We start from the raw sequence: 119,245 nt of genomic DNA, 5'->3' as shown, positions 1-119,245 counted from the left end.
GATGATGATTTTTTTTTATTTATCTCTTCATAAGTAGACTAGCAATCCGGCCCGGCTTCGCATGAGTGGATAGAATTTTGAAAATAATATATACCTTACCTAGGTTACTCGCTGATAATGTAGTTTTGTAATGGCAAAAGAATTTACAAAATTGGTTGAATAGTTTTTGAGTTTATTCATTACAAACCAATAATTAAATCTTTCCTTTTTATAATATTAGTATAAGTAGATAAAAAATATCGACATTTAAAAAAATTAATAATCTTCACCTAAAGACATAAACATATAACACAATAGATGTCACAGTATAATGGGATAACCATGATGTCGCTCATGCGATACAGCTACCACTTTCCATTAATAATAATGAAAATTTATTCAAATATACAGATGCGTTATACAAGATACATATACATTACATATTTATTCACAGTAAGTGTTTCTGGCCTCCGTGCTAGGAAAATCCTGAACATTAAGTCCATTAGGTGTACTATCAGCTTTTGCTTGACATTCTAGGTTGCATGAAAAAAAAGTCGATACATAAAATATCTAGATACACACCTACATAACTATATCTATGTGACTAGCATCTCTATTGCCAGCAATATTCTCTATCAGGTTGACTTCCACGCGATGGCCTCTGAAAATCATCAGCTACTAGACCCGACTTTTTCTTCTCCATTTTCTTTTCCACTTACACCTCACTATTCTATACCATTAGCTTATCAAAGTAAAATTCCATCTCCATCCCCAAAAATAAACCAGCTGACATCACTCATCAAATCCCTTTACAAGTTGGGTACCGATAGACTATTGGGGACCGGTAGACAGCAGAGGTCACCAGTTCGGGGGCCGACCACATACTCTTTTGTTGTAGTATCCGGCCGTAGTACCTTCCTAATGCTCCTCAAATATTGTATCTAAACTGCGCCCACCATGTACCTTCTTGTATAGGCATTCCGTCACCCGTATCCAATAGCGAGGACGGGATGCCTTAAATACTGTACCGCAAACCATAAAAAAAATCGCTTTACAAGAAAGAAAAATAGATAATAGATTTTCCTCCATTGTATAAACCTCTATAACAGGACCTGAAATGTCCCGGTTTCCATTAAAAAATATACACTTTCATTTATGCCGAATATATATACGCAGAACTGAACAAACTGTTGGTTTAAGCTTAACGGGCCTATGCGACACGCGTTACAAACAAATGATTCCATAATAACAGAACAACGGCTCAATGTCGACAATGAGCTACAACAACGGAATACCGTCATGGCTATAAACTACCAATCAAGCATAACGAGAGACAAGAACAGCCCATCAAAACATATTAGGATCACATTGTCCTCGAAGTTGGACTGCTTTATGTAAAACTACGGGGAGTAACGTCATTGTTCGTAACACTAAAGTGTCACAAAGCAAACCGATGTTTGCTCACAATATCGTGAAACAAACGGGACGTTTATGGCACAAAAAATGTGCCAAGTAGACACTGAATGTCTCTTTTGTTGATCAAATGAATGGCGATCCGACCACACTGGGGCGGGCGACGTGCGTTACTAATTTCGTAATTTTTAAACCTGTCCAACTAGATTAGCGAATTATTTTTCAATTTTGATTTGTGTCTGAAATAGCAAAAAAACATTTGACGCGCTTTCTGCGTCTTTCTTTTGTTAATTGGAGTTGATAGATGTACAGAAGAGGAACAATATAAACACTAATTATGGTCGAGGAATGAGCTGTAGCGTCCCTCTTGAAACATCACCAAAGCGTAGCTGCGGCTGCCAATACGCCTGCCAATCATGGCAAAACTCCCTAATAGAGGAAGGCCTGTTCACCGGTGAACAGGTAACGGCTGATATCATCATCATCACAGACACACTACTTTAAAGTAGTTAACTATAACCGGAATGTATTAGATTAAGTTTTATAGAGATTATTGGACGACGCCTGAAAATTGACTCCAATGTTGGTTCCCAAAAAAATCTATGTTACCAAATTTAAAGGTTATTTCCTTTAAAAAAAATCATTGTAATGCAATTTATTTATTGTATTGATTTATTGATTGGCTTGCAGTATGAATAAACATCACACTCATTGACTGAACGCGTTGATATCTTTTCTTAGATGATACGGAGATGGCTAGAAGAAAAAAAATTATCAAGCAAACAAAAGTTATAATTTACCTTTCGTAATATGGTATCTATGCAGTTTCAGAGAATCTTAACCCATCCCTCAGATAACACACGGTTTACCAGATCATGATAGGTACCTATATTCTCTAAGTACTAAAGTAAGAACTTAAATTAATTCAGACTTTCTCCGGTACCTAGATGCATATATATTACTTTTATATAATATATTTTATGAATATTAATTTTTTTGCAATTTCATGTACATATTTATAAATGATAAATTTGAGGTAGAATAGTAAAGATTAAGAAACAATTATTATATCTACATATTACATACATAATACGTACTTCATATTAGAAACAGTTATTTTAAATAATGAAAACAATTTTTCTCACACTCAATTAAGCCGTATGCCAGTTAAAACAAAGTCACAGTTAACCACCAGATTAACTCAAGGCAGTGACTGTTAACCTGTCACGTTGTTAACGAAATGCCTGATAGTAATCTCGCTTCCAGATCGACTCGAAAACTATCGACAGCCGATTGTGAGCCGCACACAAAGATTATAATAGAAGGAATTTAAGTACTTTGACTCTTGAAAGTTCTCACAGCGGTATGAGAATGCTCTTTACAATCGATACTCAAAAAAAGGACAGCACCGATGTCTCTGTTGTCAACGGGCAATTCTTTCGGAGATCAACAGTGATGATGCGTAAACAAAATTGAGTTTTATATATATGATGTTTAAGTAGAAAAAAGGATGGGTGTCGTGTAAAATTTTATTGTTCCGTTTCGGTATGAATTGCGTCACCGACTAAAAAGACAAAGCACGAACCGATCGCGACGCATTGTGGGGTTAATGATGAGCCAAAGCATTATTTTTGGACATTCGGCTAGTTTGTCTCGGCTTATATGGCGAGTACACGATCCTTGGTTTGATACAGCTCGCTTTTATGGTGCCGGTAGCGTAGCCACTTGTTACTGGATGTAAACCGTCTCGTTTGTAAATCGAATGTTGAATAGATCAATCGATAAGCATAATACTTACTATCGAGTAATGAGTTTAAAAGTTATACTCACGACCGCAATCGTACAGTTGGAGGATTCAAAGGAATTGTGGAATTGTTGATTTAATTCTACATTTTATTGTATCTTTAATAAACTAATAAAAATGGTTAAAAATTGTTTTAAAATATACATATAAATAAAAAAAATACATATGCTTTTCAGCTAATTTCAAAAAGAAAAAGTTCTAACTTTTTTTTTGTTTATTACCTCATAAGTTCTAAGAAATTTTATTAAAATCAGTTCAGTAGTTTTAAATTAAAATAAAAGGTTTTTGCCGTAGTTGAAGTATTTTTTTGTGGAAATCATAGAACCACAATTATAATTCTTAATTAGTTCTAATCAGTCTGACAAATGATCAAAATTTTTCACCTAAGGAAGACTGTACAAAAGTCGTTTGCTCAGGCACCACTGTCCCATTCGTGTTTCTACCGTGAAGCAATTATATTAGCATGGCTGTGTTTCAGTTTGAAGGGTGGAATATGGAGTGAATTTACAGGGTACAGAAGAATAACACCTGAATCCTCAGGAATGGCAACGCATGGTGGGTATCATAGAGGAAACAGTATATTATGTTATATCCATGGAACTGCTTTTAACTATAGGCAACAGATACCACTTTCCATCAGGTGGACCGTCAGCTTGTTTGCCATTCCAAGTTGCATAAAAAATAAACTTTGATGATAAAAATACACATGTGTAAGTGTACTTGAATATGGAAGAAAGAGGTGACCCATTCTATGGCGGAAGCACATGATAAACATCAATCTGTATACACACAAAGTTCTACGTCACACTAAAGAAACTCTAGCAATTAATAGACATGAAATGCCATTCATTGGTACATTTAAGAATATTTTTCAGGCTTGAAAAAAGGGAGATGTAAACCCTCGTGCATAGCTGAAAGCTCTCACTTGCATCACAGGGTAGGGACCAGACAATTTCACTCAACTCTCTACACTTAATAAATACACAAAACTACACTAGTTAACAAAGCGATATATTTATGAATGTAAGTACTATCTATTAAAATAAAAACTATACTATACTATCTAATGAAATAAAATATATAACTATAAAATAGTAACTAATTACTCTATTTGTATAAATTGGCCAACCAATTTATACGTCTTGAAACAAACTCCACCATCTACTAAAGAGAAAATTGTAGCACCTACTATAACAAAATTTTAATATATACTTCATCATCATCTCAGCTATTATTCATCTACTGCTGAACATAGGCCTTACCTATAGACTGCCATAAAGAACGGTCTTGAGTTACCTGCATCCACTGATTCCAGACCATTACCAGATTTACCAGAGGGAGACATTGTACAAAAGTCGATTGCTTGGGCACCTCTGTCCCATTCGTGTTTCAACCGTGAAGCAGTTGTGTTTGCATGGCTGTGTTTCGGTTTGAAGGGTGGGATATGGCGTGAATTTACAGGGTTTAGAGGAATAACACCTGAGTCCTCAGGAATGGCAACGCATGGGGGGGGTATCATGGGCGAAACAGTATACTCTGTTATGTCCATGGTACTGCTCATGTCTATAGGCGACCGTTACCACTTTCCATCAGGTGGGCCATCAGCTTGTTTGCCATTCTAAGTTGTATAAAAAAAAATCCCTACAATGCATTTGTGGTCGTCATTCCATCTAGTGGATTATCATTCTACACTACGTTTGCCCGTATGACGCATTTTGTGGAGGCTTATCAGCAAAATAAAGAAACAAATTAACGCACTTACGTCAAACAAATACAAGTATCAACACCATTGATTTCTTTAACGAATTAATGAAACTTTATACTTTAAAAACACCCGAATAAAATTTAAAATATATGTCTCTACAAGATTGAATAATAATTTTCCGCCAATTTAATTATGTTAACATTATTTTTGTAAATTAAGAGCGGTTATTAATTGACCGGTATTATTTTTAAGAAGTCCCCCTATCGAGTTGGAATCGATTAACAATTTGTGGAATTCCGATGCGAATGATCTGAATGATTAATGCAGATAATCTGCAATCTGCCACCGAATTCCACATCAGATTCCCCGTACAGGTAGTTAGCAAACCTTATTAAATCATTCCTTTTTATATTTCGATTTTACTAATCGATAAATTTCAAAGAACAGATCGGTCGTCAAAATACAGTACTTGATATTGAATTAATATATTATGTTACAATGATTTTCATAATATTTCAATAAATTATGTTTTAAAAGGCAGTCTAGCTTTTGCTATTTATTTTATTGTAATAAGATAATACAAAATGAGGTGTCAACGCCCACATCTTATTAATAAACGGCATCTGTTCACGGTCATATGATAGATAAAAATTGCATAAGAACAAGTAAAAATGCATATAAATAAGCTTCACACGTGTTAATGGGTGTGATTATTAAGTAATTCATTATCTATATTTCCATACTGTCGATATTTTATCTCAAAATTCACTCATCCAAAACTCTATATCTGGCATTTAAAATATAAATTCTAAACTGACAGCCTTTTTGTAAATGCTATATTTTCCTACATAAAATCAACATATATTTTTAACATCGTAGACAAGACAATATTTGACCCAGTCAGCTCGTAAATCTGGAACAATTTAGGTAAATTTATAACTGTCTTCAAAAATAATAGAAATTTATGAAAAATTATAGTAGGCAACTCGGGTGCACTGTATTATATTTTCATTAAAACGTTTTATATGCGCGGTGTATTTAAAGTTGATGCTTGAAATACACCGCTGCTGAATTCAGCGCATATAAAACTTTTTAATCTAATAATCATGGAACCACACCAGAAATTTTAATCGATTTCTAATATTCAATTACATAAATTAGTTTGGTATTTACAAACACGTTAATATAATTTGTTATGCTATAATAATTTTCATAGCTTAATATACTTATTAGCAATTAATTTAAGAACTTTGACCATTGTTTCTAATTGAGATTATCTGCACACATATATCTATTGCATATTATATATAGATAAATTAATGTTCCCATGAAGGGTATGCAAACGTGACTATAAATATAAAATTAGATGTTACCCACGAGCGATTTTAAAGGACCGAGCCGAATCAAATCGATTTAATCGAAAAAAGACACCGACATTTCGCATTCGGCCGCCGAATAATTGTGTTTTACAATCGAACCGAATAATAAATAATTCAATTTTGCGGTCCGACGATTAAATTACGGCTTTGTCCACATGGTATTAATCTTATTTATGTGGGTCCCTACCCTTGTATAAATAAGGTCGATATTGGTATGAAAATGAATGAAAATGATCATCCGAGGCTGCGACAATAAAAATGCAAATGCAGGGAACGATGTTATAATTTACGGCACTTGGACGCTAAAACAATCCATGACCGGTTGTTATATGATGACCGTTTTATAGCTATTCCTCTTTTTGCTACTTTAATCATTAGTAGATCGCTACTCGCTACTTTCATGACTACCTTCATTTGTATGTAAGTACTTTGAGAGATTTTATGTAGTTAACTAGTCATAAAAATGGTTAATTGTAATAGTTTAAACCAGCGTCGCTAGTTTGGATATTTTGTTCCGCAATTATAAGTAAAAAACTTTCTGTTAACGAAATTTTAGAGAAATATTTGGAGAAAAGTAAATCAAACCTAGACAACTTTGAATAATTTGCTTAGATAGTTGTAAACTCTATAGAGAAATATACATACATACAATAAAATATATGAATGAAAGTAGCAAAACAAAGGATGGGATAAGAGAAGAAGAGGGTAAAACAAGGTAAAAGTAGAAACAAACGTAATGCTAGATTTTCGTCATTCACTTTGTGGCATATGGTAAAACGTATCGAAAAACGATACAAGTTCATAATTAGGTAAAAGTCCTAGAACTCGTACTGATTTGGCGAAAAAATATTTGATATATGGGTAAAAATCAAAATTTGCATCTAGCAATCCTGGATTAAACTAAAGAAAGACTTTATTCAAAACTCGTCTGCATAGACACCTTTGTCCCACTAGCAATACAGCTATACTTCTATAGCTTTATACTGATTTGGTATTGAAATTACAGAATACAAAGACATAATATCTTACTTTATTTTGTGACAACCATGGTACTGTGCATGATTATCTTACCACTTTCGATTAGGTAGACCGTCTAATATTTTTTATTTCAAATTACATAAAAAGCCGATACCTAATAACAAGTAGATATACCTGAAATTAAATAGTTACTCTACTGAGGATTGTCGAAATCTAGATTTTTTTTCAGTTTTTCATACAAAAGATGCAGTTAGTAGGCTTCAGTTATTATTTTCAGATTGACTATACTACAACTGTCTATAAGATACTAACTACTTTTAGTCAATAATTTTTTAATGAAAATATTCTCTCATAAAAACTAGAAAATTATTAACTATTTCGCACAGATTTGCTCACGTGATGTGCTCATGTTAGGATGTAATCTACCTATATACCAAATTTTATTCGATTCGGTTTAATAGTTCTTTCGTGAAAGAGTAACAAAGTCATCAATCCATCCATCCATACTTGCAAACGTTCGCATGTATAATACTAATAAGATTAATAGGTTTAAGCAAATTAAATAAAAAAATAAAATTATTAACTCTTAGTAGACCCGTTAAAATGTCAAGAGGTATATTAATGTATAGCTTCTTATATAATAAATAATTTATAACTTAAAATTAATAGAAATATGCATCACCATCATTGCTTAAATAAAGATTTATCGATTTCAATGTATTCTGTAAAATAAGAAGCCTAGAAACCTCGGAAATCATACATGATAATGTGATATTATCAAAATTCTACTTATAATAATTAATCATCTAATTTAGTAATAAATAGGTACAAAAGGATACGTATTAGTTATAATTAATTAACAAAAAAGAACCACTACCTAATTATGTATTGACCATGATTCAAGATCATAAAAAGCATATATCTAAAAAATAAGAAACCGCGTCGCATACAAATTATTTTGCACAATAACATCAAAGAGATATATTGTATTTTACATCTTATTTATTCTCTTATCAGTCAGTAGTCTATGAGTAATTTTGTTTCCACTCAGAGAGCAGGCTTGAATGCAAAAAAAATCAATTTACAAGTCACTTAATGTACTTATTATGCAGATTCCATCGTTATTATTCGTTGGATATCAATAAATCTGCAAAGGCGAGACAAATAAGTCATAACATTGAAAGAACAGGTAAGGACAAGGCCAGTTAACTTTTTTTTTCTTTAATACCATATGTGGCGTGACAGAATATGTAAAAAAAATCTTAAAAATATTCACAGGTGCATGAGAATAGATATCTATTATGTTAATATAATTACCTATTACATTTTGTTTATTTCAACCACTAATATATATTTTTCTTCTTTACAAACAATTCCTCGAACCTGAGCATTATTACTAAAGATATTTAATGAATGATCTCTATTTTTTTTCTTTTTTTTTTATGCAACTGGGATTGGAAATTAATTGATGGCCTATCTGATGGAAAGCTGTAACCACCTCCAAGAGACATAACAAACACCGTGGTCCTCACAGAAATTATACTGTGATAGCAAAGGTAAATACATTTCTGATATCTTAGTTGGTAGATAAATTATACTTAGGGCAAAGAGTCTCCGTATTTACATTACACCACTCTTTAAAACATCATACGAACTCTACTACTTAGTGGCAGAAACACGACTTTCTCTAGTTAAAGAATTAATAAATCATATGTATTTGGAGTTGAACTTCTAAAAATGATTGTTTTGGCTTTTATATTAAAATATTTTTTTTTTATTTTAAAATTAAATTACAGTCTATATAAATGGTTCCTTGCAATCCTCTTTATTTTCTTATTTTTATATTTGATCATCGCACTTATAAAAGTCATCCAGTAACATTGGTGTCTGAACATTAAGACGTAAATCGATACTTTACTTGCCACTTAAATAACATGTCTCATTTAATCGCAAATGTAATCGGAGAGGTTTTGACTCGACAATTTTTCTCGATATCGAGCCCAATCGATATGAATCTGAGGAGTAATAAAATTACGCAAAAATTAGCAGCAATCACTGGATTGTTTTCTAAATTCTGAACAATAATGAATGAATTAATTGTATATTGGATTACTTTATTACATATTTAAAAGTATATAGCTTCATTATCTAACTTAGGTATTAGGCTTTGTATATATTTCAAAGCAATAACAAGCAGACACTAGGTACATGAATTCTCCTCTTACTACTACAAATGCGAAAGTTCGTGAGGATGGATGTATGGGTGTATGGTAACTCTTTGAGTATAAAACTATTAAACTTTGAAATTTGAAATTCATGTAGGTGATATCATGATGATCATCATCATATCAGCTTTTAACTGGCCACTGCTATGCAGAAGCCTCCCCTTGCTAATAGTTGCCACGCTTAGCAGGTAGATTGGCAACCTCAGTTAGGCTTTGGAGACGTTTTAAGAGAGACGTTGCTGCCCATTTCTCTCCCTCCCTTAGTAGCCTCTTACGAAACCTACAGGAAAGGAAGGGGTGGCCTATTCTATGCCGGGACCACACGGCAATGGTGGGCGATACAGCTAGTATTAAACTACATGAGTATACAACAACAAAATTAAATGTTCTAGTAGTAGGTAGGCGTTTTTTATGCAACTTAGAATGGCAAACAAGTTGATAACCCACCTTATAGAAAATAGTAATCTCACCTTTGTAAACATGAATAGTACCATGTCGTAACAGAGTATACTGTGTCGTCGATGGTACCATTCATGTATTGTCATTCCTGAAGACTAAAGTGTTTTTTTTATGGATGATAATGGAATGTTAACCCCGCCTGCGCTATCTGTATACACTGGTGGGGCACCAGTGAGGGATGATAGGTGAGAATGAAGCAGGTCAGTAAGTTCACCGTGACGAATTTAACAATAAATCAATCACGTAGGTTTCCAGGGGGAACCACGAGAAGGTCGACCTGACAGGGTACATTGTGTTACACACTAATCTTCATTACTAACAATACCTTCTCCCCCCAAACTAAGGTGTTATACCCCTGTATCCTGTAATTTAATTGCCTTATCTCGGCCTTCCAACTATTATACGTGAGTAGTAGTTAATAAATTTAAAATTATAAATTGTATAAATCAATAATAGACTAAATGTCTTTTTAATATCACTATAGTAAGCAAATTATATTATGTCTGCTTAAACGAGAAAAATCTACTTACCAAAAAATTATTACTCATCCATTGTGTAAGCCTTATAGATATATGAACTAGGTTTTTTACTAGTTTCCTAAACAATATTTTCCAAGCTCATATATTTACCAATTTTTGTGAGACGGGAAGTCATTATTTGCCGTCATTGATGTCATTTCCGAACACTTATACAACGTAGTAATATATGAACAGAACTTGAAACTTCTTTCTTGGAATATTGTGGAAAACCGATAGGGTGTCTTTATGACTTTTATGTAAAACGACGAGCGAAGATACATTTGCAATTGCGAAATTCTAAACTGTACCTTAACGCTTTGATTTTATAGATACTTTTTTTAAAACAGTATCGTAAGGAAGTGAGATTTTTGCGGTTTTAAATGGTATTGTGTCTCAACGTTGGTGGTGACACCTTCAATTCAAAGTAATGCAGGACGGCGGCAGACCACCGACAAGTTGGATGTCGGCCCTTTGACGTCATTGCTATAGGCGGACCGCGCTGTTTGACATTTTCTTATTACAATTAAATATCAGTACAATGACATTTTCTAAAAATAATAATAGATTTTATGTAACTTTAAGCAGATAGTTTCCCTATTAGTATCTATTTATCTATTGAGTTTGCAAACTGGGATTAATTTATTTAATTTGTCCTTTTGAATGCAAAAGAAATACTCATAGTATTAAATAATGTCGATATGCACATTTGATAAGTTTTTTTTAATGGGTGATAATTATAACCCCATATATAGATAATTATAGCGCCATCGGTACCTATACGCTGGCAGGGCACCAGTGAGGGATGGTAAGTGACGATGAAAGCAAGTCATTTTTTTTAATAGGTGACAATATAATGGAAACCACATCCGCGCTATCGGTATATACCAGCAGGGCACCAGTGAAGGGTGATAGGTGAGGATGAAGCAGATTAGTTAGCCCATCGTGACGAACTCAACAAAAATTCTTCACGATGGTTTCCAGGGGGAACTATGTGGAGGTCGACCTAATAGGGCATATTGCTAGCAATGGAGCTATCAAACTTCATTGCTAACAATCCCTTTTCCCCCACATGTCTATTTGTCCGCATCATCATCATCATATCAGTCATTAACTGTCCACTGCTCAATATAGGCATTTGTCTGCATATTTCTATTAATTTTTTTTACAACACAGGGGCAAACGAGCATGCGGCTCACCTGATGGTAAGTGACTACCGCCGCCTGCGATGGATACAAATTAAAAAAATATCTAAATGATACTCACTTAGTTTTTCAACCAACTTAATAAAAGGAGGTTCTCAATTCGGTTGTATTTTTTTATGTTTATTCCCTGATAACTCCATCAATTATAAACCCATTAAAAATTCTTTTTTTCTATCTGAAAGAATATATTTACAAATTAGTCCCATAGAAATTTTATCAAAATGAATAGTTTAGTTTTCAATTAATATAAATATTTCTACCATAATTGAAGTCAGTTTTTTTGTGGAACAATCTTCTATGTACCTACAATGCATCCTAATTTGCACCTGTGTAAAACTAAAATAATTCGCTGGTAACTCCTAAATTATCGACGACCCCAACGTACTTACAATCGAACTTACACTTATCCAGTTTATTACGTAGGCTGAATTCACGTACTGACAATATTACAAAAACCATGGGACCCCACAACGGTGTCCGCGACGCCCATGATCGTCCCCATCTCTTAGCGTCGCCGCTACATGACGTGTGCTCGCTTATTTATACCCCTTTACCTGTGACGTCGGTACAAAGCCGCCGCTTTAATAATAGGAGGACAGCCAACCATTGTACCGACATGCAAGACGCAAAACCATTCATCTCTCATGCCGATGAACGAATGGTGAGAGTAATGCCCTCACAATAGTAATAATTCCTATACTCGGCACATATAAAGATTCGCCGGCTGTCTTTAAAGGATAAATAGGTTGTGTTTAAGTGAAATTTAAAGAGTGCACTGTTAATTTTACGGTAGGTGAGCGCGCTTTTACATGAATGCCCCATTAGTTTGATGTTCGATGTTAAACGAGCCGGCGTTGCAGCTAATAGACTTGTTTCAAATGGATTTTAAACAGAGGTTTAGGAATATAGGGACTTGCTGTCTTATACAGATATCAATAATGTTGTAAAGGGAACACAATTATAGTTTAGATAAATGTTTGTCTTATGTAGTGCTACTAAGATTATAAATATAAAAGATTGGATATTGATTACTCAATCATACTTAATAGATATATATTTTTTATAAGATTTAATAAGTACACAAGTCGATCGTATTCTAGATTAACATGTAAAGATATGACATCTTCATCATATCAGCCGTTGCCTGTCCACTGTTGGATATAGGCCTCCTACTTGAGAGGAAGTTTGCCTGTAGTTGCCACGCTTGGCAGGCGGGTTGGCAACCGCAGTTAGGCTTTTGGTGATATTTAAAATATCACCAAAAGCCTAACAGGAACGTTGCTACCTATCCCTCGACCATTGATTTCGCTTAGGCACTTCTTACTACGTCCTTTTCTCGTTTCCTCTTTCTTTTTAAAAGTCCGGCAGCACACCTGCAATGCGTCCACATCAATCAGGTTAGCCACATGCTGGTATTATAAAAAAAAAATTAAGATAAATATTATTATGGTTATTTATTCGGGTAAAGCCATCAGATTTGGGTACTATAATTAAATAAAACTAGTTAAATATATAAAAATATATTAAAGATAATTAAAGAGTGAGCTTTCATTCGAAAAATGAAACTTCTAATAAGGAATTTTAAAAATGAAAATGTTTGTAATAGTTTCCCTAACTAAAACCTAGATTTATCTAAAAAATTTAAATATAATCAAAATTTATTATTATGCAATAATATTACTTATGTATAGAGAAATCTTATATGTTATAAAATATTTATGACATAATAAAAACTGGAATATAATAATATCTATATATAATATAATAACTGGAATATCTAAAATCAGATAAAATAGTATCTAATAAAAGTTAGATGCAACGAAGCCAAGTAACCCGATTATTATGCAATTTAAAATGCACAGTTAAGCCGCTAAACATTGTCCCTCAATTTACCTCCAACTGGATGAACATTAAATTACTCTGAAAATCTGCGCCGGAGTACGATTTGTTCCCACGGCAAAACGCCTGCGGCTGCGCAGACGCCGTACTGAACACGACGCGACCAACAGTGTCGGCTTGGACGCTTGCAACTTGATGCTCTAAACTAAACATTTCACTACAGTGCACCCTTGCCTTCGAATTGGCCAGTCCATCATTCTGTCTGTAATCTAGAGAGTACAAAAAGAATTTAGTTTTTTTAATGTCGAAATCTTAAAACTTGTTATTTATATATTATAATTTTCCTCGGGTAACCCCACCAGCGCTATTGGTATACACCGACGGGGCACCAGTGAAAGATGATAGGTAATAATGAATGCAGGTCAGTTGGCCCACAATGATGAATTCGACAAGAATTAACAATAATCTTTTACAGGGAGAACCGCATGCAGGTCGACCTGAGAGGGTATATTGCTAGTAATGGCGCTACTAGATCTTATTACTAACAATCCTTTCACCCCCCTCCGGTAATTATTGTGACTGTTTATAAAAATATATGAATATGTTGATCGGTTAGTCCGGCACTGGTATCAACCTGCGAAATACCTGCGACGTTTACGTCTCTGAATCTTGGATTAAGGCAATCTTAAACGATCGACCTAAAGTGATACCCTGCAATGTAGTTATATTGAGTATAAAGCTCCTTTAATTTGTTTTGATTGTATAACTGAGGTATTGTTTACTGACCACGTTTTACAAACAAGTACTTATATGGTTTAAAAGGCCTTATCGTTTAAAAAAATCATATAACTCCGTCTTCATTATCGGTATACACTCGCGGGGCACCAGTGAGGGAAGATAGGTAAGGATAAAGCAGGTCAGTTGGTCCATTATGACGAATTCATCAATAAATTAATCACGATGGTTTCCAGGAAGAACCGCATAGAGGTCTACCTGATGGGGTATATCGCTAGCATTCGATTTTCTAATTTCCATTACTAGCAATCTCATCCTCTTCCTATTTTAGTCCATGTACTGATAACATAAGAATATACTTATTCTATTATATAAACTCCATAGAAGCCTTCATCAATGTAATAATAAGCTCCCAGCATAGAATGGGCTACCCCTTCTTTTCCCATGAGTATCGTAAGAGGCGACTAAAGAAACTTAATGGTCAAGGGATGGTCAGCAGTGTCTTTCTTAAAACACCATGAAAGCCTAACTGCAATTGCAATTCGCCTGCTAAGCGTAACAATTACTGGAAAAATCTTATGGGGGAGGCCTAAATTTAGCAGTCGACAGTTAACGGCCAGTAACGGTTGTTATCATTTCAAATGAATAAATAAATTTAAAGATAGATAATCTACTAATATCGAATACAAAGAAAGATATATTTATTTATTTTATACTTTATTGTACACATTAGTTATAAAATTATGACTGAAGTAAACAAAAGTACAAAGGCGAGCTTAACTCTGATAGAGTTTGATAGAGTCTGGTAGAGATATATGTTTCAGTTCTTTACATTTCTGATATAAATATATGTAGATCAGATTAATTATGTCAATGAGTAATATACAAAGATATATGTTGCTCGCTCTTGTTATTTTTTTTTACAACACAGGGGGCAAACGAGCATGCGACTCACTTGATGGTAAGTGACTACCGCCGCCCATGATCACCCACAACACCAGCGGCATTGTAAGTGTGCTGCCGGCCTATTAAGGGCTGTATTATACTCATCATCATATATTGCTCGCGTTTACTGAAAAATACCTAAAATTCCACACGGATATCATCTAGGCACTATATTATCTTGTAAAAAACAATAAAATAGTCAACAAAGTTAAAAACACTGTCCAACATTGAACAAGCGCCTAACTTTTTATAAGCAAAAAATAAACAGTGGCATTCTGTTTATACGCGAACTCAGCACGATATCACATACTTCGCATGTTTTATTGTTGCCTTGAAATATCTCATAAGTTTTATAAATTCACTGTTGGTTGCTATACTATGAATGAATGAGCGGTTGGTATGACACCTTTAGGTACATAATTATTGCTACAGACGTGCACTGATAGTTTGAAATCTATTCATGACGTTATACTTTATAAAGTACAGCATCTTACGTTTTTGTAAATATTAGAAAAACAGCCAGACTAACGTTATGATATTATGATAGATTAAATAAAATTGATTTAAAAAAAAAACTAAATCTAATTCGTCCACAATTTACATAGCTATATAGCTATAATCTATAAAAAATAGGTACAAATCTTTTACAACGTAATATTCTAAAATGTTTTATTTTAAGAATTATTTATTGTAATATTTATTTTAATTCATAGGTATGTAACATGAATTGATAACCTCATCTTTCTTTTCCTTGTCATATACCTCATCTTTTTCTAATTTGTTAATAAATTTAATTAACCCTAAAAATCTTTAGATCGGTAAATAAAAAATAGGACTTACACGATGAAATACAAAAGAGAGCTATAAACGAAAGTAGTGAACACTAGTCAAAAAGTCTTGCTGATGTTACTACTTCCCATAAAATACCCCACTCATAGTTCTAGAGGCTATTCTCGAACGCGCTACAAACTTAATAGACAATATAACGAACATCCTATCCATTCACAAGTTCGTAATTACAACTCAATAGCATTCAATTCATTAAATACGCCGCAGTGAAATAGCTTGTCAACGGTTCTTCTAATTATCACCGCATCTTCGTCGAAAGTGTTCATCACTTGTCAGTTTGTTATGGAATTTTCACCTTTATCTTATAAGGAAATGTAACGAAATTGTAGTTCAGATTGTGTGAACACTTAATTTTGTCTGTCTATACAAATATTCGTCACGGTTGTACGAGATGGATGAAAAAAACGAATGGACGCCATGTGAGGGCTAATTAAGATATGTATCCGATGTATAAGAAAACCCTCCTTCATATCAGACATTATTCTCGATACATACACAACGAAAATAAGTATATGGATTCAATGTTAAATGAAATTTTTGAATAATTATTGTATCATTGTGTCTCGATTATAAATTTAATACTTTATTCATTTAAATACGAAATATAAGGGACTTTATAACAAAACTAGCGGTCCGTCCCAACTTCGCACGGGTGGACATTTTTACATTTTAAAAAGTAGCCAATAAGGCTGCACACGCGACGGAAGTTTAAAAATGGAGTAACTTCTCCCGTTTTCCCAACATTTCCCTTCGCTCCTCTGCTTCTATTGATCGTAGCGTGATGAAAAGTGTACTATAACCTGCCCAGGTTAAAATCCGTCAAGTAGTTTTTGTTTCTATAACGAACATACAGACAGACAAAAATATACTGATTGCAATTATATTTCATGTACAGAATTGACCTCTCTACAGATTTATTATAAGTATAGATAGGAAAAGTAGTTACCTAGGCTGAAACAATGTACTTGTTACATCAAAATATAAAGACGAGTCGGTATGTACATATCTAGGAAACACAATATCTTTAGGAAGTATGATAAAGCTGTAAAATTTTATATTTGATTTATTAATGTATGCAAATCCACCTTTTATTGCGGCCACAATGTTCGAAGAAGGAGACAGTGGCATATAAATTTCTTTCAGTTTGAAAGAGATGGTATAATCAGAACCTTCTTAATTGAACATGTGTTGATATTCGTGTGGGCAGACACAAATTATAGACTATTGTTATTGATATTACTGGGCGGGAATGATTTGAGACCAAGATCGAACTTTACAAGTTAAAAATAATCCACCCTGTAGGTCCATATTTACTTTCAAATATAAAACTTGAGCTTGTCTCAAGTGCTATATTTGAAGATAATTTTATATAGTGCATACAGAGTTTGAAATATCTGAACAGCTATCTATTTATAGTAAGGTACAACCCGCCATTAACTACAGTTCCCTCCCAACCATCTGGATAAACGGTCTTCGACTGCGTTTTTCAAGGTACTTTCTTCCAAGCCAAACCATGCTTTGAAATCAACCTATTTCCGTACCGATATGACAACATAACCTTCATGAGAGTATATTGTTTTTAAAAGGCCGGCAGCTTATCTGCAATTCCTCCAGTGGTACGGGTGCTCATGGGCGCCGGTAGTCACTTACCATCAGGTGAGCCGCATGGTCGTTTGTGCTCTATGTTATATAAAAAAAGTACATCGATAATCAGTTTCTCAGAAATATAATACTAATTAAGAGATAGGTAGTAAGTACCATACCATATGCTTGGCCTTCGAGCTAAAATAGCTAAAGCACAGTCCAGAACACCTAAACACAAGTCAATATAAAAAAAAAATCTTTTCCTAAATTAGCCTAATGAGAATTAACCCCCATTTAAATAAACAACGTATATAATTAAATAAATTTTAATTTTTATATACCTCTGACTTTAGTTTTATATTTTTTCCACTTCTCTCCGATTTGAGTACAGAAAATCTAATGAAATCCAGTAGATGGATAGGTACCTATGTATACATTAGCCTTTAACTGTCCACTGCTGAACATAAGCCTCCCCTTGGGGAATTTTGCCACACTTGGCAGGCGGATTGGTAACCACAGTTACTTTTAGGTAGTTTGGCTTTAGAGATGTTTAAGAGGGACGCTGCTGCCCATCTTTGCCTTTCCTTAATCCTTAACGGGAAAGGATTTTCTGTGCCTGGACCACACGTCCATATATATACAGGTATACACTTAATTGGGAAGGTAAAGAAATCGGACTAATACACAGAATGGTAAAATGAGAAGCAGCAAAAATAAAAGCAATCTGCAATCAAGTTATTTTTGCAAGGGGCAGTATAATTCCGAGATCAAGCACTACTATTGGTTGATGAATGGAGTTTGGATCTCGCTACAGAAACGAGAAAAAGAACAGAATAGAACTGGCCTGATAGAGCTGCATATTGTTTCTGATTTCCATCAGACAGGCATGCCCAATGATTATGGAAATTTCACTTTTATCGATGGAATATACCAGGCGTGTGCCGGCGAAGTTCATAAACACATTTGCATCCCGAGCGAGGCCCGCCGCAGAAACCACCTCAATCGATCGCTAAAAAAATTCATCGCATTATACTCGACGCGTAACTACCTATATAACTTTAATACCAATCTCTACATCGCAAATACTCATTCATTACATATGAAAAATGACCCTTAACACTTTCTCATAAAAACAATATTGAATCGTCAACCAAAACCCCATAGGCCGTTGCAAGATACGAAGATTCCAATACAATAATACGTGCACTGGGCCGGCGCGCGCGCACTCTGATCTGACCACTACTGTGCATTTCCCACGGGCTGCGTATAAGTCCGCACCGCTCACACCGTATAACGCTGTCCCTGTCTGCCCTGATGGACTGCCGCTCTTTCGTTAAACGAAGCACACCCACACACACCGTCGGTATTTCAGATTGTTCCGAGGTGGAGACCGGCATAGATTACGTCAGCCCACGACTTGGCTGCTAGAAGTTTGTTATCGATATAGCACTGCTTGTTACGTGCCCAACCCTGCGTTTTCATGTATTGCAAATTATAGGGTAGTTACATGATAATTTATATCTAATTCGGTGTTATTCGTGCTTGTAAACAGATAATCTATTTATTCTGCAGCCTACTTGAATTATGTCGGTACGAAACTTAAACATAGAAAATGTAGGTATACGTACCTAAATAGTCGCTTGGAGGAATATGTATATGCCTATTTAAGATTACTACCTCAAAATAATAACTATTAGTATCTTCTCTAAATTACCCTATTTGGTGTCCATAATAAAACCAATAGATAATATGAATAATAACACAAATTATGGTTGTATGGTTATAATTCGTAACGAAAGGAGGAATAAATATGGCAGTGAAATTACAGGAAATGCCAACGCATAAGGAATATAATGGGCGTCACAGTACTTATTCTGTGATGTCCGCGGTGTAGTTCATGTCTATAAGCCACATTTACCGTTTTCCATCAACCAAGCTGTCAGCTTGTTTGCTAAAAATTATCTAGCAAACAACCAGTAAGTGATAAGTAAAGACCATGGTAGTGTCTCACCTGTGAATTAAAGAGTAGAAAAAAATATTCGTGGACCTAGATTGAGAAATCAAGAAAATTGAGGCAAAATATGTAGTTTTTAAAAGACTATAATAAAATGGAAAACCTTGCCTGTGCTATCCTTATACGCTGGTATAAGGATAGCATAGGCGAGGTATTGCGATATATTAGTGCTCACCAATGAAGGATGATAGATGTGGATGAAAACAAGTCAGTTGGACTATCATGAAGAATTCATCAAGAATTAACTACAATGGTTTACAGTGTGGCCGAAGGAAGGCGACCTGATAGAGTGCAGGTATTACTGAAACAGAACAAAATTTACAAGACTATTGAATGTACGTCATACATAAAAGTTTTTTATGAAAAATATAAAAGCCCTATATGAAATTGATTATATTTTTACGTAATACATAATTAGGTGATACATAAGTATCTATTTTATAAAGATTGGACTTATGAACAATTATAATTAGTTAAGATAGACTGATTACAAATGTTTTTACTGAAAACTGATTGGTTATTCTTGTCAGTTCATTGATGAGTTTAAATGTTACCTACGTTTATTAAAAAGAAATGTAAATATTATTAATGAAATAGATGTTTGAATAGGTATAGAGACAAAAAAGAAGATAGTCTGAGTCATATTCTGCTATTTAAATTTTCCCTTAAAAGTTGCAAGTTTACCCCACTTTCTTACGCAGATAGATAAGTATATCTATACGTGGAGTACCTACATTTACAAATCAAATTACTAGGGAGAACTGAATATTTATTTATTTATATATATATATATATATATATATATATATATATATATATATATATATATATATGTATTGATAAAATATTATATATATCCCAGTAAATGGGGTATATGGGTATATATAGACTGCATATTGTATTTAACTCATTTGTAAAACTATTATTATAGAAGACAGGTATCTAACTTATACCTGTATTAATAACTTTACCTACTAATCATGATGCCCTACATCTAATAACTGCTTATTAAATATAACAATTATGCAAATATGTTCGCTTCGATTTGCGTGATTTCGTGATCACAATTTTTTCTAAATATTCCAACTTTGAAATATCTGCAAATTATTACAAATTATTCCATCAGTTAAACGTCCATCTAATCTTAGTAACATTCCATAAATAATTTACGATTTTAGACAAAATTATCTAAAACACTTTCCCACCAATTTCGAATTGCAACACAATCAGCAATAGTGGATCATTTCGTGATTTTTACTACAGAATAACAAGAGAGTAACGTCACAAATATTATGCAATAACCATTGCTGGCTAAGTGCAAGGCTTAAGACCATATAAAAAAATAAAATGGTCATTGAATACAACTTTATATAAACTCAACAACAGTTTGTGACGATTAACGTATCGTAGTACAGGGTTGTCTAATTCCCCATCTGTCTAGAGCTCGTGCCTACCACGTCTCCTGTCAAGACAAGCCGCGGGCGCTGGCCCCATTGTAGCTAATTAGGACGAAATATTTCGGACACCGATTAGCCTGCATCGATGGATTTAGCCGTCAATGTGATTGCCATTTTAAAATCGTAAGTTGGCTTCAATCAGGCGCTATTAAATATTATGTATTTGTTGCTAAAGTTATTAAATACACAGAATAATAATTCTGGCATATTTAAAAAAAAGGTCCTAGGAGAGATTTTGCTTCACTCTGTGTTCTGCCGCTTGTACAACGGACTGTGCTCACAGAAATTGTTCAATATGATGCCCACGTCCACTTTTTACCATCGGTCATTTCGCCATTGACAGGAATTCGCCCTATACCTTAGAGCTTAGATGATCGCGTACTGCATAGTTTCAGAGACTTTCCTCCAATGAACGCCGAGGTTATGGAATGAGCTCCTTGTTGAGGGTTTTTCAAGAAACTACAGCGTGGGGTTCTTCAAAAAAGGAACAAAGAGATTTCTCCAGGGTCGGTAACGCTCATGTAATGCCTCTGGTATTGCAGACGTTCGTAGGTAACCGATTAGCATCAGGTAGGCCGTATACTTGTTTGCCACCTGTGGTATAAAAATTTTTAAAATACAAACTTTTATGGACTAATCGAAATTATAAACCAGCTGGTTGGCTAGTGACTTCAGCATAGCATTTTGTCTCTGTAAGACCCCTCCCCCATTAGTCACCTCTTACAACACCCACGGAAAAGGAAGGGATGACCTATTCTATACCGAGACCACACGGGAAATCAAATCACTCGTTACAAATACTTACATTTTTTTTTATACAACTTAGAATGGCAAACAAGTTGACAGCCCACCTGATGGAAAATGGTAAACGTCACCTATAGAAATGAGCAGTACCATGGACATAACAGAGTGCACTGTTTCGCCCATGATACCCCCCATGCGTTACCATTCCTGAGGACTCAGGTATTATTCCTCTGTACCCTGCAAATTCACGCCATATACCACCCTTCAAACCGAAACAGCCATGCAAACACAACTGCTTCACTGTAGAAACACGAATGGAACAGAGGTACCCAAGCAAACGACTTTTGTAGTCATACCAGTAACACTCCCATTACTAGCTATATACCCTATCAGATCGCTCTCCACGTAGTTCTCCATGGAAACCGTCATAGTTAATTCTTGAATTTGTCTCGATTCGTCTTCATCATGATCTGAATCATGATATGATCTGTTATAATCCCTTACTGGAGCCAACACTAACGTAAAGTGATAGTGCATTCATTTTTTTCATCATTAAAATGTAGTGATAAGGGAACACCGTCTATTAGTCCGATTAAGATTTAAATGGAAAGAAAAAAATATAACTTGAATAATAAAACCATTATATTAATTTGATCATCTTTTATTTGTCGAAACAATATTTTCCAATTGAAAATACAACACTTATCACTAAATAAACAAAACGAACTTAACAGTAAATAAATCGGTAGGATACTTCTTAGATATAAACCTAAAACTTGGAATTTCGTACGAAATAATGACATTTATAAAATCACAATCAAAATACGTGAATTGGAAAGACAAATCACTGTTTTCTAATGATCATTAGATCATTATTATTATCAAGTGACATGGATCTTACTATGTTAAGACAGCAATGCACAAATCAATAAAATATAGAAGATATATTTCTTTGAAATGTTATTATTTCAATAATTAAATAAAAAATCTCCAAGACCATACAGAGTCATGACGAATTTGATAAATTATAATCAACACGGAAGTATACTTTTTATCCCCAGCACATCGTAAGTGACTACGGAACAAATGGAATAAAGCAATAATAAAATATAAAGAAAAACTTCAATCCATCTAGCCAACTCCATTTTTAGTAACATACTCTATCAGATCAGAAACTATTACAGTTAATTCCTGATAAATTCATGACAATTGGCTTATTAACCTGTTTTCATCCTCATTTACCACTCCACTTGTGCCCCACCAGCGTATACTAATAGCGGAGGCGGGGTTACCACAGCAAAAAAATACCATCTTACCAATGTAGAAAACTGTAAGCCTCCTTTGGCAAAGGCCCGTGCTCGGTTAAAAGCAAGGTTGTCATATGTGATATTAGATTTTTACCCAAATGTCAAATATTTTTTCTCCAAATCAAGCCATTAATAGAGTTGTTAAGGGCAAAAATCTAGAAGCAAAGAATCGATCCTCGAATAACAAAGGTCATAGGCAAGAAGATGGAAATGGTTTATCAAATTGTACATTCTGGATAAAAAAGAAAATAAAAAAACAACTGGCTCTAATATTATTGTGTATATCTATTAGTACAACATAACTGAATAGCTTATAAGATAGCATTAATACTCAAAATATAGTCCTTCTTGTTTAATCTTATAAAAATTCGAAAAGTTAACACCCAACTACTGAAAAATATTGCGATAAAAAGATTAAAACAAGAAAATATTCTCATTTAAAACTGTTATGCACAAACTATTCAATATTTATTGTTTATTAAATAAACAAATTACACGTAATATATTGGAATGTATGTATACATATATTATTTATATAGCTACTTCCCACGAATGCTAAAGTTATGGAATGAACTCCTTGAGAAGGTTTACTCAAACAAATTCTTTTAAACACGATCATTTCAGACAGCTTGTTTGCGATTGTTTGTTAAGTTGTATAAAAAAATTGCCTTTATTTGCAAAACAATTCTTTTAGTTCGATAATATATTCTAGGAGAAGTACATAATTACAATGAATACCTATCTTATTAAAATCTGTGAATATGGATGAAACCAATTGAGAGCTCAGTGTTACAAGTACGGTCCTTAAATATATTGAGTTGCGATAAAACGCGAAAGCAAACTTGTGCTCCGGCACTATGACGAAGTGGTGATACATTGCAATTTTAGACGAGCGAAATTCTCTACTCATCTTCCCCAAGACGAGTGAATCTACATGACAAACATCCTCAAGTTATAAAGTCACAATTATATCAAAGAACCAGATGATGAAGATGACAAGGATGAAAGATCGTAGACCTTGTACAGGCATACAGATGTACGAGTCGTTTTCAGATGGCCGCAACTGCTGTCAGTTGGCGCTGACACTAATCCTGTTTACACTGTAGCCTATGAATGCTCTATGGTCTAAATCACTTGTAAATCATACTTAATTATTTATTATTGCAATAATTATATATGGTATTGGAGATTCCTATCAAAACCACGGCGAAGGAAAATTATTAATACTTATAATGCAGTAACCTAACAAATTAAAAATCATATAAACGAAACAACTAAATAAAACAACATTAATAATCTCATACTTTAACAGTACTTTTACAAAATTATGTTGTCCTTTATAGTATTTTTAAGATAAACTACCATGTCGCAAATTATAAACTAGTCAGTCATTCATATACAACAAAGGTGGTCTAGAAATTCTTGAGATTGCGACACTCCCACACAAGTATTAGTAATTTTTTTGTGGCTTACAATACAGTATTTAAAGCATCCCGTCCTCGCTATTGGATACAGGTGACGGAAAACCTGTAGTAGTTACATAGCGTAATTAAATAGTAAGCGTTGTTTAAGCGCGATATTGAGAAACATGAGGAAAGTAGGTGGACGTGAAAATTTATATTACTTAACAATAATGTAAACTTAATGATGACGCTCAATATAGAGTTCGTGGGACATGTGGACAACAAAATAAGATTTACACAGTTTCATTAATATACAGTTGTGCAGAGTAACGCGAGAAGAGGATTCTGCTGTCTTTGGGACGCATTGGATCCTATATACGCCGATATGCAATGAATCATATATGTGTATACTAAGTTAGTCATGAAAATTATTGATCTAGTCATGAAAATAAACATATTAAGTTTAAAAAAATCTTAATCGATAAATGTTATTACAATATATATGAATTCTTTAATGATAAAATTTGACAAAAGGAATATTTATTTATATTTATTAACGTCATTGTGACATCGTTCTTTTATTCTTGCCTGACAATTATTATTATTTTTTATTTAAATGTATTTAAAATTAGAATGTGATGACGATTAATTGTATGAAATTGACTTGATGTATAATTTTGAACTGTCTGTGTAAATACATATTGTTGTATGCCGTACAATATTATATAAGAAACTGTATCAATAATTATTTAATAGTATTTTGATTGTAAAAATAATCATTACTCAGATGTAAAAGGTTCCTCATGTCGTGATATGTTATTTTAATATTTTCTACTGTTTACAATTATAAATCCTTATCCCCTTAGTTTTATAAATCATTATCCTCCTATAATCCTTAGCCCTTTGATGTAATAAAAATATAAATCTCTAAATCTAATAACAGTCTTAATCATAAAAAAATTAAAACTTCTGTTAAACAGGTTTTGAATACATATTTATACGCCTAACTACAAAAGTGTTTAAGGCAATATAATAATCTATAATACTTTGGCATATAATATTACAAATAAACATTATTACAAACACAATTTTGTCTAAACAGTATTTAATCACTTACGAGTTTTATTGAACACTGTTTAGACAATGTTTTAAAATATTTTTTTTTGTAGTAAGACCGTGAGTAATAAAACATCTCTCTCTTATTTAATACTAGCTCATGAACAACTTCGGATACCAAAGCATCATGTTCAATTAAAAGTATCCTTATTTTAAAAACTATGTAAATATCATATTCTGTACAATTCGGAAATATGAAAACAAAATTTGTCCTGGTGACTTGTGATACGGGTTCTTAGGATACCCAGTTTGGGCACCAGTTCTCTACAACTTTCATGTATCTATGGTACTACTTTAAATGTTTCATTGTACTCAAAAAAGTTGTGAGATAAAATAAACAAAAAAAAATTAACTACTTCCCCAAATGGTAATAAATAAAAAAAACAAATCTATTAGCCTATCATAGCGACCCAAACAGACCACGCTCCTATTTTACTATATTGTATTAGGGACGCTTTCTATGATCGCAGAAAACAAAATATAAAATATTACGTTGTGCATATCCGTAAAGCAAAATATTTCACTAAATACGATATAATGCTACGTTGAGACACTAAATGGTACTTATTTATTACAATATCTGTATGTACATTAATGTACTATAGACAATTTTCTCTGATCCTCAATTTTTTCTCATAGCAGCCATACTTAAGGTATGCTCTGTAGAATCCCAGAGATTTGCAATGTCTAATTGCAATGAGGGAAAGGGAGGGCATGTTTTAATCTATCCAATCAGCAAGTCTCCTATTGAATCGAATATAAATATCAATTTAATCTATTGCCAATGGCAATTTTATACTGCACTTATAAAAAAACAGAATCAGTTTATAATTAGAATCGATTTACAATAGCTTGCATTGACGAATTACATAAATATGCATCTATCAGAACAATTTGGAACCATTATGTCACTAGTGTTGCAGTTCGAGAGTGCGAAACGTCTCAATTTCAATACCAATCTATTAGAATTTATTTTAAGAGTAACCTAAAATATCGCCCATTGTTTTCTCATTGCGATTATTTCTTGTAATTGTTTATATTTATAATAAGTTTACTATTGTAATCTTTTGGAGGAAACAATAAAGAGTATCTATCTATCTGTCTATCCTGGTTAATTCCCTGATCAACTAATCTCATTTCATTCTCACCTACTACACTGGTACTCCGTCACCGTAAACCATACATCCAACACAAAGTTACTATTCTATTTCCATTAATTAAAAAAAAAAAAAACATAAGTCATAAAACATTAGTAGTAGTAAGACCATAAAATTTCATGATTTTTACTATTTAACAATGAAAAAATTTATTTTCTCGGTTTGTGGCCATGTAAAAAGTAAATCAGATTTACAGCGATTATTACAAAATATGTTTAAAGACAAGACTATTCTTATGTTAAAGCTCTTTCAACATTAGAGATTCATCGTCAAAATCGTAAACAGAACCGTAACTATAGAAAACTGGGTCGTTTTTCGAAATTCCCTTAATAGAAACATCCCTGCTCTATAGATGAGATGTAAATCTCATGCGTTTACATGAGATTTACACTGACTATTGACATATCATATCTTTGTTTTTTTAAGCAAAATCAATTTCTTAAATAAATTTAAATAAAAAAAACTCAAGTAAAGAAAGATAGTCTTCCCGTATATCAATAGAGGGCAGGCAGAAAAATAGATAGATATATAATTTATTTGCATTATTTACAGAACATAAATATACACAAAAAAAGAATACATATACAAAAAAAAAAGTTTTTTTTTTTTATTTCGTGCATGTGCCACTGTAACACAAAATGGTCACAACTCTGTTTATTGCTTTCCTCTCAAAAGAGCATAACGCTGTTATTTTGCTATAACCAAAATCTAGCCAAAATAAAAAAAAGAACTCAATAAAAATTAATGAATATCGCCTTATGGTCGTAATTAGTACGTAATTAGTATGTAATTAAGTACTTATGGTCGTGTAAGTACTTATTCCGATTTTATTTACATTTAAAATAAAAAAAATATATAAATGCCTTACTGTATGCGATAAGGTTATCAGTTTCTAATGACATGTTTAGTAATAACTTTACGGCTTGACCATATAAAAAAATTAAACTATGAAAACTACCAAAATATATAAATACATTTGTACCATATTCATAAATAGATGCTTTATTCTTGAACCCTGCATTAATTTCCGGATTTTTATTTATTTTTTTATGAAATTTCCATTTTTGTTCAAAAATATATTTTCCATAATAATTTTATATAAAAGTCTAGATCTAGTATAAATGAGCTTTTCGAGATTTTTGTTTCTATGGGGACGCAATAATTGTCATTTATATTACATCCTTATAATGATTAATATTATAAACGCGAAACTTTATATTTTTGTGACAATTCTCTATTTAAAAAAAAATATCATTTTTATCGCAAAAATTCAGATAATTATTATGGTCCAAGAAACCACAGCCGTGTAAAAAACATGACTGCAACAATCGGAATCGCGAATAGAAATGTGTTATTTCATCGCACACGGGACACACATAGAAACTGCTAACATATTTCTAGTTAAAAGGGCACTTACTAGAATCAAAGAATCTGTTAATATTTTCACAACTGTTACTTATCAATTATTACAAGATTGCAATTAACAATTTACTCACAATTAAAAACACTGAATGAATCCGATATACAATCACAAACGATAAGGTCGCCCATTGTTTCCTCATTGTGATTATTTCTTGTAATTATTTATATTTATAATAAGTTTACTATTGTAATCTTTTGGAGGGAACAATAAAGAGTATCTATCTATCTATCTAAGATCACAATATTATAAATAAAGACTAGGTATTTTACTGAACTAGGAGTTATTTTGCGGAAGTCCATATCACTAATTATTCGATTATAATTCCGCTACTTTTAGTATGTGTGTGACTGCCAACACGCGAAAATTGACTACTATTAGTTCCACAACCTTCCATACTAGCCATCAATCTCCAACTGTCATTTCGTCCATGCACGTTTCGTCGGCTATTTTGGTGTCAAACTGTTAACACTAGGCTTAGAGTAGCAATCTAATAATTTGCCTGAAGAGGCCTCGTTTAGAAGTGAAACACGTGTCACAAAACGTGCGTATATGACTAATGGAAGGTTGTCGAACTTTTGGCAATAATAGTAATCATTCTTCGAGTTTTGGCAATCGCACACAAGCTAATGGTAGCAAAATTAAACAAAATAATTCTAATCAAATAATCAGTAAAGACTTGGTGCCTAAAATGACTAGCTCCATCGGTATTGTCATTCGGTGGTTTGGACATATGGATAAAATGTCAGTGTAATAATAATGACATGGATTTAACAATTTAAAAATAGAAAGAGGCAAGTACCAAGTCAGACATAGGCTAATCTATCTTTTATGCCTAATAATAAATTTATTTGTGGTATGACAAAATTAATTAATAATTAATTCAAGATTAATTATTAATTATTTTACAATAACTTAACTAGATTTACTTATAATAGATGTTTAATGTTCGTCTTTAATTTAAATTGCCATAAATGAGTCTCAAATAATACATTTATTATATGAGTTAACGTTTTGATCTGAAAAATTAGATGGATAAAATGAAATTTTACACAAAATGATTCTTATACATACAAAGTACAGATTCTTATATAAAATAGAAATTAATTTAGTTAAATGAACAATATAATACTGTTTCCATGTCATGAAAATATTTTTTATTCGATATTCCTTTACAGAAGCATCTTTAATAGATTCTTATAATTATACCATTATAACAGAGAAAAAAAAAGAGTAGATTATATTCATAAGGCGGATAAAAAGCGTAAAGCAACGTATGATGCACGCTGTTACAGTATCTCAGACTACTGAGTACACAATCGAGGGAGCTCTCGCTCGTTACCTGCGAGCATAGTCTGCCAATAATCAATGGAATTACTTCACACGAACGAATGTCTGAGTACTTAACTATGCGAATAATTTAAACAAATTTTAATTTTTATATATGAATATGACCAATTAGGTCGATAATTCGATAGAAATTGTTTATTACAGTAACTGTTTTATTTATAACTTTTATATGTGCTTGGTTTTTTTATACTTAATATAGATATTTAAATCATTTTTAACACAATTAATATTTTTTAAATAGGTAATTTAAAAATAAATTTGCCCTAAAAATCATATTAGACAATATTAAAAAAACGAGTAATGTTTATTTTTACACTGTTAATTTGAAAAAAGACATACCAATATTATTTACTAAATTAATATGCCAAGTGAAAAAAAATATAATTTGGACATCAGGATGTCCGAATTCATGAAATTATAAGCTATTTTAAAATATACCATTTATTTAAATTCTAAATAAGATGGTCCTGATGATGTATTCGTCAATCTCGCTCGCACACAACGATTAATAGAAAATAAGGTCTAAACGGCTGAAATTAATCTACTCTTCTTTTTCTCTGGCCATAGCATCATTACGAACATAGGATACGAAACTGTGGAGTGCCACTTAAGATAATCAAATAGAGATCAAATCGATATCATATTAAATAGATGTAAAATAACAAGGCAAGGTAACATATATTCGACTATATATATGATGCGGCTAGATCGTAGTATTGATTACTTCATAATGTTGACCGACTTGTTCATGATATAGCCAGATAAATTTGACTGTATAGTTTTAATGTCAGCATTTAATGTGTCCAATCCATGTTTGCCCATATCATTAATGTATGTATGAAATTTGAGTGACTTTCGTAAAATTAGATAAATATAGACATACAATTAAAATATGTTTATTTATGTACTCATGGTTAGAAAGTAAGTTAAGCTTGGATTAGATGATCTTTTTTTTATATATATAAAATCATTACATTCGCCAACTTTCATGTTAGTAAATTCAAAAATTTACTGATACAACAATACTAACAGTAAACATCTTTCACTTCACTTTTATCTTCAATCAACATTATTATTAAATATTTAATCAGAATAATCGCTCGCCGCCATGATCCATTACAAAAACAAAATAATATTAGCGCCTCTAACGGTGGGTAATGTAACTATTTAACGATATGGTCGGTAATGTTTGACCATAGATATAATAGCCATGCGTTTAGCTTTTCATATTGGCGAAAACTGATTATTCATTGATCTGTCAAACTATATCATGATTGTTGGCACCATTTCATGAAATCCATTTCACGAAAGACAACCATAAATATAATGGTCAAATAGTCGGCCACATCATGAAGTGATTAATTCTACGATTTGACCACGACATAGACATATATTTTACGATAACTTTGATTTGATCTCAATTCTGTTGCAACAAAAGTCACACCACAAACCCGTACACACAACACAATGAGACATAATAATTTCAATGTACATATTATGTCTATTATTACGAACATCATATTGTGTTTCAGATAATATTCTATTTACAAGATACAATGTATAGCACCAAAATCTATGCTAAGATACTATACATACTAATTTATCAAACAATTTGAGGTAGATTTTAGAAACGAGAATTATCAAAAATAGACCAAATATTTGAGCTTCGATCAAAGCCTTTCAGCTGTTGAACTAAAAATCTTACAGATTAATCTATATATCAGTGCAAACTGGCGCAAACATATTAACATATAGAAAATAAAAAAATAAAAACAAAACAAATATTGTATGTACTTCACGATCATTTTTACAATAATAATGCGTATATTACGCATAATTTCCGCTTTTTTATTATTTGTAAAAATTTGATTTGGAAAATATATTAGTTTTTAATTTACAGAAGTATATTAGATGTATATAAAATTTAAATATACTTCTTCCAAGAACATAAGAAATTTTATTACTTACTGATATACAATATAGAATTCAAATAGTATAACATGTTCACGCCAGATTCAATGCAAATACTAAATATTTTTTTTACAAGAAGAACAACTTATCTGCCAATACTTCAGACGGCTGTTGGTGTATACTTTGGCCGACGAGGTATGCCAGTTTATGGGCGTACTGGCAGGGTGCTGGCACGCGGACCGTACCAGGCCAGTTGTAGTACAAATGACACATTTTGTACGTTAACCTTTGGCACTGGTCCGGCGTCATGCCGCTGTCGTCATGAATGACGACGTAATGTGTCGGCGTCACGGTGCCTTGGTTCACTTTCTGTGATACGATTAGAAAATCGTACCTGGAATGTAATTTAATATTCTATAGAATCTCAACAAGCAAAATAAGACTTACTAAGGGATATTATATGGACCGTGCCCATGTCATTTTCTGAGCCAAATAAGGGATAAGAATATTTTTACACTTATTTTGTATTAAATATTATGGACTAAAAAGCATACATTTTTTACCTGTAATGAGTGTGGTATGTGTAAAAGACAATGATTCAATTCATAATTAATACTACCCCATGTAATATTTTTTTTGTTACTAATATTATAAATATGAAAATGAGTTTGTCTATTTGTTATCTCTTTCTATCAATTTTTATGAAATTTCATATACTTGTAACATTTGAATAGAAAAAGACATAGGTTATATTTCTCTCTGACCTATCAATATATATCGGACACGTACGTAACGTTTAAGATATGGTATAAAAATTTGTAATAAATAAAAAACACTATAATCACAGAAAGGAAGGGAGAGTTTTTTAGTTTTTTATATTACAATTATAAACTAATAATTGATTTAACAGTATCCTCATTTATCATCCCTTACTAGTTCCCCACCGAGGAAGGGAAAGGGATTGTTAATAATAGAGACTGAAAATCCCATTGCTAGCAATATACCCAACCAGGTCGACCTCCTCGTGGTTCTCTCTCGAAACTATCATGATTAATTCCTGATGAATTCATCATGATGGGCTAACTGGCCTGTTTTCATTCTCATCTATCACCCTTCACTGGTGCTCCGCCAGCGTATCCCGTTAGCGCAGGCCATACCATTTTCACCCATCAAAAAAAAGTTCCCCACCGGCGTATACCTGTAGCGCGGACGGAGTTGCCAATTAATTTGCATTATTTAAAAAAATACCTACACGGACATAAGCACTCTGAACATAGGTAACTCCTTTAAACTGCGACAAAGAACCGGTATATGGAACCAGGAAAAGACTTACCAATCTCGCCTGGTGACAGCGTGGTCAACAACCGTCCCTGGATGAGGGTTTTCGAACCCGCCGCTAACTTTCATAAAGATCCTGGTGTTTATCCGTTTTTGTACCACCACGTAGGTCAGCGTGGGCTTGTACGTCGCATCCATGGTCGTGAAGCAAATTTGCATTTGTGGTATCTCGTATTGTTGAATCTGCTTCAACTGCCCATCGCCGACACCATCCCTAATAAATTAAACATTTATAACAAATTCTTAGGCGTTCACATGTTTCTATGGTTTTTCTGTTCGAACTGACATTACAGTCCTAGGTATGATTGCCTCAAGGCTTTCTGATGTATCTGCTACCCTCTTTTAATAATAATGAGCATAATTATATCTACCTACATATATATTAGTAATGGGAGACTTGATGCGCAGTCAGTAATAAACCAGTATTCTTGCATACCAGTTGTTATCACTTCGCGAACCATCCTTAATACATATCAGTGGCGATGAGGACGATACTACCTACAATAAAAATGTCTTTTATAGGAAATATACCTATTTTTGACTATAAAAACTGTGAATGGTCTATTTTTAAAGGTCGATTAATTCAATTTTTAAAAGTGAATAATGTGAAAGATGACTGTAAATGTGCAATATTGATTACGCATTTATCGGACAACTCATACCGTCTAGTGCGTAACCTAGCCTATCCTGAAGAACTGGAGACGCAAAGTTTTGAAAACCTGGTGTTATTACTCGACAGCCATTTTAAGCCGAAACAGTGTTCATTCGCCGACAGAGCAAAATTTTATTCCGCAACAAGAAACTGCGGGGAGTCACTAGGAGACTGGGCGGCACGACTAAGAGGTTTAGCAAGTTACTGTGACTTTGATGTTGCCTTGGATACAAATCTCACGGACCGTTTCGTCCTAGGTCTGGGTCCAGGTCCTGAACGCGATAAATTGTTTGAACAAAACGTTTCCGAGTTAAAGTTAGCACGTGCCATTGAAATCGCGGAAAAGGCAGAATGTGCTAGGGATGCAAAGGCATTCGTATCACTCAGTGGCTGTGAAGGAAGAAGCGATATATAAGTTATCGTACGGATCTGCAAGGAGAAATTACGGCGGTAACGGCGGTGGCAGCAGTAAAAATGGCGGTGGCGGCAGTAAAAATGGCGGCGTCGCGAATTCACGTGCGGCGTGGACGTCGCAGGCTAGCCGCGATCAATGTAAATATAATCACGAAATACAGTGTTTAGTATGTGGTATGAAAAATCACAGTGAAGATAAGTGCCGTTATAAAAATTACAAATGTCAAAAATGCGGTATTAAAGGGCATTTAAAAAAGATGTGTAACAAAAAAAAATAAAAACGAACATGTTTACGTAAATCAAATCGGAAAAAATGATTCGGATAGCGACACCGGATGTGACGAGTGCCAAAACTTTAATTTAAGGTATGTAATTAATAATAAGCCGATACGTATAGATTTGATGTTAAGTAATAAGTTCGTGACCATGGAATTAGACTGGATCAGGTGCATCAGTCATTTCAAAAAATATGTATAACGACATGTTCTCAATGCATAAATTAATGTATAGCAATATTAAAATGTGTTTGTATAATGGACATAAAATTTCACCTTTAGGGTATTTTGTAACTAAGGCCATATTTAATAAGAAAACAAAAACGTTGAAAATATTCGTAGTAGATTCGACCGGCCCTCCTCTACTGGGTCGTGATTTTATGTCCACCTTCGATCTTGTGTTAACTACAAATATTAATACCTTGAGTTATGATATTGATGTAAACACATTACTGGAACGTTACCCTAACCTATGGCGAGATGAGCTCGGCAGCTTTAACAAGTTTAAAGTTCATCTACAATTAAGGGAAAACGCGGTTCCAAAATTTTTCAAGGCTCGCCCTATACCCTTTGCCCTAAAAGATAAGGTAGTATTGGAATTAAATAGACTGGTAAATCTAGGTATATTGATTCCAGTTAGTAATTCGCGTTACGCAACGCCTATTGTACCGGTGTTAAAAAAAGATGGTACAGTAAAAATTGCCGGCGATTACTCTGTTACATTGAATAAGGATTTATTAATTGATAAATATCCTTTACCAAGGATCGAGGAGGTATTTGCAAAACTTGGTGGAGGTGAACAATTCTCCAAAATTGATTTAAAAAATGCATATAATCAGTTTTTACTATCAGACGATTCACAAGAACTTACGACAATAAATACACCGAAAGGGCTATTTAAATATACGCGACTTGTTTACGGCCTAGCTAACGCACCAGCTGTATTTCAAAAATCGATCGAAATAGTGTTGTCGGGCATCGAAGGTGTAAGTATCTGGTTAGATGACATCTGTATAACAGCTTCCACAAAAGATAAACATTTAGAAAGGCTAGAACAAGTACTGAGCAGATTAGACGACGCCGGTTTACGATTACAAAAAGATAAGTGTGAGTTTTTGAAAGAAAACGTTACATAGCTAGGGTACGTAATTGATAAAAATGGTTTACGTACAAGTCCAGAGAAAGTAAAAGCTATAATGAATTCTCCCGAACCTACGAATGTTACTGAAGTAAAAAGATTCTTAGGTGTAATTAATTATTATAGAAATTTTATACGGAATGCGTCGAGTATTATGAGCCCGCTTCACGAGTTGTTACGGGACGGCGCTAAGTGGGAGTGGGGCGAGCGGCAGCGGCTCGCTGTGCGCCGCGTGCGCGCTGAGCTCGCCTCGGAACGGGTGCTGGCGCACTTTGACCCGGCGGCGCAGCTAGTGCTCACCGTGGACGCGGGGCCCACTGGCCTCGGGGCGGTCTTATCACAGCTTGACAGTGAAGGTCGCGAGCGTCCACTGGCTTTCGGTTCTCGTTCACTCTCGAAGAACGAACGGAATTACAGCCAAATACAGAAAGAGGATACGGCAATAATATTCGGAGTGAAACATTTTCATCAATATTTGTATGGTCGAAGTGAGCCGTTCATTCTTAAGACAGATCATCGACCGCTAGTCTCGATATTTAATGTTAAAACGGGAATTCCGACTACGACCGCGCTACGACTGCAAAGGTATGCTATTATTTTGTCGGCATACAATTATGTTGTTCATTATATTAGTAGTGAAAAAAATGTAGTTGCGGATTATTTTTCTCGTGCACCGGTTTCGGAAACAATATGTGAAAGCGACAAAGAGTATGACGCATACTGTGCCATAAATTTTTTAGACGCGGCTTCATCGGCGGTACTGTTTAACAATGTAAAAGAGGCGACTAAGAAAGATAAGACATTACAAACTGTAATCAAGTACATGAAAGTGAGGTGGCCGCGTAAAATAAAATGTAAATCAATTATTCCATTTTTTCAATGTAGGACTGATTTACAATTTGAAAATGAGGTTTTAATGCGCGGTCATAAAGTTATAATTCCGTCAGCATTGCGTGAACGGATGTTACATGAACAGCACAGTACACACTTAGGTATAGTTAAAATGAAGTGTAACGCGCGCGGTAGGATGTGGTGGCCAGGTATAGACGGCGACATCGAGCGTTGGTGCGGCGCGTGCGAGCAGTGCGCCAGCGTACGTACCTCACCGGCGCGAGCCGCGCCCGCGCCCTGGCCGCGTCCACACGCACCTTAGCATCGAGTTCACATTGACTACCTGTCTGTAGGGCAACGGGTGTACCTAGTAGTTATTGACTCGTTCTCAAAATGGCTAGAGTGTATTCACATGAGCGCCGGCCTCACCACTCAAGCACTTATAACTAAATTAAAACAATTTTTTTCAGTTTTCGGTATACCTAACACATTAGTTTCAGATAACGACGTCAAAATAAATTGTAAAGAATTTAATGAATTTTGTTCCAGTAATGGTATTAAATATATTACTTCTCCAATTTACCACCCATGTAGCAATGGGCAAGCGGAAAACTCTGTCCGTACATGTAAAAAAATGTTAAAAATAGTTTTAAAAGAGACCTCAAACCAGTGTTCGCTCAATGAAAAATTAATGGGTTATCTATTTGAGTACAGAAACACCATACACTGTTCTACAGGTCAATCACCCGCAAAATTAATGTTTGGTAGAAATCTAAGATCTCGACTTGATTTAGTACTGCCTACAAAACATAAATATTCGTATAGTGAAAACAGCGACAGGAATAAAGCAAAACCCAGTAGATTTTTTAAAAATGGTGACAGGGTATTGGCGCGCTGGTACAGTGCTAGAAAGAAATATTGGAAATTAGGTGTAATTGTAGACACTATTGGTAATAGATTATTTAAGGTACACATTGATGATCTAAATACTACATGTGTTAGACACTTAGATCAAATAATACACTACAAGTGCGGAAAAACCATTGATAATGGGAGAAGTAAGCCACAAAACATCCACCCTTGTCCTGTGTACGGCCAGGGGACTCCGTCATTTTCACCACCCCCTACGGTATCAGTATTACCACAACAACTGAATGAGCAAAACCTGGTTAACACATCTTCGGTGGGGGGTGCGGAAGATAACGAAGTGCCAGCCACAAACGTAGGAGATTGTATTGTTCATTCTGATGGTAATGTCTGTAGAGTGGTGGAACGTGAGGGCGAGGATTTGGTGGGACAGGAACCGGAGGTTCAGATACCTCAAACTACATCTACCATTCAGAATCCAGTCACCATACAATCGTCACCCGGACGTTCCAAACGGCCTAGAAAGAAAGTAGATTATACAGTTTTCTTTAAGTGAAGGCCTAGTTTATTTTGTTTAGTATTAAGATATTTTTAGATGTAAAATGTACTTATTAGGCATGGACAGGCACCCTAATAAAGTATTGTTTGTTTTTCCAACAGGTTTCAAAATTAGGGTGGAAAGATGATGTATCTGCTACCCTCTTTTAATAATAATGAGCATAATTATATCTACCTACATATATATTAGTAATGGGAGACTTGATGCGCAGTCAGTAATAAACCAGTATTCTTGCATACCAGTTGTTATCACTTCGCGAACTATCCTTAATACATATCACTTTTACTAGATTTGGGAATTATATAATCGTCGCCTATAAACGTAAATAGTACCTTGGACATTACAAAATATACTAGTATATACTCTTTGCCTCGGCTTCTTAACCTATGGAAACAAAGACAGTCTAGCAGCTCTTGTCACCAGAGAGCACTCCTTCAAATAATTTAGAGTTTACTTACCAGACACATACATTTACTTGTTATTATGCATTGTAATTCTTGAAATAGAGCTTGGTCCTCAATGACTTTTTTCTTCAACATAGTAAACTAATTGAAGTATAAAAAATATATACCTGTATATTATAATTCGGTCGGGAAACTTTCCATTAGTCCTCAGGTAATGCTTGAGAGCGTCGACCAAACAGGATTTCAGGCTGTCCACGATTTCCTGACCCTGCTCTTGGAACACAGCCTTGGAGTACCAATGCGTCATTGTTTGATTGTAAGATGCTACGAAGGCTGCAATTACAAAAATAATTTATTTTTCCATTGAAAATACTAAATTATTATTAAATATAATAAAATAATTGTAAAAAAATTCTTGAATAACCACAGTATATTATAAAACAAACAGTGAAACAACACCATCACGACATAGATAGGACTATAGCTATGGCAAGAATTAACTATAAACAAAATGTTATTAACATGATTTAAGCAATAGTTTTTCTGCCCGTTTTCATAGCTTATTTTCTATCAGTGAACCAATATAGATAAACAACTGACTAAACTTCATTTGTACAAAATAAGCACTCATGAACTAATACCTAGTTCTTAGTAATTTTCAAAAATAAGATATGCTCTGATAATCGATTGTATTGAATCCAATGTGGCAGAAGGAGAACTATTCCCTATTACAATTTAGTTTGATAACAGTATTTTCATCACCACAGATTTAGCCAAAAATTTAAATTAACACACAAAGTTTTTAGTGTCGCCCAAATTCGAATTCAATATCTTATAAATCTTGATAGTATACCGTAAGGCTACGACACTCTTAGAAATGAAAATAATTTTCATTGAAGTAATTTAATTGTAAGTAACTTAATTATAAAGATTTTCTAATATTTTTTTCCAAGTTTAAGAATTTTTAGTAACTTTCCAATTGTTAGTAAATACTTTATTAACGATACATACAACATACACTACGTCTCTTTCTGCCTACATCATGATACGAATCAATGCCGATGACCATTGCAGTCTTGTATGGAATAGCAATGTTCCACAGTGTACCGCCGAGCTTGCAGTTGATCTGCAGAAGGATCTTTTGAGTGACGGAACGCACTTTTTGCTGGTTCATTATGGTTCGCGCATTAATTACCTGCAAACGTAAAAAGAAAACAGTATCAGTCATCAGAAGTGGAAAGTTGGCTTCACAACTTCAGACTTTGTACAAAAGTCATTTGCTTGGGCGCCTCTGTCCCATTCGTATTTCAACCGTAAAGCTGTTGTGTTTACACAGCTGTGTTTCAGTTTGAAGGGTGGGATATAGCGTGAATTTACTGGGTACAGAGGAATAACACCTGAGTCCTCAGGAATGGCAACGCATGGGGGTATCATAGGCGAAACAATATACTCTGTTATGTCCATGGTACTGCTCATGTCTATAGGCGACGGTTACCACTTTCCATCAGATGGGCCATCAGCTTGTTTGCCATTCAAAGTGTATAAAAAAAATACCAACTTGCCATGCATTACTACTATAGTGAAATTACAGGGTATGAAGGGCTTAAACAATAATTTTCAGGAAACCAAGTTAGTATGCTATTAAAAGTTGCAAAAAAAAAAACTATATTTTGTCCTCACCTGAGAAGGTATAGGATTATCGGCGCAACAAATCTTCTTAATAGCCGCATACCGATCGTCCCTGGAAGTTGGACAGATGGCCACTACCAACTGCAGTTGGTTCGAGATGACCTTCTTCAATGCCGCCACGTACGTATCTGTGCGGTCGTTCGGTAAACGCACCATTTCCGGATTATGAACGTTGATGCCCATAGGACGGCACGAGCGTTTCAGTACCTCAACAAAATCCTAAAAACATCGAAGAGCGAAGAGCTATAATAATAATAAATATTGCTGGAAATACTTTACAGTCATGTAGTGCTAAGCCGTGTAGGTTTCGGCATAGTATATAAGTAATATATTATATATATATAATATAATAATAGTATATAAAAATAGCATATCGTAAGAGGCGACTAAGGGATTTTATGGTAGAGGGATAGGCAGCAGCATCCATCTTAAAACATTGCCAAAAGCCAAACTGCGATTGCCAACCCGTCTGCCAAACTACTACTGGCAACTCCTTATGCTAGAGGCTATGAATATTAATAAGAATATAGTACTAAACTAAGCAGAGCTAGTACAACCAATAGATATTCTCATAAATAGAAAAGACACTGCACAGTACAAAGTATGTACACACCAATTATAAATTAGTGCCACTAACGCAGATTATTCTTGAATTCTAGATTTTTTTTTAATATTATTTTTTAGAAAACTAAAAGTAAACTAATTTTTTCTAAAAAACATATTTTTTTTAAAACCCTATTAATGAATACTAATAGCAGTTTTAAGGAATAATTTTCATTAATTAACATACATATTATTTAATATTAATTCTCGCTACTTAATATTATAAATGAGAAAATTTATTAGTTATCACCTCTTGGCAATTTAACAACTTAATCATATTTCATAATAAAATTGTAATAGCGTCATTTTTGGCATAAAGAAAAGATGGGATACTTTTTATGCATCAAGTGAACAAAGTTGTAAGACTTAACAAGTTTTATCTTCATCATATCATCATCATTATACGGTGAAGGTGCCAGCATGGAGGGGGCCTACCCCTTTCTGGTAAATGTTGTAAGAAACGACTAAGGGATCTTAATGATCAAGAGATAAGTAGCAGCAACCCTCTTTGATGCGGTTTCCACAGTTATGCTCCTGAGATTCTTACTTAAAATTTGTTATTAGTATATTTTATCTTGATATAGCACCTAGAATCGTATTACTTACCGTAGTAATTTGTTTGTCCCGATCTGTGAACAACAAAGCCCAATTGATCATATCGATGGCTTGCATTACCCCATTCCTCGTTACATCACCATTCCAGTCGGCATTCGGCTTTCCGGGTATTTTCACGTTGTTACCAAAATATAACGGTTCCGGTGGTAATGTTCTGGCAGTAATATTGATGGTCTCTTTCGCGATGCTCAGACCCCAACCGGATAATCTTTGTTTAGCTGTTTCATTGGCAAGTACATTTTGTATGAACTGAAAAATAAATACATAAATGGTCATCTTATGTTAAACACATTTATAAGCCTATATCAATCTGTCTTCATACCAGATAGGTACTTAGATAGATCCAATTTAAGCGCCAAAGATCTGTAAGTATATATACATATTTTGACACTGTTAAAAAGAAAAGAAGTAACTTATTATATTATATACATTTTATATATTAAACTGTAAGAAATAACAGGTTTACTTGCATGTATTTCTGTTGACATTGGTCGACTAGTTTTGGGACCATCTGGCACTCTTAATCATGCAAGGCTACAACGCCCGACTGGTTTTACATAGATATTCAAACGGCTTTACTCAACAATTTTTTTTTACCAATATAAAATTAACAGCATTTCACTCTGCTGTTCTGGATATTAGTAAAAATTACTAAATTAGTATTATACCTTTTTAAAAGCAGCATGTCTCTGATTTGGTGTGATCCTTGTGTATGTTGCCACATCTTTCATTAATCTAAAATTACTACGTTGATCGTCAGTCAGACCAGTCAACTGACATAATTCAGGAACAAGACAGATCATGAAGTCAGTCGGAGCTTCTGATCCTGGCATGTGCTTTGTATCTCTGTTGTAAAAACAATATAACACAAATATGTTACATTCCATTCATTTTGTAAAAAAATAGATTGACTATAGACACTCCAATGAAATACAATGTGTTCCATGGCTGTCTATATAATAATAATAATTCATTTAATTGTATATATTTTTATACTATCATCATATCAGTGGTTAACTGCTAAACATAGACCTCCCCTTGCTGCCACACTTGGCAAGCAGGTTGACAACCTCAGTTAGGCTTAATTTTAGTTTATTTTTTTAATTAAGATACAAACTATCTGTAATGGAAATTTATAAAATAAAAATATATCTTATAGCCTATCCATTAAATATGTTTTTACTAACAATAATTATAATAAATTAAAATGATATTATTTAAATGTCCAGATACCTTGAAATCAGCATTGGTTGATCCCAATCTTCAATATCAATGCCATAGTTCTTTTTATAATAATCAATATAAGATATCTTGACCATTTCACCTTTCTCATTTTTCTCAAATGTTGACCTTGGAGTCATTGTATCATCAATACTATCTACTCTGTAAATGAAAATATTAATGAATTGCATAAACATTATAAGAAAAAAAAATTTTCGTCTTTTTCTTATTTTTATTTAGTTCCAAATAAGTCGAAACTTTTTTAAAAGCCTTTCCATAAAGATCTCGAATTAACTAAATCTAACAACTCTATTCAAGATTTTTGACATCGTTGTTAGCACACCCTATAATTAACTTACCTAAACAGTTTCTTGTTATATGTTGTCATGACAGAACAACCAATAAGCCTTTCTGACAAGGCCTTCTTCCAATTAGCCCCTTCTTGTTGGACCGTCTCTCTAATGAAGGATAATACTGATTGCGTTCGAAGAACACGATGAGTGGAGTCCAATGTTAACATTAGGCCGCCTTCATATTCATCAACTGCAGTTACATATCTGAACGTAAAATAATTCTTATCACTTTCAACAGCAAAATATTTTAATTTAACAAACTTCAAAAATGTAACTTTGGTGTTTTATGAATAAAGTTTTGATAAACCGATATAAATAATGCGTCCAATGGTTAAGGGAACAAAAATTCTCATGTCAGTACATCATTGTCATGTGTCAAACAATTGTATATATAAATGTTATCAATTCGCCTATATATCTTTGCTTATTCAGAAGCAATTTTAAAAATTATTGCTTTACTCAAGAGAATTTACAGTGCAAAATTTACATCTATGTTATTGATCTAATAGTTTGTTATAATTTAGGTTATATTTTCTTATTGAAAAAATAAATCATAATCAATATCTTCCTAGATTAATCGATATATTCAACAAAAATGAAATTTTACAGATTAATTTTTCATATACTTATACTTATTCTTTTTTCATGTATGTTTCACATTCAAGATGAACAAATTTTATTCTTTTTTTTTTTTTAATAGATTGCTTTCACAGTAGTAGCAGTTTTTAATAAAATTATTATACAATAGCAAATTAATAATACAAATTATAAACAATTACCCAGGCCAAACTTCTAATTTGTACTGCGGTATCTGAATAGCGGCGTGTTCGTTGAAGTGTTGCCTGCCAAACCTCACCAGTTGCAAATCCTTCATTATGTGTTTAAACAGAACATTGTATATGTGTATCATCTCGCTCAAGCGACGAGTTCTTCTAAATATTATCTGTAAAAGGCAAAAATGGGAAAAAAATCATAATGAAATGTTTATTTTTAATAAGTTATAGACATGTTATTGATATTCCCACAAAAACGGTAAATGTTTTTAAACACAGAATACCATTTAGTTTTGTGATCTTTTTTTTTTGTGCAACTTAGAATGGCAAACAAGCTGACGGCCCACCTGATGGAAAGTGGTAACCATCGCCTATAAACATGAACAGTGTCATGGATATAACAGAGTACTGTTTCGCCCATGACACCCACCCCTCCCTGGCATTGCCATTCCTGAGGACTCAGGTGTTAATTTAATCCTCTGTACCATGTAAAATCACTATCATATCCTATCCTTCAAACTGAATTACAGCCATGCAAACAACTGCTTCACGGTAGAAACACGAATGGCACAGAAGTGCCCAAGCAAACGACTTTTGTACAAAGTCTCTCTGTAGTAAAATAATCGAAATAATTAAGCAATAATACTAGTTAGTAACAAAAATACTTACAGATATTTGTACTTTGGTGTTATCATATGGATTTGTGGATACTAAATGAGTAGCTTCATCTGGCAACATGTGTGGCACGTAAAGCGTACTGCCATCGAATGTTTTCTCTTTAAAATAGTGATTGTGTTCTGAAATAGTATAGGTAATATATATTATTACTTTATTCTCGCTGAGCTCGTATAATATGCGGCGTATATTTATTTTCATTATCCGTTGAAAAAAAAAATACTTACCATTAAGTAATTTAAAACGGAGATGTTTGTAATCCTGATCTGGTTCATACTTAACCTCATATTCGTAAACATTATTTTCTTCAAAGTTCAAATATATATAATTGGCTGTACAATCCAATGGTGTACCTGTCTCTCCTTTCATAACTACTGGAGGGGTTTCCTTTACTTCTCTCTGTATTTGATTTAATAAAAAGAAAAACACAATGATTATTTTACTACTACTATCTTCAAATTTTTTATGTGTCTGTTACGTAACATCTTCACCAATTCAAAAGCAGTTTTCATCATTTAATAGAATTTACTCTCGTATTGGACCCTAAGTTACGCCATGATTAAAGTCGCTTTTTACAAGCCTTTATTTATTTTACTATAAATATAAGTTTATAAGATAGTTGCTAGCATCTGATTATTTTGAGATTCAATTATATTACAAAATTATAATACCATCAAGTTAGTCTGATGATAAAAACTTTCTTTTACATTAAATATGAAGCCATACACTACGCATTAAAATCCGTCATGTTTAGGCCTGTTTGATATGTTTTAACAAAAAATTAAAAGCCGCAGTTTCATGATGAAGCATATATTATAAAAACATGTTTTTAAACAGACATGTTTTATGGAAATAAATATATATAATAATAAAAGTAAATAAGTTTTGTTAAATCAATTTTGAAGAAAATCTGCAGAGAATTAGCTTCATTCTCCAAAATATATTATACAGAGATGCATCATCATAATGCAGTAAAAGGCACCATCAACACTTATTCCAAATAGCATTTTCACTACATAATATCTGAGACACTTGTAACAGTATAAATTGAAAAACTAATAAATATTATATGTTTATGTAATTACCACCGGTTTACTTACAAAGTATTTGTTTTTAGCAACACTTGATGACTGTATAGTAGATGAAATTGTACTTTCCGCCATCTTTTTTGTCACTTGTCGAACATCAGCCTTCGCCTTTTCTGCTGATTTTGTAGCTTGCCTAAAAATAGACCATATCATTTCATAATACATTATCACATATTATTTTATAACATTATTACATTTTAATATTTTTTAAGATATGATTGATTGGCCAATCTTTTGTTTTTTTTTTATTTATTTTACACAATTATTTTTTCGTATAAACTTGAATAGTTCATAATATCCGTTATTATGGATATTATGAACAGTATGATATTATAAAACTTAGATCTTTTGTGACTCAGCAGATTTTACGAATTATACAAAGAATGACAAACCCCAAATAAGTTAGCCAGTCAAAAATATATCGACAACTTCACACATTGCCGAATGACACACTAAAATGCTAGAACAGATAGTCTTTATGATGGAACTTGGGAATATTAACAAATTACTATGAATATATTTGAAAAAGAAATATAGAAACGTAATATGGCAACTGCCAAACATCTTTTGATTGGTTTGTACTTTAAACTATCAAAATATAAACAAATTTTATTTAAAATTACAATAACAGAATAAACTTACAGAGTCTGTAATAGTTTGATGCCGCGGCCAGCGCCTCTTGGGGCGGATTGTTGACTAGGACTCACGTCAGTAGCAGGAACAAATGGAATGTCTACAAATATAAGGTACATCATCATTATCATCTTTGATGATATTTTAAGAGGGACGCTAATGCCCATTACTCTACCATAAAGTCGCCTCTTACGACATCAACGGGACAGGAAGTTGAGGTACATTCTATGCCGGCACACATCACACAGCATAAGGTATATAATTATCTTTATTTACTAACGTTATTATTATAATAATATAATTAAATTATAATACAAGAGGGAGAATTTTGTATAAAAATCATCTGCATAGATACCTCTATCCCACTCATGTTTTTGCCACCATGCAGATGTGCTTGCACAGCAGTTTCAGATGAGAAATATGCAGTGAAATCAAAAATATGAAGTCATAATAGTATCATAGGCTTAGTCATCAGGAAAGAAATGTTTCATTTTTGGTAAGTATTAAATAAAATTGCAGAAAAATCTGTCATTTTATTGAATACTCTTACTTCATTTAAATAAATGTATAAGATACTAATGTCTACAGTAACTGAATGGTAACAAGTATTCTAATATATCAGAAATACAAATATTAACTTAAATATTCAATCGCTTTGCTTTCTCTTTCAACTTTCAGATTTAACCCCTTTTAAACATAAAATGTCAATCAATCAACTTAAAAAAAAAGGTTCTCAATTTAATAACCCCATCAGTTATATACCAATTAGGAAAAGTTCTTTTTCTTATCTGAGAGGATATATATATTGGTCCCATAGAAATTTTATTAAAATCAGTTTAATAGTTTAGATTTGAAATCAAAATAATCAGTTATTTTGATTTCATTTACTACAATTGAAGTTGATTTTTGTTTGTGAAACACAATCTTAAATTATTTTAAAAATATAGAACAAACCTCCAGGCTTTTGCTGCATCTTAGAAAGCATTAAAGCTGCTATGCGACCTCTGCCACCAATTGTAGTTACTGTTCCTGCATCTGAACTCACCTTTAAACAAAATATATACACATTTTTTACAATCTTGTAATTACTCATTAAAATTAATTAACAAGTCCCATTCAAAATTAGTAATTATTTTATTATTGTGAACTATTTATATACTAATATTAAAAAGATATTGATTACAAACAAATTTAATTATTTGTTTGTTTGTAATCAATACATTCAAAAACTACACACCCTATTTTAAAAATTCTGCCACCTATAAAAAACTACATTATAAGCAAATAGCATAGACATTTTATAATCGGAAATTCTATCAACCCATGTAAAACTGGATTGGATTACTAGCAATATATATTTCTCGCAAAAAAAATAAACAATATATTACTGTTAACAAGACACATTTCTTAAAACTTTATACTAACTAAACAATTTAATGCCTCTATTTCACACATCAACATCTGTACTCTTTTAATTTATATATATATTTTTTATACCACTGAGGTGGCAAACAAGCATACGGCTCACCTGATGGTAAGCGGTTACCGTAGCCTATGAACACCTGCAGTACCAGAGGTATTACGCGCGCGTTGCCAACCCTGAAGAAACCTCTTTACCCCCCTTTTGAAGAACCCCATGCTGTAGTCTCTTGGGAAAACCTCGGCAGGGAGCTCATTCCATAACCTGAGTGTTCGTTCATATTTACTAGCTTTTAATGGTGACTTCATTTGCATTGATGTGGTATATTTACTGACTAGGATAAAAAGTCACCTATATTCTTCTCCGTCTCATATAGTATATGTATACAAAATTTCATTGTGATTGGGTAAGCCATTAAGGTAACAAACTCACTTTCGCATTTTTAGTACATATTATATAAGTAAGGATTGGAAAAGCCTTATTATAAAAATAAATAGACACAATAATTAGAAGTAATACAATTACAACTGCAATTTACAAAACTTTAATATGTTTGTTATATAACCCAAAAATTTTTTGAAAACTATTAGGCTATATAAAAGTGGTTTATTTAGACTCTAACAAACCACTGTTTGGGTATGTGCTAGTTGGATAGATACATTGACACTTTTTTTTAATGGTTTATAATGAATTGGTAGCACCGCCAGTGCTATTGGTATATGCTGGCAGTGCACCAGTGAGCAGCAATAGGTGAGAATGCAAGGAGGTCAATTGGCCCATCATGACAAATTCAACAAGAATTAAACATAATGATTTCCAGTGGGAACTGCATATAGATTTTATAGTATTTGCTTGATGACTGATGATATTTCCAAAAATAAGTGATTAATATCCATGAACACTGGCTAAATTTTAATTCAAGAAAAGTTAAGAAGATTGACAAAAATAGCATTACTGATGCTATTTTAAGGAAGGTTTCATGTCAAAAGGCATTTCCAATCAATAAAAAGCTTATCTCATAATACAGTATGTAGGTTAGTAATGGGACATACAATTTTCATAATAATTATTACACAGATACTAGTGTCTGTGAATTAATATTCACAGACACTAGTATCTGTGACCACTATGAATGATCAAGTTGCCAAGCAAGTATCTTGTTGTATATAGAAATTAAATAAATATAGAAACTAATACAAACAGACACATTAATAAAAACTAATATTCGTTTGGATGTATTTGTGTAAAGAGCAAACCTGAAAACATCAGGTGGGATATAAGTATTAAACCACCATGCAACCAATATTATAAATGAGAAAGTAAGTTTGTTTCTTTACTTGTTACCTCTTAGTGCCTTAACAGCTTAACCTATTATTATAAAATTTAGTGTGCACATACTATTAAGTGTGAAAGAGGACATGGACTAATTTTCATCCCAATTAATGTCAACAACCCCAATATCCCATGGGTGTTGTAAGAGGCAACTAAGGGTGGGGCGAGGGATGGGCAGCAGCATCTCTCTTAAATATTTCTAAAGCCTAATTATGGTTGCCAAACCCGCCAAGTATAGCAACTATTGGCAAAACCTCCAAAAAGAGAAGGCTTATGTTCAGAAGTAGCAGACAGTTAAAAGCTAATGTGATATGATGAGGCTACCTATAGCTTTAATAATGTTATAAAATACTTGAAAATAATGAACATACAACACTAGGCACCACACTGGGACCAGGGGTGGCTTCTGGCGAAGGATCATCTGACGATGGTGGTGTCTCAATCATTTGTGTCTTCTTCAGGGCCTGTAGCAATGCCAGTCCTCGGCCTCTGCCTCTATTGGGATCAGCCATGATCACCTATAATATACATAATAAGTCAATTTATAAGTTTCAAACTGACAAACTATTACTATCTACCTACAAGAGAAATGCTGACTAGCGAATGTAATAGTTTGGTCAAATACTTTCAACTACGGGACTAAAACGCAACAAAACTTAGAAACCTACTAGCTTAACATTTCTAATAATCTTACTTTTAGTTTTGAATATCTACAACTTTTCGATGACCTCAAACAAAAAACAAAATAACCACATTGCGAGTATAAGTCGATATACAAATTTATTGTGGATAATAGTATCAAAAAATATATCACAAAATATCAAATCTTTACATGTCAATAATAATTAAATTGCAGTTTTAGATACCTTTTTAGTCAATTTACTTAATTTTATACAAAATTACTTCGAAGAAACAAACAACAGCGCCAACGAAAAGAAAACAGAATCAAAAACAGCAACAGACCAAACTATAATAAACCACAGACACAGAGGAAACAGTCAAAGAGTATATAACCAATGGGAAACAGTATCAAAGATTTCGGAATAGAATAGATGGAATGCATAATTCACAGTGTGTTGCTTATTGTATTTATGACATTCCCATTGCATTAGAAAGGGATAGACATATAAAAACGCACTGCCTTTTGACTAGTCCGTAGAAATCAAATTCACTATGATATGTTACTTGGTTTTATTCTAATATCAAGGAATTACACAGAAGGAATGATAAAATAAAAACTGTAAATCATATTATTGCCTCCTTTCTTCTTATGTAAATATAATTATTAAAAAGAGGACGAATAATATATACCATCAGTTGCTATTTCTGGTACGAAGTATTCTTGAATATGGTTCTGTTATATGGTCACCTTGCTATAGATGCCATTCTGATAGAATTGAATCTGTTTAGCGAAAATTCTTAAAAATTCTAAATTATCGTTGTGGTTATGGGCGTATCCTATCAAATTATAAAAAAAGACTAGAAAATTTAATGTGACTCTCTTATTTACCAGACGGAAATAGATCGACTTACTTTACACAAAATAATTCATTACCATCTTCACTCGGTTTCTTTACTCTCTGCTTTGACCTTCAATATAAGAACTATAACACGGAGTTCTAAAACATTTGCACTCTGCGTTTATAAGAACAATACGTCGTATTATAATCCGCTCACCCGTATGTGTCGTTCTTTTAATGTAATTTCCGCGAAATGTCCTCAAATTGATATCTTCAACTCGTGTCTGAATGCCTTCAAAAACATTTTACAATCAGCCCCTTCGATATGTCCATATTTTTATTATTTACATGTACCTACTTCATTGTTATTTACTATACATTCATATGCTTTCTTTATATAACTTATAATTTAACATTGTTTGTCAAGTGCTTTAACTATGCTGTGTGTACACCTGTCTGGGTCTCAATCTAGTTCAAACTATTTTCTTTATATAAATGTTTATAATGTTATTAATTGTAACCTTTTAAATAAAATATATATATATAATTTTTTTTTGTCAATTTATAGCAAGGTAGTGTATAGAGAATGTTGTACGGCCATATAACCCTACTAAATTCAGATACAACCTGCTTGTATACTTTCTACATAAACTGTGTCGAATATATAATCTAGTAATGTAAAATTTGTCATTGACAAATAATTGACATATCATTTTCTGTACACTAGCCTGTTCATATATTTTATTTAAAAGGTTACAATCAATAACATTATGAACATTTACATAAAGGTAATAGTTTGAACTAGATTGAGGCCTGCTAATTCTGGAATTGAGAAACAAATGATGGTCTATATTTCGTCCTCTTTTTACTAATTACATTTGCATAAGAAGAAAGGAGACAACCATATGATTTATAGTTTTTTTTTTTATCATTCTTTCTATATGAATTATATACTTGTTTCTTTTATATATTTTTTTTTCTAATCTTCATTGTGTTGTTACTTCAAATAGTAAATTATATTTAAGTTTCTAGATATAATCCCGCTACTAACTTTATATGTATAATGTAATAATTACTTACTCTGTGTTAGTTTGTTTCTTTCTCGTCTTTGCCAGTGCAGTGATTACTATTGCTCTGTGTAATTTTTGTATTCTTTTCTTTACATATAATCTCTTTATTCTGTATATTGTTTTTGTCTTATTTATTTAGAACGCAAAAAGAAGTATAACTAAATAAAAATGTTACGAAATTCCTTAAAGTTTATTGCAAAAGGAAATCTTTGTGAACGGCCATTTACATTACTTGTGCGAAGGTAATTTAAGTAATTATTTGTATTATTTTCAACTAACTTCAAAAAGAAGCTTCTTAACTCCAACTATATTTTTATGTTTGTTATCTCATAACTCCACCAGCCATAAACGGACTTGGAAAATTATTTTTTTATCTGAAATTATATTCTTACATATTGGTCCTGTAGAAATTTTATTAAAATCAATACATTAGTTTAGTTTTTAAATCAAAATGACTAGTTTTGTCAGAATTTAAGTTTTTTTTTGGAACACAATCTTTATGGACTCATCTGCATGAAGCTTGAAATTTATTTAGACCTTTTTTCTTTTACAGATTTATGCATATCAGGCAATTTAGTGGTTTGCAGTCACAAATATCTAGAAATGTTGGTAAAGTTAGACCGATTCTCAACAATTGTCAATGTCGTACTATGTTCATACAAACACAAGATACACCTAATCCAAACAGTTTAAAATTTTTGCCAGGAACTAAAGTATTAGAACCTGGACAGACCATGGATTTTCCTAATATAGGTTCAGCACAGTGCAGTCCTTTAGGTAAATTACAAATATGTATTTATACTTATTCAATATACAATTTTCGAAGAATGCACAATTTTCAAAGAAAAACTAAGGATTTATCTGTATGGATACCTTAGTCCATATATTAAAAAAATACCTTAGTCCCATTCATATTTTGGTTGCTAAGCAACTCCACACACTGTTTCAGTTTTATGAGTATGTAAGGCAGTATGGAGGCATATCTTCGTTCTCAGGTATAAAGGATGTCATTAATATTATAATGTAGGATAAAAGCCCTGATAAAGTTTTCCTTTTCAATTTATGGGTATTTTTTATCTTTAAATTTTTTATAATATGCACATATAATATGTATATATAATTTTTTTTAGAAATGTTAAAGTATATTTTACATTTTCAGCAAAAATGCTATTTCGCATTGAAGGTGTGAAGGCTGTTTTCTTTGGTCCTGAATTTGTTACAATAACTAAACAAGATGATGATGTTGACTGGAAATTATTGAAACCTGAAATATATGCTACCATAATGGACTTTTTTGCTAGTGGATTACCTGTAGTTACAGATGCAAAACCTTCTGGTGATACACGTAAGTATTTTATAAAAAAAAAAACAAGACATTAAATTTAGTAATAGTTTATTAATTCATTTACCATCAGGTGAATTACAAGTTAGTTTACTTCTTTTTATAAGAAAACTAGCTTTTAGTTACAACTTTGTCTACATGACCAAGACATGTTCACAGATTGAAATAAAAAATCTGCTAAGTTGTTTTAACATTCAGTATAGTCCAATGGCAAAAAAAGTAAGCATTATTAAAAAAAGTATTTATGAAAATTTAATATTTTCTGTACTAGATTTATCAGTTTATTCACTCTATTGTGATTTTTATTATCAGAAATAAATGAAGATGACGATGAAATTGTTCAAATGATAAAAGAATTACTCGACTCTCGAATTAGACCTACAGTCCAAGAAGATGGTGGTGATGTACTCTTTGTGGACTTCAAGGATGGTGTGTTGAGACTCAAAATGCAGGGATCCTGTTCCTCTTGCCCTAGTTCTATAGTGACTTTGAAAAATGGGGTAAGTCTATATACCTAATAGGGATTGTTGGGGGGAAAGGGATTGTTAGCAATGGAGTTTAACAGCCCCATTGCTAGCAATAAATTAAAAAAAATACCCTATTAGGTCGACCATATGGTTCCCCCTGGAAACCATCATGAACAATTCTTGTTGAATTTGTCACGATGGGCTAACTGACCTGCTTACCTGCTTCGTCCTCACATATCATCTCTCACTGGTGCCCCACCAGTGTATACTGGTAACGGTATACTGCTAACGCAGGTGGGGTAAACATTTCATTATCACCCATTAAACAAAAATAGGGATTGTTAGTAAATTTCCATTACTAGTCCCTCTTGCTAGCAATATAGTAACAAATCATGTCATGAATATGTGTCTGGAAACCGTTGTGGTTAATTCCTAGTGAATTTGTAATATTGGTCTCAATAATGTGGCTTCCTCATCTACATCTCTCATTATCCTTGTATACTAGTAGCATAGGTAAAATTAACATTGAGTATGGGTAGTAAGTAAATCACAAAATTTACTATTCTCAAGTTATAAAACAATATGGTACATTAGTTTTGAGCGAGTGGTGTTTGATTATTGACATGAAATTTGTGATAATGAATGTTGAACTAAAAAATTAAATACACTGTGACAACTAACAAGTGAGTTAAAACTAAGTATCAGACTCTACATTATGTTTTTAGGCAGAGAGAACAACAATCTTTAAGACTTTCATATATTTTCTTATGCATTTACTCCCTTTGATAGTCACCAATCATATTTATTATTAATAAAAAAATAATAATAATTTCCTTAAATTTACTATTACAGGTTCAAAATATGATGCAGTTTTACATACCGGAGGTATTAGCTGTTGAACAAATTGATGATGAAGGTGAAAAAATAAGTGAAAAAGTTTTCAAGGAATTCGAACAACTGAAAACCAAAGACAAATGAATCCCATAAATATTAGTAGTAAATTTTTGTAAGTATCTGTTGTGTAAATATAATAATATATTGTATTAGAATATAGGTGTTTATATAATACATAGTATATATATGTATATTGTTTTCTAATATTTAGTTTATAGAGATTTTGGCTGCAATAATGCAATATTTAAAAGAAATAAAAAACTTATTGATTTTTTATTTATGTTTTTAAGTATGAATGGTAAGTTTGACCTATTAATTCCCAATGAATAATTGGATAGTACAGGATTTTAGTATTGGATAGGCGATTAAGAAAATAAAGCACTATATAGTAATGTCTGAGAAGAAAGGCGAAAAACATGCATATACAAAAACATGCCTTACAGTAAATATAGCTTTTTACACTACTAATTTATACGAATATATTAAAGAGAGGTTACCATTTTATTCTTGTGAAAAAGTAAATATTGATATATGTATGTGTAGCTACATCAATGTTTATTTTTTTACAACTGCTATTTCATTATTTTGACAACCTTAAGTTAGTTTCATTTATTTATATAGCCTTTTACAGATTTATTAAGTTTTATTTATATTAATATAAATATAGTACATTACTGCAGCGGCCAGCAACTTAGGCATTGATGGACGAACGTGCAAATGTGGGCTGAGGCGTAACCGAGGCACACATACGTGAGCCCATCAATGCCTAGTTGTGGCCAAGGCTTGTATAGTACTTTTCTCAAACAATGCGCGGAAATTAAAAACACAATTTTAATCTTTAAGTTCAATGACGAATAACGAACAATAATAATTTTTCACGCGCCTTGTTCCTTTTTTTTTTCAATAAACAGCTTTCTATTTGCAAGGCAGTTCGAAATTTAAATAATACCTTGTATAAGTTACCTCCTTGGTTGCCATGTTTCGAAGTAAAAGATCATTCCATTTTTTAATTACAGGACAGATATGAGTTTACATAGTAAATTATCGGGCCGCAAAACACGACAGATATAGATTTTCATACAACTTTTGCCGGCCGCTGCCCTCATGTATCTGGCCAGTACGGCAATTTTGATTTATCTCTAAGAAGATTGTCCAAATAATGCTCACATTTCCAAGCATGTTTGAGAAAAAACTTAATAAATCTGTAAAAGGCTATCGTCATCATCATCATCATATCAACCGTTAGCTGTCCGCTGCAGAGTATAGGCTTCTTCCATAGGTTCTCATTAGGAACAAACCCGAACCACCTGCAAAACTTAAATCTAAGAATATTTTTAATTGAGAAATAAAAGTATCAAAAATACAAATATATTTTGTATTCTTAATTTAATTCTTACAAAATATAAATACAGTTGAGTAATAATAAACTATGATATAGGTAATTAACTAATATACATTTTAAATTCCATTAGCATGTGTTTATACATCAGAATTTATTACAATACTTTATACAAAATAGATCTTATAGTCTAAAAAATAATTACTGGACATCTAAATGACTAATATTTATTTTTGATTAACGCAAAAAAAACATCTCTGATTTATTTCAATAGATTATATAGGGTTGTTTCACATGTTGCTGATAAATAATCTCATTCTAGTATATAGCCCATCCTATGGGGGGGGGGGGGGGATTGTTAGCAATGGACTTCGAATTTGCTAGCAATAATAGTATTATTGCTAGCCCTATCAGGTCGATCTCTTTTAAATTCGTCACGACGGGCTAACTAACCTACTTCATCCTCAGCTATTATTCTTCGCTGGTGTCCCGCCGGTGTATACCAATAGCGCGGATGGGGTTACTATTCCATTATCACCCATTAAAAAAAAAGCCCATCCGATGACTAAGCCTATTAACACCTGCAACACTAGGGTATCACGTGCGCGTTGCCTTATTTTTTTTTTACATATGAGTAAAAAAATAAGGCAACTAATAGTTAATTAACGAGTAATGCTCATTTACTACGTTGTTTAACCGCAGTTTAAATATTTTAACAGTTGAATGGTTATTTCATCTGTTTATATAGATATAGGTAAATTATTTTTTTGTTATTGTTAGGTAGTATTTGAAAACGAAAAAAAAATATATATACTTTGCGTAATTCCATATATGTTCTGTGGTTGAATAATTTCTATAATGCATCTTGTAAGGCTATATTTATTCTGATGTTGTTTGTGTATGTGAAGAGCTGTGATTATTTATCTTCAAATAAACCACAAACTTGTGTTATTATAGAGTTTATCAGCAACCGTGAAATAGGTCAACAATAATTATAATAGAAAAGCGAACATGACCAAAACACATAACTCGGCTGTGTGTGACAAGTACATGGTGATAAACAGAGGGGCGGGGCAGTCTTACCGTTGCGTAATAATTACTATAGTAAGAGAAAAATGTCGGAAAAAAGTTACTGTAAAAAGAATGAAGAAATTGTAATAAAGCATGTTTATAATGTACTTATGCTATTTGTCACACAACAATTCCTCTATATGTATATCTCTGATATGAACTATTTTGATGTATTTTAGGCTAATACGATTATCACAAAGCATCTATATTGTTTAAAATATGAATATTATGTACTCAAATATTGTAAGCAAGGCATATATTCAAATTAGCATTACATGTATCATACAAAATTTTAAATATTCAAACTGTACAATGGCAGTGTTTTAAACTTACGGTTAACGTATAAAATAAGTGAATGCAGATTACTTATAATTACTGCGACAATTAGTTATTGTGATATTAAATAAATCACTTAATATAATACTTATAATAGTAGTATCTACGTTCATTGGAACCTTAACAAAATTGGTTTTAGAGTCATCGTTCTTTTGACATATACTTAGTGCCCAACTTCGTCATGTCTCGTAATTAAATTAAAGAAAAAAAAACAAGAACGAAAATATTCTTAAAAACGAAGATACTGTATGTTATAACATCCAGTATCTTATTAGTAAATTAAAATAAATAGTGGCCAAATGCCAGGAATATTACGTCTGTCGCTAGGTGTCCTTTTTGCCTTTGATGGTAGATTCGAGCGAAAACTAGAACCTAACTAGGTAGGATAAAGTATAAAATTGTTATGAATTGTTTACGATTGCATTCGGAGCAAGGAAGGAATATTAACACGTCCCTAACAAATATTATAGAAGTAAGAGAAGATGCAATCGCTCGCTTTATTTAAGTCCACCTTAAAACTAATCTTTGTTCAGCTTGGGCGCCGGTCTAGTGCTGAGATGTGAAATGAACGATGATCCTTAAGGCAATAAATCTAAGATCATATAAAACTTAAATCTTCCGTAGGAGTATAATTTTCTATTTAATACTTACGATTTTAAGCCTCGGTACTTGTAAAAATTGAATTAGGTGGTATCCACTCTAGCCCTTGAGGGACATATCGACTGGCAATATCTTCGATAAATTCTGTCAAATTGTTATTCAACTTAAACGATTTTATATATTTACAATTATTTTTCTTTTTAAAGTAATGCACTAAATTATTCATTATAGAATAAGATGGGAATAAATCTACAACAAAATGCGCACGTTTGCATTATAAAAAACCACCGCACAAATGTTGGCTTCTTCAGAAACTAGACGATAGTGCACTGTGGTAACTTAAACAATCATTTTAATATATTGATTTAATTTTATTTGGATATTGACAGCACACGTTGACTCTCTTAATACGTCTCTTTTATTCATAAGTAAGATATATACTGTAGGCATATAGAACTATTTATAATATTTTTGCTATTGAGTAAAGTAAAAATGTTCTATGCGAGATTTCAGACTATGTTTTATAGAGAATGAGTCGCGGATGTCTACTGTTTCGTTCTTACGAATCGTTTGCTAGTTCTCTATGCTCCCTGATTGGTCCATTGTTTTATATCAATCTCGACGTTGGTGAAATAATAAATGACTCTTCATTATTTCATCATTGAGTCCACAATTTTCATATAATTATTATAATCGTCACATATCGTTATATTACATTATATCATGTAAATTGTGTTCTTCAAAATGTGAAATCACATGTCTACAAATGTCACTCTTGTAAAAAATTCATATTTAGCGTCATAATATTTAATAAACAGGAATTTTAGCATCACTAGTAATATATATTTTATATCGCAATAAAATAGGCGCATTTAAATATTCCAAAATTAAAATACACATAAATAAATGTAGTACGTACTTACGTAGGAATTGAAACAATGTTGCCATTCCATAGTTGCCATAAGACATCTTTTTTGATAAATTGAAGGAAAAAGACAGAAAAATCGTTTATACAATGTTACTATTGCAAATGTATAATATTTATAATTGTATTGTGCATAATTAGGAGCATATTAAATTTTTTTTCTTTTATTTTCTAATATATGCACTGTTAAAAATATTCTGTCTATTTGATTAAAATGTGTTATGATTAAGTAAAACCTTGTCGTCTTACTAACTACTAAATGAAAACGGCCATAAGGAAATGCTTGATTTGAGAACAAAATGTGTTTCAATGTGTGCGTAATTTAAACGCATCAAGGATTGCATCTGCATACACAACACGATGGAAACAAAAACCAGTCCATAAATATACCCATACAGTCATTATTCGGGTCGTAAGCTAGGAGGCGATGCCACTTGTACTTCTGTTCGCATCCACAATCGCCTGAACAACGAGATGTTGTTGTTTTACTGAAACAAAATAACATAATTTGTATAATTTTTTTTCTGCTGCAGAATGGCAACAAACTTGATGGCCTACTGCTGGAAAATGGCAATCATAAATATATAATTAATTTCAGTTGTTGTATACACATATACACACACACACACATATATATATATATATATATATATATATATATATATATATATATATATATATATATATATATATATATATATATATATATATTATCACTTATAAATCGTTCATTTCTAATATAGGTCTTTATAGCCAGACGAAAGGAATAATCTTGAGCCATCTACATTCGTTGTTTCTAAGTAGGTAGTCGTCCTCAACTTCCTGTTATATATAGGTTCATTGTTGGTTGTATTTGTTTGAGCCATTTAGCTGGCTCATTGCTATTTCATCTTGTTGATCCTTGGGACTATATCGATTAATTTTTGGTTCTGCTGTAGAATGGACAATTTTGCTCTAGCAGAAACAAATTCCTTGGAAGCCTTAACAGAAGATTTGTCGGGCATATTCGAATGTAACGTAGCAAAAGGTAAACCTAACGCTGTGTAACTGATTAAGTATTGTACTGTTAGGCAGTAAATAGAGCTAAAAATTTTTTGTAATTTCTGGCAACTTGGAATGGTAAACAACTGGCTTACCTAATAGAAACTAGTAGTTCTCAAATACCATGTATGGTCACAGAACAGATCGTAACGCACTCCAATTTTTTTGCTATGCCCCACCTTAGAGATGTATCTGCTTAGCGACAAACTGAATTGGACCAGAGCTATCTCTGAGGACGTTTTTTTTTATAAAGGGCGTATGATTACTAAAGGGGGATTCTTTAGTAATCATACTTTCCGTACCTGCATACTTCTTGATGAATGGCTTGTTCAAAATGCATAGTGTTGACAATTGCCCGTAACTTGCTAGCTGAATTCATAGCCCAGTATGGAGTAGTGATAGTCGTCTTGCTTTCACATGCGTCTACTCTGAAAATGGAATTTAAAAAAAACATTATAATTTTTCTCACTACAATTTTGTGTATTCTTTACATTAACCGAATACCAAAGAGCTGTATCATTGCTTCATTTGCTTTTTTCGTCTCGGAACCGTTATGTCTTATACATATATGCCAGTTTCGGCATTATGACTCTTCATGTATCTGACGTAGTCTATCAGATCATTAGGTAAGTTTCCATTTTCCACTTTCGCATTATGTTTAGTTCTTTATCGTTTTATCTGATATTTTTTCCTCAAAAGTTCTAAGACAATAGAATAGTGCTCACGTTAGTTTTTTTTTCCTCAAATTTGTTTTTATTGTCATGTGCAAATTTTAAACAGTAAATAGGAAACTCTAATTCCGCAGTCATTTAGAATACAAGGACTTCGATTTTATTAAATAAAAAAAAAATAATCTTATGTTAAATATTATAAAATAAAATGCAAAAAAAAAATTGGTTGATGGAAAATCATAATTATCGCCTACAGGCGACAACATACAAGCTGTTATGCATTACATTTTTTTGAGATAATGGTAGATATGATAAGTTTAAGGTAAGCTTTTTTTAAACTGAAACAGCCGTGTAAGTGGTTACTAGATGATAGAAACACGAGTGGGATTGAAGTACCCATGCAGCCAATTTTGGGAGTTGTCATACTACAAGCTCTGCTTTGTGATAAATAGTCAATGACATAGTGACATAACATTATCTATGGTGGTATTATTTTTGAGTGGTGATCGTTTAGTTGGACAGCGTTTGACTGGGGTTTAGATTCCAACTTTGACTCCAACCTAAGTTTCAGAATTTTAAAATATAAGTTTGCATCATTTAAATATAATTTTCACTTGCACAGTGCTGTAGTAAAGGCGGTATTTAAATACTCTATTGGCGGCAAATGTATGAATCCATCTCTGACTACTTAACATCAGCTTTACTTAACATCGTTTTATAGTCAAGACAATCCTTTTATTTGTTACATTTTGGTTTATATTTTCATTAAGTCATATTGAAACAGATTATAAAGTGGCATTATTTATTTACCTGTCTGTAGCATTAACATTCTGTGCATCCGGTGGTAGTGGTGTATTAGTCTGCCGTACATGGCGGAAGAATGAGTCCCCTGAATGTACGTCGGGCACGCCCGGTGCTCGTCGCACCCTACTACCGCCAGGTGTCGTGAACGTACCGTACATTCGCTTTATTAGCGCTTTGTTCTCGTCTATGAAGTTCTCGATTTTGTCTCTGAAAAAAATTTTTTTTTTTAATATTAAATTCGGTATTTCGTGATTTTACCCGCAGGAATTAGTACATGAAGTATCCTATGTGCTAAGTTAGGATAACGTAACAAACATCCAGCTATCTAATATCCTAACAAACTTTCGCATTTATAATAGCTTTAGGATCTATGCGCATTTGATCCACTTGATAGTAAGTGACGATTAGGTCTACGTTGTTACATGCAAACTCAATGCTTATTCACGTAGTCTTCAAAGATTCCATGGATGGGAATATAGACACCGGAAAAGAATTCTTGGTTGCTCATGTAAGAAATGAGGAGGCAAGCAAGCGCCTGTTATATTAATTTTAATAGTATGTAGATATCTACACACCTTTAAATTTAATATAGGTAATATAAATATAAAGCGTAGATTAGATTTTAATGGGTGAAAATGGCATGGTAACCACCTGCGCTATCGGTATACACTGGCGGGGTACCAGTGAGAGGTGATAGGTGAGGATGAAAAGGATGAGGATGAAAATGAAGCCTTTTCATCGTCACCTATCACGCCCATTAGCCTATCGTGACGAATTCAATGATAAATTAGTCACGATAGTTTCCAACCTCCCCATTTTTTTTATACAACTTAGAATGGCAAACAAGCTGACGGCCCACCTGATGGAAAGTGGTAACCGTCGCCTATAGACATGAGCAGTACCACGGACATAACAGAGTATACTGTTTCGCCCATAATACCCCCCATGCGTTGCCATTCCTAGGCACTCATGTGTTATTCCTCTGAACCCAGTAAGTTCACGCCATATCCCAATCTTCAAACCGAAACACAGCCATGCAAATACAACTGCTTCACGGTTGAAACACGAATGGGACAGAGGTACCCAAGCAATCGAATTTTGTACAAAGTCTCCCTCTGATTGATAGTAACAATCCCTTTCCCAGATTAGATATTTAGCTGTGGTGCATAGAATGGACCACCCCTTCCCTTCCCGTGGGTATCGTAAGAGACGACGAAGGGAATTTAATGGTCGTGGACAGCAGCGTCCCTCTTAAAACACCACCAAAGTCCAACTGCTGTTTCGTCTGCCAAACATGGCAGCTACTGGCAAAATCTTCCTTTATGGGGGTGGCCTATGTTCAGCAATGGATAGTTAACAACTGATATTGTATGGTATGGTATGTTAGGTTAGATATATATTTTAATGCAAGTTAGAATGGCAATCAACCTGAAAGTCTATCTGATGAGAAGTTGTAACTATCGTCTCAAGACTTGAGCAGTACCATGGATATCACAGTACATATGTGACACTAATGATATTTGTCATACATTGCCATTCCTGAAGACAATGTTGTTATGCCTGCATAGGTACCCGTGATTTTATTACTATATCCCATCCTTCAAACCGAAAGACAATCATGTATGCAAACAGACTGCTCTTCACCCGTCTTCCAAAAGAAGGAGCTTCTCAATTCCGTTGATTTTTTTTTTTATATTTGTTACCTCATAACTTCGTCAGTTGTAAACCGATTTGGAAAAATCTTTTTTATCTTAAAGGATATATTTATAGATTGGTTCCGTAAAAATTTCATCAAAATCAATTCAGTAGTTTATTTTTTAAATCAAATTGATGTCAGTTTTTTTTTTTTTTTGTGGATCACAATCTTAAATTATGTACAAAGTTCTCTTGTTAAATTCTAATATATGTAGGCAAAAGCTAGTGTAATATGAAAATAAAAATCATACACTTTATAGTTAATAAATAAATAAATAATTTATTTCTACTTACAAAGGATACGCACTACCAGCAGTCGGGCAGTAAAGTTGGTAGTTGCGTTTGACACATGGTATGCCTCTGACGATTTGGCCTTGCAACTCGTAACCCAGTGCCAGGGAGAGCGCCGTCCACAAGATCTGAAATTATTACACACGAAATCCTCAAAAAAATAATACAAATACATTGTAAGAGTTGTTTAATGTAAATATATCTAAAACACCATAATTATCACTTTATCACATTAGTTTTTCACTATAACACGAATACGTATTGTTGTATTAATATACAATACTACGTATAATAACAGAAGCTTTAAATAAGATTTATTGTGTATTAGGTACGGTCAGCAATAGAAGTTACACTCGTGAATTCTATTGCGTCCAAATAAAGTCCAAATTAAGTTATCTAACGATCAGACGGTAGGCTATATTGTTAATATTTTATGACGCGTTCGTATTACATGGAACAAAACACGATTACTATAAATCTGAATAAGTTATTACACGTCTCACCATAACAAATGACTATTACAATGTGGGAACGAAAGTACCATGTACCAAAGTGTACTAGTTAAGTAAGCACGCAATAAATCACCATATTATATATAAACTCACAATTAAACTATTTAAGCTGAGCAAATCCATGTCCGGTAGTGGTCAAATGTTTAATTAACACGTCCAGCTACTGTACCGTGTGTTAATTAACTGAACGAATCCAAAACAGATAACAACCGAAAAAAGACGTTACGCTCCGTACAACTCCTTCGATGCACAATGGATCATATTCATAGGATGCTTCTTAAGATATATCCTATCTTTCGTTTATATTCATACAAACACGCCCATAAATACGCTACTTATTCGCAGTGTTTTTTATCGTGCATACAAATAGGAAAGTGTGCGTATTAATGGTCTTCAGATACAGTAGATGTAAATATTCCGATGGGCATACATTAAGTGTCTAACGCAAATGTTAATCAGAATTCAATATAGCCAACTCAACAAAACGTACTCGATCGGAATATACTAACAGATTTCCGATGAAAATATTTGTATTCAAATTACAATTTCTCTTAATATTCAGAGATTGCCATGGATGCATAATAGAATTTTATTATGGAATACTCTGTTGCATTATAAAATGGAAAACTGGATCGCATCATTAATTTAAGCAAGAGCTAGTTATTTAGCAATTCAACAGTTCACTAGTATATTTTAGAAGCAAGTGTGTCAATAACCTTGCTTGGTACGAAATAAATTTACATATATTTTTGAACATAAAAAATAGCATTTGGCGCGCCGACTTCTGGTGCTTGAGCATCATTGCTGATGATTTATTACATTTTTATATCTCCATGTGCTGGTTTTTACGTTGGATTCGCAATAGTAAAGTTCATTTGTTAGTACATCTGAATAATATTCAGATTTTTATGATGTTATGGACAATCTATTTAATTTTTATGTCTCTTCCGACTGTTGGTCCAAGGTCAAATGTAATCATTAAACCGTAAAAGACTAATTAATTACTCAAAGTATTAGGGAACGATTTAAATATCATTCTAAAATGTTTCTTACGATATATTATGACTGAATCTCATGTGATGAATTGGTGCGACTTAATGATTTAAGGAGGTAACATAATTATATCTCGAGTTCTTCGAATGTAATAATAGCATTTTATTATTGTTTTGTTGTACTCGCTTATGTAAGTAGAAACATTAAAGTACTTAGATCTATTATATTTTAAGCTAAGAAATTCGTTCTTAGATGCGTGTTTGTTTCTTGGAAAAAAATTTGCGAAGATTTCTATGCCGCAGTGATGTGTGATGATTCGTGTAAGTGGAGTGCTGGATTCAATTCTCTCGAAAAAAAAATTACAGTGCCGCCCATATCACTTTTTAAAACTGAAGACGTTGTTTTCCTTGTATTAAATATTATACTGTCTATTTATTTATTGTGTATTGTGTGTTGGTGTAGTAATGCCGAATATAGTTATAATTTAAATGAATTTTTATAATTTTGAAAATAAAAAGGAAAGAAAATTATGTCAATTTAGAAATAGGTTTATTTAAATAATGATTATTCCTATTTCTGTGAAAAGAGAAAGGAATGTAGTGTAATGATAATATATGGTGTAAATAAAAATGGAAGGTACTTCGAAATCTCCATGGAATTAGTATTCCTATCTATACTTAATTATATGCGCCCACTTTCATAGTGATCGGTCCAAGGATTTTGAAGTTTATGCTTCTCATATATTCAATACTTATTCTTCTATGTATATACATATAATAAAGTTGTCTACAGTTGTGTGCCTAAAAATTTAACAGAAATGTGGTACATGTTTTAACTTAATAAGTTATTTAGAAATGTTCTAATTCGATGGGTTTCCTATTTTCATTCACGAGTACGAAGTCGCGAGCAAAAGTTAGTAGTATATGTCTTTTTTTATAAATTATAATTGTAGTTTCATAAATAAAGGGTAAAATCAAAACGATTAGCATCTTTTTCAGATAGTTTTTTTTTTATACTACTGAGGTGGTACAAGCAAGCACGCGGCCCTCTGATAGTAAGTGGTTACCGTAGCCAATGAACGCCTGCAATCCCAGGGGTATTACGCGCCCGTTGCCGACCCTGAAGAAATTTCTTTACTCCCCTTTTTGAAGAACCCCATGCTGTAGTTTCTTGGGAAAACCTCGGCAGGGAGCTCATTCCATAACCTGAGTGTTCGTGGGAGAAAAAATATCTCTGATAGTGTTTTATTAGTGAATATAAACATTGCTCCCGATCGAAAAATTAGAAATAATTAAAGCCTCCTATATTAACAGGACACTCCTTGCTGTCAAGTTAGAATGGTTATATTGTATTTCGAACTCTGTTTAGGAGAAGTATTAAGTTTCATCATTAGGACTTAGGATGCTTATCAAATTATATCATACCAGCTTTTTGTCCTCTGCTTAGTACGCGTGGATTTTAGAAACAGGAAAATCAATTGAATAGACCACTTATAGATGAAACATACACCAGTTTTTAAATTAGACCTTCAGCTGTGAAAACCAACTCCAATTTTGGTGTAGTAGTTTTGATAGACAAATAGTCAAAATAAAAAAAAATGGCTTTTTTATTATTTTATTATTGTTTTGACATCACGTTTTTAAAAATTAAAGTATTATTCTATTGCATTTATTAAGAGCTTTTTTTTTAATATCTCACATATGCAGACATCGTCTAATTACAATTTTATTATATTAGTGAGATATTTGACAGTGTAATATAGCCCTAAGGCAAAGTCTACAATGTTTACGTGTAGGTTGGCTGTTTACAATTTATCATGAGCTCTTTGGATAATAAATGGATCAATAATCATTTAGCATAAATTAAGTTATTAAGTTACTTACATTAATTAATGTAGTCTCACATACATTAATTATGTAGGTACTAATCGCGTGCATTAGTAAATAAATAGGTATATCATGTTACTATTAATATTTCGCAGTGACTCGGATTTATTTATAGCTAACACGTATCTTTATATACATATTTAGTTAGATACACAATTTATTTGTATGTTCAACACAATAATCAAAACCACAAAAAAGAAAACTAGGTAATTTATGTAACAAAACTGGATCATGTGTGGCGTCACTTTAACAGTCAATTAAATTTCCCTTCCAACACGGGGGATGGGACATTTAAGAGTCTTTCAAGAGGAGTTTAGTAGGGCCAGACGGCTTGGTATAGATATTTTTCTGAATACTCTCTTCTTCATTAAGTATGTTAATTCGTCTACTTAGTCGAAAGATTCTTGTTTTTGGCGGCGTACCTTTTAAAATATTGCCAAACCTTAATTGTGGTTACCATGCTTGGCAGGCGGGTTGGCCGCCAAGCATGGTAACCACACGTAACTACTGACATGGGAGAAATTTAAGAGAAATTGTGAGGTAAATTGATAAGAGAAATAGAAGCTGAAACAACAATTTTGAGAAATTTTATATATCTGTCTGTATGTATTTTTGTTTCGCCATCATATAGCAATAATAACTGCACCAAATTTGATGCGGCTTTCACAGCTGTGTTCCTGAAGGTCTAATTTAGAATTTGGTATATGCTTTATCTTGCTACGTAATCTAGAATTGGTCCATTTCATTAGTTTTGTTATTTCTAAAATCAGTACACATTACTTCGGGCAAAAAGCTAATTTAGAATATAGATGTAGATATAATAGAGGTTTTATGTTTACGAGCAGATGTATAATTTAAAGTACTAATATTTTTTGCCATTGTTTGGGTTTAGTCATTTGTTGTAATTGGTTATTTTATATGCGGCCCACGACAATGCAAATGTTCGTTGTTTACGTTAAACACTTAGCCAAAATAGCAACAATATCGATCGTGCTAAAGTTCAAAGTTAGATATTAAAATACGATCGATGTATTTAAAAAAAAAAAACTCCGTCTTTAAAATGCGTCAAGTTTAATATTTCGATCTGACTCACATAAACAAAAGGTTCATTGCTTTAACATAAGGGTATTTATTATAATTATGTTAATGGTAATATAAATACTCGTACATTTACTATTAGCTATGCCCGCGAATTTGTTCGCATGCCATCATTATCATCATCGTATCAGCCGATATCTGTCCATTGCTGAACATAGGCCTTACTGCCATATGGAACGGTCCTGAACCACCTGCATCTGATTTCCTGCAATGCATTTGAGGTGGTAACTCCGTCTAGTGGGGGGGGGGGGGGGGGTAAGGGATTGTTAGTAATGGGGTCAAATAGCCCCATTACTTGCAATATACCCTGTCAGGTCGACCTCCACGTGGTTGCCCCTGGAAACCATCGTGGTTAATTCTAGTTGAATTCGTCAAGATGGGCTGACTGATCTGCTTTCATCCTCATCTATCAACTCCCACTGGTGCCCCGCCAGTGTATACCGATAATGCAGGCGGGGTTGCCATATCATTATCACCCATTAAAAAAGACTCCGTCTAGTGAGGGGGTGTCCTATACTGCATTTGCCCATACGGGGTTGCCACTCAAGAACCTTTCTGGCCGATCAATTGTTGGTTCTTCGAGTTATGTAATCAGCCCATTGCCACTTCAGTTTGCTTTTCTTTAGGACTATGTCGGTCACGTCACATTGCTCGCGTATACATTAAACTTTACATATCATAAAAATTACGTCGTCTAATATTTGGTAGGGGAACAAAATATGCGTCCTCATTCTAAGAATACACTCTGTTTTCACTGTGCCAAAATTACTTTCTAGTAGTCCTTCATGGATTATTAAATTACCCCTACTAAATTATTGGATAAATGCTATGATGGGCTTCATAATTACCTAACTTCTATCTTCAAATTATAATTTAAATTAAAAATCAATAATAGGGATTTAGTACTAAGTCTCATTCATTGTTTATTGGTACTATGAAAAAGTATATACTGGTGGTCCCATTGTTTAGTCGGACCATGTAAAATTGAATAATTAGATATGTTTTTCCATTCATGGCTATAAAAGTTCGTTGACGTTAAACTGATATGCTCCAATGGGCCTACTTGTAAGTATACATATACATTGGACTCGATGCAAAATATCAACGCTTATATTAAATTTATTGCACTTAAGCAGGGGTGACCAACCACTCGATCGCGACTATTAGTCCAGTCGATCGTGGCAAGGCAAAAATATAATATTTTGCTAATATAACGGAGTATGCTCAGACGCAATGCTCACACTAATATAAATAAGTAGTTACTAAGAATAATTTTCAATTTTCTGTTTTTTCTCTTAATAAAAAAATACTACAATATTACATAATTGTGTACTGAATTTTTTTTTGATGGGTGTAAATGGTATATAAGGGTATATTGCTAGCAATGGGATTCTCAGTCTCCATTACTAATAATCCCTTTCCCCCCATTGTGTACTGAATTATGTTGTTTAATTTAAAATCTCAAGACGTATGTAATTGGTAGATCGTAAAGGGTTTCGTCAGAGAACAGTAGATCTTGGGTCTAGTCAAGTCGGCTATCTCAGCACTAGAGACATTACAAAAAGACAGATGTCTTTACAGTTGACAATGCGTGTGTAACACCGTTCGCGTACGGTAATTTGCTTATCGTCAGACGGATCGTATGCTTTTTTACCACCATAGACTGTTAAAAAAGTGACACAGTGACAGAGCAAGTATACCGTGTGCATTATAGTAAACGTAAAACGTAGCCCATAAACGCCAGCTTGCATCATCAAACTTCACTCACTAGACGCATTACTTATGTGTTAACGACTTTTGCGATATAAAGGTATTGATTCACTGTACCCAGTAATTTCACTGTAGTATCTACGATATATATATGTTCAAAATTTCAAATTTCTACGGGTTTAGATTATATATTAAAATGTAAATCAGGAAGAGGATCAAGAATCTTTTAAAGTATATTTTATTTTTTTATTCACGCCATAAATATTATAAAGAATTAAATTATTGCTTAAGTAGATACATCTATAGATTCATAGAAAATGACATTTTAAAATTGGCCTCATTATTGTCTGTACACCTACCAATAGTCGTCTCTATTATTTTATTCTCAACATAGTGGGTGAATGCTCTCCATGTCTTTAAGCATATTTAACTACCCAGACAATGTTATAAATTTCTCTATGGTGTCCACGGGATGAATATCTTATAAATTGGTCACGTATCATGTTTTATCAGAGCTAAACCCACGCGTGTGACTCATGACTTTAGGGTTGTCATTGAGTATACAATATTATGAAACGTATTTAGAAGATTTGCAAATTTATTCAAGTCTTAATCTCCCATTTTATTACAATAATTAATTAGATTACGATATAAATATATACTGTATCTATGATTATAAAAGAAGTCGAAATATTTAATGACGGAAGGTTCAAAGCAATTAGAAGCTAGAAAATCCTCCTTATAAAATGCTAGTTTATAAACTTTTTCCTTTTCTTTATACAATTTATTCATGTGGGTGTCAAGTCTCTTAGAAATGATTCATTGAAAATAATTTGTAATTCCAATTCTTTTCGCATTATTCGCTTATATTCAGTGGCAGCCCTGCTCGTGTGGTTTAGGTGGAACACACGTTTCCTGCCGTCCTACGCCGTCGCAATTCTAAATACTGCCGTCCGACTTGAAGAAGATCACAACTACTGAGCTGTGATCTTATTTAAGTCTATTAGTTTAGATTTAGTGGAGCTAAGTCTGGGTATTAAGTACCACAGCACAGATTATAATCCTACTTTCTATTAATATTATAAATGTCATTTTTAAAGATGATTAGATGTTTGTTACTCAATCACGACTAATCACGACTAAACGATTGAAAAGATTTGAATGAAATTTGGTACACGGGTAGGGGATATTCTAATTTAATATAATATATTTAATAACAAAATTACGGGAAAACGCCTAGAAATTAATACAGATATTTAGATCTTAAGAATAGGAAAGAATATAAGAATATATATTCTGGGCACTATTGAACAAAATTATTGTCTAAACTTCCACATTTCTATTATAAATTTTGATATAAACTAAGAGTAAGAAACATTTGGTTAAAAATATTTGTAATTAAAACGCCCATAGTTTGTACAGGTGGGTTAGCGAGAAAGAGGTTGGCACAATTGAATATTTTGAAGTTGTTACCTGCACTTTCTATGAATAGACGATAATTGACATTATGCAAGAACTCCGCAATATAGCTAACCTACGTTCCAAGTCTGTATGCAAATAAATAATGTAGGTACTGCACTCCGCGCGTTTGTTGAATGTACTTTACATCACACAGTTTCAAAATACAATTAACACCTAAGACTGATCAAATACAGACTAGGTATACTTGTAATATTTTCTTAACCGACTTCAAAATTGGGGATTATTAGACTGTTTTTTTGTATGTGTAACTGATACGTAAAGTAGGTTATATAATTGCTCCAAAAGAAAAATATGTGTCAAGAACTCATCCTATGAGGTTACATCCCACGAATAGCGAGTTCTCGGTCGAGCCAATTTTGAAAATTGGCAGTGAGTTTACAGGGTACAGAGAAATAAATAACACTTGAGTCCTCAGGAATTTGCAACATATAGGGGGTATCATAGGTATACTTTGTTATGTCCATGGTACTGCTAATGTCTATAGGCAACTGTTATCACTTTCTATCAGGTGGACCGTTAGCTTATTTGCCATTCTAAGTTACATAAAAAAAAAGATAAGAACATTCTTATTTTTTAAACTTCAATCTTTCACATTCGCATACCAATAGACGAGAACTGATTTTTAAACGATCTTTGCATTGTCTTACTAGCATAGTTTTAAGTAATTTGTTACTAACACAAAATTATTACATTATTATTGTTGATATTATTTAAATTAATGTGCAAAAATTAATCTCTCATTTGACTAAAGACTGATATTGAATGACTCATGTATTTAACTTTCACTTTGTACGTCACCGCCCCACTCTTTTTCGAACGATACTTCTATGCGCTAGAGAGCAGACTTGCATTGAATTCCTAGTAGCACAGTAGAGAACACCAATATAAAATAATATTGGAGAGCTTGTTTTATTGATTCAAAGCCCAATTTCCCATAGGTTATGAGCCCAGTTAACGTCTTTAAATTATTTTGATATTAAAATAATATGTGTTAAATTAAAAGTAAGTTTAAAAAAAAAAAAAATTCGTATAAAAGTACCCTCAGTCTATTATCAAAAAGTTACTTTTATTCATATCGTTTATAATGGAAAATTTGAAGATGAAACGAAATATCAAACCTTTTAATGGGGAGAAGTACAGTATATGGAAATTCAGAATTCGTGCTTTATTAAGTGAAATGGATGTAATAAAAGTTATTGACGAAGAACCGGAATATCGATGCAGCGAGTGGGAGAAAAATAATCGAATTGCGAAAAGTATAATTGTTGAATATTTATGTGATTCCTATCTCTGTTTTGCAAAAGAAGATACGACGGCTAAGGAAATTTTAAATAGTTTAGATTCACTTTATGAACGCAAAAGTATTGCTACGCAATTAGCCTTAAGAAAAAAATTATTGGGATTAAAGCTACAAGGTGATATGACATTAATTAAACATTTTGCTGTATTTGATGATCTCATTACGGAGTTGTTAGCAGCAGGCGCTAAATTAGAAGAAACTGATAGAATAGCACATTTGTTGCTTACACTACCCGCATCATATGATGGTGTTATAACTGCTATTGAGACATTGTCGGAGGATAATTTAACTTTGGCATTCGTGAAAACAAGACTTTTAGATCATGAAGTAAAATTGAAAAATGAAAGTTGCGATACAAGTGTTAAAGTGCTACAAATTGAGAATAAATCAGAATATAATAAAAAACGGAAAATTGAGAATACAAAATCATTATACAAATATAAAATACAAAGGAATAATAAGTTTCAATTCATAAAGTGTTTTCATTGTGGACGCAAAGGACATGTAAAAAAGGATTGTTATTATTTTAAAAGGATGAATCAAGAGAAAACATCGGATGTAAAAAGAACTAGAACAATTCAGGCGGTAGAATTAAATCAAGTACCCTCATCAAGTTTTTCTAGTTTTGCTTTTATGACCGCCGATTATAATAATTATGAAGAAAATAACAAAATCACATTTCTATTGGATTCTGGTGCATCGGACCATATTATTAACAGGGATGATCTTTTTGTTAATTTTACATATTTATGTCCACCTCATAAAATTTCGATTGCTAAAAATGGTGAATTTATTTCAGCTACGAAGAAAGGTACTATGCAGGTTACCAGTAATATGAGTATTTCAGGCATTTTAGAAGATGTACTCTATTGTCGTGAAGTTCCATACAATTTACTATCTGTTTCAAAAATGCAACAAGCCGGGTTGACAATTATTTTCGATAATGATGGTACCCAAATATATAAGGATGGTAAGACTCTAATGAAAGGTAGGTTTTTAAATAATTTAATTGCCTTAGATTTTATAATACCTGCAAAAGTAAATAATTTTGTTTCTCAAATATGCAATGCACAAAATAATAATTATAAATTATGGCACCAACGGTTAGGTCATATGAGTAAAAATAAATTTATGGAATTAAAAGATAATAATATGGTTGAAGGCATAAAAGAAATTGAATCGATAATACCTAACAATAATTTATGTGAAGCTTGCATAAATGGGAAACAGACTCGACTACCATTTAATCATAGTAAGGACAAAAGTCATATACAGCGACCTTTATTTGTCGTTCATTCAGATGTGTGTGGCCCAATCACTCCTCCAACTATAGACAGCAAAAACTATTTTGTTTTGTTTATTGATCAGTATACTCATTACTGTGTTACCTATGTAATAACATATAAATCGGATGTGTTCACTGTTTTCAAAGATTATGTTGCTAAGTGTGAGGCAAAATTTAATTTAAAAATAGTTAATTTATATATTGATAACGGTAGAGAATATTTATCTACCGACATGAAAAACTATTGTGTTGAAAAAGGCATTACTTTTCATTTAACAGTTCCAAGAACTCCTCAACAAAATGGAGTATCGGAACGTATGGTTAGAACTATTACTGAGAAAGCCCGTTGTTTGTTAAATGGCGCTAAATTAGATAAAGTTTTCTGGGGTGATGCAGTGTTGACTGCCGTCTATTTAATTAATTTGACACCTACTAGATCGTTAAAGAAAACTCAAACTCCATTCGAGATGTGGCATAATAAAAAACCTCAAATAAAATACTTAAAGGTTTTCGGCTCTACAGTTTATGTACATAGTAAAACCAGTAAAACTAAATTTGATGACAAATCATGGAAAGGTATACTGGTGGGTTATGAACCAAACGGTTATAAAGTTTGGGATACAAAATGCGAAAAGTATGTTACTGTACGGGATGTCATTGTGGATGAAACCAATTTTATTAATTCCAGACCTATTTTAAAGTCTGAAGGGAATGGTGAAAATTCCCGTGACAAAACTGATATAAGTGACATACAGTCTAAATCAGTGTCGTTGAGGGATCATCACTCTGACAGTCCTAAATCAGATGTGTTGAAATCTGATGAGCATAATTCTAATAAAATTCGCATAATTAGTGATGAGGTAATTAATGTACCATACGTACCTAATAGTAGTTCCGAAAATAGTGAAAACACCGATAATACATCTAAAATTAGGAGGAGTGATAGGCTTAAAAATCGTACCCCTGTATCCTATAATGAAAATGACGACAACAATGATTATTTAATGTGTGCGCAATCGATAGTTTGCGAGGTACCGAAGTCATTTAATGAAATTAAAACTCGTGGTGATAGGCTTAAATGGGAAGTCGCGATTAAAGATGAATTAAATTCTCTTAAAACAAATAATACATGGACTTTAGTTCCTAGGCCTTGTAATAAAAATAGATTGTAAATGGATTTTTACAATTAAAAATGATGAATTTGGAAAACCTTTTAAGGTATAAGGCGCGTCTTGTTGCCAGAGGTTTCAGTCAACAGTATATGACTGATTATAATGAAACCTTTGCACCTGTTGCTAGAATTGCTAGTTTTAGATTTATAATTAGTTTTGCGAATCAATTTAATTTGTTAGTTCATCATATGGACGTTAAGACCGCGTTTTTAAATGGTAAATTAAAGGAAGAAATATATATGGAAATTCCTGACGGTATAAACTGTAACAAAAATTACGTTTGTAAATTAAATAAATCATTGTACGGACTCAAACAGGCAGCTAGGTGCTGGTTTGAAGTATTTGAGCAATCACTTAAAGAAAAAGGTTTTCAAAATTCATCAGTCGACCGGTGTATTTATGTATTAGATAAAGGAAATGTTAATAAAAATATTTATGTGGTGCTTTATGTTGATGATCTAGTCATAGCGTGCTCTGATATTCAAATGATGAATGAATTTAAAAGATATTTAATGAGTAAATTTAAAATGTCTGACTTGAATGAAATTAATTTATTTTTAGGCATCAGAATAATTAGGCACAATGGTCAAATAACGTTAGATCAAAGTGCATATATTAACACAGTTTTAAATAAATTTAATATGCAGGATTGTAAGCCTGTCAGTACACCTTTGGAAAATAAGTTAAATTATGAGGCATTAAACTGTGAAAATAAATATAATGCACCTTGTAGAAACGTTATAGGTTGTTTGATGTATATCATGTTATGTACTCGTCCAGATTTAAGTACGAGTGTCAATATATTGAGTAGGTATACAAATAAAAACAATAAAGAGCTGTGGTTATGTCTAAAGAGAGTACTTAGGTATTTGAAAGGTACAATTGATTTAAAGTTAACTTATAAAAGGTGCAACTATGATAATATTTTGTGTGGGTATGTGGACTCTGATTGGGGAGGTAGTGATAGTAGTAATAGGAAAAGTACTACAGGTTATTTATTTAAATTATTTGAGCAGTGTACAATAACCTGGAGTACAAAGAGACAAGTGTCAGTAGCAGCCTCGTCTACTGAGGCTGAATACATGGCATTGTATGAAGCTGTTAGAGAAGCATTGTGGCTTAAGTCTCTGGCAATAAGCATAAATATAAATATCACAAATCCTATTATTATTTATGAAGATAATAATGGTTGCATTAGTATTGCAAATAATCCAACCAACCATAAACGGTCAAAACATATTGACATTAAATATCATTTTTCCAGAGAGCAGATTGAGAAAAATGTAATAAAATTAAATTACATTCCCACAGGTCAACAACTAGCTGATGTTCTAACTAAGCCGTTGCCAGCGATCAGTTTTCAGCAAATGAGAACCAAAATAGGCTTAGAGTAATTTATTATATAATTATTGTAAAATGTATAAACAATAAATTGTAATTTGTTTATTAAGATATTAATGGTCTGATTAGGTTTTTCTGGGTTTCCCTAATCCAAAGCAACAAATGTTGGACCATGTTTTGTATTTTTCCCAGCAATTACTAGGAAGTCACATGTGATCTGTTTATATTATATAATCGTGATTGTATATGATTGTTTAAGGTTAATGATAATGAATGTAAGTAAAGATTAATTTTTGAGGGGGCGTGTTGATATTATTTAAATTAATGTGCAAAAATTAATCTCTCATTTGACTAAAGACTGATATTGAATGACTCATGTATTTAACTTTCACTTTGTACGTCACCGCCCCACTCTTTTTCGAACGATACTTCTATGCGCTAGAGAGCAGACTTGCATTGACTTCCTAGTAGCACAGTAGAGAACACCAATATAAAATAATATTGGAGAGCTTGTTTTATTGATTCAAAGCCCAATTTCCCATAATTATCAATAATAAAAATTAATTATTATAATAATTGTAAAAAGAATTATGCAAATCCTTTCAAAATTGGTAGTCGAAAATAAAATCAAATGAATTAAGAACTTCTTTTAGATATTATTTAATGATTTTTTTCTAAAATGAGTCATATCTGGGTATTTTGTGTATGCTTTGTTACGAGAAATTTCCGATGTTCGTTGCCTGATATAATACGGGGTATGTTATGATAAAGAACTAGGCAACGTGTTATTAATTTTAGTCTGAGGATCAAGCGATTGGCGTGACAAATGCCACATGCGTTTACTAGTACTATTACAGTATTACTAATTCCTACTATCTCTTTTTTTAGTACTATTTTCCCGTGTTCTTTCTTCATCTTCTTTCTTCTCTCCTATTGTACGTGTGCTATTAAGTATGTGTACATTTATATATATGTTTGTATATCTTAGTATCTAAAATAATGGGCCACCACCTACCAATAGTCTTTTTTATTAATCTCCTCTATTCAAAGGTGTTCTGGAAGAGATTGCTTAGCGATAAGATCGCCTTTTGTATCACTTCTCATTAATATTTACTGTATTTGTTATTTCTCTTTTTACTTGGTGCAATAAAGTGTAAATAAATAAATAAATATTATTTTTATAAATAATGCAATAAAGTGTAAATATATAAATACTACTATTATAAACGTAATAACTGCACCATTTAAGTAGTTACTAAATTTAATTCAGTATTTCTATTTATATTGGTTGAGGAATGAAAACATCTGATGTCTAATTACTAACATATGTGAGTATACAATTACACAGCCAATTAATTTTTTCATTTGCTTCTTAATAAAGACATAAAAATATTTGCAACAACTTAAACTTATTATGATAGGTACTTTCGCTTGTGATTTCAATCGCATTGGACTTAAAAAAATCTAATATTTTTATTTTATTTATTTACTGTACTTTGGGTTGGATATAATAATCGCTTTATAGTTCCTTAAATGATATCCCGTGGGTGTCGCATAGTTTTTAAATGCATTTTAATATTATTATTTATAAATAATATTTTTCATCATAATTATTTTTATAGCTAAGTTTTATTATTATGGTAATAAATGTTAGAAAATTAGATGAAAAGCTGTTTTGCCCTTTAATACCATTTAGAGAATTAATTTTGTCATATAAATTATATGTCTCAAATCAGAGCAAACAGTAAAAAAAAAAAACAAGGTAATAACTCATTAGGACTATATCGTTAATATTTTTTGTATAACTTAGAATGGTAAACAAATTGACGACCCACCTCATGGAAAGTGGCAACCGTCGCTTATAGACAAGTACAATGGATATAACAGCATATACTGTCGCTCTTGATAACTTTCATGCGTTACTATTCCTGAGGACTAAGACTATTATCGCAAATAGATAGATAATAAAAATATTAAAATAATAGTAACAGTATAGTAGTTAATATTATTATAGTACCACACTTCCAGGGGTCTTGTTATATAGGGTTTTATAGATTTTTTCTCCTTCTTTTGTTTATTTTGTTCTGTTCTCGTAATTGCTTCTCATGATAATAAGAGAACGAAAAGGAGTAGTAATTAAAAAGTTTTACATACAGATATAGTAAAAACTAAACAAAAAGCTTACCGGTATTTGGTAGAAAGTCCCATTGGCGACCGTTGGGTACGACGTGAGTGGCACCACTGGTACTGTCCCATTCCTGACGAGAATGGGCCCTTGGAGAGGTGTTATAGCTGGTTGCTCTGAATCTGAAACTGGTGATAAACAATTTTTAGTTCTCATTAGCTACTGTGCCTTCGAATTAAGCTGTATTCTACTCGTATTTACATCAAGAAAACATTGTTGATTGCAAAAAGAATTAGTCCAAAAGTCACAAAAATAAGTCAATTTGGAGATACATCTTCTTTTGTAAGTTGGTTAAAAATATAGACGAATTGAGTTATTTCTGCAATTAGAGCGACTTACAAACCTCTTCCTTTTGTAAGTCGCACTAACTACAGAAATAAACTTGTCACGAGTATTTTTTTTTAAACAGGGTGACAAACGAACATGCAGCTCATCTGATTGTAGATGATTACAGCCATTCATTGACACCAGCAACATTGGAGAAGTTGTAGTTGTGTTGCCGGCCTTTTAAGAAGGAGTATGCTCTTTTCTTGAGTATTTCAATATCTATGAAATATATTTTATGTTTTTGTTTCTGGTTGTATCAAATTGGCGCAAGATTGGTGACTTTTCTTGAACTCTATTAGATTATTTATATTTTAGTATTAATTTTAGATAGTACTTATTCTGAACAAATTTCCAATATTAGACACATATATTTTGTTTTAGTGGATGTTAGTAAATTTAAATTCGATGAGTAAAGTGAATTTAAGTAAATAAATAAAGAAACTTAATAGTATTTCAATATTTCTATTAATATATGTACTTACTACATACATAATTTATTACTTTATGTTTAATATTCTTCGAGATTGATTCATTGTAAAATATTCTGTCTTAACTTTGTATATTTTGACAGTTTTTAACTACTTTAATTTATATTGTATATGTAGAATTAAATCATCATCTTTTTTATTTTCATTAAAATCCTTACTAACATTGTAAATGCGAAAGTTTATAAAGTTATTTGAAGATATATCGTTACGCAATGGTTGAAAAGATTTAAATGATATTTTATCATATCAGCTGATGTCTGTTCACTGCTGAAGATAGGCTTCTCTCACAGACTGCAATAAGGATCGGTGCTGAACCACCTGCATCCACTGACTCCCTACAATACACTCTGGTGGGGGGTCATCCTACATTGCGTTTTCTCATAAGGGGTTGCCACTGCTTTCTTTGCCATTGATTGTTGGTTCTTTAAGCTATATGACTATATTTCCATTTCAGCTTGCTTATCCTTTGGGCTATGTCAGTCACTTTGGTTATTTTGCAGATATCCTCATTTCGGATACTGTCATGCAAAGAAACTCCGAGCATAGCTCTCTCCATAGATTGGTGAGTAAATTTTGAAGCTTTTACATACGGACAATTCTATAGGACCATGTTTTAGTTTCACAAGTCATCACTAACAACACGCACTGGTTGAAGATTGTCTTCAAATTTTAACGTATTTTGAATGATATTTGATATGAATGAAACATAATTTTAATAATTAATACTCAGTAATTCTCAATAAGTGTTGACTTCATGCGGATAGTAGCTACATATATGTAATATGCAAAAATATTTGGACTAGGGAGCGTTGATGTCTTTTCTATAGGTGGACTAGAAAGGATTTGAAACGACTGTTCTAAATTATTTTTATTTTATTTTTTATTAAAGAAAAACCAACAACTAGAAAATTTTATAATACAAAAAAAATCTGTTAAGACAAAAAGCCAATTACAGTATAATACTTTGACTAATTAGTGCGGTTTTCTGCATGTAAAAGACTAGATTAGATATGATAGTTAGTTAGAGTATAACCTACCCATGTACGAAATTCATTCCAGTTAGTTCAGCCATTTAAGGGTGATTAATTATGAAACATCTAAATATCTTTACAAATTTTCACAGAAAATATTAGTAGAATTAGTTATTTATTATTAGTAATTAGTCCGCATAACGAGCAAATATTGATTGACCGGGAAAAAAGTAATCTATATCCTTTTTCATCCTAAATATGAGGGTACCAAATTTCAATACAACCAAAATAATTAAGATTGTGTTCCACAGAAGAAAATTGACTACAATTGTAGCAAAACCAGTTATATTGATTTAAAAACTAAACTACCGAAACGATTTTGATAAAAATTTATGGGACTCATCTGTAAGTATATCCTTTCAGATAAAAAAAAAGAATTTTTCTAATCGGCTTACAACTGACAGAGTTATAAAGTAACAGATATAAAAAGAAAAACAAATACAACCGAATAAAGCACCTATTTCTTTTTCAAGTCGATTGAAAATAGACATAATTCCATATTTATAATATTAATAAGGTTTTTACAGAATTTATTATAACGTTTTATAATTTATTTGTTGAAGAAAAAAACTGGTTTACCTTAAACGATAATGTTATTAGAAAATATATTTAAACTGCAATAGTGAACTCACGGTTTAGTTCAAGGATCGTGCTGCGCAACAGTACAACCATATAAGGGCTATATAATATTATGATGAGTTTGTTGAGAAGTCTCACACCTTTTATTTACTAGCTATTTATTTCGGCTTTACCTGCGTGAAGCAGTAGGTTATTCTATGTGTAAAATTAGAAAATAATGTAAATAATAAATATCTCATCTTCCCATTACTTGTAAAAGTATATCAAATTTCATTTGAATCCATTTAGTCGTTTAATCGTGAAATAAATATTTTTATAAATTTTCTCATAATATTAGTATTACACAAAAGACAAAAACATAGGTACAAATTATTATTATTCTTATATATACATACAAATAGAGAGAGAGAGAGAGAGAGAGAAGAAGAGAGAAAGAAAGAGAGAGAGAGAGAGCGATAAAATATATTTGTTATGTTGTCCATTAAATTTCTATTTTTTTATTAGCTATTTTTTTATCTCAACTAATTTACAATTTCTATCAGACACTCAAAGGTTAACTAAAAGAAATCCCTTTTATGGAATAAGTCCGCCATTGTACTCATTCTGTTCTTAAGAACTCTATAAGCTATAATTTAAGATTTTACTGACCATGTTACATACAAACAAACATTTTTTAAATTAAACAGTACTATGGATATCCCCATGGTACCCCTCACACGTTGACATTCCCGAACTATTCGTACTCTGTAATGTCACTGCCATATCAACTCAAGTATTTTTTATGGGTGATATTAGAATGGTCATCCCTCCTGCGCTATCGGTATACACTGGCGGGGCACCAGTGAGTGATGATAGGTGATGATTAAAACAGATCAGTTAGCCCATCGTGACGAATTTCATTAGAATTAACCACGATGATTTCCAGGGGAAACCACGTGGAGGTCGACCTGATAGGGTGTATTGCTAGCAATTGGGCAGTTAAACCCCATTACTAACAATTCTTTAACAACTCGACTTGTAACAATAAAACTAACACTTCCCAGCTATACATAAAATGCTATTAAAATATTATTCTTTTTAAATATTTTTAGTATTCAAATAGAAATATGACTCACTATGTAAATGACACAACTGTATTACTCTATCAGACTGAACCTCGCCTCTTTTTACATATAATTATGTTAATAACATGACAACAAGAAAAATCTTTTTTGATAGGTGCCGGTGATTGTTCAAAATTGTTCGCATTCTTTTACGGGAGTATTCTATCTATTAAAATGAATATTTTCACCAAAATGTTACATATAATAACATACAATTAAATTATAAATATTAAAGATTGTGCCTCACAAACAAAAAAAAACTGACCTCAATTTTGAAAAAAAAAACTAGTTATTAAGATATAAAAAACTGAACTACTAAACCAGTTTCGATATAATTTCTGTGGGACCAATCTTTAAGTACATCTTTTCAGAAAAATAAAAAATTTTCTTAATAGATTTCGAACGGACAGAGTTATGAGGCGATGAACATAAAAAAAAATATAACCGAATTCAAAATCTCCTTTATTAAAGAAGGTAGTAGATATTTTATTCAATTTTGACTGTACTAAGTGTGGCGTGAATTTACAGGGTACAGAGGAATAACACCTGAGTCCTCAGGAATGGCAACGCGTGGGGGCTATCATGGGCGAAACAGTACACTCTGTTATGTCCATGGTACTGCTCATGTCTATAGGCGACGGTTACCACTTTCCATCAGGTGGGCCGTCAGCTTGTTTGCCATTCTAAGTTGCATAAAAAAAAAACAAAATATGCAAGACGTTTACCACCGTTTGATTCTAAGAACACCACTGCTGGCGAAGACTATACTGTGACGCCCACGTTATTATATACTATTTTATTTCCCTGCCATATCAAATTTCAATCCAAATATATGGTATGGTATCAGTATTACTCATACTGTAGGTATACCAATTTAAATAACTGGCACAAAGAACTAACCCAGTTTGCGACCATAGTAAGGTCGGTATTTGAAAGGGCTGCGAAGTATTTACGAGATATCGGCCATTCGTTTTATTACATACTTATAGTTATATCTATAATCTAGTCTTAAAACAATTACTCAGAAACTTACATTGTTTACTGGTAGCTTAGCTTTAGGTAATCATAATTTTATTAGTAAGTTCTAAGTTTGATTATTGTTAGTATTTCAGCCGTTAACTGTCCACTGCTGGACATAAGCTTTCCCCATAAATGGAGTTTTGTCAGTAGTTACTACGGTTGGTAGGCGGGTTGGCAACCACAGTTAGGCTTTTAGAGATGCTTTAAGAGTGACGCTGTCCATCCCTCGCCTTCTTTAGTCACCTCTTACGACACTCACGGAAAAGGAATGGGTGACCTATTCTGTGCCGAGACACAGACGGCGAGTGGTCTATATGTATTAAATTTTTAAATTAAAATTTAGATAATACTTATTAAAAACAGGTTAAATTGACCCCAAAACCACAATCAACGCTCAGTCATTTGACGAGAGTCGAAATACGATGACCTAAGCTGAGGTCTAAGCCGTTCAGGCTCTCTTGGGCATATCTCGTAACCCTTCGGCGCGGGGGAAGAGGGATTGTTACTAATGGGAATTAATGACCCTATTGCTAGCAATCAGGCTGACCTCCACGAGGGTCTCCCTGGAAACTATCGTGGTTAGGTTCTGGCAAATCAATTACGCTGGGCCAACTATCCCGCTTTAATTCTCACTGGAGCTCCGATAGAGTATACCGATAACGTAAGCGGGCCTACCATTCCATTTATATCCCATTTAAAAAAAAGTATTAGCATGGGGGCTTGGAATGCCCTCTGCACTCGCCCCTGTACGCAGTCGGTGAAGCTATAAAGGCTATCTGCGGCTAACAGCTTTAGAGTTCGAAAAATAATGTAATGATAATAATTATATTAGATAATTTGTATTAGCAAATTATTATTTATAACATCCTGTACAAATTGTATAAAAAAAATGTACGCGTAATACTTTAATAAACTTTACTGATTGCAAAAAAAATATTTAAAATCGTTTAGAATCGAAAACTCTTTTGGAAGGTTTTTTTATGCAACCTAGACTAGCATATAAAGTGACAGTCCGTAAACCTGATGGAAAGTGGTGCCTGTCGCATATAGATGGGAACAGTACCACAGTCGTCACAGCATATACTGTGAGTTCCATGTTACCCCCTAATGCATTACTATGTTTGGAGACTATGGTAATATGCTTCCACATCCCGTAATTTTACTTCTATACTCAATCATATAAACCAGAACACAGCTATGTAAGCACCAACTATTTCACGGTAGAAACATGAGTGGGACAGAAGTACCCAAGCAAATGACTTTTCTACAAAATAACCATCTGAATTTAGTAAAGACTTTTTTTACAAAATTAATATCCGCCGTCCCTTATTACGAGTTTTGTCATGGTTGATGCCGCCATTTCTCTTTACTAGGTAAAATTATGTTTATTTCGGAGCAAAATGTATCAGTAGATACGAATTCGCGTTCTAAATTCAAACTGTTTTAATATAACATATTTTTTCATCATTGTAGTTAGCAATCGGTGCATTTTATTCATTTTAAAATACTGATGGACTATTATTTTGTTAAACGTTTTTTTTTGCGGAGTATAATATACTTGTTTATGTTCCTAATACATATTAATTAATAACATGACGACTACATCGCGAATATATGTTGTGCAACTGATTACAATATCGTCGTAATAACGGCATCAAACTGGTCACGAGTAGTGTTGACTAATAATCATTGGGTATCGATAATTATTAGTCGATAGTTTTATTGGGAGGTCACAAATAATCTAATAATCGATTATGTAATACTGTCATTATCATTCGATTATTAAAAATTTATCGATTATATTTACTAAAACACTAACACTTATTAATAATCGATAAAATTGATAGAAAGTACTCGAAAGATACAATCGATTAATTGATACTACTTTTGGTATTTTCTTAAACAAAATACCGTTTGATACTATCGATAGTGTTACTAAAATCTAGTAATGTTATAATCTCATAACTATATAATCACTTAACCGTTAAACTGATAATAACTGACTGAAACATAATGCTTAATATCAATCGATTTAATCGATACTACCGATAGTCCTATTGATATTATTAATAGTCTGGGTGAACACTATCGATTAATTTATCATCAGTTACTAGTCACGAAATGCTTTCTCTTTCCGGGTCAAGGTCGCGCTTGATCTCGTTATTAATTTATAGCCCACACTTGTTCATGTTACACATTTTATAGCTATTTTGTAATTTAGATGAGTTCAGCTGTAGTAAAGTTTCGTTCGTTGATTGGAAAGCATCTCGAGGTTAGACAATTAAAAATGCTAATCAATTTACTAGAGTTAGGTTATGCTTAAAAAGCTATATGAGTGATGCTGAAGACAAAGAAGTATGTTTTTTTTATTATTATCTATTATGGAATACATAAGTAAGCTGCTGTGTGCTGCTAAGTGTGTTCAAAACACAATGAAATAGATATGATTTTTTTTATATTATGAAGGAATTATATTTTAATTAAAAAAATAAGTATGTGCTACTTTATCGAAACAATATAATAAAATAATATGTTTACCATTATAAGATGAACTCAATTTACTAAGATAAGCGAAGCGTAAATCTATTTCTTTTTCTTGTAGATATATAATGATTTATTTTAATTAATAATTATAAAAAAATATTATAAAGTATATTAATTACTGAAGTAATTACATGAATTCTTGAAAGTGTAAGGTGCTTTGATCTCTTGTTACAATGATAAGTTCGAAAGTGAAATCAAGGTTGGCAGTACGTTCCAAGCAATACGTTCGCTAAGTATATGTATTTTTTGTGTCATATTCCATGAGTATTTACATAATTGGCAGTGACATCTAAAGTAATCTAGTTAATGATCCCTCATTAACTTTCGACATACATACGTATGATAAGATGTGACGTCAGATAGTTTAGAGAAGCTCATTGTTATCTATAAGTCTTATATATGACTATAAGTATGAGGAGTCGAGGAAAAGCATCAACACAATAGACCCATTTTTTTAAAACAGAAAGCAAACAAAGATAAGTGACTACCTAAGTAAGGTAAGTGGTACAACTGATGGTAAGGGACTACCGCCGATGCAGTAAAAGAAGTCTGACGAACATGTTTTTTGATGAAAATGTACATACGTAATAAGAATATATAATAAATTCCGTTAGTAGATGTTTTTATACTACGGAGATGGCAAATAAGTATATAGCCCGTCTGATGGTAAAAGATCACTACAGGCGGTGATCGGTAGTCAGGGGTGTCACATGCGCGTTGTCGACCCTAAAGAAAACTTAATACTCCTTCACCCTGTATGGTATACCGGGTAAAATCCGAAATATTCAAGAAGTACTTTTGGAGAAGATGACGAAGCTCCCCCCGCTCCGCAACTCGTCCAATAAAATCAATCATGCATGCAAACGTTTCTGAAGTCTGAATAATTTTTTTTTTTAATAGAGAAAAGATTATATACGTGTACACAGTTCTAGTAGTAGTTGTTCTGTATTATTTTTCTTAATTAATGTAGTAATTAAATATTAAATAAAATTGTGTGGTCTGGTATTTAATTACTCTGATATATTAAGTCATTGGCATTGAATTTATGACATTGCAACCATTGCAAGGAATATGGAATATTTATTTAGTCACGATAGCGATCTTTATGGGCGTTAGTATCACGTTTTGCCAAAGTTTTCGTCTTTATATACTGTCTGTCAAGGGGTCTGTATATCGGAAATCGGTGACTAAGCTGCCATTTCCTTATTAATAAAGATTTAATAGGTACTATTTTAATATTTTGAAACGACATTCAAAAGAAGGAAGCTTTTAATTAGTTTTATCTCTTAATTTTATTATGACTATATTACACTATTAGGTCGCTGATTTTAAATAGATTTTTATAGATCTTTTAATCAATAAAGTTTATTCCTGTAGGTATTACCTATATTAATTCTCAACCGCCTTTCAAAAGAAAGTGTTACCTCACAACTCCGTCACTTATAAATCAATTTGAAAAATCCTTTTTTATATAATTAAATACACTTACCTACAGATTAATTCTAGAGAAATTTTATTAAAATCGTTTCAGTAGTTTAGTTTTGGAAAAACCAATAATAGAAATTAGTTTTTTTTTTTGTGGAACATAACCTTAAACTATGTGACAGTTAAAAGTATATATATGCGATTTTGATTTATAGTTTTAGATATTTTCCATTAAATGTATCTACGAAATATTTTGTCGTTTGGTGTATGTATGTCCTCGATTTCAATAAGCTATTTTTGCAAAATAAAAACTCGTACTTGTTATCTTAATAATTAGCCTAAAGTCATAACTAATTAAAAGCCTATGTTTACTTATAGACATAACGAATACATACACACGAAAACTGATAGTATTAAACCATATTTTAATACCTCAAGATTCAGTTTATTTAGATCTTAAACCCAGGATTGTTAAAGTTACGTGAGTCAGGTTGAATTCTAAGTTGTGATTTGGTCCATACGTCATACTACATGAACGACCTGTCTCCTCATTCGTAAATTAGTGCACTCTGTAGACTACATTTAAAATTTTACCATAAAAAAAACCACAATCGCTACATGTATCAGAATTAGAGCCTTGATTGTATTAGTCTCAAACGAACGGGCAGGCGGCCAACTTGACGTAATTATTATCATTATGCAATGTGCAGCCTGAACTTTTCATCTACACGTATGTATTCTGTCTACATGGTGAACTATTGTATCGGAATTAAGACATTTCTAGGACACGGCGACATTCGTGTTCATGTATCAACGTCTGCAGTAGACTGGCCATTGTCTATTTGGCATTGGCGCCCGGCACTAAAGCGTTCGAAGGCCTCGTGAATGATTCAAGACATACGCTTAAGCGATTATTCAATAACAAATTAAATACGTAACTGAATAATACATGTATTGTCTGTTTCAAAAGAGCTTAATGGAAACATAACCAAGTTCTGAACTATTATAGAAACTTATTAAAACTATTATAAAAAGTTAAAATTAAATCAACAACAAATAAAAAAAGTCAATCGATTATTTGATATTTGTTATGTACTACTGTTATACCTAATAAAATATATCTAATTAAAATAAAAGTCCAGGAAGATATCTTATGATCGGAATAATTATTCGTTTTATAAAAAACCAATCATGAAATAAGAAACACTATAGAAAGTTACATTATCGGTGAGTAACATGCTACATTTTATTAAAAATACCGTGCCATGTCGAAGTATAATGATATATTGGAAAAGATACTATAGATTGATTATTTAATAATATACATATGTATATTGTTTTAAATTGCCAAAAATCTTAGAAAATATAATAAGATATAATGATGTAACTGTGACGTGTCTGTTTCGAAAGTTGGAAACATGAAGATGTGCATTTTATTCAGAGAAGATGCACTGTCGATTTTCATGTTTACATAAATACAAATTATACATTTAAATTAGTATATTTGCTCATTTTAAACATTTATGTAAATATTGCTCAATATGCTTGTTTGAGAAGAAAATATTGCAAAATTTGAAATTGCTTCTAAAATATTGTATTGTTAGGATCATTTAATAAAAATCAACTACTAATTTATGTGTAAAAACGCCCATTAATAATTAAATATTATGTTTTTATACAAAGAAATGAGATATAACTTAAAATTTTGTAAACAATTTATAAGTAAATGATTAGAAGAGAGGACCAAGATGAGAATTTGTTTACTCCCATATTAGTCCTATATCACTTTTGTAGCATCATTTATTCACTGACAAAGTATTATTATGGTTAATAATTCAAATATAAGAAAGATATCGTTTTATGAAAAAAAAAAAACTCAATGTCGTCAGCAAAAATAATTATTAAATTTGCTTTTGAATTAGTAAAAATATTATTGGCGAATTGAGATCTTGCTCCTCTTTGACTGACTAAATAAAATATAATTAAAGTAATTTATAAAAAATATTTACCATTATTTTACATATTTATAAGTTTAAAAATATTGTCTTATGTAACATGAATTGTAACTATTATATATATATATTATAATTGAATATATAGATTTTCTAGACTGTCATCACGATAGACGAAGACTTCTAGCGTGATTTATTGCATGTTTGCTTTACATACCTTTCGAAGCGTTCACTTCTAATAATCGCTTTCTTTTAAATTTTGTACCGCTATCCAAATATCGGTTCGTAGTGGAAGTGTTTAATTGGTCCGTACACAGTAGGTACTTTATGTTCAATAGATATTTTGCGACCATTTTGCGGGTAACGATCTGTTGTTACTAATTAAGTTCATATTCGCTTATAACAAATACTGAACAGGATTTAATTGTCGAGCTGACCACCTTGACTGTTCACTCGAAGTCTAGACCAGGTTACAAAGATAATTTTAATGTATATGTTTATTACTATGTAATAAGTATCTAATTATTATTGCATGATTAACGTTTGTAAAAAGAATATATAAGATAACAATCTTTTCCATAACAGCAGTTATTACCACCTTACATCTAGCTATAGGTCTATCCCCATAGAGGAAGATACTCGTGTTAGCATACGTTCGTTACGCTAGCCATTGGCTCCTTGTCTATAAATCATTTAATAATATTACAACTGTCAACTGAAAAGGTCTTTATACACCGAAATATGGCAATGCTTCGTAAATTATGACTTTACGCTTATAAAAGCAGAATAAATAAATAAATTTAAGTATATTTACCAGGTCCAGGAACGTCATCGTAATAGTCATCGTCATAATCGAGAACAGCATGGAGCTGCGTCTTTCCGCCAGGACTGCCAGTTTCTACTTTCGTAAACCCTCGAGGTCGCTCTGGTGGGTTTTGTCCAATGCTACCACTAATACTACTTCCCGTTTTTGTTTTAGCCTCATTGTTTGGCCTCTGTGGCAAAGGCGCTGCCGTAGTGGCTGGTCTATAATTGAAGTTATTAACATTTTGGTTCGAATTAACACCGAATCTCCGACTAGAAGGGGATGGGGTTGTCGCAGTCGTATACGGCGAGTCCGCGTAACCCGGATTGTAAGATGGGTATTGTCCGTTTTGATTACTTCTCCTCTGTTCATAATCGTAGTCCCCGCTGGGGTCATGAATGTACTGTCCCGTGTTATCGTACCGATTCATATCTTGCAATCGTTGATTTTCTATCGGTACGTCAAGTCTTGTATTCTGTTGGTATACCTGTGAGTGCAACTGACCATTGTATGGATTATGTGGGACGTCATTGTGTGGGTAATGTGTAAACTGGTTCGGGGGAGGAAGGTAGGCGGAACCGGCTCGTTTTCGGAGCTTCGACCTCCTTTGCTGATTAGCTGGCGGTGCGAAAGGTTCATTCGAAGATTGTGGGTAGTCCGCTTGTTGTCCCTCTGGAGAATAGAGCAAGTCGTCAAGATCAACACGCACTGGTGTCGCGGAAGTAGGTACTAGTGCCGGTGTTGCCGCGGAAGCTGCCGCTAGCGTGAAATTAGCTAAAGCCATCGCTTATTCAGTCGGCATTGGTGCGAAATGTCAACTCACTAAGTCAATATAAGGCACGGCCGCACTTGCATAATAATGTAACCGTGGGAGCGTCTAGCTGCGCGAGCGTCTTCTCATAGTAGGAACGAGGGACACTGCACTGCACAATATTTCACTACGATACACACGCGTTGCGGTTTTTTATCTGAAACAATTGAAATAGAACTCTCATTATTTTGTTACTTATTACTATTAAGTAGGAAGCATATTTTAATATGACTGCTCAAAAAAGAATGGATATCGTTTTTAAATAAACTACAACGTAAGTTTATAACAAACAAAAAATTTGTATTATCGAAAATATAATAGATTATAGATATACATATTTATGAAAACAAATGATAGTTATAAAACAATAAAACCATTAGGTGTCTACTGAACAACATAAAAATTTTAAGTAAAATATAACCTACATAATTATGTCGCATCATATTGACAAGTTGAAAATTTATTGAATTGTAAAAACACAAAGATTTAGAACAGTCGTTGAAAAACGCAAACTTTTTTAATATTATTTTTGTTTATACGTTTTAATAGGTAGGTGGAATATGAATATCACATAGTTTTTGTTGTCCTAATATTTATTTCATCATATATATTTACCTCACTTGCCCGTTTCAAATTAGTTGCACTAAATTTATTAACGGGTAGACTAACTAGGGTAGGTAAAACGATGTTGCTGTCGGTAGCTGACATTTGTTTCTTCAACTACCGTCACTAGAGTTACAACACATATAGTTGTAGATATCGTTAAATACAGATTGAATCATAGATATAGTATTATCTACTGATTATGTTTTAAGAGTTTGATACATAAACATAGATGGGAATAAAAGACGCATTTATATCGATCTATATATGAAACCTTTTAATCGAGTCTATAGGTTTATTTGAGGTTTTTTTTTTAAGACAAGTTAATACATGTCTGCGGTTTGAATTGGAACTTATTTTTGTCATTATATTTATTAGCGGTCAATAACTACATACGATTACAATGACCATTGTACGTTGTGAACTTATGTTTGTCAATATGGTGTCACTAATTGAACGCTTAATGTTTTGACAGGTCATCATTTTAAAATATTGGTCTTGAAGATTTGTTCGTTGGATGGTTTATGCTTTTTAAGTCACGCATTCAGCTTGTATAAATATTTAAGATGTTGACCACTCAAGACATTTGTTTTAAATGATCCTATTGCTCTATTGTCATTATAATCTCTCATAATCCATTGTTCAGTTGGATTTAACAGATATGGGGTCCGTATATCGTGTGATTTGTCGATTTTATGGCTGGATTTCCCCCGGTTTCGTGATATCCTTGCCACTTTACAAATGGCAGTCAGTTTGAAAGGCGCGAGTCGTGATGCGTTCTGCCGACAGCTTTTAGTGTAAATCTGGGGAAACCCGACTTATTATTATATTGTTATATGATTCTCGCCGCAAATAACAAAGAATTACATTTAACAATAAATTTAATAAATGTTTTATTTATTTATATTAAATATTATATTTTAAGATATAAAAACATAGGTCAAAGAAGTTAATTAGGTTACCTATTACATACATATTCCTACTCAATTGCTAAACGTTTACAATCAGCTTGAATAGTATATGTTATAGTATTTATTGAATTTAATTTAATTCGGAATTGGTGGACGACTATGTAAATTAATTTAAATATACACTTGTAAGTCTAGGTAATTGTGTTATTTTTATTACAATATTTAGGTATATAAAAATAGCTAATACTTAGTTTACATAAAATTGTATATAGTGATATTATTTATAATTTCATACGACCGTATAAAAATAATTTTATATGTTAATACGATAACGTGGTTCCTTTGTGTCGTATCTAAATTAATATTAAACGGGAGAAGATACAATTTTATGTTTGTGATAAATTAAATAATAATATTTAACAGATTTAAAAAAAATCTTTAAAAAGTTACATTACAACGGGCTTTATTTTATTTAAAAAAAATCATGCGAAGCTGGGGCGGTTTGCCAGTTTTCAAGTAAACTTATAAATTCAAATAAACTGAGTAACAAACAATAATCTTAACATTCGCATTTATAATAATATTAGGTTTCATCCATAGTTTTGTCCGTGTGACCTATTTCCTTATCTATTCCAGATACCTATAGTAGATAAGTTTATTTTGAACTTGAGAATGGGTCGAAACGTTAAGCCTCCAAAAAGTAACATATAATAAAGTTAACAAGTTTGCTTACATATTTATAATAATTGTTATCATAAGAATTATATTGGAATATTCATGTGGCTTGAAATTTTAAATGAAATATATTTAAATGCCTTTTAGAATTTTACATTTATCAATCTATAGAACATTATGATACGGAAGTCAACAAAAGGTTCCATCATTCGACTTGACATTGTATTCAGCAAAGTTCGTCACAACAGGAGTTTAAATGTAACATAAAGACATTTCAGTGGAAATTTTGGCAACGCTTCGTGCTTGTCCCTCACGTTTACCTCTATGTACTATCGCCGAAGAGCATCTAGATCACGATGCGTCGGCGCATTCGTGAGAACCAACCATGAGAACTGTGAACCAGATGAAAGAATGGTTATTAATGTTATCTAACAGTCAGGTTAATTGATACCGTCTTGCGAGAATCAGGTGTTATTGATTTCGATTTGGAACATAAAATTTTTTTTAACTTGTTGCGCAGTTCGCAAGAAATACATTTCTAATGTAATGATGAAAATGTAGTTGTAGTTAAGGCAATCTATACTTATAAAATTGTTTATCCTGACTGTTAATATACAGCTAAAATAACTAAGTCCAGGAAAATGAAAGTTGGAATATAGTTGTAGTAGTAAAGTTGGAATTTATTTTATAAGCATTTGCAGATAAGAAGGGATTTTTAGAAATTTCAACTTAAATGGGAGGCATGACACCACCCGTGTAAAGTCGCGGACAACAGCTAGTACAACATACTTTTATATAGGCATTCTTCTGGTATTCTATAAATGCAGTCTTGTAACCTCTTACCGTCAGGTGGCCGTATGCTTGTTTGCAAGTGGCAAACAAGCAGTGGTATAAAAAATCCTATAAATATAAAATCTGGATGTCTGTTATACAATAACACTTAAACATCTAAATAGGTTTCAGTAAATTTTGTACACGGACAAACTAGTTGCATCTCGTAACATTGTCCGCATGAAAACACCCTATAGATAAATAGATACTCTTTATTGTTTTCTCCAAAAGATTACAATAGTAAACTTATTATAGATATAAACAATTACAAGAAATGATCATAATGAGAAAACAATGGGCGACCTTATCGCTAAAAGCGATCTATTCCAGGCAACCTTTGGATGGAGAGAAGTAATTACAGACATATTTTAATTTTGGATATGGTCTATTTATGTACAAAATTTTATCAAATGTCTATAGGCATAATTGACAAATATCCAAGTTTTTTACTATTATAATAGTGTAGTAGAAAGGATATGATCAACACCTATTAACAAGTATGACATTTACAAGTAATTTTACACTGCAAAAAAGTGACTACAATCGCGAACGTGAGACGTTTCGATAAACATATTGGATTGAAAATATTTTAATTTAGATAGAAGAATCATGTTTTACAAGTAGTTTTTTATTCTGTAAATTTACTGTTTTAATTGTCACAAAATTATTATGGGACCAGTATAGGAGTAAAGCTTATCCATTTAAGAAATAATTATAAAATTCGGTTTAGAATTGGCGACATAATCGCGCGTTATAATAAAAAAAAAAGTTTAAAAACAAAAAAAATAAAATAAAAATAAACGATGTTAGTTACCTTTTACATAATCTATCTCTTAGATATAATATATTCGGCACTGCCAAATGTATACAGTCGCCAAAATTTCTACTTAAGATTTCATTTTTACATATCAATGACATTTAAATGTCGATGTAAACAATTTCATAATAGTTTTATAATTTATCATTTAAAAAACACATTTGCCACATATATTGAAATTCTGATGTTAATGGTCGCTAATTAGATGTATTAAGATCAATTCCTGATCAAACAGGTTTTGTATTAAAGTAGGTGGATGGTCTTATTGAATTATACAAATATTAATGTATTGTTCAATAATTCATCAATCATGTTGTTCTTCAATATATTGTTTAATAAAAAAAGATTGTATTAAATAATCGTATGTATATACTAGTTGTTCATTTGGCTTCACTTATTGTTGTATTGTTGAATAGTCTATAACCTTTTTTTTTTATACAACTTAGAATGGCAAACAAGCTGTCGCTCCACCTGATGGAAAGTGGTAACCGTCGCCTATAAACATGAGCAGTACCTTCCTCAAGAAGTGAGTCAAATATAAAAAAAATTGTTCCAGTGATTAGAATGATGATTAAACTATAATGATGTTTAGACGCTCTAATCTCTGGAACATCTCTAATTATTACAAATTATATAAATTTAAATTATTATTTTAATTTTTTTATTCTTATATTATTGGTAGGTATATCAGTTTAAAAATCTGATGAATATTCTTAATAGTTCTGATTTTTTAAATACTTTATAGGAAATCTACTAGGTATTTTATAAAAAGGCATGCGTAAACTTTGAGTAAAGTTCGAAAAAGTGTATGTTAACTTTTTCGCGTTTTGTCATAGTAAAAATAAAAATGAATAATAAAAAAATTAACGCTGTTGTATGCTTTAGTTATTGATATACAAAAAGTCCAATATTCACAATCTCATATAAAAGCTACACAAAACTGTTCCGAATTTTAATTGACAAAATAAATAACGACTAGTTATCACAGAACAAGACGTGAGTGGAATCGATTACTTATCATAAATAAGAAACCACGTATAAAGACGTTATATTTTTATTAAATTTGTACGTATAGGTATTTCGGTATATTTTATTTTGAATGTCATTGTTTTGTTAAATATAATACCAAATCTGATTAAATGCGCTCTTTTTTCAGCGTATTTCTTTACTAGTTATATGTGTATGTATCATAGATGCAGTGTGCGTTTGTTAATTTAATTTGTTTCTATCAATACCCAGAACATGAAAGCAGTAACTTCTGTCTGACGCAGCAATTTCATCTTGACTTTACTTAATACGTATTGAAGTATAAGTTGTGCAAATTCATAGCCAGTGAATATACATCGGCGACCTTGTCAATATAGTTCGAACAGTCCACTGGAATGTAACAATGGCCGTGAATGTGTAGCACTCGGCAGATTTTTTTAACTTCGCAAATACCAATTTAATTTGTACGCATGCACGTGCACGTTGTTTTGTTTGATTTTATAGCAAATGGTTAAACCATTTGTCAATTTAATTTGATTACTAGATTATTGTATTATAATTTTTTTTATTACTTTATTTTATTATAATTTCATTAGAAGATTAATATATTAAGATTGTTGTATATAATTAGAGAAATATTGAATTGAGGGAACAAAGTTATGCCTATTCATTCGTGGTCAGTACAATGCGACTGAACTTGATACTTCCCATGAGGGTAACAGTTTAATATTGTTCTAATGTTTGTTTAAAAACGCCAGCAACAGCCTTAATTTTTTTATACATTATACGTTATATTTGTACATATAAACCTTTCGACCCTTATGATTTGATTATAGGCATACTAGATATGTCCGTGACTTTGTTTGCATGTCCACAATGGAAAGTAGCTAATGTATTTTGTAATACTAAATAGTAGTAAATACAGCCTAAATGGTCACGTACAACGCGGTTTCAGAGATGTTTTCTCCCACAAACACTCAGGTTATGGAATGAGCTCCTTGCCGAGGTTTTCCCAAGAGACTACAGCATGGGGTTCTTCAAATGGGGGGTAAAGAGGTTTCTTCAGGGTTGGCAACGGGCGCGTAATACCCCTGGTATTGCAGACGTTCATAGGCTACGGTAATCGCTTACCATCAGGTGAGCCGTATGCTTGTTTGACACCTCATTGGTATAAAAAAAACGTAAATACGTTTACGGTTTAAGGTTATACGTTGACGTTTAACCCTGATTTTATTACCTATATGTCATTAGTTAATAATAATAATATGATGCAATACAGAGTTTATGGAGTGTTCTACCAGTATAACAGTATAATGTAATGCGTGACTACCGTATATGACCGGGATATAATAATAATAATATCTCTCCAGAGGGAGACTTTGTATAAAAGTCGTTTGCCTGTGTCCCATTCTTGTTTCTACCGTGAAACAGTTATATTTGCACGGCTTTGTTTTGGTTCGAAGGGTATGGCAGTGAATTTACAGGGTACAGAGGGATAATACTTAAGTCCTCAGGAATGGCAACGTATGGGGAGGGCAGTTGTCGTAAGTCAATACTTTATGTGATTGCTAAGATGACCGGCAAATAATATTTCACATTAAGTGGGTAAACTGTTAATCGTAATTGTAACTACATAATATGATGCTACCCACATTTAACAATGTTGCACCAAAAGTAAATTGAACATTGCAAATGAGTGTATTTATGTTTTAGATTGTACCGTCTTATGTTAAGTTAAAGGAAGTTTTTAACTAACCACTGAGATACAGGCTCAGCCTAGTTCGGTGGCTAGTAGATGTAACTAGGTGTAAATTGTTATTAAATAAAGAATTATCAATTATCAATGGGGAGGGCAGTATCATGGGCGAAACAGTATACTCTGTTATGTCCATGGTATTGCTCATGTTTACAGGCGACGGTTACCACTTTCTATCAGGTGGGCCATCAGCTTGTTAACTATTCTAAGTTGCATGAAAAAAAAATTTCTTAACGATTAATTAAGCTGTTAAAGCGTCAGGAGGTAACAAAAAAACTCACTTTTACGATTGTGTGAGGTTCCTTAATGGATATTACCATTTAAAATGCTCCGGATTATCTTTAATAAAGTCATATAATTTTGGTTCTTTTTAATATAGTGTTTAACTATTAATCTCAATCGACAAACTATTGACTGCCCACATGTCATATTTAAATATTTTATTATCATATTATGTGTATTGAAACCATAAATTTATAGTTTATCGTAAATTCGATGTAACAAATTAAAACATTTATTGGTCAATATTTTGGAAAGTCCAAGGTAAATCGGTTATATATAGCTAAAATGAATTGGAACGAAAAGTTCTTTTCATAATATGTAATTGTATGTAGGTAGATTCCTAACGGACTAGTACCACAAAATAAGTAACAGTACAAATATTTTACTAACAAAGATATTGTCTATTTAATGCATCATGCTTTCTATTTCTTTCTAACACTTTATAATGTAAGAAGTTTTTAATAGAAAAAAAAAACAGAGGCTTAAAAATGTCTTTATTATTTAGGATCAATGAGGGCTAAATGCTATAAAATAAAAAATGAAACGAAATGAATTAGATAGAATTCGCAAACATATTATGATATACCTACACAAAAAAAAAACAATCGAATTAAGAAAAAATCTTTTTTTTTTTTAAAGACAAATTGTTGACGAGAAATAATGCATATAAATGTACAGTACAGGGTTTTATTTTTGAGATTTTCTTTTGAAATGGTATATTGTGTTTTGTTCTAATAATCGTTTCTAGGGTTTTTTTTTATTTTCTTCTTTTCAATCGGTATATTATGCTTTGTTCTGTTATTATATTCATCTCTTGTCTATATTACTGTTACAGTTGATATCTTAAATGAAAAGAAGTGGTGGTGGGGTGGCATATTACATTTTTACTTTATTATATTTTTTAATTTTCAATTTACTTGCACGTTGCATTATTAATTGAGTTGTAAACTAATGCTCGTTTTATGTTCCAATCAAATTAATTTAAATTTAGACATCATTAAAGGATTTTATAGTCGACGTTAAATTGCCTTAAAATATCAGCGACACATTTGTTTTATCGATAATCAAGCTGTGACTCGCGGCTTTGTTTACGTGCTGAGTCGTGTACCAAATTTTATACAAATCCATTCCGCCATGTTGACGTGATTGAGTAACAAACATCAAAACATATTTACAAACTAATAAAAATAATAGTAGGATTACTTAATACATAGACATGTAAAAAAATATGTTTATAATTGTAATAGATGATGGGGCACAAATAAGACCTTTAATTACCGTTGTGGTAAACGTATAGTCTGTTTCAATCATCATCATATCAGCTTTTAACTGTTCGTTGTTAAACATAGGCCTTTCCCTATAAGGGGGAGTTTGACAGTAGCTACCATGTTCACACAGTTAAATTTTAGCGAAATTATAAGAGAGACACTGTTACCCATTCTCGACTATAAAATTTTTTTAGTCACTTACAACATCTACGGGAAGGGAAGTAAGGAAAGGTGGCCAATTCTATGTCTAGACTACACCACAATTTCAACAGAATTTAATAAAAATAATAGCAAATAAATAATTGACCTAATCATAATACAATCTACTGATGTCCAATAGTATCACAATGATTAATTAATTAATTAATTGATTAAAATTGGAGTTATTTATACGATAATTTCAATAAAATATAACTTTTCATTAAGGTCTATTGTTGTTGATTATAATATTACAAATCTACTTTTAGAATTAAACTACGGAGTTCACTTCCTTAAAAACTTGTAAAACATTTTTTAATCTCTCTCTTTTTCTCTCTTCTTTTACTTTTTATTTGTACTTTCGTCTTCAGTTGTAGGTATTTTTCTACCTTAATTTCTTTTATCTGTGCTGTTCTGATATATGATCGTTAGAATTATATGTATATATTTGTGTAGGTAAATATGTACGTATATTTATATATATTTATGAATATAAATGTATTAGTAATAATTTTCGTATTTATTTTAGTAGTAATTGCACCGCCTACTTAATTTTCTGTTTGCCTCATGGCTGACTGGTAGAGAACGCCGTTAGGTGTTAAGTCCACCATATGTGCACTTATTTATATAATTGTACATTGAAGTTTAAAAAAATAAATATTCGATATACTCGTATTTCGTCGAAAGCATATTAAAAAGGCGTGCTTATTGCTTTTTTTTATTATTTAGTTTTATTATAAACCAGTGTAATATAATATTCTTTATAAAATGTCTTAACATCAGCACATGAATATATATATAGTGATGCAGACATCCTTAAAATACAAATAGGCTATAAAAAGACAATAATACAGCCATCTATAAACTATTATAAAAGAAGGGTAACTCGAAAAACTTATTTTTTTTATGTTGAACCTGCTTGACTAGCGAAGTGTCATCTCATATTTCATCACTAACGAATTATTTTAATTTTAAAACTAAATTACTGAACCGATATTGATAAAATTTCTATGGCACTAATCAGAAATTTGTATGAAATTAATATAAATATCCTTTTAGATGAAAAGAATTTTCGAAATCGATTTATAAATGACGAAGTCATAAAGTAATAAACATAAAAAATACAATTAAATTGAAAACCTTCTCCATTTTTGAAATTGGTTGAAAATAATATAATGGTACTCATTCCTTTACTTTTGTGTCGATTAAATTATTATCTATCCTTCTCTAAAAAATCAATCTGATAAAAATGTTACGTGAAGTTACCTTTGATATTTTCTTCTAAAAAATGGTAATAATACTGAAAAAGTTGTGAGTAATTTGAATGACATATGTAGGTAAAAATATTAAATTTAAATTAAGCATAATGTCATTAATAATTCGCAAGGAGGCCGTATTTATTGCTATACTAGATGACCCGATGACCTTTGTATTACCTACAACGCCATCTATTGAAAGTAAACCGAAATAGCGATTCCGATACAAAATTACCTATTTCGATTTTGTAACTGAATTTAGGGTTTTCCCTACTTTTTTTTAAACCACGCCTTGTGTTATAACGAAAAAACGAAAAAATAATTAAGTTGGTCAAGTCGTTTTTAAGTTTTAACGAGATTAATAAACGACGATTAATTTTTATATATCTAGATGAATATTTCACTCTGATAACAAATTGAAACTTATGTTCTACATATTTATAACATTAATTATATTATCATACCTTAATTTACTTGTTTCGTAGGAAGGTGATGGTGTATGTTTTGATTTTTACAGCTGCACTTACACTGAATCAAATATATTAGACTCTTCACAACTCACACACACTCTAGACTGATTACAACTTGCATCTACCTTCATACGATATGATTATAATAAAAAGGTATACCTCTCATTTATAAAAAAGTTAAAGCGTCACGGAGACGATTAATACCAGTTGGTAGTAAACGTTAAATAAATGACAAAAAAAATATATTTATCATGTTTACTTATACTGTTCAATTACATTAGAATTATATAGTCATAAAAGATGAATTTATATAATACGTTCAAATAAGCTTAACTGATATGGTAAAATATATATATAATAAATCTCTTTATTTTCAGGTATATACCCATAGTTTACAGTTACATTATTAATTATACAAACTATTATTATTTTTTAAATACACATTAATTACAATATATATATATATATATATATATATATATATATATATACAACAACAAACGAAGCATTAAAATAGTATAAGAATAATCGTGGGTGTCTAAAGGTCCTATGCCAATAGATTTGTGTAAAATCGTCAATACGTAATAATACCTAATAACTCCATAACTTTGACCTCTAACAGTTTACTCATGTCGTTAACATTGACAAAAACAACATGCACGCACGTCGGATGTTGAGATCAGTCAAATTGACATAACATAGTGTTAATATTGTACATTGCTATTGCAGCTCAATGGGATTCTTATAAATAATTCTTATATACGAGTATGATTTTAAATCACTTGCTAATTGTTTATTACTCTAAAGAAAGATTTTTTGGTTTTTCTAGAATCGACATAGCATGCAGAATGCTTCTGATATTTTTTTCGGAGGTCTAAGGACCATCAGTATCCTTAGCTATTTGAGCCCATGGTGTGACGTGAATGGGTTACATCTTACTCGAGTGTACGTATGGTTTTTATTAGTTTTGATTGGGTTTGTATTTAATTTATTTCGTGCTTTGTATTAGATTTATAATTCATTAATTGAGAGTTTGTATTTTATGCTAATGTGGTTATAATATTCCTATATATATATATATATGGTTTAAGAATTATTGGAGGCGTTTGGAGGCTACGGTAATTGAATACCATCAGGTGAGCCGTATACTTGTTCGCATCCTTAGTGGTATTAAAAAATCCTGTTAATGATTTTGATTCCGTTCTCTATGTTATACAGTATTCAATGTAGGTAAGTAGATTGATGATTCCTTAAATCACTACATATGGCTATCCAAACCCTTACTAAAGCTATTATAGACAAATAATGTATTTGATAACCTTGATGCTGTAGCGTTTTACACACTGCCTCACCTTCGATAGTTACGGGTTCGATCCGCGAAGAATACAAATATTTGTATTCATGACAATATATTTGTTTTATTAGTCTGCTTGGTTTATGTATGTATTAAAAAAATCTCTGCTCAGTTTGAGAATAGATACTACGTTGTTTAATACCTATTTCAGGTAGTATTATCGATATATATATATATATATATATATATATATATATATATATATATATATATATATAATATAACTTGTATATGTACACCAAATTTCATTCAAATACGGGTATGTTATTAGCCCGGCTTAGAGTAGGTTACCCATTTTCGTGGGTGTCGTAAGAGGCGACTAAAGCAGCTTATGGACGAGGGATGGGCAGCTGTATCCCTCTTAAAATATTACCAAAAGCTAAACTGCGGTTACCAACCTGCCTGTCAGGGGGGAAAGGGATTGTTAGTAATGGAGACTGAGAATCCCATTGCTAGCAATATACCCAACCAGGTCGACCTCCTCGCGGTTCCCTCTGGAAACTATCATGGTTAATTCCTGATGAATTTATCATGATGGGCTAACTGGCCTGTTTTCATTCTCATCTATCACCCTTCACTGGTGCTCCGCCAGCGTATCCCGTTAGCGCAGGCGGAGTTACCATACCATTTTCACCCATCAAAAAAAAAACCTGCCTGCCAAGCGTGGTAACTATTGGCAAACCCCTTATGGGAGAGGCTATGTTCAGCAGTGGAAAGTTAACGGCTGATACAACACAATACGGGTATGTGTACGGTTATTCTTTACTTTTACTGATTCACGGAGGTAAAACCACGGGAAACAGACAGCATAGTAATATCGGCTCATGAATTGTAATTACGGTAAATGTCTCGTTCATACTCTCAAATATATTTAGTAGTATAGTAAACAATCGTAATATCAATCTAAAATGGTTTAATTATTTACTTCTACTACCGTTTAATTTCAGTTTAAGAGCAATATTTAGAGCTATTAGGATAATGAGAAGCGACGAGCTGGCGACGGAGCCAAAACAAACCGATAAAATCAATCGGTTACGTGTGCACACAGCCTTAAAGCTCGTCTGAGAGTTGACCTGATTCCGTCAATCAAGTGAACAATCTTGCATCACACTATAGATGGTTGTATGATCTACATCTTTATTTATGGAAAGTAGACATGTTTAATGGACTTTTGAAGGATTATTGTATATATATGTATATAACAAATTGAATTGTAAATCCTTACTAATATCATCATTATATCAACATATCAACTGTTATCTATCAACTGCTGAGCATAGGCTTTGACAATAGTTGCCACGCTTGGCAGGTATGTTGGCAACTACAGTTAGGATTTAGTGATTTGACAAGGACGTTACTGCCCATCCCTTGACGCTTAAGTTCTCCTCATCGCCTCTTACGACATCCACGGGAAAGGAACAGATGGCCCATTCTATGTCGGGACCATCGGCGATGTCGGAACCATACAGCATACAGAAAGAATATTACTATTCATAAATTTTTAAAAAATCAGTGAAGTTTGTTCACGCTCATTGCCGAAGCCACTCAATCGATTATAATGAAATATTGTAAATGTGTATTATTTCCTTCAATTTAAGAGATAGGGTGGTTTTTATTTTGATAAGAAAAATGACCCGGTAGATAGCGGTAGAGGTAAAATAACCTATTATATCAGCTATTATATTATAAAAGTGAAAGTGTGTTGGTTCATTTGTCACTTTAACGGCTCAACAAATCTTCACAAAATGTTATGTACACGTATTATTTGTAATAGAGAAGGTTATCTTCTTCTCTATTAAATAAAATATTCAGTTGTATTTTTTTTAAATAGATATCTTATAACTCTTTCATTGGTTAACAGATTTAGAAAGCACAACTTACTTTTTAAAGCAAAATAATTAGTTTTGCCATGATTGAATAATTAATTAAAATCGATAAATAATAAATAAAAGTATTTAGTTATATTTTTGTTCTAAATATACTACAGATGTCATACTTTTTAATATATTTTCAAGCGATTTAAATAAGAAGTTTTTAATTCGACTGTATTTTTGTTTTGTTAGACGATATATAAACTTGGACCGAGTTTTATGCTTCATTTTTTAACAATAATGTTATTTCTTTTATAAAAATTCGGTAAAGATCACAGTTTATTCATGGAATAAAATCTTACATTATTATATTGAGGCTGTAGTTCGACTGGTAAAAGCATTGATCCCTACATGGCGTAGGAGGTATAAGTTCAAACTCCGTCCGCTTCAAAATTTTTTTAATAACATTATAATTACATATTATTGAAATATATTTTCATAACACTTTGTATTATCTTTTTAACTTATCACGAATTACTCTTTTATTTACTTCTTGTACCTGGAAGACATTTTAGTAGTTATTCGCTAATGAAATAGTAAAGATCATAAGTTAAAGATCATAATTTTTGTCTTTATGTAAAGTGAATGTCACTGGCACATATTTTTTTTCTTTAATTAATTTTAACAACGAGATTGACATAATTGCTATCAGAAAACCCATCGTCGATCTGATATTGATATCTGTCTGTATACTTTACCAGTTTGTATGATCGAGATTATAAGTGTATCTCTGTATCAACGTGATATTTTGAATCGAAACATTAATGACACCAAGGTGTCTATAAAAGTCAAGATTGCAGGTAACATTTCATATGGTTATTGTTATATTGTCGCGTTTTACAGCAAATTGTAAAATTTACCATCATAAAAATATTGCGGTTGAAATGTCAAGCGAAATTTTATTGATAGATACGAATAACATTTAAAACGTACAAAGGAAGTTCGGTGTTGATATTAATGTTAAATTATTGCTAGGATATATCGCATAGTTATATTTGCCTTCCAGGTATTTATAGTTTGTTATAGACGGCATTTATTTGGTAAATATTTTCTTTCAATAAATACTAACTTTAAACTCTTATCAGTGCTAAATAGCTAAAATTTCTTATCTCTATTAATAACCAATTTCAAAAAAGAAAGAGGTTCGACTGTATATTTCTTTTATGTATGCCCATCGATTTGTCCATTTATTGTTGTAAGTGAAACAATGCAGTCAGTTACTAACTGGTTTATTGAAAAAGAACAAATCTCCTCCACCCGTCTTAATATAAACTATTAAACTACCCTCCAATTGTGAATTGATTTTTCTTTATAATTTTGCTTAATATATTGCCTATATTATTATGATAAGTCCCTTAGGAGATAGGCACAGGACCGAGTGTAATGGGTCTTCTCCTTATCACGTTAATTTGTTGTGCTGGCTATGGATAATGACTTTTAAGAGTATAATTATAATTATTTGTATTCTACTAATATTATTAATGAATCCGAAATGAAGATATATCCACAAAAGAAACAAAGTGATCTACAGCCCGAAGAACAAGTCAGCTGATGTAACAATGGGTTATTCACATAGCTTAAGGGCCTACAACCGATAGGGAAGTTTCTTGAGTGACGACTTCGTACGGGAAGTCACACAGAGGATGACTCCTTGCTAGATGGAATGATGACCTCAAGTGATTTGCTTGAAATCTGTGGATGCAGATAGCTCAAGGCCGGTTCTATGGTAATCTATCGTAGAGGAGTATGTTCAACAGTAGATGGATAATAGCTGATATGATGCAAATTTGCAAAATTTTTTGGATATTTCCTACCCTATTATACTGAAGTATTGAAGGGATTTAAATGAAACTTGACATATGGAATACTCTTTATCCTGATATACGTAAACAAAGCGTCAGGATGTACGAATAGGAAATAATTTATTAGATAAAAAAATATAATTTAGAAACTTTACGCTGTGTTGAGGAGATATGTCAAACCAGACAAGTAATAGCAACAATAGTTTTGCGATTTCCACAAATCATAGTTAATCTGTGATATAGTTATCACTGCGCGTGTCAACGGCTTGACAAGGTTACCCGGAAAACGTAATGATCCATGCATAAGAATCGAATTATATAAATTGTTCTTACTTATTAAACTTGTTTAATTGCTTACAGACTTTCGATGTAAGGTCAGAGATAAGACAAAACTACTTCCGTGTTGACACAAAAACGGCTAATATGACATGTTTGGCAGTATTGACGTATTAGCATACGATATCTCATTTTCCATTTTACGAATTGTTCAAATGAAATATCGGCATAAATACATAAAAATAAACAGGATTCACTATCAATATTAAAAAAATTTTAGATTTCCGTTTTCAAGAATTATTGTCATTGAAATATAGAACAGAAAAACATGACACTGACCTTTTTTTTATACAACTTAGAATGGCAAACAAGCTGACGGCCCACCTAATAGAAAGTGGTAACCGTTGCCTATAGACATGAGCAGTACCATGGACATAACAGAGTATACTGTTTCGCCCATGATACCCTTCATGCGTTGCCATTCCTGAGGACTCAGTAGTTATTCCTCTGTACCCTGTAAATTCACGCCATATCTCACCCTTCAAACCGAAACACAGCCATGCAAACACAACTGCTTTATGGTTGAAACACGAATGGGACAGAGGTACCCAAGCAAACGACTTTTGTACAAAGTCTCCCTCTGGTAAAACCTCAAATAATAATTGGAATAAGGGTAGAGAGATGATAGTAAATTGCAAATTTGATTGAGTGGTTTGGTTTTAAATCCAATTAACTGGTTTTGTCACAATTGAAGCTGGTTTTTCTTGCAAAACACAATTTTTATTATTATTTTATACAATAATTTTTTCGCTGTCATTTTATTTTGCGAAACCCTTATACTATATTTGTCACATTGGTCACTGCAAACACAACATTTTTGATTCTGCATAATTTTGTTATTAGATTATAAATTTTATTTTACAGTTTAATTACTAGTGCATACATTGCACAAGGCAAATTACTTCGTGTACACTTATTTAGTACCTATATGTATACAAATGTATAATATAAACACACATGAATTTGTAAATGTCATGGTAAATATTGAAGAAGTTTTAAACCGAGGAAGCTAAAATCATAAATATTTTATTGGCATCGTAAATTACGAGTTATTAGGCGCAGTTTTTTATATATCAAATAAATTATTATTGAATTCTAAATCATTTTATTAATCTATATTTCTTATTTTATACCCGGCTACTTATTCTTAATCATTAATCACTCTAAAGCTCATCTACGATTGCACAATTATAAAAGATAAATAGTTTTGTGATTATTTGATAATATTTTTACATCAATACCTAATACAATCCCTACTACAAGATCTTATGACGTAATATAAAGATAAATCTTTTAAATCATAGAACTCATAATCTATTTATTGAAGTTCTATAACAGTTAACCTTAAGTTAAAATTTATTGGGTTTAGGTAACATAAGTACCTTAATAACCTACAGATTTTGATTTAATAATTTTTGACTACATATAGTCTAATATAATTATTTTTTAATTACCAATAATAATTCTCTACTTCCGTACTCTTTGTTTTATAAAGAAATAATATAATAACTGTTTTGAATAACACTGTACTGTAATTATTTATCTTTTTATTTAATATTATTTATTTATTAAAATAATTATAACATTACGACAGTAAAAACTAAAACAATGTAACCCTAGTGCTTACATGCAAAATTATATTAATGGTAACCGTCGAGCGTGTATGAAAAGATTGATGAATGTGGAAGAAGCGAAAGAGGTTTGTTTGAATCGAAGCATTTGGCGTTCCATTGTTTCTGCCTACCCTAATGGGAGACAGGCGTGACAGATATGTATGTATGTATGGTATTTAACCCGGAATTTATGTCGGTCTTACTCACGATTTAAGTTCTCGAATGCCTCACTAGTTTTGAACGCAAAAACATGATAGATAATTACAATAAATAATATACACAATTTGAAGGGTCCTTACCGCGATTATTTGTTTTGAGCCCACCGATGTTTTAAGGCTAAAGATTTCGACCCTATTGCAAGAGCCGTAGCGGTATAAGATTATGAGAACTCGTTAATTATCTATATTACCTGAAAGGACAATACGACAATGTAAAAGTTTTAAAAAATAATATGCAGTAACAATCTCCTCTGAAAGAACCACTAGCGATTAAACTTTATTCAAACTTGATTTCAAATCGTGCGCACACGCATTGTGTCTAGTTATAAAAAAGCCTATCTGACTATTAGCCGATTAAAAGACTGTGGTGCATTAAATGATCAATTACTTTTTATGCATAATCAGTTTTAATTAAATAAATGATAAGATCAGGGAATGGATAATTATATCATGAAAAGGTATAAGGATCATGTTACCAATTTATAACGAAGTTTTTCGTATAAAAAAAGCGGCTTCAATGGTGACAAAAAATATTATGAGATTAACATGGAAGTAAACTCTATAAACTGCAAAAATTAACAAACTTAATATGTAAATTAGTCACAAATAAAAAGTTAATTTTATTAAAAAAGAAAAAAATACTTTGCACGTGGCCAACCAATTATTGTGAATTCAAAATTATATTACTGAATACATTTTGATAAAATCTGAAAGTTTTTCTTTTCTAATATATAAAAATTTTCTAAATCGTTTAATAAATGACGGAGTTCTTAGGTAGAAAACTTAAAAAAATACAACCGAATTAAGAATTTCCTTTCTTTGAAGTGTTGTTGAAAAATCGGACAAATGGACCCTTTTGTGTAAGATGTTTTAAAACTGCCTAAAAATGATGATGATGATAAATATGTGACATGGCTTTTACAAATGACATAACTAAATACGGAAAGGTTACAAGGAAATTATACAAGTACTAAATAAAAAATGATGTTTGAAAACTTTGACCTTTCTTTTTTTTTACTTGAACTAACAACAACTTGCTAACTTAATTTATCAATGTTATCCATAATTACTTAAGGTTTATTTTTAAATGATCCATTTTATATAGTTGGCCGGTGTTTTGTTTGTATGTATATATGTGTATATTAAGTGTGTATTGCGTTATGTCATTGAAAAAGTTTGATCGAAACGAGATGAGGCAGCGTTTGCGTAAATATTAGCGACACTTATTCAAGGTTGTTCCACATCAGCAAAAGGCTATTTATACAAACATTGATTTCAATTGCATTTTTTTTGTATACTAGTAAATAGTTAATGTTGTATCAGCCGTTATCTGTCCGCTGCTGAACATAGCCTCCTTCATAAGGGTTTTGCCAGTAGTTGCCACGTTTGGCACGCGGGATTGCAACCGCAGTTTGGCGTTTGGTGATGTTTTAAGAGGAACGCTGCTGTTCATTTCTCTACTATAAGCTCCCTTAGTCGTCTCTTACGACACCCACGGGAAAAGAAGGGGTGGCCTATTCTATGCCGGGACCTGCACGGGTAGTTAAATGATTAATTTATTCATAATAATCTACGTCTATTTTACCTATGTAGTGTATGTAAATAATTGTGCACTATATTGAATACAAACAAAATCATACTATGTAAAAAATATAGTAGTCTCTAGAATTCAAGTAGCAACAAAGATAAATTATTTTAATATCACATAAATAAAATACATCAGCGAATAATAAATATGAAAATAATTGTGCTCCGTTTTAAATTCATAGGATTATCTAACATATCGTAAGATAAAAATTTTCATAGTTATCATAGGTTAGCAATTTAATTAATTGAAACCATAGATTTGTATATAATTCTACATATTGTAAAATCAAATAGTAATTAAGCGTCAACTCTTCAAAGATCTGTAGTTATTTCGTAATTTGCACCTCATTATTGCAACATTCGTAGACTTCAAATGCAATGCAAAGTCAGTGGATGCAGGTGACCTAAGACTATTTCTTATGGCAATTTATAAGAGAAGCATATGTTCAAAAGTAGACATATATCGGCTGATACGATGATAATGATGATTACAACATTGCATTAAAAAGTGAAAAGTTTTTTTCAGAATCAACAATACAAATATGATCTTTGGTATACTTAATTCTCGGTACTTGCAACATAAATCCAATCTCCAATCTATACTAATGATTATAGATGACCATTATTATTTTTTTACCTATAAGACCAAGCCTTTTACGCAGGGTAGAGGAGGGGTTTTGTAAGTAATAGGGTTTAGCAAATCAATTGCCAGTATATAATTTATCAGGTCGAACTTTACGTGATTCCTTTTGGAGATCGTCGTGGTTAATACTTGGTGAATTCTCCGTATGGACCAACTAACGGGACTTCATCTTCTTCTGTTATCATTCATTGATACACTACCATCGTATACCGATAGCGTAGACGGTTTTTGTTTAATAGGTGAAAAAGGAATGATGGCTCTGCCTGCGCTATCATACGCTGGCGAGGTACCAGTTATAGATAAAAGGTGAGGATGAAGGCAGGTCAGTTGGCCCTTCGTGAAAAATTCAACAAGAATTAACCACGATAATTTTATTATTCTATTTTCATCTAATGATCTCGTCTTTACTATTTCTCTATCTATCATTGCTTTATCTAAACTGATTTATTAATCTCCGTAGTAACCATAAGAAAAATTAATAATATAACTTGTTTTTTTTTTGTTTTATACAACTTAAAATGGCAAACAAGCTGACGGCCCACCTGATGGAAAGTGGTAACCGTCGCTTTTAGACATGAGCAGTACCATGGACATAACAGAGTATATTGTTTCGCCCATGATACCTCCCATGCGTTGCCATTCCTGAGGACTCAGGTCTTATTCCTTTGTACCCAGTTAATTCACGCCATATCCCACCCTTCAAACCGAAACACAGTCATGCAAACACAACTGCTTCACGGTTGAAACACGAATGGGACAGAGCTACCCAAGCAATCGACTTTTGTACAAAGTCTTCCTCTGGTGTATTTAAATACATTCGTCCAGATAAATATGAGACAGAATAGAACATTCAAAATCTGCATTAGATTCTGAAACCATTGAAAAAATTTAAAATTCATATTAATTAAGTATTTATATATAACAAATATGTCGTGTGGTCCCAGCATAGAATAAATAGGCTACCCCTTCCTTTCTTGCATGTGTTGTAAGAGGCGACTGAGGGAACTTAATGGTCAAGGGATAGGCAGCTACGTCGCTCGCAAAACATCACTAAAGCACTAATTGGGCTTGCCAACCCGACAGCTAATCGTAACAAATACTGGCAAAATCCTCCTTATGAGGCTTATGTTTTGCAGTGGACAGTTAAGGGCTGATATCATGATGATATAACAAATCCTAAAAACTATTATTTATTGGGTATTAATAATCTATTTTTACTATTAATTTAAATGAATGCAGATACTTCTCAAATTACTAGCAAGTACATATTTTTTAGAACCTATATTCAATAATTACCTATTCGTTTACTAAAAGCTTGCAAAATTAAAAAAAACAATTATATTTATGAGCAACATTTACATATTAATTACATTAATATACATATTTTGCGTATATATGCGTATATAATTATATAATTAACGTCAATAACTACACAAATCAATGGGGACCTTTATGGCGTTATGTTTATGTTCTGGGTGGCGTAAATGAGAGAGCGTTCCGTCCTGGCTATTGAATATGGGCGACGGATCAGCTCGAAATATGGAAGATAGAATAAAGAATGAATGTGGTAATAAAATAGAGACGATTGTAACAGTTGGGGCTAATACCTAATAGGGTAATCACAGAATAACATTTCTCGTGATAATAAAATCTATTTCGATTTCGATACCTATTTATAATTAGTTAAGTAGGCAACGATATAAGAAGAAGAAGAATATATACCAATATGAAATTGTCTAACTTATTTGGTGAATAATCTTAGCATATTTGCAACCAACTTCAAAAAGAAAAAGGTTCTCATTTCGGTTGTATTTTTTTTTATATTTCTGATCTTATAATGCCGTCAGTTATAAATGAATTTATAAAAATCTTTATTTGAATGGATATTTTAGCAGATTGGTTCTTTGTAAATTTTACCAAAGTCGATTGAGTAGTTTGGATTTTAAATCAAAATAACTGGTTTTGCCACAATAGAAGTCGGTTTTTTTTTTGTAGAACACATTTTTAAATTATTTTGCTATTACTACTTTTGTTAAAGTTCGGTATACATGAAAACCTCTGCAGCATAAATAGAAAATGCAACAATAAGGTTTTTTTTTATAGCAAAATTGTAATTTCGCCTGAGTTAATTTAATTTTATTATAACGAGATACGCTGGTGGGCTACCAGTGAGGGATGATAAGTGAGGATAAAAGGCAGGTCATCATCAGAAAAGGATAAAGGTTAACCCATCGTGACTAATTTACGTGGAATTAAGCATGATGATTTCCTATGATACTAGCAACCCGATTACTAACAAAAAACACTTTCAGGTCGAGCTCCTCGCGGTCTCCCTGACAGAGTACTACATTGCTAGTAATCGGGTTGCTAGTATACAATACTAACAATCCCTTCACCCGAAACAATAAGGTTGAAGTCAAATCAGTTGTCATGGTTGACCTAACCATAAGGGATTTTATGTAGGTTTATTTGACAGGATCCATTCCGTACCTACTCAATTGTTATGCGAACCTTTAGCCTTTGTACACCTATATCTGTATTATAGTCAATTTCTAATGAATTCGTCACGACGAGACAACCTGATTTGACTTTGTTCTTTTTATTATTCCTTACAAGAATCTACCAGATACCTTATCAGCATCAATCGATAGTGCGATCAGATCATAGCTTCATTTTAATACATCAAAAAAATCGCCTAGAGCAGGTGTAAATTAAACAATTGCATTTGATAAATGATGAAATGAGATGAAATACTTACATTTTTCACTTTGAATATTGGATTAGATGGCGTAATTTTTGTTATACTATACATCGGTTTTCCCATTACATTAGTAATTATAATTCCATAGACAATAATTTTTATAATAAAAATAAAACGTCTAATCCTATAATCCTAACGAAACTTTTATTTCTAATCGAGTATTAAAAATGTAAAACGTTTATTCTTATTAAAAAATTTAAATGTATATTTATTTACTTATTACTGCATTATTTAAAGAATATATCTTGTACTTCATAAGAATAATATATATACAGAGGTGGTCTTATCGCTAAAGCAATCTCTTCCAGACAATCTTTGAATTTAAAAATATTTGTGTATGCATTCTTATTTTTTAGCAATTCGTTGTTTTATTTAAAGAAACGTTTATCAACAAGACGAGAGGAAACAAATTAGACATACTTATTTGAATTCAAAATATGAAGTACATATATTTTATTTATGTTAAAGTCGAAGTTCCAGTAAAATAAATTTTGGTTGAATGAATTGTTGATTATATTATGTGACGACATGTGAAAACATTTAAAACTGGCTGCTACTGCGTTTACGATTATGTCATATAGGACGGTGGGGTTGAATTACCTGTACGTATGTAATTCGACGTAATAAGTATGTGACATCATCATACAATTAAAAAAATTTAACCTCTGCCTTAATTTCATCTAAATTCACGCAATAGTTTGTTAGTTTATACCGAAAAAAGTAACGGGCAGACTCAGTTTAGTATTAATATCAAATAATATTTATTGGATTCAAAAACGAAATTCTATGACTAAATAAACATGAGATAAATAGAGTAGTAAACTTTATTAATTAAAAATAATCTCCCAAATCAATTCGAAGTTGTCAAAGATATTGCATAATATTACACACATTATGTACAAAATAAAACAAAGTTTGACTCGAGAACTTTCTCTATTTTTATGTCGGTCAAAACATACCCTAAACGTACAATATAATAAATCACCATTAAAAATAATAAATCTTAATATTTATGTAATAAAAAAATTATCAATGTTCGAAACACAATTTTTTTGGCACATAATAGCCAATGTTAAAAGTCCACCTGTATATTTACAATGTCATACTATATAAATTCATTAATACTTCGCGAAAGTTAAAAAGTAAAAGCCAACTGTGAACTTTCAAACTTAACCCTTACCTTGTTGTCCTCAATTGCCGCCAATTTGACCAAAACCTTTCTCCAAATAGCTACTCCACAAATAATAAACAAAACTGTCACGTTTGATATACAAACTCTATAAACACGAAATATTCCTAAGAGGTCTGCAATGTCGCGGGTAACATGTTTAATTACAATACGTGTGTACACTCTGACGATCACGCGGTTACTGAACAATATATGGCAGGTTCCTTTTACTCGAAACTTGAGAGACCTCAACTCAGCTGGCCCGACACTGGTCAGTGGTTATAGAGCAGTGTATAAACTTCCGATGATGTATGTGTTCCGGTTGGAATTCATGATTAGTTATGGTTTATTGGTACAGCAAACGGAAACAGTTACGGATCACATATTTTCATGTGGTCTATATTACTAGATATGTCACAGTCGCTGGAACTCCCTTGTGATTTGGAGAATAGCGTTTAGGATGTATTTACTGTTTTAAGCTCCCAACATAAATAGTAATAGTATAATATATATATCTGTCTGTAGAAATGGAGCGCTAAAATGGACAAATCAACTTAAATTTTTTTGCCATATCTAACACCTAAATAACCGCGTGGTTACTGAATAAGAATACCAACGATATGTCACCACTTTTCATCGCCATGTTTTATTATGTATATTTGTACTTTATTTTCTTAGTTACCTACTAAGGAAATAAAGCTCGTGTGCCAGAGATAGAAAATTGGAATTATAATCCTGTACGAAGCAACCTGATTGGCATGGTGGTAGGTTATTATTTCTTACGGGGAGAACCCAGTGTAGACAAAGGGATATTGGTTGATTATTAAGATAAGGTTTAACACATTATATGCAATAAAAATTATGTGCAAAATTAATTAACTATGCGTACATGGCTGAGAACTTGCGTGTTATACCTTCATTCCGTACATGTTTCGGTTGCGATTCTTGAGAACTTGTATCTATCCATCAGATTTATTGGTTATTGAAATAGGTTTTATTTTGCGGAAATAATTTTGTTTGCCATTTTCAATAAAATAAATAAATCTAACTTAAAATCAAGTTTACAAACGAATTAATAAGACTCATTCAATCATATCATAATTAAAGGGCTGGTTTTGAGATTTCATAATTATTTAAAAAAATAATTCTGAAAGTACTTATTTCAACTTTTTATCTGATATTATAGTTGGTAAAATATACCATTTAATTACATTTTGTATTAAAATGGTAAAGACAAACACAGTATCTGATACGTTTTCATGTCGCATTAACTCAACCCATTTCCATTAAAATTCTACTATTAAATTACAAATTTATATTGAAATACCACTTTTGAAATAGGAATATTAATAAAAACGTATTTCACAATTGAAAAAAACTTTAATTAACAACACATATTTGATATAAAAATATAAAGAACTTACCTACCTATAAGCCATTAACACAAAGATCGTTTCCAATACTATTAAAATTAACTAGATATAATCTTTACTTTAGTGTATAAGCATTAATTGAATTCTTTACTTCGATTAACATTTGCATCATTAGCGGTATAGATGTTCATAATTATTTTATTACAAACGCTACCATTAAAATAATAAATATGTTATTTTTATGAATTTAATCCAATTTTGCTCGGGTTATAGTAGCTTGATATAGAATTGACCCTGACTTATTTATAGATTGATATTATGGAATAATTTAAGAATTCATAAAAAAAAACGTACTTTTGTTATGACAGTAAGCAGAAATGTTCTTCATAGTAATTTATTACAGTGAACTGGAGTATATAACTCTTTATGAATCTTTAAACCCAAATTATTATTATATAATTTGAAATTATTAAAATAAATTAAAACAACGATAATGTATTTAAACCAATATGTAAATATTACTTTATATATTAAGTATGTACTATTGTATACTTATGTTAAATACCATATATAACACTATTTTTATTGTTTACAGACAGTATAGAAATCTATAATTTTGAATATAGCATATTTAAGTGGTTTGAAAAAGAATAAAGTTCTCAAATTGTCTGTATGAGTATTTTTTTTTTCAAAATACTTTAAAAAAGAAAGAAGATCTAAATTCGGTTGTATTTTTTTTATATTTGTTACCTCAAAATTCCGATATTTATAATCCGAAATGTTATATTTTTTTCTTTAAAAGTACATATGTGCTTTCAGATTGGTCGCTTATAATTTTTTTTAAAATTAAACAGTAATTTAGTTTTTAAATCAAAACACTGGTTTTACTATTTGATTATTGTTATGTTTATTTTGACAGTTAATTTTACAGTTAATAGGTTTGTTCTTCTTTGTTGGTTTCATATAAATTTTGTACGGTATAAATTTTGTGTCTACGAAATATCTCGTCGTCCATATATATGAATTGTAACGATATAATTATATTTTCATCCAACTTCAAAAAGAAGGAGCTTCTTTAAATCTGTTATATATTTTTTTGATTATTACCTCACAACTCCGTCAGTCAAGAACCGATTGAATTTTTATTTATCTGGAAAGATATATTTACTATTAGTTGCATAGAAATTATAGCAAAATCGGTTCAGTACTTTAGATTTAAAACCAAAATTACTGATTTTACCACATTAAAGTTTTTTTATATAACACAATCTAAAATTACTCGTATGTATGATTAAAGAAACTGGTGGACATATAAAGACTGATATGGTGGTTATGAAAGTAGTCTATATTTTTTTGCGGTGTAAAAAGAATTGTTATAAATACGGTATGTAGATGGTCGTGTGGTCCCAGCATAGAATAGACCATCCCTTCCTTTCCCTTGGGTGTTATGAGAGTCGACTAAGGGAGGATGAGGGTTTGGCAATAACGTCCCTCTTGAAACGTCTCTAAAGCCCTGACTGCGGTTGCTAATCAGCCTGCTAAGCATGGCAATTTCTGGAAAAACCCCCCAAGAAGGAGGCTTATGTTCACAGTGAACAGTTAAAGGCTGATATGATGATGATGATGATGATGTAGTTGTCCAATTACATACTGTACTATTAATATAGAGCATTTATAAAAAAATGTATTTATATTCTAAGTATAAGTGTGGCCTATCTATGGCCCAATACTTATTAATACAAGTAATATTTGGTACACAATCATTTAATAAAAACTGGAGCTCGTTTAATGTTTTTCACTAAATAATTTTGAATGTATGAAAAGATATCAACGTGCGCTTGATCATACAGTTTAATAAAGCAATTGATTAAAACGAACTGCAACTTGTACAGATTCTTGTTTTAAAAATATAATATAGTATGTAGGGTTATTTTTGGTTAAAAATATAATAGAATCAAATATGTGAGAAAAAAATTGTTAAAATATATCTATATGTACGCGAATTATTTAATACGGCCTTTACAGAAATTAGCTTGTTTCGTATTTGCAAGCAAATATGAAATGTCCATGTATTGTATACATTTTCTATTGATATGTAAATTTTGGTAATATCTATTGTAAAAATACTAAACGTATATATAAATAGGTAGACTAGTTGGCGAAAAAAATAAAGATGCCCGTGTAATGACTTTAGACACGGCAATACAACGCATTTGTATGGTCGTAATATGAAATAACCCAGTAACAGGTTACATTAGGGTTGTAGTTTCATGAAAATAAAATTAAATACATTTTGTATGACACATTGAGATCTATTGATATCTTTTATGTAATTATAATAAAATTTTATTAAGAACAAATCTGTAATCTACAGAATTTTTTTATACAATAAATTAAAGATTTTGCTGGCAAATTTAGTATACACTAATTTTTAAAAAAAATTAAGTAACTTATAGTAAAAAGTTAATAAAGTATGTCAATTTGTGTTTTTGTTGATGTTCTTGCAAATGAAAAAAATCTAGTTTTTACGCTAGGTCGCTTACAGGGTAAGCAGAACAAACCAAGTGTGAAATGACTCTATTTATACTAGTCTATCCGTTCATCCGTATTGATACTAGTTTCGAAAGCTATTCACTTCTCTTTCAAATAGTGATCAAATTTATATTTAATATAAATAAAATAACTTTTCTAAGAAGTGTAGCACTCAGGGTCGACTTCACGCATACATACGTTATACCCATGCGTTATGCGTAGATACCCATGAGTTTATTTCATATCTACTCATAACTGCATGCATAAGCGACGGTTTTATCACTTTCTGTGAGGATTAACCGTCAGCTATTTTTTGTAATATAAAAAAAAAAATTATGGCGATGTGACTCATGTATATTGAAAATATTATTCATACGTTACAACTAACAAATGCCCGTCAAAAATGACGATTGTTAGCAAACTACACTGGCACAAAATAAATTTGTTTTATTATTAATGTTGAAAAATTAACTTCTTGTTATGTATGAATTATTTCGAATTGATTGATCATTGAATTTAGTAGATTGAATTGGTCGAGAATTCGAATTCAAGAACCTGACGTGAATCCTAATATTACAATTTTATTAATAATTAATAAATTATAAAAAAAAATCACCTCAGAAATAAACATTCTTAAAAAACACAGGTCTTACTATTATAGTAGTATATATGTTATATAATGTTTGATGTTCTTAAAGTTGTTATTATCTATGGACGACGGTTATTATTATCAATCTTTAATTAATATATAGTCCTGGATAAGTGCGCTCGGTTAGGTATTTTTTACTTAACTCTTTATTGCACCAAAAACATAAAAATAGGTTATATAGATAGAGCATCGAGCCTCAAACACGGGTCAACTTTTTGTCAACTAAAAGTCAAATTGGCGATCTTTTACAGACATCCTTGGTTAAAGAAGAGTAGATAGGTATTATTTTAATAAGATAAATCATAAAACAATTTTAATATTTAAAAAATATACAACATGAATATAGTGACAACCCTAAATTAAGACAAGCGTGCGTAACATCAGTACCACAGAGCACTGCGCCTACGTCGCGCCGGTGCGAGGCGTTGGGAAAACCGTGTCTGAATAAAAATTCATTGTTAGCTTGAGACAAATGACATAGATATATATTCAGCGTCCACTTTATATAGAGCTTAGTAGTTAAGATTATTTTTTTTATGCAACTTCGAATAGCAAACAAGCTGACGGCCCACCTGATGGAAAGTGGTAACCGTCGCCTATAGACATGAGCAGTACTATAGATATAACAGAGTATACTGTTTTGTTCATGATATCCATATCCCCATGCGTTACGATTCCTGAGGACTCAGGTGTTATTCCTGTATATCCTGTAAGTTCACTGCCATATTCTACACTTCAAACCGAAACACAGCCATGCAAACACAACTACTTCACGGTAGAAACACCAATGGGACAGAGGTACTCAAGCAAACGATTTTTGTACCGTCTCTCTCTGATAATGAAAAGATTGATCATCATATCAGCCGTTAACTGTTTACTGCTGAATATAGGCATCGAAAAAAAAAAACGCAAAAATTAATTCTACTAATAATGGCAAAAAAATATATTCATTTTGAATGATATATAAAATGCCAAAACAATTGACAGCTGTCACTTGAAAAAAGCAACGTCGTTTATATACATAAATAACGCTATTGTCATCACAGAACGCATTGTAATACCCAAATGTTTTATAGAAGGTCAAGAAGTGCACATAAATACCATAGTACTTCTCCTGAGGACCATTTTCTTACAAGCTACTTATGCCGAAGTAGCTTGTAATTTATTTTTTCTATCTTTATTGGTTGACTGTTACGGCTCCCGCGCTTCTGTAGCTTTGAAGCTCATACAGACAATTTTGACGCCATCTGGTGTAAAAAGATAGCTTTTTTCTAACATACGATACGCAGGAGTTTATTTCGCCTGCCGAGTTACGAAGGGAGTGGTAACTGAACTGAACATGTTTGTAAAGCAATTAGATAATTATCAATTAGATATTAATGAGGACTAGATCATTATTAGTAATTAAGTATTTAGTAACAACTAAAAGTTGTCGAAAATGAATAAAAAAATTAAATTAAATTATCAATTCGTACAAGACACAAATTAGTTACAAAATATAATATATTCGCTACATTTTATTCATCTATCAATTTCTTTATTTCCGGACTCTTCAGTAATGTTTTATTACTAATAGACAAACTGTACCCGTTGGACATTTATAGTTCAAGATTTCGGATAAGTAGAAGGTTAGCTAAGTCATATTTTCTTCTCGTTGACTAACACATTTAAAATTCAATCGTCACCATGCAATTTAGTTGAGTCACAAGACAATAGATAGCAATGAGCATTTACGTAACAACAACATGTCTATGAGTCACTATGAGAGAAATCTTAATTTTGATATTATTTATATATATATATATATATATATATATATATATATATATATATATATATATATATATATATAGGTT

At 32.0% G+C, this 119,245-nt stretch overlaps 3 protein-coding genes and 1 pseudogene across 6 annotated transcripts; 2 read left to right on the top strand and 2 right to left on the bottom strand.

Annotated features, from left to right (window-relative positions):
• Positions 1 to 22,480: 22,480 nt before the first annotated feature.
• Positions 22,481 to 49,347, bottom strand: LOC113516283 (piwi-like protein Ago3). The gene is made up of 17 exons (XM_026900680.3): positions 49,240 to 49,347; positions 48,745 to 48,891; positions 46,576 to 46,666; positions 45,631 to 45,721; positions 45,001 to 45,121; positions 44,128 to 44,299; positions 43,895 to 44,022; positions 43,232 to 43,395; positions 42,459 to 42,656; positions 42,112 to 42,261; positions 41,547 to 41,724; positions 40,870 to 41,127; positions 39,652 to 39,879; positions 38,983 to 39,166; positions 38,139 to 38,304; positions 32,827 to 33,045; positions 22,481 to 31,887 (listed from the first exon to the last, which is right to left on the bottom strand). The coding sequence occupies exons 2-17, from the start codon at positions 48,883 to 48,885 to the stop codon at positions 31,623 to 31,625; spliced, it is 2,754 nt and encodes a 917-aa protein (XP_026756481.2). The 5' UTR covers positions 48,886 to 48,891; positions 49,240 to 49,347; the 3' UTR covers positions 22,481 to 31,622.
• Positions 33,178 to 34,299, top strand: LOC128202032 (uncharacterized; annotated as a pseudogene).
• Positions 49,348 to 50,923: 1,576 nt separating the features above from the next.
• On the top strand, positions 50,924 to 54,933 carry LOC113516084 (NFU1 iron-sulfur cluster scaffold homolog, mitochondrial-like). Of its 2 annotated transcripts, XM_052900849.1 has the most exons (6): positions 50,924 to 51,145; positions 51,457 to 51,680; positions 52,063 to 52,248; positions 52,558 to 52,745; positions 53,565 to 53,718; positions 54,623 to 54,933. In XM_052900849.1, the coding sequence occupies exons 1-5, from the start codon at positions 51,072 to 51,074 to the stop codon at positions 53,688 to 53,690; spliced, it is 798 nt and encodes a 265-aa protein (XP_052756809.1). In that variant the 5' UTR covers positions 50,924 to 51,071; the 3' UTR covers positions 53,691 to 53,718; positions 54,623 to 54,933. The 2 variants fall into 2 exon arrangements, with proteins under 2 accessions (XP_052756809.1, XP_026756242.2); XM_026900441.3 differs by lacking the exon at positions 54,623 to 54,933 and having other exon boundaries at positions 53,565 to 53,882.
• A 32-nt stretch (positions 54,934 to 54,965) lies between these two features.
• On the bottom strand, positions 54,966 to 113,050 carry LOC113516037 (protein spaetzle 3). Of its 3 annotated transcripts, none has more exons than XM_026900380.3 (7): positions 112,848 to 113,050; positions 88,627 to 89,585; positions 77,344 to 77,471; positions 62,383 to 62,507; positions 60,400 to 60,600; positions 59,221 to 59,346; positions 54,966 to 58,365 (listed from the first exon to the last, which is right to left on the bottom strand). In XM_026900380.3, exons 2-7 carry the CDS (start codon positions 89,399 to 89,401, stop codon positions 58,209 to 58,211), a joined length of 1,512 nt encoding a protein of 503 aa, XP_026756181.1. In that variant the 5' UTR covers positions 89,402 to 89,585; positions 112,848 to 113,050; the 3' UTR covers positions 54,966 to 58,208. The 3 variants fall into 3 exon arrangements, with proteins under 3 accessions (XP_026756181.1, XP_031764648.1, XP_031764649.1); XM_031908788.2 differs by lacking the exon at positions 112,848 to 113,050 and adding an exon at positions 99,477 to 99,584; XM_031908789.2 differs by lacking the exon at positions 112,848 to 113,050 and adding an exon at positions 90,044 to 90,073.
• Between the last annotated feature and the right edge of the window lie 6,195 nt (positions 113,051 to 119,245).

Source organism: Galleria mellonella, unplaced genomic scaffold, assembly GCF_026898425.1.
Source record: "Galleria mellonella isolate WM207_F2 unplaced genomic scaffold, CSIRO_AGI_GalMel_v1 utg718, whole genome shotgun sequence".
In the NCBI taxonomy this organism is placed as follows: Eukaryota; Metazoa; Arthropoda; class Insecta; order Lepidoptera; family Pyralidae; genus Galleria; species Galleria mellonella.
This window is presented reverse-complemented; position numbering and strand designations above follow the sequence as displayed.

Excerpts from the sequence above, each read along its gene's own strand:
- LOC113516283 (XM_026900680.3), bottom strand. The coding sequence starts at position 48,885 with ATGGCTGATCCCAATAGAGGCAGAGGCCGAGGACTGGCATTGCTACAG. Across the intron at positions 42,657-43,231 it reads AAATTAGAAGTTTGGCCTGG|ATATGTAACTGCAGTTGATG; the intron begins GTAATTGTTTAT and ends TTTTACGTTCAG. Across the intron at positions 39,880-40,869 it reads GGGACAAACAAATTACTACG|GATTTTGTTGAGGTACTGAA; the intron begins GTAAGTAATACG and ends CGATGTTTTTAG.
- LOC113516037 (XM_026900380.3), bottom strand. The coding sequence starts at position 89,401 with ATGGCTTTAGCTAATTTCACGCTAGCGGCAGCTTCCGCGGCAACACCG. Across the intron at positions 62,508-77,343 it reads GGACTTTCTACCAAATACCG|ATCTTGTGGACGGCGCTCTC; the intron begins GTAAGCTTTTTG and ends TAATAATTTCAG. Across the intron at positions 59,347-60,399 it reads AATGTTAATGCTACAGACAG|AGTAGACGCATGTGAAAGCA; the intron begins GTAAATAAATAA and ends TTCCATTTTCAG.
- LOC113516084 (XM_052900849.1), top strand. The coding sequence starts at position 51,072 with ATGTTACGAAATTCCTTAAAGTTTATTGCAAAAGGAAATCTTTGTGAA. Across the intron at positions 52,249-52,557 it reads AAAACCTTCTGGTGATACAC|AAATAAATGAAGATGACGAT; the intron begins GTAAGTATTTTA and ends TTTTATTATCAG. Across the intron at positions 52,746-53,564 it reads TAGTGACTTTGAAAAATGGG|GTTCAAAATATGATGCAGTT; the intron begins GTAAGTCTATAT and ends TTACTATTACAG.